This window comes from Alosa pseudoharengus, unplaced genomic scaffold (genome assembly GCF_046254945.1).
Source record: "Alosa pseudoharengus isolate Yale_2024_CS ecotype anadromous, Long Island Sound unplaced genomic scaffold, YU_APseudo_1.1 YU_APseudo_1.1_scf_24, whole genome shotgun sequence".
Taxonomy (NCBI): Eukaryota; Metazoa; Chordata; class Actinopteri; order Clupeiformes; family Clupeidae; genus Alosa; species Alosa pseudoharengus.
Window position 1 is genome coordinate 32,908,414 of NW_027468689.1, and position 129,508 is coordinate 33,037,921.

The 129,508-nt window shown below is 40.6% G+C and overlaps 1 protein-coding gene and 1 long non-coding RNA gene across 5 annotated transcripts; one reads left to right on the top strand and one right to left on the bottom strand.

Annotated features, from left to right (window-relative positions):
• Window positions 1-3,727: 3,727 nt before the first annotated feature.
• pspc1 (paraspeckle component 1) lies at window positions 3,728-93,869 on the bottom strand. Of its 4 annotated transcripts, XM_076303763.1 has the most exons (9): window positions 93,373-93,869; window positions 83,214-83,515; window positions 76,409-76,504; window positions 75,553-75,749; window positions 71,502-71,586; window positions 58,900-59,005; window positions 46,709-46,766; window positions 38,364-38,494; window positions 34,488-35,153 (listed from the first exon to the last, which is right to left on the bottom strand). In XM_076303763.1, the coding sequence occupies exons 1-9, from the start codon at window positions 93,733-93,735 to the stop codon at window positions 34,944-34,946; spliced, it is 1,548 nt and encodes a 515-aa protein (XP_076159878.1). In that variant the 5' UTR covers window positions 93,736-93,869; the 3' UTR covers window positions 34,488-34,943. The 4 variants fall into 4 exon arrangements, 3 of the variants coding, with proteins under 3 accessions (XP_076159880.1, XP_076159878.1, XP_076159879.1); XR_012990964.1 differs by lacking the exons at window positions 34,488-35,153; window positions 38,364-38,494; window positions 46,709-46,766 and adding exons at window positions 3,728-3,892; window positions 8,343-8,471 and having other exon boundaries at window positions 93,373-93,868; XM_076303765.1 differs by lacking the exons at window positions 34,488-35,153; window positions 38,364-38,494; window positions 46,709-46,766 and adding an exon at window positions 6,345-8,471 and having other exon boundaries at window positions 93,373-93,868.
• Window positions 86,105-87,354, top strand: LOC143142067 (uncharacterized). The gene is made up of 3 exons (XR_012990879.1): window positions 86,105-86,140; window positions 86,850-86,915; window positions 87,336-87,354. It is a non-coding gene; the product is annotated as an uncharacterized LOC143142067 (long non-coding RNA).
• Window positions 93,870-129,508: the final 35,639 nt, after the last annotated feature.

Sequence of the window (129,508 nt, forward strand, 5' to 3'; positions counted from 1 at the left end):
CCAGATGGTGCACCGATAACAGTCAAAAAGTTGAGTGTGGAATGGTGGACACTTTTCGCCCTCAATGGACGCCATCTTGGCTACATAGCGGAAGGGAGGGAACATTTTCAGACTCATGATAATCGCGGTTGAGAAAGCTGGAGCAGCAGCAGTGGAAAACACACTTTACCTACAAGCAAGTTATGACAAACTGTTCATGTTTTGATATGGTACCACCATGTCACTATCAAATAAAAGACATCAATAAAGTTATATTTAAATGTTGCGACGGAAAGTTAAGTTAAGTGCTCGGAGTTGGTGTTCGATTAGAGACCACACTATTTTGTTTAAATGTATGCATTCCACGAGTACGCACACAGTGCACTGCATTAAAGTATGCCATTTGAGACAGAGTGTTTTAGCTCTGCCATCTTGGATTATTTTTTCAAGTTTGCCTCTCAATGAACTTCTCTCGAGTTGTTACACTGCTTGGCAACAGGAAATGCTAAGGCTAAGATTAGAAATATTTTTTGTGAGATGAATGAACAAAAATAAAAATAAACAGTAGCTTGTATCTTAAAACTAAAATAGATGGTAATAAAACTGTTGTATAAAAGCAATATGCCACTTGTAGTCGTGGGGTTGGTAAAGGACATCACCACGCCTGTGATTGCCTGTGGCATTTGACCTTGGCCAAATTACAGCCGCTGTTGTCCTTTACCAACCTCACTTGTGTTTATTGCTTAAATATCTCAATAAACTTAAGACATCCCAATGAAAAGTGGTCAGCTGCCCTATAGAGGATATGTGCAAATAAAGTGACATAACTGGTCTGGGGTCTGAACAGATATGGAATATTGACTTGGCAACTGCTTCACCTGACCTTTGTGTTCCCATCCAACCCAGACAAATTTGATGGCCCAAACCTCACTTAACTGGTGGATCATCCAGCAGTGCTCCAAGAGGCACCACACAAGGGGTCTGAACCATCACTTCTCATCTAAGCCAGAAATGAACCTCTCCCTCTCTTGTACTCATTTTCCTTCCCCCTTTTTACCTGCAAATGTTCCTCTCTTTGTTTTGCATAACTAAACCAAGTGCAGGTAATTTAATTACTCATAATGAAGCAATATTCCATCCCTCCAGGATGTGACCTTGACATTGTTCTTTACCTCTCTAGTGTTCTCTAATTGGCGGCCAGTCATACACACCCTGGGTCTATGGCCTGAATTATAATCGCTGCCAAAGGTGACACATTTTATGGCACCCCAGCTCTGAAAATAAGTCAGAGTGGTGGCTAGAATTTCAGACTGTCAGTCAAAATGTCAGAATGATATCAGAAAGATATCATCCAGGTAAGGTCCTTCAATGGACTGTAACAAACATTAATATATGGAATACAAAAAGGTCTATAAAAGTTGTTTATATACAGTATAAAGCCATGTCATTTTGATCTTTAAATTTTGATGGTAAGGGTTGTCATTTCTATGGCCAGTATTATGTGCGCTACATTCATGTAACTGTAGTCAGGTGCTTTCTATATTCCTTTAGACAACAGCAGCATCACTGTGTCATGGGAGAACGTTAGCATTAGAACAACTACCCAGCCTTCATATATTTTATACTTCAGAAACCAGTGCTATCAAAATCCATGACAAAAAGCCATGGCGCCACCATCACTGCCATATACTCAATAAATATGAAATGTTAAACTTTGATAACCTGATAAAGCACTCAAATGTCTGTTTACTTTTTTAAATTATTCATAATGCTACAGCTCCCCCTTAAAAAAAAGATGTCACACTCTGCTCTGAGAGGTCAATAAGAACAACAAGATCTGTTACTAGGGGAGAGTGTACTATACCCCAAAGCAAAACTGCATTTGGGAAGTTGTAATTTTCCTACATTGCTATGACTCAATGGAATACTCTACCAACTGACATTATTTCATGTAGAAGTCCTCACACCTTCTCACATCTCGCAAAGCTTTGGCTACTGTAAAGACAAGAGTGTACACAATTATGAATTGTGTGTGTGTGTGTGAGCAAGCGCGATGGTGGCAGTCTGTCCTGTTGAATTTGCTTTCATGTTTTCTATTTATTTGTTTTAGATATTGCCTCTTTGATCTGTGCTTTTATCTAACTTAATTAACTTTCTTCACTTATACTCATTTTTAATGTACTATTCCATCAACCTGCCCAGGGACTCCAGGTGGAAAATAGCAATCTGCTAAAACCTGTCACAATGCATATTCTCTTGTTGTACAAGGTTAATGTCTTATTGTGCGCTGTCCCTGTCTTGAAATAAATAAAGAAATTACAAATGACCAAAACGCATATTGACAGAATGTATAACAACATACATCTTTCCTCTTTGGATAAATATTTCCTCTTTCCACAAATGTGTTAGGTAACAAAAAAGCACATCTGCTGCATTAATTAATCAACATTTATAACATACTTACAGTTCTTGGGTTAAGCTCCATTAGGCTCAGTGATCTGTGAGTCTTGGGATCCATCGCCATCTTCAGGTCAGTAAACAGAAGCTTCTGTGTGCTCTTCACAGTCACCCGCTTATGCCTCACAGCTTATTTGATATAACAGCAGCTTTACCATTTATGCCCTCAATTGTTCATTTCAAGAGGTCATTACTGATGACTCGAGAAGGATCCAAAATCCAAACCTGGTTTTTCTACACCTCTTTGCATGCCCATAAATCATCCAGATGAGTCTTAGTATCAGATGGACATACACCATATGCACATAGTCTTTCCTCTTGTTGCCAGGAGGACCCCACTGGTAAATTGTTATTAGTGATGTATTAGGAATGAAGTTTGCACCCTTCCCCAGTCCTGTCCATCCTTACAAACAAACCAATGTGGAGTTGCATATGTTCTACAATCTTTAAAAGTCCTTTTTACCTGTTTTTCTCCTATATCCAGATGTGATTGGAAGCTCTTCACAAAGTGAAGTGTCTAGAGGAATATTCTCTATTTAAAAGGCCAAAGGGAGAGAGGGCAGATAGCTCCACATATGGGGGTTGTATAACTAAGGAGGAGCCTGGCTATCAGAGGAAAGCCTTTCACATTGTTTATCGACAACACAGACTTTGTGTCAAAGCTACAATCCTACTTGTTATATATGCACAGGGAACTTTGCACAGACCCTGCAGTATGCATTGGATGAGATAAGAGAGCCTGATCCATTCATAAACACATTGAGGAGATGATATCTTAATCAGGACAGGTCTAATCAAATTAATCTCAAGATACTAACTAGAAATGCAATAACAAGGAATTACCAGTGCATGGAAATGCAAAAACTGTGATAAATATAACTAGATATACCGCAGAGCGGTACAAAATATGACCGCCGCCCAGTCCAGCACATTTTTTCCACAAAAATGAAAGGCCTATATGATTCTAACTGTCTTATGCGTTATCCACACTCAATTCTCACTGGTATCTGCTAGACAACAAGTACCAAAACATGATTAGTTCATAGATTTCACATGTAAAATTCATTTTATACAACCCCACCCCCATCTTGCCTGTTCATAATTCTGAGAAATTCTTGAATTGTGTGCATGTGTGCGTGTACACGTTTATGTTTATGTGTGTGGGTGTGAGTGTGCGCGTGCTTGTATGTTTGCCTGCGTATGTGTGTTTGTGCATGTGCATGCATGCGTACATATGTCTACTGTGTGAGTATGTGTCATACGTATGATTACTGTGAATGTATGTGTGTGCGTGTGTATCTTCGTGGTCACTCGAAGCTATCTTGGTCACTCCCTCTTTCTGAAAATCCCGACTAAACTTTGAATGATTATAATGGACATGATCATCTACTTACCAGGCACAGCCACTGGTAAACTCCACCATCCATTTGCATCCTTCTTACTTTAAAAATGTCCCCTGTGAGAATATGGGGTTAGTGAGTGAGACATGCACCCCAATCAACTCCCTAGTCTCCTCCCGGAGAGATCTCTCCGTATGGTCCCAGTATTGTTGACCTATTTGCACACTTGACAACTCAATTTTAGATGGCATAAAGATGGTGTGAGGCTCTATTAATTTGATTGGCTTCATTAATTTCCAACCTATATGTGTTATTGGACTGGCCAAAACTGGTTTACAAAGTTATCCTTGTCTTATAATGGTCCCCATTTTTGACCAATTGTTTTTGTGCTATTTGCAGTGGTGCATAAATACCTTGAGCCATCACAAAGAGAGGATACACAAGACAAAGGGCAAAACTGAAATTAAAAGGCAAATTTAATAAGAGACAGTCAAGTGATGCTGGTGAATCCTAAAGTTATTAATTCTGATCTTTACCCAGATCATTCTTTATTTATTCATTAACCATGTTTGATTAGAAGTTTGCATCAGCAAACAAGTGAATAGCCTGCAACGGGGTTGTGCCCACATTGTGGATACCGTGATGCCTTAAATGCCTTGTGTGGGTCTGCATGGGTCAGCTCAGCTGAATAATAACCAGAGGACAAACATCAGCTCAGTCTTCAGCAGCACCACACAACTCTACTCAGTTGGAGAGGTGGAGTGGAGCATGGAGCAAAGTTAGTGTTTTCCTTTTATCATGTATGTATCTTTCTTGTATGTTTATAGTGTTCTCCTGAAACTAATCAATGGGTTTGCAAAAAGTAGTGTGTTAATTGTTCACTACGTATCTGTTGAAAACTGTCTACTTTCTGTCAGTTTACCATATGGACTTCTGCCACTCATTTCCAAACACATTTTCTAACAGGCTTAAATGAGGCCAAATTGAGGCCTCTCCAGTCCTGGATGTCTGCAGGTTGTGGGTCAAGATGGTGAGATTATACAGCTGGGCAACCAGTGTTTCTTTCTCAGCCTTTACCTTCTATAGCAAGCAGCCCATTAGACTCATACATACATAATAACTCAATGCTTGACAAAAGCAAATGGCTATCCTTATGGTCTCACTGTGTCCACAGAGATACGCATTTGTTTAACCTCAGGAGGCTTACCATAAGAACTCCGCAAGTGCTATGAGCAAGCATGCAGTGTTCAAAGTGACCTCTACATTTACACAAAAAAGTCACAAGATTGTTTGTTTAACATCAACACAATACATCATTTTAGAATCTCCTAAGGGAGACACTAATGTTTGCGTGCATTGAGTGTCAACAGACACACTATTTCTGAAGGCAACACTTGGCTGTTGTGGTAATACAAATGCCTCATCCAGCACAAGAGCTTCTACTGCCTGCCTGTTTGCCCCTGGAATAACTGGGTGTCACCAAAAAAAAGCCATTCTAAGTAGGTCATATGATAGGCTATTGTGTAAGACAGCCAGATGGAACAAGCTGATGCTCATTATACAACAGCCCTTGGCAAATGACAAATGCAATGTAGGTGGATGCTTGTCATAGTCTAGTACAACAGTTCAGTAAGAATTTTGTGCAACAAGCCACGTGCAGCCAATACTTGAGATGTGGCAGGAGAAATAGAAAGTTCAGACTGTGACCAATATTGTGAGTGGGAGACAGATTGACATCACTGGAGCAATGTTTTCAACAACTTGGTTTGTAAAAAATCAGAGGGTGGAGTCCCCCCATTTTCTGGCCCTCAAGAGAAGATTTGGAAGATTTGTGACACTTTAAGAGCATATGTAATCAAACACAGCTGTGACATATCTCCATGCAAAATCAACCAGCAACTTTTAAAGAATGTAAACAGCACCCCCCCCCCCCCCCCCCCCCACACACACACACACACACGACAGTGGGCAGAATGCACGGCATCACGTTGTCAAGGCCCTGACTAATATGGCTGTATTGTTGAAGGGCCGCTGACTCTGATTTGGAGAATGCTTAAATATTTACAGTCAGACTTGTGAACTCCCGACCTATGCGGATCCCTGGAGATAGGCTCGCAGTCCTGGCAGCATCCAACACTTTCTCCTTGCTTTCCCCAGTTTGACACGACATGAAACTGAACATCTACTGAGGGAAGAGTTACTGCATGTCATGATGTACATGTCTGGGTTCAGTGTCTGCTCTAAAACTGGACCTTGGACAAGTTTACCTTTTGATCTCATCTCACATTCTAGAATTCCAATGTGACTTCCATGGATCCCCACCACCATCACCAACTCCATCCGTATCCCTTATCTCCTGTTCTCCCTCCACCTGCCCAAATACTCCTGGTTCACCTAACATTACTCTAGATACTCCTCATCTCTTGGATGGGATATTGTGTCTTAATTTCTTGAATACCACAAGCATAGTTCAGCCTTTTGTGTAAGCGGCTGGCTCCTGGCTCCCTTTGAAATGTATATCATTAAAGATGACTAAAGTGGCTCACTGTGACACTATGCCTCCCAGGTGTAATAGAGTAGGATGTGCATTATGTGCCTGTGAGGCCCTGAGTGAATGGACTTTCTCAACAGTTACAGAAGAGGATTTTGGTGCAGTAAGAACACAATGCTGGGACTTCTAAAGAGGACAAGAAGGAATTCCAATTATGTGCACCATAGCAGTGTCTGGGCGTGACGACTGTAGAGTGGGTCTACATGTGTGTGTGCGTATGTGTGTCTGGTAGGAATCATGTGACTTTGGTGGTATCCGATTTCATTTAAAGCAGCAAAGTAAAATACTACAAACAGATTTATATGCAAGGTGATGAGACAAAATACAAAGTCTTGACTGTTTTAGCACAGTGTCAAACATTTTTTATTGCTTTCATCCACATCACAAATAAGCACTAAGCAAATCTCTGTACAAAGTTCAGATTTAAAAATGTCAAACAAGTTAGGTCCATAAGTATTTGGATAATGACAGTTTTTTTAATTATTATTATTTTGCCTCTGTACCACCACTCAGCTTTAATGCAAGGGGTTGAACAAAAATATTTTTATATTGCATGGAAGCATGAAGTCTGGAACAAATAGACAATACCAAACAAAGATGTCTTCTCCTGCGATATGCTTTGCAAGGCCTTTACTGCTTTACTGCTACTGCTGCTGCTCAATCAATGCTTTGCCTTGAGAAACTATTGGGTTACTTTTGTGGTATGTTATGGTTCATTATCCATCTGCACTTTAATCCAACAGCATTTGGCTGAATCTTAACAGAGAATGTAGCCATACAGTACACATCATCCTCCTACATTTATCAGCAGTTCAATCCTAAATAAACACCAGTGACCCTGTCCTATTAGCAGCAAGACATGCCCATGCCATAACTACCTCAGTAGTTTGACAGGTGGTGAGGTATGCTTTGGATCATGAACAGTTGCTTTCCTTCTCCATACTTTTCTCTTCCCATCATTCTATAAATTAACCTTGGATTAAACTGTCCTCCAGAACTAGGCATACCTTTTTTTGTTTCATACATTCTAATCTGGCCTCCCTGTTCTTGCGTGATACTAGTGATTTGAACCTTGTTGTAAACCTCTGTATTTGTACGTATGCAGGTGTTTCTTGGCTGTTGACTTTGATAATGATATACCCTCCTCTCCAAGAATGTTCTACATCTTAGTTGTCTTCCATGCCTTTTGGTGTTGCTGAGCTCACCAGTGCATTCCTTATTTTAAAGAATGTACTTAATTGCAAATGCAAACACCTGGAATAAAGACCTTTTATCTGTTCAATTTGTCATGAAATAACAAGGTAACAGGCCACATTTGGCAATGGAACTGCTTGTCCGTCAACTGTCCAATTAGTTTTGAGCCACAAAAACGAGGTGACAATATATATTCCTAAAGTCCATCCGGCATCTTTTGTGTTTGTTATTTTTTAAATGCATTTGTCATGTCTTGATGTCATGGGTACGCTGGCGACTACGCTGGTCCATCCGGCATCTTTTGTCTTGTTGTTATGTGTCTTGTTTGTGGAGCGCTTTGGATTGCACTATGTGCATGTTAAATGCGCTTTAAAAATAAAACTTGACTTGACTTGACTAAAAGGATCATGCAATATTTTTGTCTACACTTCAACAACAACTTAAGTGCTTCGTTTCAGCCATTTTGGTGATGTACAGAGACAAAATTACAAACATTGTGTCACTGTCCAAGTATTTATGGACCTAACTGTAGCCTACATCACATGCAATCTGAGACTGTAATAGCCGGCCTACACAGGGTGTGCAACTGAAGCGTTCTAGTACAATAAAGGCTGTCAGATTCTGTTGGATTCGCCTCGGCCTTTTCTCCAGGAGAAGCTTGCCAGCCATCACTCATTGACAAACTTAAAACAGAGTACAGCTCTATCTAGTGGCCAACGTTATAGTGCCAGTGGATCCTTTATCCAACTGTTACAATGTTCTAACACACAATAATAGGACATAATGACTGCACATATATTAAAAGGGAAATACAGACTTACCTGTAAAATATTTGGCCTTGTTTAACCTCATAGAGGCAGGCCCCATCTTATGGGATGACTTAACTCTGGTCAGCATGTCTATCTGTAACTCAGGGCCTTTCCAGCAGCATTCCACACATTGGTTGGTAACTTGAGGGGAGACAAACAGACAAGACTTAAGATTTAAGTCAGAACAACACCTCTTATTAATTAGTATCACAATTTTCACATTTAAAAAATATGGTTAAACATATTTGCTCAGTATTATTATTGTGGACATTTATATTGTTATGGATTTCAAAAAATATTTTTCTGCTAACACTTTTCTGCAGATGGACATAAGATACAGTCCGAGGAGTTGCAGCTTTATTCAGTTACGGGAGTTGAAACTAAACATAAATTTCCCCTCACAAATTCTGATGTGGTCGCTATAGCTTTTTCCCAGCTTATCTGCGTTTATCTGTGTTGAGCGTTTGCTCCATAGATATGAAAATGATTCATACACTGTTGCTGGCCAATCACTCGCAATTCACTGACGTCAGGTTAAAGTACTCCCAAGTGCTATTGCGCTACACATAGTTCTCCTGTTTATTCGCTTGGAAAATCGCCACGTTTAATGTTGTGTGACCTTACACATTTTTTATCAACTACTCGTGCAACTGTATTTAAGTAGGGAATACGTGGATGTTTTTGATTACTGCTATCTTCCTCCCTCTATGGCTACGTCTGAACCCGCTAGCATAGCAACATGCTAACACATTCGCGCCGCGCACCAGAGCGTTTGAGTGCACGTACCGACACGGGAGAGGTATGACTCCACTCGTGAAAGTTAAGGTAAGAACATATATTACTACTGACATTGGGTGGCGTGTTCCTTTAACTGGCTCATACTCACTTATGAAACAAACAGCTCGGTACTGTTTTGTATAATAGCCTGATTCTACTGGCCACAAAGCACCTACATTCAAGGATCCAGGTGCCATGTATGCATCCTGGCAAAAAAACTCATTTGGCAAGTGTGACGAAGGGCATATGTAGGCTTTGGTGTAGATAATGTATGTCTGCATGATACAGGGCAACTGTATTTTTCTACGCAGTTCAATGGAAGCAGGTCACTTTATCAACAATTCATCATATCTCCTCCACACTTGTGTGGGTCTTCCAAACTGCTTAGGTGAGAGCAAATAACATTGGAAAGGGTCAAAAATGTAATTTGTCTGCATGTGCTCTGTTGTGTCTGTGCAAGTAGTTTGCCTGCCATCAGTCTGTGTGTACATATACACACCAGCTGGATTACCATTGATCATCTGTAGCTGAACTGTATGTTAGCATTCCACAAGAGTGACCAAATAAGTCTGTGTTCACAGCTTAGCTGGGAGGACAATTTCACTGACAGATGCGCTGCACATTTTTAAAAATAAATCTGCCAAGCATGTGTTGTAGATATAGAGATTTCCCCCCTTGTGGTGGAAAAATTATTTCATCAACATGGCATGCAAGGGGTGTCGCGTACCTCCAACATTTTGTGACCTCATGTGAAAAGCGCAGAGAATTTTGCTGTATTGTCAGTCTAGTGAGCTTTGTACTTCTACAATACATGCATGTCCACATTGTCTCATTCTCACCATGTCTTAAAATATTACAAGAATCACCATCCAACATATTCTTTGACATACAGATGATGTTTTTTGTCTGTATAACAGATGCCAACATGCAACTCTAATGTATATTCCATGTAGAGTAGGTTGAAGGCAAAAATACATGATGCATAATCCTTGAATAACATTTCACTTATACACTGTCTTGCAAGTTGCCTGTTTAAAAGCACCAATGCCTAGTGCATATCTGGGTTTGCTCTGTTTAAAAAAACAAGATTTACAAGTCTTGTGATCAATGAAACTGCTTATCAAGGAGTGTATTCAAACCACAAATCAATTAAGGAGAAAAATAAATTCACACACCAAGAGCAGGGTTAAGCATTATTTACTTTTTATTAAATTCGTAAGTTGTGTCGCGGCAACAATTGTGCAAATGTGTATGACTGCTTCAGCCTCTCGCAAGCTCAAAAGAGGGCAGCAAGGGACATGAGACCCGTGGTGTAAATATTAACTTTCAGTGTTTTACGATTTAACGGTTTTACGAAATTAGGCCTATGTTTTATTAAAAAGTGTTTCTTGCGTGCGTTCATTCTCTCATTCCCTCTCCAAAATGTTCTTGTTCTATGCCAAGTGCATGAACCCAGCATCAGTGTGCGCGTCACATGAATCTCAGTTGAGACAATAGATTGACCATATTGTACAACTGCAAAGCCTTATCACCTTATCATAGGCATGCTACATTCATGACATGAAAAGTGGAACTTATAGAACGAAAATGACAAATTACGCAGTCGGCTAAACGTTTTAAACTTGAGCAAAACTGATGAACCCAGCATCGGTGCGTCGCATAAATTAAAACACAAATTGAAGTAACAGCTTGACCATTGGACAATCCTACCACAAAACCTTTCCATAGGCATGCAACGTTTATGACATTTCATCACACCTGACAATTACACGGAGCTGTGGCTGTTTTGACTGATTCTTAAGCTTTCAGCGCAGTGTTGACTTGCGGGTCTTTTTAAGATGGTGAGCGTAAATGAAGGAAAGCCCTCTGATCGGATGGGTAAGACTGACAAGTAGACGGGCCTAGGCCCGTCCAGGCCCGCCCGTGGCTACACTTAGGCCTATGTCAAACAGGTGCTTTCTCTTCGACCTCCATAAATTAAGCTACAGTTAATTCCTTAGCCGTTTGAATAAATTTGCGATTGACAACGTTGTGATAAATAGGCTATAATACTAACTTTGCAAAGTCAACTTGAATGCATCAATTTTGAACAAAGTTGTGTAGGCTACCGCGCCAGTTGAAGTCTGCATGAACAGTTATTGCACAAGCCACCATTTTGATTTGCTTAGGGGAGATGCAGGCTGAACCCGTTTGAGGGAGAGAGGTGCAGGGAGAGAATGCGTGCTCTACACTACGGACATCTCTATGAAATAATGTAGCCTAGGCTATCAAGGCTAATCCATATTTTAAATAAGCAATCATGGACACAATAAGTTAATAGGCTATAGACAGATATTGTGAGTAGACCTAATGCAGGAATGGACGTTACAGTTATTCAGTAACTGTAACAAATTACTGAAATTTAAATTTACCTTTAGACTACTTCGTTTCCCAATAAAGTAACGAAATTACAGTAACACGTTATCTCCAACACTGGCTATAGGCCTATTGAACTTAGTTTTGGTGGACGATGGACAGATGTCAGTGCCCTAGCCTAATTTACCCTCGGAAATAATTTGACATTGTCTTCATACAATATATTTAACTGGTCTAGACATGGTGTGGTCTATTGGGTTTCTCGTAATTTCAACATACAGCTTTACAGAATAAATATTGTTAACATTTTAGGATCAGCGCCATAGGATTCCTACGGTAGCCAGCGTGTAATACTGTGACGACACCTGAGCTTACTAAAATGGCGCCCATAGTCATAGAACGTACTTCAACATATCCAATGTATTCTCCTGCCAGTAATCCATCTTGCTCTGTTCAAGAATCTTTGCTCTAAACCCAACCCTAACCGTAAACCTAACCCTACCTTGTTATGACAAAAACCGAATGTCGCTTAATAACAAAAGCGTTATGTCAAACATTTACCGTGTCATGTCACTCTTATGTCGACACTGTCAAGTAAAGTGTAACCAAATAAACAAAGTATACTTCGGCAACTCTCAAATATTTGTCTATTTGTGTTGCAAGCACAATTCTGCCATTAATTGGCAGTCAACTACATGTGTCAGTGTTTGTGGGTGTGTGAGTGTAAGTAAAATTATACATATCAGTGGCGGCCGGTGGTTAAAAAATAACGGAGGAAGGAATGTCCGCTTGATTGGTGTTAGTGGCAAATGTAAGGTTGTGATGGTGTTGGTGGCAAATATGTGAACAATAGAGTATGTAGGCCGCCTACCCAGACACATTTATAGCAGCAGTATGTACTATGTAGCATTTTAACTGGCAATGTTGTGCAATAAATGCTGTTCTGACATTCTCAGGGGGGGTCTGACCTAAGGAGCTAGGCTAGCATGCAGCAGCCAGAAAAGTTGTGGGTTCAATTCTTGGCTTCCACCATTGTGCATTTGAGCAAGGCACTTAACCCCAAATTCCTCCAGGGACAATGGACTTTGTAATATAATTTAAATATATAAGTCACTTTGGATAATCATGCTAAATTAATAAATGTAAATGTAAATAAATGTAAATGTAGGTCTGGGAAGTCAGGGAATATATGTAGGTCTAGTTATGAAATACTGTTTTCCAGATGTGCAAAATTATGGAAAGTCTGAAGGTTTTGCTCAATGTAATACATTGGCAGAAAAGTCTATAATACTAAAAATAGACACTTGTTTTATAAAACCATGTAACTATTTACCATTAAAAAATAGACCTTAAATGTGGTTATTTGTAACATGCTATTGTTTTTAAAGCCAAATCGATATAATTTAAAGACAGGTTGTAATAGCTAAGTGGGAATTTATGAAAGCATACTCGAAAGGCAAATGTTATTGAAGACGTCATTAAAGGAATGCATCATGGTCTGAAACATTCATTGGTGAAAACAAGAACATATTAACAACAAGAACATTATTTAGCAATTGTTTAGTTAAGGCATAACTAACGCATAACTATCCAAAAATGTTTTATCGCCAAATGAAATGTGAGCTGATTGTTTTCTGTGCTAATGTTACCAGTTAGCCATGAGTATTTGTCTGACTATGTATGTAGCATTCAGTAGCCTACACTAGCCTTACCATCTTGTTTTGGAATATGAATTTTTGGAACTGGTCTTCCTGCTTTGACCCTAACCTTCGCAGTGTATTTTGTAATTTTCAATTGCGATAGGGGATGCTGTTGGCATTTTGACCTAGGGGAACGATTTTGTTCATTCAAAGTGTTAAAAATAGTAATATTAACAGTAATTTATCAGATTAGTAATTCACTTTATGTATTTTTTATTTTTCTCTGAAATTTTAGGGAGGGTGTTCCTCCCTTTCCTTAATGAAGGAGCCTCATCTGGTATATATACTCTTTTGATCCCGTGAGGGAAATTTGGTCTCTGCATTTATCCCAATCCGTGAATTATTGAAACACACTCAGCACAGTGCATTCAATATCATTATTTCTTCTTTAAAAACAATATTTTGTTAATGTTCAATATTTCAGTTCATCAAATATAATGGGCACAGAGATTTTAAGGATGAAACAAGGCAGTGTTGAATTTCTCAGCCATTTTCAAAAGACTAAAATGGTATGTGGGTTAGCTAGTAGGAACTTGAATCTATCTAGCTCAAAGTATGGACATTTAGTGTACAGAGTATCAATGTTGTACTATTTTATTTCAATTACATAGAGTTCCACAGGAGCAAGAATGAAGAAGTAGAGGTATTACAATGTCAAATAGAGCTGCAAGCAGCAATGCGGGGGCCAAGCAGTGCGCTATAGCAGGAATGGCGTTGCCATGGCATGAGCAAGCACTCACAGCAAGAAGCCAAATTACACCAATGTCCTTGTGCATTCTCACAATCAGCTACCATGTCCCTCTACCAAGTTTGGACTTCATACACCAAAGTGTTGCTGAGATGTGAGCTCACTTTCTTTATTACAGCACCCCTAGAGGCCAAATGAGACCACTTCCCTTGCATGTCCTCACAATCAGCTAATATGTCCATGTATCAAGTTGGGACTTCATACAATGAAGCGTTGCTGAGATATGAGCCCACTTCCTGTATTACAGCGCCCCCTATAGAGGCCAAATGATGCCAATTTCCTACTGTGTCCTCACAATCAGGTTCCAAGTCCCTGTACCAAGTTTGGACTTCATACATCAAAGTGCTGCTAAGATAGGAGCTCACTTCCTGTATTGCAGTGCCCCCTATAGAGGCCAAATGATGCCAATTTCCTAGTGCGTCATCACAATATGGTAACAGGTCCTTATAACAAGTTTGGACTTTGTACATCAAAGCGTTGCTGAGATACAAGCTGACTTCCTGTATTGCAGTGCCCCCTATAGAGGCCAAATGATGCCAATTTCCTAGTGCGTCCTCACAATCAGATACCAAGTCCCTGTACCAAGTTTGGACTTCATACATTAAAGCATAGCCGAGATGTTAGCCCACTTCCTGTTTGGTGGCTTCATCGCCATATTTGATTGGCTGTCATGGGCCAATAAAGTGGAATTTGAAAAATCTGACAAGTATCTTTTGTGCGGCTTGGTCTGATGATCATCTCCGCCAAGTTCCGTGAAAATCAAATGAAATTTGTGACCGCTGAAACTTTCCGTAGAGTTTGGACCAAATTCAATATGGCGGAGTTCCAATATGGCGGAAAGTGACGGGATAGGGGTCGATGAACTCTGGATGGTCCAAGGATTCAGACGCTACCTCAATTGTGAAAAACAGACAAAGGAGTCAAGCATCATGCGCATGAATGCATGTGCAGCATTGAACTGGTGGTGGCGCTAGTGTGTTCAATGTATATCCATGAAAATTGCTGTGAGTGATTGGGACAGTGTCCTGACTAATGGTATCAAGATTTGCTATGTTAACTCAAAGTGTCACCAAGATGTTAGCCCACTTCCTGTTTTGTGGCTTCATCTCCATATTTGTTTGGCTGTCATGGGCCAATAAAATGGAATTTGAAAAATCTGACAAGTATCGTTTGTGCGGCTCGGGCAGAAGATCATCTCCGCCAAGTTCCGTGAAAATCGGATGAAATTTGTTGCTGAAACTTTTCGTAGAGTTTGGACTAAATCCAATATGGCGGAGGTCCAATATGGCGGAAAGTGACGTAATTGAGTCATTGAACTCAGGTCGGTCCAGGGATTTCAACAGTGCCTGATTTGTGAAAATCAGACCCACTGTTCAATGGTCACATGCGTGAATGCAATCCAGGTTCGACCCATTGGTGGCGCTAGAGTGTTGGGCATAGAGTTCTGTAAATTGGTGAGAGTGATCTTGGGACGGTTCTGAATCAGTGCGCCGAATTTCATAACTTTAGACCCAGCGGTTCTATTTTCGGCCAAATTTTGACCCGTTGGTGGCGCTAAACGGCTGGGTTTAGAGATCCGTAAATGAGCGTGAGTGGTCAGTCGAGTGTCCCGAAACTTTCTGCCAAATTTCAGCACTTTTTAGCCATGCGTTCTATGGGCTGCTATAGACTCCAATGGCGGAAGTATAATAATAGGAAAAGCTACTCAATGGGTGCCTTCGCAGCTTCGCTGCTAGGCCCCCAACTATGACAACTAAGTGTATCTATGAGGGAAACATGGTACGACATTGAACTTTTGTACATTAAATTATTCATTATTGAAGTATTCCTATATAGATTTTCTGGTTCCTACTTGCTACCTAACATGCCATTTTTTCTTATCCTTCTCCAGATTTATATGCTGTAGGTATTGTCAATATTGGCACAACATATTGTATTTGCAGCAAAAATACTGAACCCTCATGTGGGGACAAAAAAAAAAGAGTTTATAATACCCTCAGCCATTACATTTTAATAAACAGCCATTACATTTTGTGTGGACAGCATATGGTACTGTTAAAATCCCGACCAGATTTCCATTTTAGTGTATTAGCTGACAGTGAGTGGAGGCAGCAGTTCTCAAACTAAATCTGTGGACAATGGTGTCCCATGTGTGTATTGGTGTTGGTCTTATTTATGATTTTTTACATGGCTGTCATATTTTGTAAAGGTCTGCCAAGGAAATTTCTGCTTTCTTTTCTGGTGTTCCTTCACACAAAAGCATAGACTCACAGTGCTCATCTTAACTCATTGAATGCCAAGCTGTTTTCGGGAGCTTTTTCCTAGAGTGCCAGCAATCTAGACCATTGTTGATGATTTTTGTACAGCCACAGCATATTCTGTGTTATAGCTATGAACACATACAATGGCTCGATTAAAAGGTGAGACTTTAAGCTCTCGGTGGGTGCAAACCGTGTATTTCTACATGCCTCTGTTCCTGAGAAATCCCAAGCTAAACAGTGGCTAGTTTTCATCAAAATCACTGTTTTTTTCTAGAAATGGAGATATAACGTCTATCATAGACCCACGAAAATGGCCTGGTTTTGACCTGACGTGCATGAGTCACTGATTCGACCCAAAGAGGCAACAGAGTTATGATAAAATGTCCAGATAAAATGTCCAGATTGTGCGTTTTCATGAGTTTTCGATCGTCATATATTTCATTTCCATTCATCACAGAGTTCCCAAAATCACATATAAGGTGTGTTAGAGTGTCTAGTTTCGTAATTAAAAAAAAAAAGCTAAAAACATAATATTACGTTTTTGGCACTCAACGCATGGGAAGGAAAAACGTAATATTACGTTTTTGGCACTCAATGAGTTAACTAGCCAGCTGAAGCATTCTCCTTCACCAACCTGTGAGCCTAGAGGAAGCCGTGACTGACCATCACATCAGTAGCACTCATGTCACTCACCTGCTGACAGCAACAGGAGAGTATTCCACGTTGCCGTTTTCCTTTCTTATTCAATATCAGTTTATATCCATAACCATATGTCTTTCATAACAATTAGTAGCATAAGCTACAACCAGACGCCCACTACCATAAAACCTGCGCGCCCTCTCTCCCTCTATCCCATACAAGCTGCGCGCACTCTCTCGCTCTATCCCATACAAGCTGCGCACCAGTCATTAGACTGTACTAGAAGAACACTGACAAATCTGAAATTATTTTTTGACTCTTATCTAGTCTACCACCATTACCGACTGTTACTGTTCTTTAGGATTCTTTCAGTTGTTGGCGCCTAGGAAAATGTTAAAAAGTAAAAAAAGCTTCAACATTTTAGTAAACTAGTTTTGCCTCACTCCTCGCAAATAGGGGGTGCTGCAGCCCCCTCAGCACCACTACTTCCAGCGTCCCTGCATATTGACATGTTTTTTTTTCACCTCCAAAAAGCAAGCATTCCAAAACATTGGAGTTGAAACATGTTAAAAACATGCAAGGTTGAAATTGATTATTATTGATTTCTTGCTGCTATACTGCACATTATGTTATATTCAACTAAACTAGTGCAGTGCCCATTGAAACATGTCATACCTGTAGAAAACCCGTAGCCCAATTACATGCCCGCAGGTATGTAATAGGATAATAGGGGAAAAACATCATTCCAGCTAAGCATTCAATAATGAATACTGAATATTATTATATTAGCCTATAATTAATGTGCAGTAAGCAGAATTTAGGTTGCATGTGACATTTCTACAGATCAGAATGACATAAGCCTAACAGCTGTTTTGAGTTAAGGCTATAGGTTTATTGTTAAGCTTATTGAATAAATTCCTAATATTGAAGACAAACCATTTTGTGGAATGATGCATCAATGTTTGAAATTTGCAACGATGTGACTCAATCTCTGGTAGGCTAACCTAGGCCTATAAGTGACATCACGCTCTGTCTGCCGTTGTCTGTAGCTGATCGAAATGACATAAACCTAAAGCATTGATGTAAGGCTATGTTCAGCCTATTGAATAGCTTAATGATATAGGCAAACCATTTTCTAGAAAGATGCATCATCATGTGAGATTTGCAACGATGTGACTCAAAAACAGTCTTTGGGCAGCCGTGGACCACTGGTTAGCACTCTGGACTTCGGTTCGAGCCCCGACCAGTGGGCCGCGGCTGAAGTGCCCTTGAGCAAGGCACCTAACCCCTCACTGCTCCCCGAGCGCCGCCGTTGTAGCTGGCAGCTCACTGCGCCGGGATTAGTGTGTGCTTCACCTCACTGTGTGTTCACTGTGTGCTGTTTGTGTTTCACTAATTCACCGATTGAGTTAAATGCAGAGACCAAATTTCCCTCACGGGATCAAAAAAGTACTTATACTTATATATATATATATCAGAGGAGGCTCCTTCATTGAGGAAAGGGAGGAACACCCTCCCCAAAAACACTTTGAATGAACAAAATCGTTCCCCTAGGTCAAAATGCCAACAGCACCCCCTATCGCAATTGAAAATGACTGTATGGAGAAGCTTCCTCCTCAAGCCCCTCATTGAAGTCCATTATAAACGGCTCTGACCCAGGGGGTCAGGATTTGATCGGTTAGCTTCAGCCACTTAGCATGGCATTTGGCCGCCGACATTTTTGAAAACAAGGCGTTACATGGTTGCAACTTCCGGCACCAGTTTTTACATGCTGATTGGTAGATGACAGCTCATGCACGAGTTTAGTGTTGGGCACGAGCGTCCTCGCGCGTCCATGTTGGTTTGCATTTCTGGAAGACGACAAATAAAACAACTAACTACTTGGATTAAGCTACTGATACTTGACTTAATGCCTACATGGTTTAGGCTGTATTACCGGACTTTGTTGTAAATAAAAGAAAAATGTTAATGTTGTCATATTAGGCTATATTTGCCGTATATGCCAAGTAATTACCTTAAAGTAACTGACTATGACCATACACTTTGGCAGATGCATAGCAATGACCTATATCCAATTATTAGCCTACTCATTGCGTTGTGTATGAAGACTATTTTAAGCACAGGCTGTAGTTCTGTAGAACGCAACGTCTGGATCATATAACCTGTCTCCCCAAGTGACTTAAAACGAAATAAATGTCAATGACTTATTTCGTTTGCTTTCTTGCAACATTGACATGATTAGGCTATGCATTTGATTTAAATGTTCAGGCTGCCAGTCGAGGCAAAAGCCAAATGTCCAACAACAGTTGCAGACTCTATGCCTGCTCGAACCACAATACCCGAGGGATGTGCGCTTCTATCGGAAGTTTAACTTGCGCCGGCTTCATTTCGTCTGCCTGCAAATGTAGCCTAGGCTTAACAAGCTGCAAATTCACACTGGGTGCAGCAAAAATCCCAGCTATCCACACGTTTCTTACATACCATGTCTACTTAATTAATAGTCATTTTCGTTGGATAGCCTATTGCGTAATAGGCCTACAACCTGTCCAAATATAGTATTTAGGGATTATTATTTGTGAAGCCTAAAGTGACACAATATTGATTCGCATCGTTTATTATCACATATGAACATCACATTAAATAACCTAGGACTTCAGAGACAGGGCAAACTTTACCACCATTCGCAAAATGTTATCCCAACCAATTAAATGAATTTGCGCATAACGAGGTGAAGCGTGTTCCCGAACAACTTCTTTTCCTCTGAGGGAATGTCCAATCTTCATCAACGACATACCGTTGTACCTTACGTTGTCTCCGTCTGTAACGTGGAATCTAATAGGCTAATTCTAGCTGGTGCCGGAAACGAACACCCATGAAACGCCATTTTCGTAAAGATGGCTGCGGTCAATTTCATGCTTTTTTGGCTGAAGTAGCTAGCCTAGCATGGGCCATTGAAATGAATGGGGGCGTGACTTAGTCACTCTCTCCAGTTATATATAATACCGCCATGCTCTGACCCCAGCGGCTTGTGAATCACGTCGTTTTCAATGGCCAAGGGAGGAAGCTCCTCCGTACAGTAATTTTCAATTGCGATAGGGGGCGCGGTTTTTAGCGGCATTCTAAAACCGCGGCATTAGCTGCAGTCATACAGCTAAGAATCTTGTGTTGAACGGAAAGCTTGTTTTTTGCTCGTGAAATAAACAGTACAATGGAATCAGAGGACAATATCCATCTTTTATACATTCAAATACAGTGCGAAGGTTAGGATCAAAGCAGGAAGACCAGTTCAAAAAATTCCTATTCCAAAAAAAGATGGTAAGGCTAGTGTAGGCTGCTGAATGCTACATAGTATGACAAATGGCTAACTGGTAACGTTAGCACAGAAAACAATCAGCTATAGCCTACAGCTGCTGGCCTGTCACAAACGTGGACAGTTCATTTGGTGATAGGCTAAAACATTTTTGGATAGTTATGCGTTGCTATAATCATCCAAGTTATGCCTTAACTAAACAATTGTTAAATAATGTTCTTGTTGTTAATATGTTATTGTTACTAACTGTATCTTTGGATGGTAACATTGTTAATGAATGTTTCAGACCATGATGCATTCCTGTAATGACGTCTTCAGTAACATTTGCCTTTTGAGTATAAATTCTCACTTAGCTTACAACCTGTCTTTAAATGATAGCGATTTGGCTTTAAAAACAATAGCATGTTACAAATAACCACATTTAAGGTCTATTTTTTAATGGTAAATAGTTACATGGTTTTATAAAACAAGTGTCTATTTTTAGTGTTAAAGACTTTTCTGCAAATATATTACATTGAGCAAAACCTCCAGACTTTTCATAATTTTGCACATCTGGAAAACAGTATTTCATAACTAGACCTACATATCTTCCCCGACTTCCCAGACCTAAATTTACATTTATTTACATTTACATTTATTAATTTAGCACTATTATCCAAAGTGACTTATTGCACATTGCCAGTTAAAATGCTACATAGTACTGCTGCTATAAATGTGTTGGGGTAGGTGGCCTACATCTATTCACATATTGCCACTAACACCAATCAAGCGGACATTATTTATTATTTATTATTTTTTTAACCACCGGCCGCCACTGATACATATATATATATACATATATATATATATATATATATATATATATATATATGATAGCATAACGTCACTCTGTCTGCCACTTGTTGTCTAGCTGTCTTCTGAAACGTCGGGACCATTAGCCTATCGCCCGTTTCAATTTGGGACCTTGCAGTCGGAATTGTCCTTTGTTTATTCAAAGTCTCAAGTCTAAAGTAGCCTGGGCTATTCGAAGCGTCAGTTCATGCACATACTGTTTATGTATTTTTGAATAGCCACTACATACCCATGTTTGTTGGCGGGTTGTTGCAAAATCTGCAGAATTATTTTGTGCAAGCAAACTGCATACAGGGAGTCTTTATTGTTGAAGTCAGACATGATAATCATCCAAACATCTTGCATCTTAACCCGTGATTCAGTGCTGCCAAAACTCCACTTATCCTCTCTGGTCCTGAGCTGTGCTGTGTGAGAGGGGCAGTGGCTACGGTAGAGCGAAGAAAGCCAACATGTGCTTCTTTTACCGATATATTTAACAATATATTTTGCATTACTTCTCCAAACAACGTCAAACTTGGCACTGCACTTACGTGTGCCCGTAGCAAGCCACTTCAATCAATCAGATCATCGGTTCGAGAGATATGCAAATAACACACACACACACACACACAGACAGACAGACGTTCTTGCAACTTATAGATAGATAGCTAGCACCCTGAATGTCAGCTAAGCAAAGACCCATTGTTAAATAATTAACATACGTACTCCAATGGCTTATTGCTTTTCTAAAATGGTTACTCCGCATATCTGGCAAAATTTCATAAAATAAAGGCACAGCAACAAGAAATGTAAGGATTTATTCATAGATAATCATTCTTTCCCTAAGAAATATATTTCCTCTATCAGAATGGTTTCCAAGCAACATCAAGATGCAACAACTCTAACTTTTGTATCAATTTGTGGTGGGACAGTAATATAGAATGAAATGCTGTAAACGTGTGGGGTTATGGTGGGTTTTACAACGGCATCGAACGTGATTCAGCCAATCATAATCAAGAACTACTGATAAAGCAATCACATAACCTTCCGCACCCAACAACATCTACAAACCAATTGATTTTGACATTGCTCACTTGTAGTAGCCTATACTCAAGGAAAAACATCCGTGTCACATACCAAATGCCCAAAATCAGGCCCAAAAGGAAAATATGCTAAAAAAAAACCTTGGCCTCAAATACAATAATTTCAATTTATTGTGCTTATCTATTAAATAGATTTAATCTCATATTTATTTACATTACTGAACAGAGAAGGACGTCTTCGCGATTACTGAATCAGGAAACATCACTCGCTAATCGCTAATCTCACCATTGCCATTAAATGAGTGGTGTTTAGTCACCGTGTGTAGTAGGTCGTTCGACGGAGGTGCGATGATATTGCGCTGGAGACCGGAGGGACTAGACATAAACCTCTGAAGTTCGCTTACAAAAAGGATCCAAAGCTGCCATCTTTGCCCATATAAAGAGATCCGGGTGTTAATTGAAGCTACTCCCTATGGCAAGTTGCATGGTAAGTTAGCTCTGAAGTAGCAAAGATCAAAGTGTGCCGTCTTCACGTACCAAAGATCACAGTATCCACTCAAAGGCAGAGGACAAAACTGTGTGGAGCAAAACGTCTGCATTTCCGATTTCTTCGACGTATTCGCGGGCAGGTATTGCATTTATCAAGGGATTTGTAGTTTTACCACCGCGTACGTACCAACACCAATATCCTCCAGAAAGAACTACAACACACCGAACCAACGTTCTGAGGGAAGCATAAACATTGGAATTGAACAAAAATCTGAGATGATGCAGCAACAATTTGCCTGGATTCTGTCCAATTTGACACTGGAGTGTCAAGAATGACCCTGCAGTGCTGTTCCTAAACTGACTAAATAAGTCCCTTTCAGACATGCACTGGACTCATGGTCAAACGGGCAAGCTATATGTGTGAACTCAATCTTCAAATGATATTGCCTCAATCACCTGTGTCTGATACTACCAGCCCCCTAGTATTAAGTCCGGGAGTCACACAGATGAACACAAAAGGTTAAAGCAAGGGTAGATTCCCACCTTCTGAGGGGGCGTGATGATTAGGCTCTGTGCAGAACTGACGTGTTACCTTGACTTAACAATAAGTCACAACTTATTCATAATATTCATTCATCCATTAATTCTCATTCATGATAGACTAGCGCTAATTGGCAAATACGAGAAGTTCCCATGGACAACCATTTGTTTTTCACCAATGTAGACACAAAATAAAATGGCAAATTTGAGAGTACAACTGAATAAGGATTAAGTACATTATAATTGACCAAACATTTGTAGTAAATGATATAGGATAGAGGACCGGTATGAATACTTGTCAGTTTGTACTGTAAATGTTAGTCCAACACACTGCTCTTTGGTTCAACAGATAAGACTGTTGCTTTAGATATACAAAGGCATGTGAATATCACAGCACAGTTTTCAAGTACCTTCAAATTAACATACAGGCATGATGAGAAAAGTGTTTTCTGTACTGAAATCATTATTGCAATTGCTCACCCAGCCACATCTGAAAAGCTCCCCAACCATACCATAGTGATCAGGTGCAGGAAGTAAACTTCTCTCCCCTGTGACTAAGAAGGCATGATAATGACTGGCCCTGGCAGCCATGAATTTGAGCCTCCTTGCCAGTAAGCCTACCTCCATGTCCCAGTGTGCCTGTTCAATTCTTTGGAGGGGTTACGCTGAGTTTGTGCTAGATCATGTCTTTGATACAATTATGTGATTCAAAACATTCTGTCTGATGTTCCATTACTTATAAATGCTGACAAAGCTGAGAGGTGATATATTAGTTGTCATGTTGTCAATTTGTAAAACTAAACTCTTTCGTACACACCCAAAGATGACACAGCTAAAACCAGTTACAGAGTCTAAAAGATCAGACATGATGGGATATTTAAGCAATATGACACAAGTGGGAGTGGGATTGGTAAAGGATATTCCCACGGCTGTAATTCGGATGTAACACAGCTATTCTGATCCATGATTGGAAAATTTAATTCAATTTGCGGAGTGATTACTAGCAGTAAAAAGCCTTGAGAGGGGTTGTGCTGGATAATCACCGCTGGTGATGACTCATGGAATGCCTCTCGTCCAAACAGAAATTAATAAATAGTTTGACCGGATCTAACTGTTGTATAATAAATCTCAAAGGATGTTTTATATATTCATTATTGGGTCAATTTGCTTACACTGATACCAAAGCGGCAGATTTGAGATTCAACACAATTTAAATAATCACCACCAGTATGTGTTCATCTAATCCTACCTTTGAGACTTACACCAGGTAAAGTTCCATCTGTTTCACTGGTGCACTTGACAAACATATGTATCGTAAACGTGCTAATTACCAACCATCTCGTTCGAAAATTCTTAAAATAATGTTTTTTAATACTTCAAAATAACATTTGATAAATGAACCTTACATTTTTCAGTAGCCATAGGTGTGTAGATTTGAACAAAATCTATAGTTTGGTTCTTACCGGGGCTTTTACTGCCTGAAATATCCGATTTTGTTTAGCACGCTCGGAGTTCAGTTTTGGGCTGGTGGGTGCTTATTCCCAACCTTTCTCAGGCACATAAACGGTTAGCCCGAGAATTCTCGTCGGCAAATCAAAATTCCACTGGAGCTCCAAGCGGATTTGTACACGCAGCCTTACAACACTGTTTACAGCTCTTCGAGTAAAATGTAATTTTTGGTACATAGCTAATTTAGATAAACTTATGGTGTGGGTCCTTGCGTTTCTTTAGGAATCCGCCGTCTTGGTTTGTATAGAAATGAATATTAAGTGATACATACACGTAAGAGGTTGGACATACGTGACTGTTGGTAATATGTGACGTTCCGGTAATTCTGGAAAAGTGTTGACTTAAGATGGATCTCAACATAATGCATAGCTTTAACACAGGACCTTCTCGGCATCAATGAAAATATAAATGCTTGCATAAAGAATTGTTCCTAAAGCAGTAGCCTATATTCATTTTTAGTTGGTCATAGCATGCACAGATCAACTGTGCTTTTGGCAACAGCACATCTGCACATACCCAAGCACAGCTTATTTCAGGTTACAAATGCAAAGGAGTACATGGCACATTCTTCATCCAATGGTTCAGTGACAAGACTTCAATGAATAAAACAATTCATAATGAATTGAAGATTTATGTCAGTACATATCATTTTGTAAATTGCTAAGCCACAGAGTAACCCACCATCATGATTCTTATATCGGCAGATTCCAGACAATCCAACCTACACAAATATGAATATATGTTTCTACTGGCATGCTGTAGAATTTAGTATTTAGTATGCCTCTTGAGTTAAAAAGCGTCGCACTTTGGTAATGTTTCTCAGGTGGAACTAAGCTGTCTGGGTAACTTTACTGATATGGGGCCTGTAACTCTATAACTCTGTATCTAAGATGACACCTAGGCATGTTACTTTTGGTTTGACCTGGTGTGCCAGGTTCAAGATTACTAAGAACGGTGTCTCGCTTTGATTTTGGTCCAACCAAAAGTACCTCTGTTTTGTCATCATTTAGCTTTAAAAAAAGCATTGCTCATCCACTGATTAATGGATTTTACCCTTACAAAAATTAAACATTTGCGGCAGATTTGCAGAAAACTTGTGGGTGATTTGTGGGAAACAAACGAATTCACTAGAAAATATTGCCAGATGTTTGCCAATGTTGGCCGCTAGAGGCAAACTTCCAGCAAAGTTCTGGCAACAATGAGAAGTGGCAAATGTGTTCGCTAGTGATTTGCCACCACACTTAGTCAATAATGGCAAACTTCCAGTGAACTTCTGGTGACAAACCTTATTCGCATGACATTGCTGCAAATTTGCTACCAAAAGTTAACCGCAACTGTTTGCCAGAAACCTAATTTGCATGTGAAAATATGACCTTGCCGCAAATTTGCAACTCTTCGCCAGAAACCTGACATATCTGTAAGGGTAAAAGCATGTGATAATGGAGCAAAGGCCATCTGGGTTAGTTGATCTCCTAGACTAACATAAAAAATCTCTGCCAGTAATGTAGGTTTGAAATCAATTTAGAACATTATCTGAGAGACCCACCCACTTTGCAAGGCGGTGAATTAGAATGATATGATCAATGGTGTCGAATTCCGCACTCAAATTTAAAAGAACAAGGATTGAGACTTTGTTTAAGTCAGTAGCAAGTCTGTGATCATTGAATATTTTTACTAGGGCCATTTCTATGCTGTGACTTGATCTAAAACCTGATTGGAATTTTTCGAGAATACTGTTTTCGTTCAGGAAGGTTCATCAGAAAGCTAATTACAAACAACTTTTCAAGTACTTTGCACAGCAAAGGTAGGTTTGATATGGGCCTGTTACTCAGTAGTTTGGTCAATATTAGACTTAAGTAAAAGAAGTAAAGGTTTCACGACAGCGGTTTTAAAAGCAGTTGGAAATATACCTGTTTCTAATGAGGTATTTATTATCTTGAGAATAAAGGGAGCCAAGCTATCATATAGGTTTTTGAGGAATTTAGTAGGGACTAGATCCAAAGCAATTACCTTACAGAAGTGGATCCTTCTCTCTCTCCAAACAGCTCTATTATAATTTGCTATTTTTTCTTTTAGAATGGCACGGTGAACTTGTAACTTAGTTTTTCTCCATGTTCTCTCAGCTTTCCTACAGAATCTTTTTAGGTCATGGATATTTTCTTTCATCCAAGGAGTAAGAGCCTATTTTAGTCTTTAGAGGAGACACTCTGTCAAGCAGGACACCTAGTTCACTATTGAAGGCCTCTACCATTTGGTCAATAGAATGATTTAAAATATCTGAATTTATGGAGTCTGCAAGAGCTATGAATGCTGCTCTGCTCTAGTGTCCAGGAACTGTGACTTAATTGTAGTTTCGGGATGAATTTTTAAGGCGTTTAGTATGACATTAAAAGATACACAATAATGATCAGACATATTTATATCATTTACCGATAAGTCAGTGACTTCTATCCCTCTAGAGATGACTAGATTCAGGGTGTTGCCAAGCTTCTTGGTGTTTTATGCCACCAGTGTTGTCTTCAAGGCAGCGCTGCCTGGAAGGCACTAGGGTTAGGCATGGGTTAAGGTTAAGGTTAGGGTTGGGGTTAGGTTTAGGATTAGGGGCCTTTAAGTCAGAGGTGGCAGCGCTCCCTGGAAGACAACTTAAGGGACATAAAACACCATTGAGCGTGTTGCCAAGGTTGTGGGTAGACCCCATAACATGTAAATGTAAATCCCATCAGTGGATTAGTGAAACACACAGAGCACACAGTGAGGTGAAGCACACACACTAACCCGGAGCAGTGAGCTGCCTTGCTACAGTGACACACGGGGAGAAGTGAGGGGTTAGGTGCCTTGCTCAAGGGCACTTCAGCTGTGGATGTGGGAGAGCAGCGCTCAACCACTTCCCCCGCCCACATTTTTCCTACAGGGTCAGGGATCGAACCGGCAACCCTTCGGTTTCAAGACTGAAGCCCCAACCAGTAGGCCATGGCTGCCCCACATGCTGCTTTAAAATGCTGTTTTAGCTCTAAGCTGTGCAAAACATTAAGGAACTTACTGGATATACTCGAAGGAAGATAAATTGCCAAAGTTGTCTCTAGTGCCATTTTTTTTTATTAGTGCATATATTTATTTGAGAAAATGGTGGCAATTTCACCCCCTAGTTTACCCTGCCTACTGTAATTGAGTGGAAGATATTATAATTTGGGGGACAGGTTTCAACAAGAACAGCTGCACTGTCTGAAGTTAGCCAGGTTTCAACAAGAAACAGAAATAAAAAACAATCATTGATTGCAAAGGTTTTAGTAGTAAGACTGCCTATATTTAGTAGACCCATGTTAGCTAAATATGATGAGGTATGGAAAGAATATTTGTTAGGTTTGTAGTAGTAAAATTGGCGGTAACGCTTTAGAATAACATGTGCTTATTAGGTATTAACAGTGCATAATAAGCAGTTAACAATTCATTACTAACAGTTAGTTAACTGTTGTTATCCTTTAATAACATTAACTAACTGTTAACATGCAGCTTGTAAGTGTTAATAAGCAGCCTTTTAGGTTACTTACAAGCATATTTGTTAACAGTTGTAAGTGTTAACAAGCAGCTTGTTAATGCTTGTTAATGGTGTATAAGACAAAGAGGTGGATAACTAATTCGCTTATAAGACCTTTCTTACCTATTTGTAGTAAATTTTGCAGCCCCCCAATCTAAAGCAAGGACCATGTAGCCTAAAGTTCCACAAGCCCAACCTTCTATCTCTCTATACTGTATCTCTCTATCTAGCTTGGTTTAGCTGTGAGAAATACACCTTCAAAATTGTTGCAGTGAGCAGGAATCGAACCCCGGTCTCCCGCGTCAAAGAGTGCATCGCTACTTGTTGAGCTACACTACTGTTCCTAATTGGCTGATGAAAAATATTTGTTCTATATCATACTAGCTATGCTTTTTACAAATATGTTTCTGATGGAAAAGTGGTGTTTAATTTCCATAATCTTTGTTCAGTGAACGCATAAAACAGTTTGTCAGCAGTCTAAAGATATGCCAGCTTTGTATATAGTTTGGTTACCTAGCAACCGAGGCTTAAAGACGATAAGTGGGTGCGTTCAAAGCTCTGGTTTAAAGTTGCAAACATAGGCGAACGTTCGTGATCGATTTGAAACATGTTTCAGTTTGCCTTGAACAGAGGCGAACATTCGTGGTCTGTTTCTGCATTAATTAAACACCACTTTTCCATCAGAAACATATTTGTAAAAAGCATAGCTAGTGTGATATAGCACTTCGGAATATAGAATCAAAATAAATAATTTCATCAGCTGTACAAGAAAAGTAGTGTAGCTCACTAAGTAGCGATGCACTCTTTGATGCAGGAGACCGGGGTTCGATTCCTGCTCACTGCAACAATTTTAAAGGTGTATTTCTCACAGCTTGTAAGTAACCTAAAAGGCTGCTTATTAACACTTACAAGCTGCATGTTAACAGTTAGTTAATGTTATTAAAGGATAACAACAGTTAACTAACTGTTAGTAATGAATTGTTAACTGCTTATTATGCACTGTTAATACCTAATAAGCACATGTTATTCTAAAGCGTTACCAAATTGGCTTTTCTTTTCACTGTATGTTGGGCAGAAATCAACGTTGGAATAGAATTTTAAGCATATGTCATGCTTTTATATGAAGGAGCTTAGGGCTGTGTTCTTCTGTGTTCAGACCGTTCTCTCTCGCAGCACTACAAACTTTCAAACACAGATTTTGTTTACCGTGCTCGGAGTTTGCAGAGACAGTAAAAGAGGGAGTTTGGTGCTGGGCTGGTGGGTGTCCTATTTCCGCCCACTCACTCGGCACATCAACGGTTAGACCGAGAATTCTCGTTGTGAGTTCGCCACTGGAGCTCCAAGCGGTTTTGTACATGCAGTGCCATTTTATCTTTCTGGTGTCATATGTGGATGTGGCAATATTTTCTAAGTGTCATAAAGCAATCATTTTAATATCCAAACGTCCCAAATATCCCAAAATTGGATCGAGAATATGAGCGTTCATGATGTAAGACTTATACGCTGAAATCATTACTGTAGAATGTAAGATTGTGCATCATGTTCTCCACAGAAAAAAAATCTTGTAGGGTGTTTAAATAATGCTGCAGTGGAAAACAAATACAAGTAGTAAGGCTAACATGTGATAACTTGTGAACACTTTAAAGAAAGGCCAAGTTATTTTGCCTGTAACTGCAAGACTGCATCTAATTTGTTGAGATAGGGGCTGTTTTAATGAGTCCAAGTGTGTTATTGTTAATACAAAATGGTATTACAAAAAGCAAATACAAGAACAGGAGGAAAGAACACTAAATTCAACGGGACTCATTCACCAACCGTTCTAACTAAGACATTTGTTCTTAAAACCCACGTTCGCAGCTTTTACGAAGATTCTGACACTTACCAATGTTTTCTTGTTCTTAGGTAGGAACAGAATCTACGAACACTCAAAAGCACTCTTGCGTACATTTGAGAACTGACTTGTTTGTGCAAAATAAATGGTTATTGCATTTTCATCATTTCTGCAGGTGTAAAATATAATAAAATATATAGTTGTCATTCTATCATTTATGATATTTTTGAATATAAATATTAGAATATTTTGTTATTAAATAAATTAACTATTTCACAAAGCATTAGGGTACTTTAAAGGCATACTATGCAGTTTCATGTATTTCTGACGACTCTAGAGCTCCCCATAGATTCGTAATATAATTATATTTTACTTTGTCGTTGTAAATAGCCTACTTCTTGTGGCTTGTTCCCCCTGTGTACAATGACAATTGTTTTTAATAGAGGAAGCTACGCGTTTTGGGTGGAGCAACCCCAAAATCTGGCCGTTTCTTATGTACACAACTCTTGGGCGCATTCTGCCACTGGCTTAAGCACCTTTTCAGCTCCAGAGGGCTGTATTAAGGTCAAGCGCCACTACAAGGTGAAACAGCATATTGCTCGATGTCGGCAGTAGGCCTAGTTCTAAATACATGTAGGTTACACAGAATGTTATAAATTAACATTACAGTATCAAATTTGGTGCTTAATATGCTGATACGGCTTCATGTTTTCCCCCATTAGTGTCACACGGTAGCATATTTCCCGACATTGCCTTATCCACGAGGCTACATTGTTAAATAGCGAAAACCCCGTTATAATCATCCACTTTGGATATTGAAGCTTACCGACTGTGCATCTTCAGTTTTAACTTGACTAGTGCTGCCACTAACGACTAATTTTCTAACGACTAATCTTTCGACTAATTTTTCGATTAGTCGACTAATCTATAAACGACAATTTTTTTTTTTTAAATCAAGTGTTTGTTATTTTGTTGTGTCTTTTATTTTTTTATTTTGAACTCAACTAAAGGGAAAACGTAAAATATATCACCCTACATTTGTTAGAAGCTGTATTACTGTAAGTAAACTGTTCAAAAACATTATGTATTAAAAAAACACCCATTTAAAATGCTACCTTCAGATCTAATGTCAGACCTTTGATAGACTTTATTTGTATGCCAGTGTTGCCATGGACATAGACAACTTCTTTGACCTGAGGCCCGGTCATGGCATACTTTGGGGTCATAGGGCCCACCTACATGAACCCACCCCCCATCAAATTATCCTTATATCACATCACAATTATTATTGTTATGCTATATTGTTATACATGCACTTCAAAGCAGCCAGTGTTTAAAGTGCTAACATTGTTCACAAAAACTTTGTGAAAACATGCACATCAGAGGACTGCTTTACTAATGTAAAATATAATTACAATAGTTCCATTGCTTGCATGGTTGCATGATAAATACTTATCAAACCAACAGCAATTATATGGGTGTCATCGTTTTGGGATGTTTCCCTCATGCAAGCATCATACACTGGTAGGCAAATGGAAAGAATATTTACATATTTATTTATGCCACAAGCTTTTAGCCACGTTATTCAAATTTGACCATACAATACTCTAGAATCTAGATAGTGTATTATAGTATGTGCTCTGTTTTTATGGAAGTTGCATAAATCCACATTGTTCTATTAAATGTAGTTTCATAATAGCCTTCCAATAGATTGAATTGGAGCTTTGCTACCAACGTTATCAAGTGGATTCAGTTTATCTCGCGCATTGAATGAACGCTCACCACCATTTAATTGTATGCCTCTATGTTTGATGACAGCAAATTAGCAAGTATTTCCTACTGATTGCAGAAACGTTTGTTTTACTTTTCTGTCGGTACGCGGTTCCTTGATCAATTGCGCTGCAAATTATCAGATGAAGCCCCGGGAATAATTTCACTCCGCGGCTCTGGACCTCAGGACCAGGAGTGTCCACGTTACGGCCGGTGCTGGTCCGCGCGGCCCATAGTTTGAGAAACGCTGGGCTTTGAAAGGCGACAGGAGTTGAGGACTTTGTAAATGAGCCTAACATCAGCATGTTCAAAGCAAGTAGGCTACAGGCACTTTGCGTGTATTACCACATAGGTTACCTCACTTTATCAGTTGGCTTGAACTCAAGTAGTCTCCGCTATCTTGGTCAGACTTTTTTGTAACTCCCGCCTCCAAACACAAACACGCGGACCTGATTGGTTCTCGAATGGTCCTCATTTAAATAAAGTTAAACTTTTGCCAACTCTGTTTCGCCTGCCTCGGCGATTCGCTCTCATTTCGCCCAACTAGGGTGAATTTCGTCTCCATTCAACCTCAATGAGAGCGACACGAAATTTCGGTGTGTGGAAACCCATCGTAAGTCTACAGCTTCATTAGCATAGATAAATTGATATTATGAGAAGCAGCTGCCATTGAAATTTTCTTTCTCAACAGTGAGTTTTTAAATTATGAATCTACACAGCTCAATCACGTCTTGACTCTTTATAAACAAACCTCAAAACAAAAGTGAAATTTCATAGAGTCAATTCTTTGTTAGGCTATATGATGACACACCTAGGCTGTTTTTATTTTAAATATATCATACCTTTCATAAGGCCGCCTTGATTTTGAACTTGCTCGCTGTGGGTGTGACAGGGTTGTGTATCATTTGGGTTTTATCCGATTCTGGTGCTAAATCAATACTTTTGTATGTCAAGTGCCAATGCCAAAGCGGTGCCTGAACCAGTACTTTGTTTTTACAATAAAAATCCACATTGTTATCCAATGTCGTTACTACCATCTGCCTCCGCACCAGTTACGTATTGGCAATGGGTTTTGGTGCCCAACTCTAGACAGAAGCGGGAATGGGAGAATATGCGTAACTCAAAAGTGCGTAACTGAAGCGCGTAGAATCCCCCCCCCCCCCTTTAGTGTACAATATATGGTAGAAATAAAAGCTGGTGCCTCAGCCTTAATTTGTGTTCACAAGACCCTGTAGTATCGTGCCATTTTATGGGGATTGACAGGATGTTTACCTATGCTAATTAAGAATTGGTACAACCTGTCAACTTAAGAAATGGGATTCAGCATGATAAGAATGAAACTGCAAACATTTCTGAGGTTTAAGAACACCTTCATGAATCTGCTTAAGAGATTTTGTGGGACCTTCTGAAGAACAAAGTCATTTCTTAGGTGAATGAGGCCTAATGACTTTAACCTTTGGAATGTAAGAACTCAATTGACCTGTTGCTAAGTGCCACCCGAGAACACAGATGAGCCAATGGCAGTACAGCCTCAACAGACTCTGACATCAGCTCGAACAACTCCATAGGAAACAACAGGGAGGAAGCATAATATTACAAATTAATGGTTATTTATGGAGTTTATTTCCTCAAAAATCCCAGACGGATAACAATGGTCAAACGTTGTGCATCGGGGATGTGTAATACCGATAGCCGGTAACCCGACTACCGGCTAGTAAACGGGGTATATTTCATCAACAGTAGCCTACAGGACGTCTCTCGCATTTGCAACAGCTTGACGTAATGTAGGTTCCCTGTTAAATCCCAAGATGAAAATGCTCATTAGCCAACTACTATATTCTTACTACATTGAATGTTAATGTAGCCTAACACTCAGTCTCAATCTTCAACTAGCTAGCTAGCTAGCATTAACGTCAGTGGTTTTTGCACGGTGATCTGGCTACTCGCTAGTGATGGGCAAATGAAGCTTTGGTGAACCACTGAACCACAGCAGTGTGAACCTAGCGACACTAGCTGAAAAGCAAAAAGATGGCCGCCACACATACATTTTTCAACATAAAAGTCCTTTGCAAACCAATATTTTTGGTTACATATACTGGTTTGGGTAAGGACTTTTATGTTGAAAAAGCTACATGTGGCAGCCATATTGGATTTTTTCATTAGTGTTGCTAGCTTCACACTGCTGTGGTTTAGTGGTTCACCAAAGCTTCATTTGCCCATCACTACTACTCGCCTCCACTTTAAGCGTGTCACCTTGTATACATTTTAACGTTTTGAATATACCCCTCCATAGCATAATTAAGTCCCTTTTGATTGCTTCTGGAGGAAATTAAACCAGTTATCAATCAAAACGTCCTCAAAGTCTGCTTTGATATACTGTCAGCTGCCATTCTCCATAATGTATTTCTAATCAAGTCTGGTATGTTTGTCCGAGTTTCACACTGTAACAATGGGGGGCGGGGCTTAGTGACAGGTCAATTACAAGAAGTTTAGTTTTGTCCAATCTGATGCATCAAGACATTTTAACATTTACTAGCCAGTCCTGTTTTCGGTAAGCATTATGACTACCTTCCAATTGTCAAGGGATTGGTTTTAGATCTAAAAGTATCTGTCTTACAGTAATGGTTTGTTGTTGTAGTAGAAACAACTCAATCAAGTGTGTAAAACATCTTCATTCACATACTACAGAGACATTAAAAAGACCAAAAAGTGATTTTCATTTCAACATCAGATTCTGAAATGATAGTAGACAAATAACAAGATGGATAAGTTGTTTCTAGCTTTAAGGAGATAGTTTGTAAATAGCAGTGTACAAAGCACACATTTGAAAATGGGTTTATTGTACATACCACTGAACTGAACAAAATGCATTTCATTTCAACTGTAATAAAGCATGCAAGAAACACAATAAAGCTAACGACCAATTAAAAAAACATCACAGTATGGATATCTATGGAAGAAAAAAAAATACTCAACATTACAATGGGGGGTTTATAATAGTAAAATGTATTCACAGTTGTCTTTGGGTGCTTCAGGGCACTTCAAAATGACGTAGAGTTGCAAGGGTGGCTCATGCTAAACTTCCTGATGAGTGTTAGGCACATAAAAAAGCAAACAAAGATTGTACAACATGGGCCAAGCTTGATATACCGCAGTAGGACAACAACTACAGAGAAATATGACCCCATTCCCCACCCCATAGTGAAAACCTGGGTATGTACAAGAATTTAACAAATAAAAACGGAAAAATATTGTGGGCAATAATTATATAAAATTTAAAATCTACGACGTTTGTTGTTGGGGCCATCAAAGTTGCCTCCAACTGGGTTTCCTCGGCCAAAAGCACCTGGTCCCCCAACCCCACCTATTGCACCAGCCCCTCCAACCACTGCTTGCTGCTGCTGCTGGGGTGAGTCCACCCCTGGCCGTCCGCCCATGGGGGACACCATCTGAGGAGGACCACCCTGGGGGAACCGCTCATTGAGCTACATTTATAGTGCCAGCCAGGGTCCAGTTGATTGATTTTATGATTGGTGTAAAGGTCAAGAGTAGATGAGAGTTCCAAATGGTCATATCATATGTTTGCAGAGTTGGTGTGTCCAGTTTATTTGTTTAAAAAGATGTTCCCAAGTGTTGAGGATAGTCAAAGGCAGTAGAGTCGCCATCAGAAGTAATCAAGGGAGGAAAAGATAATTAAATTAGTTACAAGAACATGAGGCTTCTCTGGAGTCAAAATGATAACACTGACAATTTTAAGGGCTTAATAGAAGACAGTGGTGCCAAACAAAGGTAATTTGGTATTGGGTGATGTAAAATCTCAACCAAATTTCTGGCATGTTTCCACACCACTGATGCCGAGAAAAAAAAGATTTTCCACAGTGCTCTATAAAAAGAACAGAGGAGTCATTTGTCAAGACTGCATGTGCACAATAGCTGACTGACAAACTTTAACACAAGGCTCTTTCAGAGCTATGCATCTTGCATAAAATAAACCCCCAAATGTGCATGCATTGTCAAGGTAACAAGTTTTTCATAACAGTTTCATAACAGTCATAATGTACCAGTACAGTGCTGGTGATCACTGATAGTGCTAGCTGTTGGCTGTGAATATTTCATTTCTTTAGATGGTTATCGACAGCATACATGTTTACATCTTTAGATGGTTATCGACAGCATACATGTTCTTATTATACTTAAAGGGATATTCCACCATTTGGGGAAATACACTCATTTTCCACCTCCCCTCGAGTTAAACAATTGAGTTTTACCTTTCCCCAGTTGATCCAGCCGTTTTCTGAGTCTGACAGTAACACTTTTAGCTCCAGCTCATTGAATCAGATTAGACTGTTAGCTTATAGGAGAGATGCGAACGGTCTAATCTGATTCAATGAGCTGGAGCTAAAAGTAAAAATGAGCAGCGTTAATGTCACCGCCTGACAATCAGTCAGCCTGGTGGAAGCCCATGTCGCTTTGAATTAAAGCATCTGCAAAATACCAGTCGACTTAAGTTATGTGTCCTCACAATAGTATATGATATATAATTGTGGTATGATACATACAACAATATTTTGCATTGAAGCATTATGCTGTTTGTAAACCTCCCATTATCCAAAACCAGAAACAGCCTATTCTTGTTCTAAAGGAAGATACTGCGATGTTGGCAAATGACTCCTCAAAATGCACAGAGGTAACAAATGCAAATAATATTGTACAATGTATACAATGCAAAATGCTATTTATTCACTTGTATGTTAGTTAAACTCCTGTAAACCTATAGACATTGCAAGATATACTGGAATATTTTGAGTAAAGACAAAAAATAGAAAGTATATTGAAGCACACGCACACACAGACACACCCTAAATCTTTTTCTTTCTTTTTTTTTGGAGGGGGGGGGGGTTCTTATTCCATTCCACAACTACACCTATGTTTAATGGATTTGTTGAAAATATAAACAGCTTTGGAAAAAATTAAGAGACCTTGTATATACACACACACAAACACACACACAAACACACCAGTGGCGGTTGCTGCTCTTTGGAATAGGGGAAGCTCTGATAAAAATGGTCAATTATCAATTATTAAATTAATATTATTAAGGTGCTATATTGTTCTTTGGGGGCAAAAGTTATCCCGAAAGCCAGATTAGAACAAACATAATAGAGTTCTGAGACATGGCAGATGGCTTTGCTACATTTTACCAGTTCACTTTGTGGGCAGTTTAAATAGGCTATTTGGCAGCCTACTAGAGTTATATTTTTTTGTGACTATATCTGCATGTTTATCTGCCTTGCTGTTTTATTTTGAATCTCCCCTGGTAGGGAACACCATCAATTGCCTTTTAAAATAAACCTTAGCATAAGTAAACATTAGCATAATGTAGCCAGGCTACACAGTTATATAATGAGCTGGCTGGCTACAACTTAGCTTAAATAGACAACTGAAACAAAAGCAAGTCAAACTCAGTAACTCCACATTTATGTTTCAATTTTGGAGCGTTTGTCAAATAAACATCTATCTTTTCTGCACTGAGATCATCCCACTCTGTAGTGCCACTGAAAGTCCAGTGAAGCCGAGTGTCTATGGGGTTTTTGATGGATCGTGTTGTCACAGCAATGCAATTTGGGCGGGAAGTGACGATACATGACCGGCGAGACCTTAATGCTGAACAAACTAACCATGAAGTTGAACACATTTTTAGCATGTTCTAGTTGGAATAGTAGGCTAATGTAATACAGTAGTATTTGATTAAATTTTCTTTGATATTTTAAAGGAAGCTGAGCTTCCCCTGTAGTCTTAAAGCAATCGCCTCTGACACACACACACACACACACACACACACACACACACACACACACACGTAGGGGGGGGGCTATGCAATCCGTACATTTTTAAAGCTGCAGTTGGCAAGTCTGACAGATTGAGGGGACTTGGCCAAAACTTTGAATGTTTCAACTCTCATGCCCCTCCCCCACTAACACCGAACACCAACAATAACAGTCTCCATCAGTCTCCGTTCTAAACTGATCCTTTCCTGTCTGCCAAGATATATTCAAACTACCCCCATAACAGTCATATTTGAAGGCAGCATTTATGTATCCTCATAAATCTGTGTGGCAGCTCACTCATTCAACTGCAAAATGGCAACAAAGATGTCAGACCAAATGCTGCTTACAATGTTTTATCTGCTTACCAAGCAAATGATTTCTTTGGCTTTTTCTTGCTTACGTTTTCTGAAACTATCCAATAGAGTGCCTATGTCCCGCCCTTTGCAGTTGACCACCATGGGACAAATTTTCATGTAAAGAAAGTTGCAGTTTGACTTGAAAGTTCGTAATTACAACGACTACAAACCCATCAATCGCGCAAATGACGTTAGCCTCTCCGGAGGTGCACTATTCTCACTATTACAAGTTAGTTAACCATTAAAATGACCTTGAAGCTGCTATATGAAGGTAAAGGATGTCTTTAAGAGCTAATACAGTTTACGAGTTAAGTTAAGATGTGTTCATTTCCACAGGGTTGATATGTCAATTTAACTATAATCTACTAGACTGACAGATTTAACTGTATCTTACTCTAAAAATGGTAAAATCGGTAGGGCACATGGTACACACAAACACACACACACACACAACATTACAAATTGCATAGAAGACTTGGTTTGAGATCAAACTTGTACTCAAATACTTTACCATCACTCCATTATCAGGCATCAGTGGTGTTCCCTCAGGCCCCATGGCTCCACCCCGGCCCGGCATCCCCATACCCAGCATTTGAGAGGGCGCCTGGTTACCACCCGCAGCTGCACCAGAGTTATAAGCATCTACGCAAGATAATGCATGGCGGGTTTTGACTTGACTTGGCCACCAATTCAAGAGTAATAAATCATGTGAGAAAATGCATTGCGAGAGTGTGTTCAATGATTGGATAGGCTGAGTGAGGCATCACGGCATAGTTAACAGTAGACTTAGTGAAGATGGTTTCGGACAAAAATCCACTGAATATCATCCAATTTTTATTTTTTGTTATATTTGAGACTGCACAGCACCTTTTTGGCATGTTGATGACTAAAATATAGAAGGGACAGACATGTACAGATAGATATAGAAGAGAGAACAATCACATAACATTTTCTGGCAAGAATAGATTTCAAGCCTATGCAAAAATGTCATGAGAAAAAAACTGATCGATAGCCCGGGAGTTCATGTATCCACAGCTGCATAAATTAGCAGAACAACTGCAGCCAGCATCAAAGTCTACGGTACTAATGGCTCTCAAGTCTCACGCATCGACTGTGTGAGACACACGTCTTTGCATCCCCAGAATGTAATGCTACAATTTGATTATTAAATACAAGTTGAACTGAAGACGGAATCCGTTCATTTTGTAGGCTACAGTTTGCTGGTTAGCCTACAGATACAAATAACCTGGGCTAAGCATAGCGTTTCAAAGTGGGACAATGCTCTGCATCAAAACGAGCTACGTTCAAATTCATGTTGGCATGGAATGTTTTATTTGTCAAAGAATAACTGAACGACCAAACTCACTAGCCTACTACGCACGCCTGTTAGAGACTGACTGAAACTAAGTAACTTAAACAATAAAACTGAGAAGGAGGGGATAATAACCTACTGTTAAATTGCATAAAACACATAAGCTACAAAAGTGAATAAACATGGCCTTATCACCACATAACCCTAATGGACTAATTATTTGTTTGAGATGTTTGAGTTTCATTGAGTCTGTTTAAAAAATGTTTTACCATCCACTGTTCATATGTTCATACTTTAGGAATGGATAGGGGTTTGTATTGTGTTAAAAACATTCTTAGCAAAAGTCACGCTCCCATAGTTATTGTTGCTATGCCCGTCAAATTCAGACCAGAGTTGACTAGAACTTCAATGGTAGCTGTAAGACTGTCTGTAAAAATTACAGCCCAAGAGGCTCTTTTAGAGAGTCACGGACCTGATTTCATTTGGAATCCATCGAAAGACTCCAGTATGACATGGAGACACATGTATAAAAATGTAGCTAGCTTTGTTGGGTGACAAACGGGAGGCGAGTGTAATTCACTGATATTAATATCTCTGTGCTAGATAGACTTGCATGCATGTTGGGGTACTACATTTACCAATTATTTACAACCAGCTTTTCAAAATAACAGTTGCAATGTGCAATTTTAACAAACACCCTACAAACTATACAACACTATACAAATATTTAAAAATATTTGTGCTAAAAAGTGCTAGACAATATCAACTGCAACAAGAAAACAACAACTGCAACAAGAACGTTGAATTAATGTGTGCAATTTTTTTTTGGTACAATTTAGACAGATTTTTGGAGGATAGGGCTGTAGCGATATACAGTAGGGCTGTAACGATACACCAACCTAACAATTCTTTTTCTTTTTTTGGAGGGGGGGGGGGGCTAGACATTTCAATAGCCTACCTTAGAATACCAGAGGATTACAGTGTAATATATCTGTATTATTTTATATCCTGATATAAAAAGAGAGAATACTGAATGTCTGATATTTATGACAGCACACTTTATGCAGATTAGCCTATAGCTTAGGCCTACTATTTCTATTACAACTCTACCACATTCAGCTGTCTGGTTGAAGCCTGGAAATATTGTAAACAAAGTAGCATAGTTGGCTAGCTTATCCTAGTCTACTGATTGGACTGTTCACTTTCCTCATCTGTGTTTAAGGTAATACTGTTCTCCTTGGGACAAGCCTTTTGGGAAACATTGGTATTGAGATGATCATTCAGTTCTCCCAGAATCCCCAGCGCGAAACATCGTGGGAATCTCAAGCACAGTCCAGCCTTCTGGCGTTGCACAGCTCCCCCAGCAAGCCATTGCCATCCTCGGCGCGGGCGTTCCCACATTCAGCCCAGCAATTAGTCTCTGGCACTGCCATACAGCAGGTGGGGTGCACACACCGCAAGAGCCCTACTCACCCTGGGGAACCACAACCACCAGCGGCCCAATGCGGGGCGTGCTAGCAGTCACCTGGTCTGTCGCCTCTCATCCCCAGCTCCCTTCAGAAAACGCCCTCAGGTCGCACTTTCGCAGTGTGCACCACCGAAACGTTCCTCCAACACCTGGCGGGGCCTAGCCTCCACTGCCACAGACTCCCTGGCGCTGAGCACCGTAACTGGCACTGCACCTCCGATGCTCCACTCCGTCGTCTCGCCAGTCGGGGCAGCAGACTCCAGTTCCATCGCAGCCGGACCACGCTGCGCAATCAGGCTACAGCTACCGACGTTGGCGTCCCTCCTCTGCTGCCTTGTCGCAGAGCTGTCCTCCGCTGTTCCGGCCGCTCCACACCGCCACGATCGCGCCAAGGCCTAGACCCTCTCTCTGGCTCGTGCCACACAACAAACTTTTTTCCCCCTTATTTTTCTAAAGAGCACCGGAGAACAGGCCGACTCGAACAGGCTCCGCCAACCCTCCGTCCTCAAGGCACCACCTCCTTGCCACCTCTGCTCTGCAGCCAGGGCCACCGCTAACTCCAGCCTAAAGCTGTCCGGCGGGGGCAGGGGCTCAATGTCTGAAGGCCTCTGTAAGCTTTTCAGTACCCCTTACGAGGGTTCTCTTCGGATCCTTTTGCTTGGGCCTCCACCTAGCGGTGAGCATGGACGGATTATGAACTTTCGGGCCCCTGGGCCCAGATGTATTAAGGGCCCCCCATTAATTGTCGCGTATGTGTAAGGGGGGTTTGGGGGTCCTTCCTCAGAAATGTTTTAATTTGTTTGATGTGATTTCCTGTATTCTGGTGCAGTTTGGGGATGGACAATTCTAAATTCAATCAGATTCATAGCCTACATCCTGATGTGTTGATATTGAGGCAATGATTTCATGCAAAGGCTTGGGCTTCAGGGTTCCCTGACCCCTTGGGCCCCCGGGCCTGGCCCGGTAGGCCCGTGCAGTAATTCATCCCTGGCGGTGAGGTCTTGCTCCTCCATGGAAAACGTGCCAATCTACAGGTGCTGCTTTGGAAAGCAGCAGACCGTCCTGATCCACCGGCTGTGGATATAACCGCGTTTGGAGGGAGTTAGAAGACAGGTATGGAGAAAGGAGAGGAACTTGCCCACCCTTGATTCTGTCCTGTCCTGTTGCTCCTCCTGATTTGTTAGATGTTAGCAGCATTAACTGCAAAGCTGGGTTAAAACTGTGTATACATGTATCTGGAAAGTGCAGCTGTGCAGCTGAAGGCCTGGCCTGTACTAATTATTGTTTCTGCAAAGGCAGTGATGTTACATGTGGCAATATATTTACACAGCAAAAACAGCAGAAGGACAGGGATGAAGACTCTGGAGAAGATGGCGACAGGACAACGGATGAGGACAGTGAGGAGTAGTAGAGGCTAGTTCTTCCCTTTGTTACTCAATTGTGAGTCACAGCAGAGGGCCAGTGAATAGCTATTTCCAAAATGATTGTGGAATTCAGAAATAACTTGAGAATCCAAATTATTCCTCAACACTGAACATTTTTATCCTCCAAAAATCCGTCTAAATCACCCCCAAAAACTCAGCAAAATCAGCTTAATGAGAGTAAAAACGTGACCAAACCAAATTTAAATAGTGATTTTGAATCTTGAAAATGTCAGATATGGACTCAGCATCTCCAGTAACCCCTAAAAACATACTAACATGGTCCATTTTGGCCAAGCAGCTCTTATAATATGATCAATATAGGTGATTATGCTCATTTATGCTAATTAGCTCAATTACACAAATTGCCCAACATATGCAAATTAGCATCCGGCAGTTTCTGCATGCTGGGAACCCATACTATATATTTCCATCATAAAACTTTGGCGTACTCAACATTTCCGGGTTCACCTTTCTGTCCACTGGACTACTTGCAGTGCAAAACATTTTCAAAATGTGCAACGGTGATCACAGTCACTGCTTATGGCAGAGCTGACGTCTAAAATCGCTACAGGCTATCCTCCTTGGTTTTAAAAAGAACAATTCAAGGACTTATGGTAATTGCACTCTACAAGTGGACCGTTTATGCTTATTTTCATGCAGACTGTCAGACTGTTGCCCTGCAGCCTGTTCCGCAAGTCTGTTTTGATCTATACATGGAGAGTGAATAACGTTTAGATTATTTCCTACATTTGTGTAATATTTACAATTCTGAATTAGAATGTTTGGTGAACGATGATAGATAGCCCGATGACATTCATACCCGTCCTCAAATTATTGCCGTGATTCTATTTAGCCTATAGCCGGGCCTCGGATAATAGCCGGGGATGTGGCCGATTTGGACAAATAAAGGCTGGCCCCCAAATACAAGCCGGGGTAATAATTGCCTACCAGTAGGGATATCAGTCCACGAGCAATAGAAGACATTGTTTTGATTTAACTCCATGAAATAAAAGAGCTCTTCTTAATATTTTATATTGTTGATTGGCAACAGTATTAAACCAATGTCATTGTCCTACACCATGGGTCTCCACACGTCGCTCTAAAGCTACCAGTCGCTTGCCGCCCCCTTCTAATGCCTTCTACATACTCGACACACCCGACCGGTAGCGCGACAACGTGACGTCAAAATGACGTAGATCTTGCTGGCGCGCCAGGATTGAAGCCAGGTAGCGCACCACTCATTTTTTTTAGACGAGCGTGACAAGGCGGAAACAGGAAGATGGACTAGTTCAAGGGCAAGCGAGAGTTGCAGTGTTTTGTTACAGTCGTGAATTTTTAATAGTTTGCTGGATAAGTTAATAAAGTTACCAGTGAGTAACATGGAATTAAGAGGAACGAATAGAAACGATTTATTTTCAAACAAAGGATATCTATTAAGGCCTGAACAAAACCTCTTTCCACTTAAGGAAATTACACAAACTCAGCCAGCTGCTAGCTAGCTAGCCAGCTAACTAAACTGTTTAAATTATTAAAATATCCCTCGGTATGACTAAAGTATCTATCTATATATCCATCTATCTATCCTCCATCTATCTATCTATCTATCTATCTGTGCACACACCTTGGAAACTAGATGATAATGATGATGGTAGTTGTGAATAGTAGCAACCAAAGTCTGAAGTACCATCACAGAGGCTAGCTAGGTAGCTACTAGTGTTTCTTACTGCAGCTTCTTTAGCTGTGTAACGTAGTTAGCGTTAGTCGTTTCACAACAGCGACAACTCTGTTCAGGAGAATATTGCAACGAGTGTCGCGACCACCACGCGCGAGTATAAATGGTTACGGCGCTTCTGTGAAGTCACATTGTCGCGCTACTGGTCGGGTGCGTCGAGTATGTGGGACGTTTAAGCTTGCCAGAGGCTGAAGCAGTAGGCTACTACATTTAAACACAATTGTTGCCGCGAGGCATTTCAGCCTACAAATTTAATTAAAAAATTCATTAAATTTAGGCTACCGTAGGCCTACTTGGCTACGGAATAAAGTTTCCACTACAGCACAGCGCACGTTCAATGAATGAATGAAAGCGACTGCCTGTCTCGCAATAAACAGCGGGAGGAAATCCCGACACTCTTTCAACTCCATAAAACTTAATAGCGAACCATCAAATACCCCCCTGCTTTTGATAACCTACCGGTATGCCGCTCCAAACAAAACGCATGTCTCACAATAAAATGCACGTAAGAAATAAATACCTGCCCCAGATAAAGGCCTGTGCTTTGCACTGCCTAAATAAAAGAACCCAGACATAAGTTGAGGATTAATCAGCCATTTAAACGTGCCATTCTTCCAATTCATGGCACGTTTTTTATTATCATTTTTTTAAATGTGTTCTGCAGTACACAGCACAGAGTAACACGGCGGATATCGCTCATATACATTTTTTTTTTGACAACGTAAAGTATAAGTATAAGTATATATACTCTTTTGATCCCGTGAGGTCTCTGCATTTATCCCAATCCCCGAATTAGTGAAACACACAGCACACAGTGAGGTGAAGCACACACTAATCCCGGCGCAGTGAGCTGCCTGCTACAACAGCGGCGCTCGGGGAGCAGTGAGGGGTTAGGTGCCTTGCTCAAGGGCACTTCAGCCGTGCCTACTGGTCAGGGTTCAAACCGGCAACCCTCCGGTTACAAGTCCGAAGTGCTAACCAGTAGGCCATGGCTGCCCCTAAAGGCAGCAGGCATGTGTTGTTCAGGTGACCGCCTTAGCTGCAAAGTGCTGCGGGAAACCCTGAGGTGTTATGGATTCAGTTAGGGTAAGGTACCGAAAAAAGTACCGTTGAATACTGACACCAGTACCAATATTGGTTCAAATGTGATAGGTACCCAACCCTATAGCCTACTAGCTGAGACATTAATCAATGTTTATGATTTTGCATTTATTCACAAAACCAACAAGAGCAATTAGGCAACTGCAGAACATCATCACTCTCTATCAAAGTGGGGGAAATGGGGGAATTTTGTAATGTGAGTAGACGAACAGACGGATGAATACACACACACCAGATTACGTTACGTAATTGGGGACAAAGGCAAAAAATGCATTAAGAAGGGCAACACATCTAACAGCTTTTCACACCACAGGAAATGCAATGCTTATTTGAGTAAATATTAATCTATAGCAAAAGAGTTGTAGGAATTCTTATTTCTGCCAATGGAGTTGTACTGAAGTCAACAATTATGAATGATGGAAGCAGTATATTAACCAAAAGTCAAATATGAGCCTTTCAATTAAAGTTAAAAAGTTTGTACAATAACCAAACAAACAAAACATGCATGACTTAGCAACAAAAAACACAGCATTAATACTGTAATGAGAAATCAGGGTGATGAAATCGATACTTCAAGGTAATACTGTATGCTTGGGGTGGCCCCCAAAACATGTCTGTGGTATATAGCATCTGGCCCGCACGGGAGTACGACATCAAATTATAACCTCCGTAATTTCCCCTATTCATTCTCTATGGCGAGTCTTAACAGTACACGTGTTTTTGTCCACTGGTGGTTGTATTGGCGCTGTTTCGCGTTTACCATCGAAAACGGAGTGGAATGTAGGCCTACCGGCAAACAATGTAAGAGTCCTATACTGACTGCATCAGTGCTCAAAGTATTCTAAAAGTTTATCAATTAATTGTTAATAACTAACTTCTATTCAAGTCATATTTCTGGGACTTCCTGGGATAATTATTTCTATTTTTTATTCACTCGTTCAAATGTTCTCAAAAGTTCTCATCAGGTGAGTGAAAGTTAGAATGGGTCATTCCAGATGTTTTTGCCAGCACTTCATAAAACTCTCATAGTTTGAGAACTTTAAATTATCTGTAGGATATTGCTTGTTCATAACTTGAGCTGTGTATGCAAAGACACAGAGTTCAGAGTTCACACATTTTAGATAAAATATACTTTTGGGACTCCCTGCTAATACTTTTGGGAATGCTAAAGTCTTTTTATTAGTATTATTTCATTTGAAATGGTATTAAATTGCAGTAGCCTACGAATGTGTATGTATGTATGTATGTCTATGTAATGGAATATTCAACTAAGGTAGACTGTTGTTGTTCACAGCACTAAGCTATTTATGGTTACTGATATACTCCGAGTCTCTGGCCCTCTCTTAGAGCCAGGCATAGTGAGCTGGCCCTCGGAAGAAAAAGTTTGGTGACCACTGGTCTACAGCATGTGCATCCCTTGAGGTGTTTTTGAGGTGTGGTGTTTGTGTGACAAAAGGATATTTTGTGTTCTGCTTCAGTATTAGCCACATTAGCAAGATAGTAAGACAATGAGCACACAATAAGTTATTTCTAAAAGATGTAGACAAACCCACAGAAGGATGTGTCACTGTTACAGACCAAGATCAAATAAAGAGCCTAATCTCTGCGTCACATTCACATGGTCATGCACACACACACACAGACAAGGTTTTAAACATTTGCACAGACACATACATACAGTTGTCTGATGGACAACCTCAAGTTCACATTTCCTCTCAGGTGGTGTGCAGTCCCAAGTGCATAGTGAATCATCTCAACAAAAAAAGCAGTGTGCCTCAATCAGCCTCACCTTAATGCCATGACATCTTTATGACCCTACCTCCCATATTAATTCCTCCTCGAGGGCCCATTTCATTCATTCTCATTTCTTGTTCCCTCTGGAAGTGAAGAAAAGGTGTTCAAACGGTAAGAATTGAGGATACAATTTTAAAGTGGTACGGGTCATATAAACCTTCAAGTGCAATTGTATCTTGGGATATTGGATTACTTTTTTGGACTCATTTCCTGTCCCAATGAAAATCTTGGGCCTAAAATATATAGTCAACATGACTTTTCAATATTTGCCCAATTAATAAGAACTGGAATATTCTATTACATATTAAACAAATGGGGAGAAAAATGTTTCAGAGGCAATTACACAATTCAAGTCCAACATGTCAATCGACATGACAGAGCCACAACAAGGCCCCTAATGCAGGCTGGATTCACATCCCACTCCAAGGATTCCACAAAATAGGAAAATTGACCATTCTGTTCCTGCAGTGAACACATTGATATGCAAAGTCTGTTCAATGTGTCACACATTCATAACAAACAAACTACCCAAATAATAAAAACAATAATAATAGTAATAAAAAAAAAAAAACAGTAGTGGCTGGGCAATATGACGATATTCTGGTCGTTTCACACAATGGTATGTCAGAGCATATCTGGCTTGTGTTATAATCAATCATGTGACATATGTGACAAATTACCCATGTTTGCAAGCTACGTAGCATTGCTTATTTTGGGTTACTATTAGCAATGTCAATATAAATGCAGATTGTGAGATCCGTGCTTATAGCTACAGTAGTTCAAGTGTTGTAGCAAAACCTATCCCAAAGTGGAATTCAACTGTCAACTTCATGATGCATCCTGTTATACCAAGCTAAACTTTTTTTTCCCAACAAAAAGACTGATTGGTCATGGTAAAAGGTCATAATCAGGGGCGGACTGGCACCAAAAAGCGGCCCTGGCATATTTGGTCCAAGCAGCCCTCAAATCGGTCGGGCACACCTAATTAAATACAAAATCTTTGCATTACCCTTAAATATGCCTATATTTTCAACCGTCATACATCACTTTTAGTGCTCCAGGCCTCATTGGCTATCACTCTGACTGGTTGCTACACAAGCAATTATTAAAGAAGAGTTTCTGCTTGAATTCAAAGTATCATTTTAAATTGTTCAATAGGCTACATTTAAACTATACAATACTCAATTGACGGCAGCACCAAAAAAATAGTGAAGCCTATGTGTAAAGGGCTAAATTACCTAGATTGTCGTAGACATTAATGTAAAATTTATACCAGTTATCACTGTAGGACAACTGAAACAACACAGAATAAACAGGGCTGTTTCTGGAAATATTTTATTCCTGTAGGCTATACTACCTACCTACATTGCTGGTACATTTTGGAACAGTACAGCTACATGAACTAATTATCTTTAATGTCTTCTAGTAGCCCATCATATAAGTTATACAGTATATAGCTTAGTTGGCTTGTGCATGAATATGACAATTAACTTCGATTTGACACTCTTTTGCTGTCTGGGTTTGCAAATCATTCATTTAGAAAATTTAAGTTGCGCTATTTGTTATTATAATCACAGCATGGCCTTACTATGTTATCATTCCCATATCATTACATTATCGCAATTAATAAGTCATCATAATCATCATCGTCAGCATGGCATGTCACACATAGCCGACCTATTCCACCACTGAGTTCTGATCATGTAGCCTCAACTTGGCTCTACACTCTCCACCACCTGATCACTGTCCCTCTGCTCTGTATGCTTGCTTACATCCTCGTTTAAACTCAGCAAACTTCAACATGTTGCTGACATATGCTAGCCTACTTGCAATATTGTATTTTTGAAGCTTCTGCATTGGTGTTATTTTTCCACAATTGCCCCTATCGGCACCCGCCGCAATTTCGTGTAGGCTACTTCGATTAACTTTTGATGCGCTCACAGAATCCTGGCTCTGAGCCAAAATGGGAGGGGTGGGGCCTGACGTGAGCTGTTATTGGATCCATAGACTGTATATATACATGATTATGATTGGATCAGTCCAGTGTCAATATGGAAATGTAACCAATGGGCCACTGATTGTCCTTCCTTTGGGTCGATCGTTGGCGAAAATAATTAAATTATATATATATATATATATATATATATATATATATATATATATATATAGCCTATTCTATTGGCCCAAAAGGTGCGTCTGCCCACCGGGAAAATGCCAGTATGCCAGATGGCCAGTCCGCCCCTGGTCATAATCTGTAAGCTGATAATAGTGATTCTTCATTAAATGACTGAATTAAATGAATGAATGAAATCTGATGTGAATAATATGTTTTGCTTTGCAGACAGTTCTATAAAATCCCTTATTGAAATGAGCAGACCCAATAGTTGAGTAGACCCAAAGGTTGAGTGCTAAAGACGTTTTACAGCTACCATCCAAAAGTAAATGAACTTTTGTTTATTAGTCTAAACACATATCCCCAATAAACACAACACTTAAAGGTACTTCATGTACAAATGACCACTAGCATTTAAAATGGGTATTGCAATGGGTATCGCAAAATCACAAAATGGGTTGCGATGGGGGTTGTACCTGTGTGTGTGTGTGTGTGTGTGAGGAGGGGGGGGGGTTCTATTGGGTCTATTCGAAACGGAAGACAGCTACCTGCTGCCTCCCTCCTTACATAGAGAGCTGTCTCACTAGACATGACTGGATTAAATGTATCTTTTAACACTATTGTATGACGTTAGCAAAAGCCGGACGTTAAACTAAATTAGCTTATGTAAGCTACGGTTTAAATTAGTTTTACGGGCGGCAGATATATCAGACCAGACACTATTAATGGTTACAATAATGGTATAATCAAATAGTAAATTGTTTATTTCTCATCTCAAACCTAAGCAAAATAATGTCACACAAATTACATTTCAACAAAGTGTGCATTGATGCTGCCTCAAAAAATGACCGTTATAGGAAATCTAAGATATCTTAGAAGGCAGCAAAATGATTTTTTTTCGGTTTTGAACCGCACTTGCTGCCTCGCTCCCCATTTAGATATCTTAAAAGGCAACAGTTTTTCAGTTTCGAACAGACCCAAGGTGTGTGTGTTAGGGGTATAAAATAGCGACATGGCACCCTACCTGGTTAGCATCACTGTAAGCCCATTCAGTAATAATGCAAATAAAGGGTCTTGCTTAAAACGCCACCAATGAACGTAATTTTGCTCTCAATCAAAAGTTTGAAGTTGTTAACTGCCGTAAAGAGACCCTAGGTTGTTATATATAACACAACCATTATAAAACATTCTTAAGCACTGAAAGTAGAAGCTTTCGAGTCCGGGTAGGGTGACCCCGTCCCAGAATCATGCTTTTAATGATAAAAAAGCAGTCAGAACTTTTGATAGGCTCATTAAGTTCATGCAACACCTTAAAACTTGGTGCCTACACTTCATACACAATGTCTTCAAAGCCTGAACAAAGGTATGGCTGCCATTCATTTTTCACTGTTGTTTCCTTTATAAGCCTATAATGTAGTTTATCCAACATGTTAAGAAAGGCAGCTACATCACACGCCATAAACACACCTTGCCTAAAGCCTAAACCAAAGTGCTTTGTATTTGCACATTATTTTAGCCTACTTTCTACTTAATGCTGCTAATGAAGTAGAATGTAGTAGAGTAAACGTACATTTAACTTTAAAAATGTAGTGAAGTAAAAGTAGGTAGAAAAATAAAAATGCAAGTAAAGTACAGATACTCCCTATTCATAGTTAAGTACTGTACTTAAGTATTTCTACTGAGTTACTTTACATCTCTGCTTTTGTAAGGTTCACCACTGTTTTTAGCCAACATCTCCAGCATAGAATCTGTGGTACATACCCATGTAACTTTAAAAACACATTGATTGACAAGTAGAGTGATTTGGAACCAGATAAGATACCAACTTGTCCACTTTCAAATCCTTCAATTTGGGAAACAAATGCACATAGAGCACATAGTCGACCATGAATTCCACCCTGAAACTCCATATAGTTGTTCATATAGCAATTTTCAATATGATTATTGATTTAAATTCTAAACCTTTTGGAAAATGCATATTTGGCATAATACATTTGCCATTATTTTGGCATCACCAAATTGTAAGGACTTTGACAAACTGTTTGGGAGGCCAAACAAAGATTCCATAAACCAGTCAGCTAACGGCTAAGAGTTGCTTTAGGTGACATCTTAATCACTTTCCCCGCAGGTTGCAGATCTCTCCACGCGGTAACAGCAGGAGAAAAGAGGTAATCATAGAATTATACATCAATATCAGAAACACATTACTGCATGCAAAGAATGACAGTATTTTTAAAAAACCTATTAACACATTTAAGGCGAGACACGGCAGGTGAAAACATCGTTTTTTCATGCACTGGTCATTTTCGAGATTTTGAGCTAGTTTGTTACCTTAGCATGTATTCTATCACACTACTCAACAAAAAAGTCCGATTTACACAGTTAGGTGTTTATTTCATTATATTGTGTCTACTCACGCCTGTATATTTCTCCTAAATTCAGCAAAAGTTAGCATGCACTCCTGCGACCCAAAACATTTCATGTGTAGTACTGTTGGAAAGCTCTGTTTTTCCTGCATCACGCTATGTGATCCATATATCCGCACTTTCTTTGTATCAGCAACCAATCGTGAAAGTTCAAAGGCGAGTCTAGGCTGAGAACGGAATCTCATTGGCTGTCTTTCAAGGCTGTTTTCTCAAAATAAGTTTCCTCTCCCACTCTGAACACGAAATCTCCACTCAGAAGCGCTTACATACACCAAACTTTCTAGACTTATGCCTAACTATATTTAGAAGATTTTTACAGATGGGTTTGTTGATATATTATTCCTAGCCTGACTTACATGACATTTCATGCCTAAAAACATGGCGATTTAAGGCATGACCGCATATTCTGATTTACAGGATAACAAAAGTAGATATCCATAAATCCCGCTGTAATTTCCCCCCATCTAATATCTGAACACAATGAAAACATAATTTTGAACCTGGCTGTATCCAATGCTCAGTTTTTGTGTTTTAAAATGTATGCAAATTAGCACATATTTAATTACATAATGCCTAATTTGCGCATATGTAAACATTGAATTACAGGAAACTTGTAATACATTTTTTTCTCATATTAATGTAAGTAATCAACTGGGGAAGTTTCATAGTGATATCTGCTTGTTAAAAAATTTACCCTATTCACCTGTAGTGTCTCGCCTTAAGGCAAAAAACGAGTATGTTTTTTTATCCAATTGTCTGACACTCTACATAGTCTAACACATTACAAACTTCTTAATGAACCTTCTAAGAAAGATGCAGATGACCTCTGATGCATTTTGATTAGGATATTTATAGCAAATACATGCACACTATTGTCATAGCCATCACAGGTTATCAAATGTGCATCTCCAGATTTATATTTCAGCTAAGATAGATGCAAAGCAGGTATGCTGAAAAAAACACTACGATTTGATTACTTGGTTCACATATAAAAACAGCATTTATAGATGGTCCGTCTCTGTCTTGTGTCTGTGTGAGTGAGCGATTGCGTGCGTGTGAGACAGAAATGCATTATATTTAACAGGAAAGAAATACTACAACTATACGTTAATATCAGCACTCAGCACTTAAAGGAGAAATCCGGCCGATTTTAACATCTTGTTGATCGCTAGACATCGCCGAATACTTTTGTTAGAAAAAACCCCGACCACAATCGGTGCTACCGAACTGGAGTAGCTGCAGCTAATGGCCAGTGCTCCCAGTGAGCTACAATGTAGGTCTGGGGGCATCATCTAAACGTGTCTTTTTGCCTCTTAACCAACTCAAAATGTCATTAAAAGTTCTGTGCAACATGAACAGGATCCTTACGTGACAAAACAAGTTTTTTTTCTACTCATTAAAGAAACCGTTTAAATTCAAAGTTTGTACTGACTTCGGCAAAGTCTAGTGATCAAGATGGATTTTTCTCCGCAAAGACTTTTACATCTATAATTTTGTATGAGTCAACTTTCAAAATGCTGCAGTAGGAAACCTCATTGACTTACGCATGAATGAGGTTTCTGATGCAAAACAAAAGCAGAAAATCAAACATTTTTGATGGGCAAAAGTTTTAGAGTCAGTGTGCAAACGTTATCACAATGTGACGCTCGGCGTGAAAAGGCCTCTATCCTGCGTTTATTCAAAGAGGAATTTGTCACAAAATTACTATCAGGGTAGAAAAATTTGGTTATACTGTAGCTCATAATATTAACAAAAGTGAAGCTATTTGTGGAGCCACCCCAAAATGTAGTAGGTTCTTCCTTGGCCCATGATGCACCTTTCCACCAAGTTTCATGACAATCAGGCTAGTACTGTAGTTTTTTGCTTAATCAGGGTTCCAAACTGTGACCAAATATGTCATATGGTCAGATGTGTGACTACTTGTTGAGTTGACTTGTTGACTTGTCTTGTTAAGTCCAATTTCATGTAGTAACATTCATGGAAGTGCATGACTACCATCAAATTGTTCTGGTATAATAATAATAATAATAATTATAATAATAATAATAATAATAATAATAATACATTTAATTTAGAAAAGCGCCTTTCAAGGTACCCAAGGGCACTTTACAATAAGGTATAGGCACTGCTTTCAATTCCGGTTGAAAGAAGAATTTTTTCTTCTATGGTTCACTTAATTAGCCAACGGCTACATAATTTGGGCAGGTTATAAGATGTTTCCATTAAAATCCTGAGGAAAAGAAGATATGTCAGCAATAGACATACAAACACTCTGTACACACATACACACACCAAACAGGCACACTTTCAATATTAGGACATTTCACAATCTTAACACCAGTATACTGAAGACGACAATGAGAGGATAAAATTTACCCCATCACTGATCTCCAACAAACTCATCTTCAGTCATTCTACATCAACTCTGCATCCACAAAATCCTACTCATGTGATCATGGAAATGCCAACACAAGCAACCATATGGTTCACAAAAATAGTGTGCTTAACAGACTTAATGTAGACACAAAATAAAAATTAACATTAGGCAAATTAATTAGGGATGCTCCGATCAGTGTTTATGGGTCCGATCACAGATTACCAATCACTGAATTCAGCATCTGTCAATACCGCTCACCAATCATAGGATGGGCATTATAAGAAAGTGCAGGGCTCTACACTAACTTTTTTTTTCCTTTAAAGCCAACAGTTAAACATGCCAATGCACCAGTTGCAAAGATTACGAATGACTGACAGCATTTACAGGAAACAGAATTTAAAGATTAGTGCCTACTTTATTTTCGGTCTGTTTTATTTTTCTATATTTTGTTTTAATAATATCATGCATTATCATATTTGCATTTATCCTGTAGATCACATGTCCTGCAAAATGTAATTTATTTGTGAATCCATCTGTTGCAAATCCAAATGGTGATATATCTAATTTTACTAATACTAAAACAAACAGCCCATTTCCCTTCCACAACTCAGCATAGCCTAATCAAGGATATTTATTGTAAATTACCCCATAACAGGTTATTTAATTAAGGCAATTTATCGGTTTATAAATCATATTCTTGATAAAAGGTAGGCCTGAAATGTGTTTCCTTAGTTCAAGACTGAAGAGACCGTATGCCTTTATGTATAGTAGTAAGGAGTGAGGGGCTTTTCATTTGAAACATTTTTTTTCAGTCTGCCAAATGCTCATTCAGTGAAGAAAGTTCATTGCTACGTAACGGTGTAACAGTTTTAGGACCTGTTTGAGGCTATAAGATACTTACAGTGTTGTTATTAAGATGCAGCCTACTTGATGTGAAGAACAGGCAAATAAAATGTGTCAGCAGTAAGTTTTCTACTTTATCTTGTAGGCTATTCGGTGTAAACCAGCATGAATGAAAGTCATCAGTAGCGTTATACCTTTGAAGTAAACGGGAGTATGATGGGAGGCTACTTTTTGTGTTTCCCATACATTACTTATTTGTGGCGGCCCACCACAATATCAATACTGACCACCACACAATGATTTTTCCAGGTTGTACTAAATTGTACTTAAATCTGGTTAGCATCATAATCATGCTGCGCTAATTTGTTAAAAACTGTTCAAGTTAATTCTGCAAACCTACCACCACAAATAGAATTAAGTTATGTGGGAAACACTGGAGTCTGTCTCAATTGGTGTACTTTCGTGTAGCACCCTATGTGTAGTGTGTGTTACTGGTGGAGTGCGCAAATTTTAACAGAATAGTATTGTCTCATATCAAACACTAACTCCGTGCACTTCACGGAAATGACGATCGCAACATCAAACTATTTTGAGTAAATATCGGCCGATAATGATTAGCGGCCGATCGATTAGAGTATCCCTAAAATGAATACAACAGTGGCATCATCATATTGAATCTAACACATAAACCTCTGTGATGTGTGGACACATTTAATATACACAGTATAGTCTAAAACCAGACCTGCCAACCTTGAAGAAAGTTTTTGAGTACCACCTCGAGCCTAAAAAAAAAGAAACAAAGCCAAACATTCAAGATAGGACTATATGCTACATTTTGGATAGCCAACCCAGAGGTTGCGTTAGACTTTTTCCATTGTCCTCTCATTTTGACGGACACGTTTATTTCTCAATGATCTTCTGCCTGCTCCGCTAGTGCTGCACATGCTAGCTTTTAATTATCAAAAGTGATTGCCAATTTGAACACTTTAATGACATTACGAAATAGCCTAGGCCAATTACCTCCATATTAGTTCTGACACCAAATAAAGTAAACTTCATAAATAGGCCTGTATCCATTGCGAACATATTTTATTATTAGTCTTAAAAGCTCCATAACATAAAATCATCGTTGAGCCATTGTCAACATACTGTAGTATAGTTTGACTTGTACTGCACTGCGCTGATTTCTAAAGACTGCTGCACAGTGACGGCGACTAGCGTCTTGAGCTCAAACAACGCTAAGAAAGCGCTTACGAATGGTCCAGACCAACCGTACGAACGTGTCGAGAATCGTGCCATAACGTTAAGAGAGAGGTTAAGGAATGGGTTAAGAACTACTTAGCGATAAGAACGTTTTGGGTAACCGGCCCCTGTTTATTTTCTCAATGAATCGATTTGTTGTTTTTTCTAAAAAAGCCTGAGTTGCCTTGTTTTGTCCACACATCAAATATATTCAGTTTACAAAGGAATAACTAAATAAGACAATATTCAAGTTTAAAAAGCTAGAATCGGAACGGAAAACAGTTTGTGATTAGGGGTGGGAGATATATATCGTCTGCGATAATATCGTGATTGTTGTTTTAACGATGTGCAATTTGACATTATCGAGTATTGAAATTACTTATGGGGAAAAAACACTCGAAATCACGCATTGAAGACTCATACATTCCCAGGAGGTGTAGGCCTATGCGGGAGAAGCCCCTGGCTGCAGCAGAGCAAGTGTCACGTGATCACTAGTGGGTCACAACGTTGTCACACGCACGCCTAATGTTTATTTTGTGCTGCGAGAGTAGCCTACTTGGGATGTTATGCGGCTACTTCTGTTCAAGTACAAGTAGCATTGATGAGACAGTCACGTTTTTTTCCTACACGGTATTATATGGAGAGAAACATTAGCCTTTGAGTATTTTAATAGTCAGTTGTAAACAAAGAACTATTCTCATGTAACTTTTTTGTAAATATCTACGTTTACCGATTATGCTAACCGTTAGCATCTCTATGGGATTTCTCATATACATTAGCCATAAGCTAACGCGTTAGTTTCTATTCTGTAACTTGGAATGCTAGCCTACATGATTGCTCTTAAACAAAACATCGAAGGAAATAACTGAGATGTACTCTGTTGGTCTGCTTAGTTTTACAGTGAATCCTATGTAAAGGTTTGAAAGGAACTTCAGCTTCAGACTTTCCTTGGGAAACTGTTAGGCCTATTCATCTTCTCTAATGTAGCTGGCTAGACCATGACATTGCCACACACACAAGTGGAGGCAGAATTGGAAATGTGTCATAGAGTGACAATGCATTGGTTGATTTGGTTAAAAAGTCACAGGTTAGGTTATTGGTTATTATTGTAATGCTATTCATAAATAATGAGCTGTAAAGTAACTCAGACTTTAACAAAAACATTTTTTTAAAGGATATCGACTAATTATCGTTATAGTCAAAATCACAAAAAATATCGAGATATTATTTTTTGTCCATATCGCCCACCCCTATTTGTGATTAATTTATATATATTTATATTAACCCCACAACCCTGAAATTACTCCATTTAAGCTGTTTTAGTGTTCACTTGATGTGTGACTGGTAAGCCCAATTTAGCCTAGACGACAAGTCGCTCAACAAAAACAAACTGCTGTTAACAGATGTTGTGGAGCTGTAGGCTTTCATTGTCCAGTGGCAGCGAAAAATTGTCGAATAGAATGTCAACTAGCTGATAACAACTTAATGTTACTTGTGAAATGAAAGTAAACAGACATACAACATAACCACGGCAACACACAATAGAACTCAAACTCAAGTACAACTTTGAATAAATATCTAGAGTATGCAACAATGCCTTTGCCGCTTACATTTTTTAATGTACACAAATAGCTCCATGACACCCCGGCAGACAGAAATTGTGTCACTTTTATGTCATATTTTGTTGAGCAATACTTGTTTCTTGGGTTATTAATTAGCCTTCAGTCTGTTTGGGAGCATACTAAGTAATTTCACTGATATCAAACTGTTGCTATGACACACAGAACAAAAAAGCATGTGTGATATTCTGATTACGTCATAGCCTCAATAACACCTTATGTATTTATTCATGTGATGTCAAAATAAATTACTTAAATTCTTCAAATGCCACCTTACACCAACAAGACACCATAAATAAGCCACAATGCTTAGTTTATTAACTATCTGCTGACCTATAAGGCCAAAGTTGTAAACAAAGATGATCCATTTCGTTAGATTCACATACTTCTAACGAACAACATAGCAATACAACAAAAAGTTGAAAGTTAAACTGAAGCTTCACCATTCCATCCAGTTTTCGGTGCTGTGAGCAAAAGCCACAGTTGCAGGAGAGGGGCCTTATTTGAACTTTTATGCAGTTACAGCTACAAAAAATAGCAATATAGGAACAATGTCCCATAAAAATATTTATTGTAACAGGCAAATCAAACTACAGACTCAAATGACAAAGCTATAACACTCAGATTAAGATTTAGTGGAACAGGTAGAAAACAAAACTGGTCTTTCCAGGTCATTAAAAATCGAATTATGTGTTACTTGTACAGGCTGAAACAAGACACTCTTAGTACCAAAATATGGCATAGTGCCTGAAAAGCAATGGATGCAATGAAAAAGTAACAGTGAAAAAGTGTTATGACTTATGACCTTGCATTGACAGATCTTCCAGCGAATGCAAACCTAGCCAACAGCTGGACGCCTGATAACACGGTGGATGACCGTCTGTAGCTCCAATTGGTGCGGTTCACGCAGGACCGGCAACAACCACATCGGCTTGTTTGCATCGGACTGAACATGTTGAATTAGCGCCAGAACCAACGGGAAAGAGTTGGCTTGCCTACTTGTTGCTTAGAAGCACAGTGTAATCATCAGATATCCAGGTAAGGAGATAAAATCCTCATAATTAGTGTTTTGCCTCTAGATGAGTGGATATAATGAGTAGTTACATATTTTTCTCTCAAAAGACTCAGGATGGACAATACCAGTGTAATTTGCCACTTATTATCAAACATACATTTGGTTATGCACGGTCTTGGTGGACGAGAGTAGCCTAGCGTGAAAATGGTAAGCTAGCAATGCTTTGTTTACGTTGCGCAGATATATCCGTATCTCGCACCAGCAGCAGAATGTAGCCTACATTTTAGTTGACGGTTGGTAGTCTTTGCAGTGTGCGTAGTGAAACTTTTGTTCACCAGGGAAAGGCAACACAAGGCAACTCAACCGTCAATCGCCATCATAGGCAGTGCTTTCAAGTCTGCTAGGTCTGCACCTGTAGACATACACCTAAAATTTGACAATTTTTTAAAAAGGATAACACCATCTATAACCGCCTGCTACACCTGAGTCCGTTTCACAACTATTTACTGGTGCTTGCTCTTTGAAGAGATGACAAACCAACCAGGAGAGCAGGCCTAAGGGCTTGCAATGATATTACTCACGTTGTCCATGAAATTGGGCTTGAAACCGTCTGGCTGCCGTCGCATGTCGTCCTGGTCACGGTGGCGCATCATCTCCTCCTCTCGTCTGCGTCTCTCCTCCTCATGTCTGTTTACACAAACACACGCACAAATACACATACTTGAAATGGGCTACATTCAATCTTTTTAAACATTAATATAGCAGCAATCAACTATTTCCTGTGTAAAGAGAGTGGAGTACTGGCATGATGAGCAGAGAATGAAGTCACACTCCCTCTGTGCTTATTGCAATTCAAGCTGGCCTGTACTTTTGTTAACAAAGCCATGTCTGCTATTGCGGCCATATGTCACATCCTGTGTGTTGTCTGTTGTTTCTGTATTGGTGCTTTTATTTTGATGTCTCAGAAGGAAGCAAACTGTGCCATGGATTCCGCATTTGTTTGTAGCGAGTTAGCACAGTGTTTTACCTCCCTCACTTGCACAGATGCACCCTTTGCTCAGCACTAATTATGCTAATTAGATTAACTCAAATTTGATGACAGATGCAGCAAATACAGTACTCTCAGCACACTGATAAAACACACTGTTGTTAAATCATTAAATAGCATTTTGCTTGTGTGTTTGGTTACATTAATCTAAACATTCCAGTGTTTCCCATACATTGACTAATCTGTGGCGGGGCGCCACAAAATAAAAATCGGCCGCCACAGATGAATATTCTATGTTTAATTTAATTTAATTTAATTTAATTTAAATATAAGGTCAAATCCTTGCATTGCCATTGAGCTGCGCTTTTTACTCACGCAGCCTTTCCTTGCCCCGCCCCGCTCTCTCTCGTAGCCCGCTGCCACTCCTCTGCATGTGCATTTAACAAAATATTCACGATTGTTGAAGGATTGTTGTTGCCACATAGAAGCATTGCATAGAAGACGTCTGGCTAAATTGCTATTAAATCCGCTTAGCATCGTGACCATGCTGCGCAAATTTGTTCAAAACTGCTGCATTAAAGTTAACTCTGCTAAGGTCTGATGACAACATAGTAGGCTACAGTGAAGAGACTAAACTAAGTTAAGTTATGAAATCAAGCAGTATCTCAAAGCTAACGTTAGAATATTGTTTGGATGTCGAATTTAGCATGCTAGCCTACTTACAGCTGCTTGTCAATTTCGTTGACAGGCTCATTTTATTGACTCTGACACTGAATGTTTGCAAAATCCCGATGTAAATGGAAAAGTGTTTTCCAAAACGTGCTTGTCCCAAGGAGAAGTACGAACCTTCATTTTAACTATGTAGAAAACGTCATGAATTGCATCCACACATCAGCAGCCTTTCAACTGTGTTACAATCGCAAGGGTTCCCTCAAACGTCTTAAAGTGACCCCCCCCACCCCCCAAACGTCTTAAAGTGACCCCCAGACCCCCCCCCCCCCCCGTTGTCAAAGTCAGCTACCGCCACAAATTGAATCCAATTCTGTGGGAAACACTGCATTCTCACTTCCTAAATGCTCCATGTTAGATCCAGATAGCTTATTTATAGCAAATGGGGTGAATTGGACACAACAGAGTTGTTTGGAAGAGCTACTTCCAAATTGAATGTGGGTCATTCCACGTCAATTCAAACAGGGCCCGCGCACTTAGGTCTCAAAAAATTCTGAAAAAATTACCAGGTGTACCTATGTTACCCAGGAGACACACTGTTTTGGCTGGGCTCTGTTTAAGCCTTCAGAAGACATATTTGTACTCAACATAGGCTCTTGATTTATTTTCTTGATTTATTAAGTAGAAACACTCTCACAAAAAACAATGAACAGAAAATAAATTCCTTCAGGGTCTGAACAGCAGACTACAAGTCTTAAAAATCATTTTGGTTCTCATTTTCAGAGCACCCAAACACCTTGTGGGAATATACAAAGATTTTTTAAATATTTTTTTCTTTATTCTCCATGATCTTTTCTTTTTAAAACACCAATTTGACTTGTCTTATGCAAATCTTTCTTTTTCACTTTCCACCCTGAACATGGGCAAAATGCACCATTGACATCAATATGTTTTGTATAGAGCTACCACAGGTTACTCTATACAACCACAGGTGGCAGTGTGGTGACTCTATATAAAACATATTGATGTCAATGGGGCATTTTGGTTCAGGGTGGAAAATAAAAAAGAAAGTCAAATTGGTGTTTTCAAAAAGAAGGGATCATGGAGAATAAAGAAAAAACATATTTAAAAAATATTTGTATATTCCCACAAGGTGTTTGGGTGCTCTGAAAATGATAACCAAAATTATTTTTCAGACTTGTGAGGTCTGCTGTTCAGATTTGGGTCGCCAGCACAATTTATGTTGTGTAATAGGCCTTACTTAAAGCATTTAGCCAGGAAAGCTATTCTATTAGGATCTAGTTTGTTAACTACAAGTCACGACCCTTTGTGCAATTTTGCATTTAGAATAGCTCTGAAACTGGGGGGGCAAACGCGTCGCAGAGGGACCTCGCAGTAGCAAAATGCAAGGGACACGAATCAGCCCTTTTGCACAAACATTAACGGACACCAGCTCTTCAACTTGACCGATTAAAATCTAGTTACCATGCTGTCAACTAAAGCAGACATCGATATACTGGACATGGCTATTCAATTTGCGTCATAGGCTGTAGACAGTTTCGATTGTAGCACTATTTAGTTAGAAAGTTAGGGTTAGGTATAGGATTAGGGTTAAAGGTTAAGATTAGGTTATAGGGTTAGGGTTCATGTGTCATGACCGTGTCATGTGTGTCATGTCACTCTTATGTCGATACTGTCAAGTAACTGTGTTCAAAGGTTGTGTTCTGAGTTCTGAGGTTGTGTGTTTGTAGAAAACTGAGCGAGAATTTTACAGCTTTGAAAATATTTAACATTGTTTCATGTGTAATTAAGATTGCAGAATTGTGGGAAACTGAGGAGTCAGTGCATCTCCAATCCCTGTAATAGTAGTGGTAATAGGCCAGACGTAGTAGGCGCCATTATGTATCTAGATATGGCACTGTAGAATGTTTGGGGGGGCATAGAAACCTGTGGCCTAAAATAATATTTGTGGTTGCATGTTAGATCTGAAGTGAAATGGGTCGCGATGGTCGGTCATTTTTAAAAAGTGGGTCCCCAGAAAAAAAGTTTGGGAAACCCTGAGCTAAATAATGACCGCTGTCAATGGCAACAGATTTTGATTCATTACTCAGCAAAAGGCACAACAAAGCGATAACAAATAAATGTGAAGAGACATATCGTGGAGTTTATTTTTTCATTTTGGCAAGTAGCCGTATAATAAGCAGGATAATGTATAGAACGCCGGTCATTATTGGGAAAACTAGATGTACCGCAGAGCGGTACAAAATATGACCGCCGCCCAGTCCAGCAAATTTTTTCCACAAAAATAAATCACGCTGAAAGGCCTATATGATTCTAACTGTCTCATCTTGCCTGTTCATAATTCTGAGAAATTCTTGAATTGTGTGCATGTGTGCATGTACATGTTTATGTTATGTGTGTGTGTGTGTGTGTGTGTGCTTGTGTGTGTGCCTGCGTATGTGCCTGTGCATGCAAGCGTACATATGTCTACTGTGTGAGTATGTGTCATACGTATGATTACTGTTGAGAGAAAGTGGAATAGAACATTATGTCCAATATTCCAATATATGGTTTAATGTTCTGCATTATGTCCAATATTCCAATATGTGGTTTAATGTTCTGCATTTCTCATTAGTAGGTCACTTTGATACTAAAAGTATGATTCTATGTAATGACTGTATGATATCTGTACTGTCCCTGTGTATATCTCTGTGTGACTGTGTTTAGAGATAAGCAGGAACATTATGACTTTGCAGTGTTTTACTGTTCTGCATGGCTGCGTCAGTAGCTATCTGCTCCGGATTGCCAGGCTGCCACTAATCAGGGTCTGATTCAGTGTAGTCCACGTGAGATGGGATGACCAACGCCATCTCCCGTCAGCCTGGAAGGATACTTAAACTCTAACTATTTCCTTGTCTAGTTAGAGCTGCTGATGGATCTTTAGGTGAAGTCATGCTGTCTCTCCCTTGATGCGCATCATTGTAAATAAACTCTGTTCCTGATTTTTCATACTATTGGTCTGACTGGCTCTCTATTAAATCTATGGTATCAAAATTACCATCAGTTTATGGAGGTTCTGCCGAGATTGATAAGGATTATATTGATCTATTGAATTAAGGATTGTTCTTTTTACCAAACTTACTGTGTGTTATCCCTCAGCCCGCTGGAAAGACGCGCTCTCGGTGAGTAGTACGTTTCGTTCCTTTAAAGTGCTATTATGACTGCCTAAGGGCAAAGGGGGATTGCGTTGAGTAGAGCTCCTGTCTTAAAAATAGACAGAATTGGGCCAAAGGCCGAAAGAAGGAACACATTGTGTGCGCACACGGTTGGGCTTACGGCAACGAATCTCCGGAGAGTTACAGATGTTTTGAGTACGGGTCTGGGCGAGAGATCACATTCACTGGGTTTGCTAAATTGGACAATCTGTCAAATTTTGAGACCAGTCACTTTACGGTAACCAATCAGGAACATGAGTTTATGAGTTTATGTCTCAACATGTACGTCTTTGTATGTTTCTGACCTACGGGTTATGTGTATGTGTGCTTTGCAATTGTCTGCTACTCTCTGATACTAACATGTCTGAGTGTCAACCTGTCTCTGCTTGAACTATTATTTGGCATAGTTTGTTCGGAGCTGCAAAGCTATTTGAATCTAAGAAAACTTCCGCCTCATCTGCGTTGTTAAGGGAAAGTTAACTCACTTGGCAGCTTTGTCTGTCTGTGGCATCCACACATGGTCAGCAGCATTAGTTGGGCCAAACTAAGATAAAGGTGGGGACGCCTATTCAAAACATGCCAGTGCTGCTAACATTGTGTGTCAGCCAATCAAATATACCACAAAATAATTAGAAGAAAGAATCCGTCTAAAAGTATAGGCTACTATGTTATGTGTTGCAACTAAAGACTGAGTTCGTTTTGTCTTTGTCTTCCCTCCTGTCAGTTGACACGAGGCCTGAGTGAGAGTGTGTGTGTGTTGGCCAGCTGATATGCATGAAGGTCACATATCTGTTACAGACTGTAACTGAGAATACACATAAGAAAGATGCATCTGACTGTTAATTGTTTTGAATTGTTCTTTTTTTTTGCTTCCTCTCAAGATAATTATTTTTGGGTTTTTGCTTGGGATTCAAACTTGTTTGATTTACTAAACTGAAGCCAAGATTTTGTTAAGTGTTTGAAGTCTAATTCCTTCTCTCCCGTTGAGTTGTTCCTTTTCACAAAGGTAAAGGATATTCTGTGGTCACCATTGAGGGCACTCTTGCTGGTACGGAAAACACTAACACACTTAACCATAAGGTACAGATCTTCTCTGACTTAGCTGTGTGTGTATGTGTGTGTGAATGGTTGTTATCTCTGCACTTGAAGGTCAGGGAGCCAGTGTAAAGAGAGAGAGATAGTGGAGAAGAGAAAAGACGTTTATTACACTTGAATTATGAAGTTAAAGATATTTTATATCTACGTTCGACCAATTTGAAGGCGTTGCTTGTCAGGAACTCTATTAAAATGACGCTTTGACGTTGATAGCATAACATATTAATTCAGTCAAGAGTTATTTCTCTTAAGAGTGGAACATGTTTTGTTTTGGTTTGTGTTTGGTCAACATGCCTTAATTATTTTATTTTGTTTGAATAATTTCTACCGTCCTAAGTGTTTTGTTTTTCCTTTGGAACAAAATGGAGGGGGGTGATCTTTCAGTCCTGGTTCTGGGGATGGGCCTCTGGAAACACCAGTAAGGGAGCTGAACACGCAGCAACGGGTAAACCAGAGACTTACAGCTAGACCAGGGCTGTTAGGTTGCTACAGCCCATCCTATCTTTTTTTTTTTTTCTTCCCCTGGTGATTCAGGCCCTAGCCCTAGAATAAGATATACTCAGAGAAGCCTGAGATTCTAATATATGAGAGATCTGCTCACAACAATAAGGTAACAAACCACCAACATTTGATTAAGTGACTGAGTAGTCACGCTTGAGTTATGTAGCCACTGAAGTATATAAGCACTCTTAGAATGTAAAACTCTTTGCTTCAACCAGCTGTGCTAGTTTGCAAATATTCAATATAATTGGATGATTTTGATCACTGGCTCCTGTCTCATCTTCTTGATTCCGAATTGATTTAACTAACAGAATTGCGAGAGGTCCCGGGATCCCAACATCTGGGGTCAGAACGAGCTTTCTGAGAAAACGTACACGGTGAGGTCTGGGACCTTGGATTTGGAATCCTGAAAGCCCTTGGTTGTCTGAGACAGCAAGGCGAGAGGGCTGATCTTCTGACCCCCGGTGACGGGATCCTATTGAAAGGGAATTCTCCTGAGACGTCGGAGCGAGAACCAGTGATCAACCAAAAGGCAAACGTTCGGTGAGTAAAATTAAATTAAAATAAAAAATCTCCGGAGGGAGTCGAGGTAGTAGTAGTCTTTGGATGAAAAGAAAACCAGAGCGAGCAGGCTCAGGGTTGACTCATCCTAAATAGAAAAACTACTAGGAGCGCTATTTGGTAGAAGTAGTCCTGAGATGAGATGAAACCCAAAGCGAAGAGGTTCAGGGATTCATCCTAAATAGAAAAACCTAGGTTTATTAGATCCTTTTGATATTTATAACGACCTCTACGTAGTGCTCATTGGTGAGGGAAATAACAGTTTTTCATGTTATTTGCGATGAACTAAAGTTTATATTTACAAGGTTAGCCTCAAATTACATTGATTTAATCAATGACTAAAATGTCATAGGGATCGCAATTTCCTACATCATCCTCCAGTGTTTTATATACATTTTGATATCTGATATCTCCACCTAGGAATATCTGTTTTAACTCAATTTAGTGAAGCTTTACAGGGAAAATTAAATGCTGTGTGCTGTGCTATAAAGAGTGTTGGATGCCTGGATCAAAGCATCAAGGCCATCCTTGCTCTCCCCAATCCTCTACAAGTCACAGGAGCACATATGCAAGGTGATGGGTATGTGAATTAAATCAGATTACATATTCCAGTTTTGGTTTAGATTTTCCAGTTGTAAATTTAATGAAGGCCCCATAGATAGTATGACCATTTTGCTTAAATGCAGGCTAATTGTTTCTCCAAGCTTCCTGATCCCCATGCTAATAGAACCTGACCCAAGTTATCCTGTTTCACGTGTAGGCCACAAACACTGGAAGCCATGCGGACGCTATGTTCCTGCTTCAAGGTAGACACAGATGTGTTTTGACTGTTGATTGGCTAGGTGTGTAGGCCTTGAGTCCTGCCAGGTCCTGCTTTGAGTGAGACCACCATACACTATGGTGAGTGACTGGCTGAATGGGCGACAGTGGAAGACAGACAGGCTCTGAAGGCAGAGAAGGTTCTGGATAAATGAGGGGCACAAGTGGCAGAACTTTTAGCTTGGACATATGTATTAAGCATTGCTCCACAATCTCATGCTTCTGGCAGTGACAACACTGACAAGAGTTGAAGCATATCAGTTAAATTCATACTTGGGGGCCAGTTTAGCAAAGTTGTAATCTTACCAACAGCAGTGAATTTATCAAATTGTTGATGCTATGACGCACTTAGCTCTAGGACACAGTGTTGTAGGCGACAACATTTTAGCTAAGGGAATAATCTTGCAGCCTTGCTGCAGATCATAAGGGGGAGTCTGATTAAGAGTAATCTGATAACATAGACAGCTAGCTCTTGCAGTGTATCAAGTTATGACTAAAGATAGCTTTTTCTTTCATGGAGGATGAGAGGTTGTTGATGTTCACTTCACTATTCTGGTTATTAACAACACACCCACTGCAGTTGTTATATTGGTATTATTATTTTTTCTCATCATTGACATGAAAAAGGTTTTACAACTGTTTTACAAACTATGCAAACCAGTGTCAAGATAATATGGTATGATGACATACATACTAGACCATATTGTTTACAATTATTTATGATACAGCAATGCAATAAAATAAAACACAACTTTTCATTTGTTTCAGACGTTCAGAATATGTTCAGAATAAAGTGCTAACCAAGTTCTTTTAAACATGTCTTTAGGCCTGCTTTAAACAATGTGGAAAAAGGTTAAGATAATTTAGCTTTGCTGTATGATAAACAATTATTGATATGAGGCACACACACAAAAAAAGTATCTATCAAAAGTATCAAAAGAAAATTATGATCATGTGAATTTATATTTCATTGCTAATTACTAGTTTGGTGACAGACCATAGCAGTATTGCAATTGAAATATTTTTAATAATGTAGCTGAAACTTAGGAAGCACTACTGGGGCCTTGGGCCCAGATATGTATATCTATGTGTTTTGTTTCAGGGGCAATCAGTGATCAAAAAAGGGGAGCCTTACAGACTCTACTTTTTTCTGAAAAGGTGGTACACCAATGGGATTATCCCAACTTGATATAGAAATGATATAGATGAGTTTCTGAAGTTTAGAGGGATTGACCAAATATATTCTTTTGATTTACTGTGGTTGTTATTGTACACCAATCATGTGTAGCTATTTTTCATGACTAGTTAAATCATGTATCTAGTCATGTATCTGCTTATTTGGATCTGACTAACTTTAATGAAACAAGTGTATAATCATTTATATTTTGTGCATTTTCCCAGTGACATTATTTGATTAAATGTTCCAGCCATAAAGGCTGAAAAAGGGGGACTGAGAGAAAGTGGAATAGAACATTATGTCCAATATTCCAATATATGGTTTAATGTTCTGCATTATGTCCAATATTCCAATATGTGGTTTAATGTTCTGCATTTCTCATTAGTAGGTCACTTTGATACTAAAAGTATGATTCTATGTAATGACTGTATGATATCTGTACTGTCCCTGTGTATATCTCTGTGTGACTGTGTTTAGAGATAAGCAGGAACATTATGACTTTGCAGTGTTTTACTGTTCTGCATGGCTGCGTCAGTAGCTATCTGCTCCGGATTGCCAGGCTGCCACTAATCAGGGTCTGATTCAGTGTAGTCCACGTGAGATGGGATGACCAACGCCATCTCCCGTCAGCCTGGAAGGATACTTAAACTCTAACTATTTCCTTGTCTAGTTAGAGCAGCTGATGGATCTTTAGGTGAAGTCATGCTGTCTCTCCCATGATGCGCATCATTGTAAATAAACTCTGTTCCTGATTTTTCATACTATTGGTCTGACTGGCTCTCTATTAAATCTATGGTATCAAAATTACCATCACTGTGAATGTATGTGTGTGTGTATATATATGTGTGCACATGAAATGGGTTAACATGACCCCTGGAGGCAAACATACGGAAAAAAATGTTCATCCTAGTCCCTACAGTTCTCAAGATATTCACAGAGAACTGTGTCTGCCCTACCCTCCTTTCGGGGGGTCCAGTCCAGCGGGGGGGCTACAGATCAAAACGAAAAATGACGGTTCCATGCTATCCATGTGGGGTTACATGCCCACCAAGTTTTGTGTACCCCGGTCTTTCAGTGTCCCGGGAATCCTTGTTGGTGTACGTCACTAAATGTACACATTATTTTATTGTAAGGCCCCCCATGAACGAAAGTACACAAAACTTGGCATGCATTCGGAGGGTGTCATAATGATCCTACACTTTTAATTTCGTGCAGTTTTGACCTTGTCAGCCAGAGATATTGTGATGAAAACACCTAATTTTTTGCTTTTTAATTTTTAACTAGGTGGCGCTATACATGAAATAAGTGGTAATGGGATGGGTTGACATGCCCCCTTAAGACCAACATACATAAAAAAGGTGGACCTCCTAGGCCCTACGGTTCTCGAGATATTCACAGAAAACTGTCTCCGGCCACCTACAGGCCAGTTGGTGTATAGTAACATAAATGAATTTATTGTGTGGCCCCCCATGAACGGAATTCCACGAAACTTGGCGTGCATACAGAGGGTGTCATAATGATCCTACACTTCCAATTTCGTGCAGGTTTGACTATGTTAGGTCACAGATACCTGCGATTACAACACCTCATTTTTACTTTTTTGTGTTTAACTAGGTGGCGCTATACATGAAATGAGTGGTTATGGAATGGGTTGACATGGCCCCTTGAGATCAACATACAAAAAAAATGGTCCTCCTAAACCTTACGGTTCTCGAGATATTCACAGAAAACTGTGTCTGCCCTACCCTCCTATCGGGGGTGCAGTCCAGCGGGGGGGCTACAGATCAAAACGAAAAACGATGGTTCCATGCTATCCATATGGGGTTACATGCCCACCAAGTTTCGTCTACCCCGGTCTTTCAGTGTCCCGGGAATCATTGACGGAAATTTGGACATGCGAAAAAGAAAAAGAAAAAAAAAAAAAAGAAAAAATTCTGACTAAACCTACATGACTGCCGCTTCGCTGCGCGGCGGTCATAATAAGTCCCTTGAGGGCAAATCAAGACCCCTTCCACTGGCGCATCGGGGTCTGGTTCGCCCTGTCGGGACTTATTTTCCCAATAATGACCGGCGTTCTATACATTATCCCTTACATACTAATCAGAGGTATCTGTCTATTTTCATTCCATAAATATATTGTTTTTATGAACGTTAGTGGCATGCGCTATCAAGAGCTTCCCATTACTGTGCCATGGGCTACTGTATGGTACTACTGTATGGCTACGTTGTGGTAGGTCTGTCAACAATATCGCAAAAACCATGGGTACAATTTTCGCAAAACTTGGTTGAAAGGTGGAGCAGACCCAACTCAAAGGGAAGTTCAAAGTATTTTCCATAGTAGCCTAGCCTATTTTTTTCCTCAACTATAGCGAAAGAAAAACTTGGAGTAGAGGTCTCTCCGAGTGTCCTTTTAGTGAAAGTCAAATTTGTGCGTAGGCTACTGCCGAGGTCATTCATTTCTTCACATCCCTTACAACATAAATAAATGCATTAATAGTCTAGTGAAGTTAGAAATGAGCCAGTGTATAAGCCTCTTGGAAATCATGTTACATTAAATATTACCCATTACCACCCCCCCCCCCAAACACACACACACACACACACACACCAACACCCCTTCTACACACACACACCATTTCATCATCCCCCTCTCACACCCCCCCATTACTCCCCCCCCCCCCACACACACACACACACAATAATTACTACTTTTAAATTATTCTTCAAAGTTGAACTGGCTCGAGCAAAATCATTTCATTACTTATAATTCCTTTTATGAGTATGTGAAAATATATACATAGATAGATAGATACTTTATTGATCCCCAAGGGGAACTTGAACTTGGTGATTCATTTAAAAAAGAGGCAAAATGTATCACTGGTAGATAACAAAGGTAAATTGCATTATAGCAATTTTGTAAATGATTAAAGTGAATCGCAGACTATATAATAACCAAAAAGTAAAAGTAACGGAAGGATTAATTGCACCCGGGTGTTTTTAGTGGAATGGAGGCATTTTTTTTTACCCAAACCTAAAAACAGGAAATGCGTGCTATCCAACATGGCAGACCATTTTGAGAAACGGTAGGGGATAGCCTACCTAGGTCCTAAGTTATCCTAACAAGTTATGATTTTTACAACAAGCTTACTGATGGAAAAGTGACGTTTAATTTCCATAAACTTTGTTCAGTGAATGCATAACACAGTCAGTTTGTAAGCGAAATCAAGAATTATGATCTTTCAGTTTGTTTACCTTTACCTAGCAACCAAAGCTTATTGTCATTCAACTTTTCAGCAGTTTCAATATGTTCAGAATGAGGCGTAGTGTAGCGGAGAGATTATCAGGATATGGCTCTGGGATCTGGGAACTCGGTGAGTTGCACAGTTTTGAAAACGAACGTTAAGGGTTGTTTTAGGACATGTTTGAGTAGCCTACTACAGTATGCCCATTGCCAGCCACCCTGAGAAGTCAAAGGCGATTCAAAACGAGTCAGAAAAGTCGAGACAGGACCAATCGTCAAAATGTCGGTGTCCACCACTCTAGTTCATCCAAAACAAACCAGAAAAGGGCCTTAAAGTGCTAAAAACCGGAATTTTCCTTTAAGGAAGATCACATTTTCATTTGGAACTAAAGTTTTGTTTGAACTGTCTGATTAACTTTGTCGTCACTGACTGATGGAGCATTGAGCTCTGGAGGACAATTGTTTGATAAGAAGTTTTTGTGTTGTTTAACAAGATCAGGATTTCTTCTGTATTTTGAGGAATTATAAATGAGTGCTGACAATGAACTTGGCCATGTGCCACAATGTTCACCAAATTTGCAATGACAAATAAAAGCAACAAGCACTTATATGTGGGCATAACTTCAGTCAAACTATAGCCTACAGAGAACCAAATCATTGGCTATAGCCGAAATGGCTGAAATGAGACAGCCGCAGATGGAAGAGACTAGCTTATAGGCCTCCTGTATGATCGAATCAACAGGACGTTGGTGCAATATGGGCTCTGTTTTTTCAGAATAACAGGCTGTTGGACCAAACTATTGAGACTTCAGAATAAAGGGATGTCGGAACAATAGTCCCCCTCCCCACACCCAGCGCCATTTGTTTCGAACTCTAAATGTTTGTGTCATTTGTCCATTGTGCGTGTGGAGCTGTACCTCATCTCAATTTGCTTGCGCTTCTGAAGCTCCTGGTTCCTCAGCTCCTCCAAACGTCTGAGTTCTTCCTGTCGCCTCATGAGATCTGTAGGTCAAAAGTCACACAGACAGAGAGAAATAGATAGATGTTGCATTCACATGGAGTACACAAGCAGGTGCAAGGTGAACATAAAAACTTTTTAGACAGATTTTTCCTCTATGTAAGTTTCAGAGTGCCCACTACTGTCAAATTCCCTGACTTTTCCTTCACTAAAAACCTGCATTTCCACAATCTGTAATGAACAGAAAAAATACCTTTATTTCACTCTAAGTTAAAGTTAGCACTGCTGAAACACAGTGCATAATTATGATCACATACCTCATCATAGCACTCATACACCCTGCATGGAAAATATTGCTTTTGACGATTGATAGATTTAGACATGCATGACATGACCCAAATATGATCAAAACCCCTGACTTTTGATATCATATTCCCTGAAATTTCTAGCCTGGGAAAAACCCAGACATATTTCCGGCAAATTCGAGATTCGCTCTGAAAGTCCGTCTGGCCAAGAACCCATTCTAGCCCATTTCCAATTTTCCTAGATCTAGGCACCAATCGGAACCCTTGAGGCGGGCTTTACACGATGACGATAGAGGACCCTGTTGAAGAAGCCGGGGTTTTTTTTTTTAAAAAACAACATCAACGATGGCTGTGCCGCTTGTTTGAAGCTGCGATCACGTTGGTTTAAGACAGGGAGTTAGAAGTTTCGCAACTGCTTCCTTATGTTGGAATATGCAACATTGTACAAACATGTAAGGGATACCTTTGTGATATCTGCAACAGTGGTAGGCTACTGAAAACCGTTTGATATTCTGTTCATTTATAGGCCTACAGTAGCTGGACACTTTGCCGACAGAAAACACATACTTTTGAAATGGTGTGCTATGCGAGCGTAACTCGAATACTACACTTAAATGTTTGCCTTGAAACAATTCCGGCATAATTGCTTTGAACGTTTTAGTCTTTCGTCCCCCATTCCTGCGTGCTTTATATGTCCCGGTCAGCCAGAAAGGACGTTTGAAACAAAATGCTCGTTTGAACGTGAACGGTTTTGTTCAGAGCTGAAAATGCAATTGTGTTTGACAGATTGTGTAGTGACAAAATATTAGCTTTCAGTGTGGTACTATGTCTTTGTAAATTAGCCTACGTTTAATTAAAAAGTGGTTAATTCTTCCTGCTTCTCCCTACAACCAGACAGTGTTGCAAATTGTGTGTTTCCGTCACTCTGTCTCTTTCGTTGCTCTGATTGTTTTTTGGCCTCTCCTATTGCGTCCGAGGCAATTTGATCGGCGTCCGTTTGGGAACGCCCTTTGGAAATGGGCTGTGAACGAACCTTCCCCAGACCCACTCTCAGTTACGACTGAGAAGGGTCTGGTTTCAACCGGGCTATGACATTTCATCTTCATGGTTCGTGGAATCTTCACTTGACTGAAAGGAGGTCAATTTAAAGCAATGATGGGCCACTTTGATGTCTGTACGGTTGCATTAATTTGATATTTTCTATACTCAAATGCATTTTTAATATTGCTTCTATCAGAGACTTTCTAATGAGGAGACACAGCACTCAAAAAATCCTTCATAGAAATGCATGGGGTTAGTTTGCCGTCGTCTACACAAACCCACCCCTTCCTTGGCAAAACGTCGACATGTGAATACATTGAGCCAATCATATGTTGTGTTGTGAAGACATCTTCCCAATCATTTGTTGTGAACTCGCTGCTGGAGCAAGATTGGTGTCGTTAAGCCCTGCGCACGCACATTTCTGCTGAATAGGATGCCCGATGAGTGCCCAAAAAGCGTTGCTACATGGCCGCCCAGTGGAGGGACTTGCCTAAAAGGACTTTGCTTCTATTCACCAATGAACTTGAAATAAACTAAAAAATATTTCACAATAAACCTTTTTCCCACTGTAATGGGTAATAGTGACTTGTAAAAAGGCTCTGTTGTTAGTGTATCTTTACCAGGGTTCCCACTCTAAGTCAAATGTAAAATTCCATGACTTTTCCATGACAAAAATCTTGAATTTCCATGACCAATCGGGAAATTTAAAAAGTGGGCATTGAAAAAACAGGTAAGGCCACTGGCGCCTTAATGCAGGGGCTTACCTGGGCTTCAGCCCAGGGGCCTCGACCAATGAGGGGCCTCCTAATAATAATAATGATAATCAATAATACTAAACGGCGTGTCCGTATTCGCGGCATCATTAGCCTACTCTGGAGCTAGCCTAAATAATTGAGCACATCGTACTGCTCCATAGATATATATGGTACTGCTCTTACATCCATGCAGAGGCCCCCTTTGTCTTCTCCAATTCTAAAGTGTAACAAAATGTAACAAAACGTAATAAATCCCAACGGGTGTAGAGGAGAGGCTGAAACTGACTGACAAACTTATCATACAAACTCTGGAGATAACGTGGGATTGAAGCAACGATAAACGAATGACGTGGATTCCTGTAACTGTCCATGACAACAGAAGGCATAGCAGGTAAATATCGTAGCAAATAGCCTGGAAATGAAACGGCTTTAAAAACATGTATTTCACTTGTCTCATTGGAGTGAACGCAGAACATGGGCTGTGGCGCAAAGACATGAATTAGTGATCTGCATCTCCGTTCACCAACAGCTAAGTTTGTGCTAACCCATTCGCACATATAATAGTCTATGTTATGTTTTCTCCCTTGTTAACGTGAGATATGTCTCCATGTAGTGTAGTGATAATGCATAAGGTAGCAGCCATGTTCACGTCACATGAGCCAGCTTGTTATAGGCTAAAAGTATTTCTGTCCCTCCCAAACTGCGTTAAACTGGTGTGTTAAGTAGACAGAATTAAAAAAAAAAAACTCCTGGGGAACCCCCCGACACGACAAACACGCACTTTTGAAAAGCTTTTAAACGTCCATATGTGTAGCCTATACCCATCTTTTAACTTAGCCTACAACATGTTGTAAAAGTTCAACGCTTGTTTTCGTGCAGTAGGCTAGCCTTTTTGATAAGCGATGTCATGGGTAGGCTGACGTGATTCGAGGGCATTCTGTTCCTGTTTATGTAAAGGTTTTACATAGGCTGAATAATAGGCTGCATATTATTAACCAAAAGCGCACGCTATGTGTCGGGTCAGATCGCGTGCCGGGTATCATTTAATCATAGCCTAATTAATATTTGCGGATGGGGGGGGGCCTTAAAAAACATATAGCCCAGGGGCCTCGGGTGGTATTAAGGGGCCCCTGGGTAAGGCTAACTACAACCACTCAATCAAGTAGCAATGGAAAAAGCTAGTAGCTCAATAAACACCAATGCTGCGTGTAATATTTGTATTAATGTATTTTTGCAAGTCAAAAAACTCCTACAACAAAATCCCTTCATATTCCATGACTTTGCCCCCCCAAAGATATAATTCCCTGATGTTCCATGTCTGGAATACATTTTATTAAAATGCTGATGATATTCCTGAAATTCCATGACCCGTAGGAATGGTGCTTTACTTTGAGGTCGGCTTTGACAGCGGCTCTAGCAGCTCCAATGTACAGTAGCCTACTTTTAGTTAACTTCGTGCATGGTGTTGTAGTGGTGACTTAAGTTGAAATCTTTCACAGCTGATTTCGTTTCTAAACATAGCCTTCTAAACACATAAGTTGACTTTGAATTCTGTGATAAGATCAGCTGTTTCCCACATTGTCTGAAATGTACGATTCTGAGGTTTTTTTTATAAACCACTCTTTGTATCTCTTCCTCGTTGGCTGTAGTGAAGAAAGCTCGATTCCGCTGGATTTTTTATATAGGAAGCGTCCCTATCGGTGGATCGTATCATTACAATAAGGATTCAGTTCAGATGTGGCAAAAACTATGTAAAACGAACATTTTAATGACATTTCAAAATTGATCCGCGGGCCGCACTGAGTGAGGTGCAGTTGCCCATCCCTGATTTAAAGCATCTCGTCTGTGCACTTGAGTGCACTTTGTACAGTCAACAAGGGCCGCTGCTTTTGTAAACACTTAGACCTACCCTGCCTCATCATCATAAGCTGATGCTCATGCTTGGCTGCCTCCATCTCTGTCTCCAGTTTCTCCCGAGCCTCACGGATGTTCCTGTCCACCTGGTCCCGTTGCTGCTTTTCCATCTCGTCCAGGGCCTTCCAGCGTGACGAGTACTCAAACTCAAAGGTGCCGGGCTGAGCAAAACGCGGAGTCTGCTCTCTCTCCCTGCAAGGTGAAGGACCAAGTAAGGTTAGGTTGTTGTTTGCATCAGACAGAAAACAGTCAAGGCAAAGGAGTTTTAAAATCCCGCACCAGACTCTCTACCCAGGGTGGTCAGTAATTCAGCACCATGGCCCCTAAGCTCTGGAATTCCTTCCCTAAACCCCTCCTTGACTGCCCCACCTTTCCTTTCTTCAAAGCTCATCTTAATACCTTTCTGTATCATTAACACTTTTTCCTTTTCCACCACTGCAACTGCAAAGTCAGACACACATAGCATAGGAGCACCACGAGGGACTGTGCAGTTCCCTTTTCTCTTCACACCTCAGACTTCCAGAAGAACTCTGAGTCATGTCACCTGCAGGGTCAGCTACCTCTCTGGTGTGTTTTGTTTGTCCATTATCAAAATATATTGTATGTTGTTTTGATCAAAAGCGTCTACTAAGAAAATTCAACATAAACATCAGCATTTAACAAATGTGACATCATGCACAATCGCTGACTGGCCTTTATCCAATTTCGTAAACACCAGTATATTGCCATTCAGCCCAAAATACCAGGATATGAATTTTGGTCCTTATCGCCCAACCCTAATTCATTCATGTCAACTCTTTCCATAAAGCATATGAAAAGGGAATAGGGATGAGCAAAGCTTGAGAACCTACTTGTGATACTGGGCTGACTTCTGCAACAGCTTCTCAGGAAGGCCATCTTCTTCATCAAATTGTTCCGTCAACTCCACAACTACGGGCCGAGGTGACCTGGAGTTATTGCGGTAAAGATATTACAGTATAAAGATTACTGTCTGGCTTTGACCCAGGAGCTTATGTGGAGACCTATAAAAGCTCTTTATATAAGATTGCAACAATTATTCTTAAATCAAAACAAAATCAGGGGATGGCTAATCCAATGACACAGCAAGATAGGGGGCAGCCGTGGCCTACTGGTTAGGGCTTGTAACCAAAGGGTTGCCGGTTCGATCCCCGACCAGTAGGAAAAATGTGGGCGGGGGAAGTGGTTGAGCACTGCTCTCCCATGCCCACATCCACGGCTGAAGTGCCCTTGAGCAAGGCACCTAACCCCTCACTGCTCCCCAAGGGCCGCTGTAGCAGGCAGCTCACTGTTCCGGGTTAGTGTGTGCTTCACCTCACTGTGTGTTCACTGTGTGCTGTGTGTTTCACTAATTTACGGATTGGGATAAATGCAGAGACCAAATTTCCCTCACAGGATCAATAACAGGTATTTATGCTTACACTTACTTAATGATTAGGCTTGGGTATCGAATATCGAGTATTGGTTGGAACCGGGACTATCTTTGCGATTTTCCCGGAATCGTTCAAAAGTTTAAATTTCGATTCCTAGTTTCGATTCCCAGTCCGCCGACCTGAAGAAGAAACGGCTGAACACCAACGAAGAAGCGCATAGTTCATAGAATTAAAATTCATGAAGAAGGTCAGACTATTTCATTCAGAAAGCAGGGTTCCCGCGGATCCTTAAATAGTCTTAAATAGCCTACAACTGAATTTTCGAAAGAGAGGTATTAAATGTGCGTATGGGACCGCCAACGAGTGCAAGAGAGCGAGTGATGTCTCAATCCAGTTTCGTGTATTTAAAACACAATTTTATAAGTGACTAAGCTATTAGGCTACGGGAAGAAGTGTAGTGGTTGCAGAGTGAAGATGTTTTTCACGGGTGTGGTTAAAGGAGTGAAAACAGTAATAATACAGTAGGCCTATGTACAAAATAATATGCCTGACGTTTTCGTGGTGTAGCTGAGGCCAGAGAGATATAGGCTACAGGTAGCCTACGTGGAATGAGGAAGCCTACGGTAGAATGAGCAAGAGAAAGAAAGAGCGATAGGTTGGCCATACGTTCGAATTTAGGCCGGACATATGGATTTTAAAAGCCCTGTCCGGCGTCCGGCGCAGCCTCAAGCCGGACGCTCATTTGCTCTCCTTTTTGGAGTTGCGCTTGGCATCTAAAATCGTTGCTCGGACGCAGCATCGTTTCACAAACTATATGGTCGCGAAGACTGCTGGTCAAATTATGTGCAGTGCTTCGCAATCAGGAGGAAATACTGTAAGTTGATCTGTTTGCATCTTTCCAGCGTGTGTTGCTGGCCTAGCCTAGGGAAGAAAATATCTGTCTAAGTTATAATAGCCTACCTGTAATATCTGCCAGCAGCTTGCTTGCCAGCGTTTCCCAGTAGGCTAGGCCTACTTCGCAAAAGTTGTGAACTATAACCGCATATTTTTTGAATGTCGGCGACTGGCTACATAAAAAAAAAACGTGTGTTCATAATACGTGCGTGCTTGAGATGAAATCAGCGGTTTTCAGCAGGATCATGCGAGGAGGACCTGTCTCTTAATTAATTTAAAACAAGTCAATGGTTTTACAATGTTTCAGTCAAGCTTTGGTTGGTTTAGATACAAGTGGTATGCAAAATGTAAAGTAGTGGATTAACTTTAATTTGCTGTGCTGCATATTGGACAATAGATGCACATAGTAAATTATATAAAGTAGGCTTATTAAAATATGTAAATAGCTTAGTCTAACTTTGAAAAAAATATTGAAGGGAATCCAGTCCAGTGCACATGTCTTTGGCAAGTAGCCTAGGCTACTACAGACACAGGTGAAGAACAGTCAGCCTCAGCAGTAAGCAAAACCAAATATGTACAACCAGCTTCAAAAGCAAGCAGCCCAGACCCTAAAATTGGGCATTTATAGCTTTGAAGGTAATTCACACACAATTATTTTTCTTTCGCCAAAATATATTTGGTAACTTCTGTAGACATCCAAAATGGGGTGGGGGTTAAAATTAGTAGGAAAAAAAAAACTATTGCATAAACAGTCATATATATCCTTTTGCCGTGCAGTCTTAAGTTTCATTTAGATGTCTTGAAAAGGTCTTAAAAGTCTTTAAATTTGCACTTGGAAAATGTACCCTGAGAAAGACCGTTGGTTAGCTAGCTCATTTAAAATATCCTAAACTTTTTTTGACCCAGCCTCTTAAAAAAATCGGAATCGAAAATCGCTAGGAACCGGAATCGAAATAAGAAATCGGAATTGGAATCGGAATCGTTCAAATTCAAACGATACCCAACCCTATTAATGATGATGTTTTTTGGGAACATAACACCATTATAAAAGGAGAAAATTGCTATGCTGTATTTCACCTGAGGGGGCGCTAAAATCTATTGTTTATTGTAAATGTTTATTTTGGTGTTCCCAAAACACCTGTAACAACATGCATTTATTCTGTGAATGGGACTTGGTATAATATTGGTACTTCACACATTAAAACACTAGGTCTAATTCAAAACTCTTTTCCTCAGTGGTTCCATGTTGGTGTAATGAGTTGCCCAGTGCTCTCCGTTCCTGTGGTAGTTTTAGGTCGTTTAACCCTTTCGTGCCCGTGCCGAACATTCCATTTTTGGTGCTGGATGACCTCCTCACACAAAAAACCTTATTTCTTGAGTATAATACATACCATCAATGGGATATACATACCATTGTAATCAGAAGGATCAGTTCTATGAAATTATGTAAAATACATATGGTAATGTTGATATAGTAATGAACAGTATTTGAAAATCCTCTCCAAATGTATATCCGGAATTTGTCAAAATTTAATTTCATTCACATAAAAATGAATTTTCATCATATTTCTCTACAAGATAGAGAAAAATATAGAGTGTATGAAATGTTCAGCAAGTTGCGGGCTATTTAACACAAAAAACTGTATTGGAATATCATTAACCTTTCAAAAGTTATGATATTTTTAGTGATCAGTGTAAAAAAATGCAGGAAACGGGATTTAGAATGTTGACAGAATTCACATTCACTTTCTCACCAACAACATAAAAGTATGCATAAAAACTAATAATCAAGTCAGAAACAATGGTTTAGATGTATTTGGTCTATAAGAATAAACCATTTATTTGTATTTAAGCAAATGCTACAGTCAATAAGAATGACATTTAAAAAAAACATACTGTACCTTACCAGTAATACAGGAAGTAAGTATACTGTATTCATTGAAGACCATTTCGGAAAAGAGACATAAAATACATTTGATTCAACAAATACAACTTCCTTATATAAATCAGTATAATATGAAAATTATATACATATATAAAATGTATTATTATTCATGAAAAGCTAGGAATACAATCAACATCACTCAAAACTCAATGTGTTCTAAACATTTGAAAGTGGATTACATACTTAGAACAAGCCTGTGGAGAATAAACACATACACACATATACACACAAACTCATACCCACACACACACACACACTTACAGAGGAGGATAGGGAAAGGTGGGGTGGGGAACCTGAAGGTTGAACACAGAAGAGCTATGACTCATTACTAAACGCATCCCTTTTTGCAGAATGCCAAATCTGACAGCAATTTGTTTATAAATAAAACAAATTCGCCTACCGTTACACTCCAGGGCCATACAAGCTACTTTAGTTTTATTATGTACGTTGTTTTATAACAAGCTCCTGCTGTACAGGAATATGTACTTGATGGGAAGACGACAGAGTAGTAGTTGGAGCAGCTGAAGGTGAGGCTGAAATTTCAACGGAAATGCCTACCAGCTGTTGTGATAGATTTCCTCCAAATTCTTTCTGGTTGTAGCTACCAAACCTAGGTTCAACACCAGATTCTGCATTGCATTGTCAAACTTGAAATAACAAGAAGCTACTGACAACGGCAATGTCAATGGAGAAAAAGTGCTTTCTGGTATTCTGCGTTTTTTGGAGTACACAATATGTATTCATCATTTGGTCAATGTCCCCTGATCCCTGCCAAGACTTGGTTCCCCAGTAGCAATGGATATTAGGGAGGGAAGTGAACCCCATGTAAATTATCAATCCCAGAAACCTGTGAAACTCTTCTGGGGTCTTTGTCCCATGCCCCTGCACTGTTTGCATATGATGGCCTACTAAGCACAAGCTCCCATTCCCTCCGGTAAAACCACATATGCCTGGGACAACAATGTGAGTAAAAAAGAACATAACAAGTCTATTTCACACAGTTTTTTAGTCTGCACCATCCTACGCATGGCACATAAATCTATACCTTCTTCCTCCATCCCCTCATGGTCTTCAGCATTGTGAGCGCAAGCTCATGAGCAGTCAGCTACCTCTTCAGGCTTGCGAGAAGGTCTGTGTAGGTCTTGTCATCCTCCATCTGAAACAAGAGCGAAATCATACAAATACCTTTTATTAATGTAAAAAATAAAATGACAAAACTACAGATTTGTGCATGTATGCACACAAAAGAAGAGGTAGCCTAAACTATTGAAGCATCCCCAGAATATACTCGAAATATTTCTAAGTAGGCCTATGAAAAGTCATTGTATTACACATGGGTTTAGCTACCCTAAATCTGATTGCCTGGCTGGCATCAAGATAAAGACCGATTACATTTCACCTAGTAACAAACTGCTGAAATGCAATAATGACATTTCTGACAGAATATGTGATTTCACATCATGTTTTCTATAACTAAATATTGAGGAGTTGTGCTTCATCTATTTCAAGTCATGCCATCTTAGAAAATGTTGAGACAAGCACGTCTGATGTTTGTCATTTAGAAGTTAGCAAGCTAAAATAGTTCACTACAGACTGCACTACAGATAACAACCGGAGGAAAGGCAATAAGTTAATTACATTTCTGACAGAATATGTGATTTTACATCTTATTTTCTACAACTAACGTTACATATTGAGAGGAGTAAAAATATCGCTCAACTTATTTCATGTAAGAGAACGCAACTTAGAAACGCGGCGCCCATTGATTTATTCAGCTTTGGTTTGCTATACTGTCTTGCCAATATAAGGCTTACCTAACAAGCAAATTGGTACTAGATAACAAACTTACCTACAGGTTATATACTAACAGGTTTTTAAATGAAACTGTCAAATGAAAATAACTGACATCAAAAGCAAACGATAATATTGCAAGCAGTTCAGAATTATACAGTTAGCTAAAGTTACGTGACGATGCACTAGCCCCCCGCTAAGCCATAATGTTGACGCTGATGAGAAAGCATATTACTGTCAAATAACATGATTTAAGGACTTCAAATTAAGATAAACCATAACTAGAACCGATGTAAAAACAATATTACCTCAGTTTATCCAGCTTTGTGGTTTCCAGTCGAGGCAAACTCCAACTTAAGTGCAGGTGGCATCCGGCTGTCCACGTGAAATGCACTGACTCAAGTGAAAATATTTTTTCAAGACTCATCTTCAAGTATCCAAAACATTTCGCGCCATAAACCCCTTAACCAATCATATCAAATTGAAGCTTATGTTGTCAGCATTACGGGGAAGATTTCAGAAATAAAATCAGTCATTGGACAGCTGAGATATTAGATGATTGGTCATCGTTAAAATTTTAACGAAATTAGAATGGTCGGGCTTGTAAGGGTTAAGAGGGGTCTAAAGACATTCCAGTTCAACATGCACGTAGTTCTTTAAGCGCTTCTTATGCATTATGGTTTGTATAATATTGTTTTATTTATATTAGGCTGTTGATTAATTTGACATTATTGTTTATTATTAATATTCTCCTTAATGTAATCTTACCATGTCATTGTTTATATATTATTGATTGAATGGACATTATTGTTTATTATTGCTTTTTTCCCTTATTTTCATTGCTTTTTATTAGGCTATTGATTGAATTGACATTGTTGTTTATTATTGCTATTCTCCTTATTATAGTTTGACCAACATTCTAATCTGTTCCCTGTTAAAATTTTAAATATGATGTTTTTGTGTTTTTGTGTCGCTTTGGAAACCAAACCAAATCCCATAACCATAACCATAAACATCCATATATTTAGATATTTCCACATAGAATTTTATGGTCCTACTAGCTACCCCACATACCATTTGAGTTGGTTGAAAATGACACAAAACTACAAACATGCCTTGTTTTATCCTTATTATTTTCATGGTCATTTGATGTGTAGATATCAAATTGTTGGAAAGCATTAATAAACTGATGTATTTAAAGAGGAAATAGTGACTGATACTAAATAAAAAATAAAAAACTTTCTTAATACCCTCAATATCACACATCATGCATATTTTTCCAAAATCTAGGGCCCTTTCGAAAGTCAGGAGACATTTAGTACAGACTTTAAATTGTTTACACATGCTTTTTATGAGTTGTTCTTCCACCTTAGAAAACTTGGAGGAGGCTAGGGAAAGATATTAATGCCTAAACATGGCACGCGTTTTTGAAGCTGTAAAAATTAAAGAATTTCAAGGTCTGAAAAAGATATGAAGACAGAAGATTTGAACAGAAATATTTCACAGGCCTTGGTTTTAGGACTCATTGATGATATAGACAAGATTTGAACAAAATCTGAGACGGTGCAACAACAACCTTATCTGATTTGACACGGAATGACACATCGATCAGCACAGTTGTCAACTTTCTCTTACGTGGTAAGAAGCAGTGCTCCATCATTGCAGCGGTCCAACGCTTTCCTTGCAGCAGGTTTGTTGGCAAACTCAACAAAGCCTTTTCCTGTTGGTCGGCCACGATCATCTACCTGCACAATGGCCCTCTCTACTGGACCAAACTGACTGAAAGCCTGCTCCAGTAACTCATTGGACACCACAGGAGAGAGGTTGCGGATTGTCAAAGCAGCACCATGTGTTGCAAAGCGGATGCGAATGGGCCGATTTTTCAACACAGTACCGTCCAACTCTGCCTTGGCGATTTCTGCAAGAGTTCTTGTTTCCTGTAACAGATGAAAGGAAGTTGGTTAAAATAAACGGTTCGATCCCCGACCAGTAGGAAAAATGTGGGCGGGGGAAGTGGTTGAGCACTGCTCTCCCATGCCCACATCCACGGCTGAAGTGCCCTTGAGCAAGGCACCTAACCCCTCACTGCTCCAGTCGAAGCTTCAGTAACAGCGACCTCTCCTGGTGAAAAGCCAAGACTGCATCTATCGCTAGATAGTGGACAGGAAGCTTTACTAGTGAAATAAATCAAGTGCACGCACCTAACCACCCCACCCCCACACATACGTAGTGCACATGAATAAGGGACTGTACGATATTTAGCGGGGGGGGAGGGCCGGTCGCCAGACGATCGGGTTAAAAATGTTCTGCCTGGCCCTCCCCCCTACGTGAATCAAATAAAACTGGTCGAAAAATGAAGTTTACAAGGTTAAAACGGCCAGCAAATGTCATAAGCACACATACGGGGCTACAAAACAGTGTTGCGCGGGTTTGGTCACAAGCGGCCCGCGGATATTAATTAGGACAAAATTATACCCGACCCGCGATCCGACCCTCTTATTTACAGAATGTGTGCTTTTGGTTATAGCCTGCATGCAGTAGTCCATTTCTGTAAAACAAACTAATTTATTTGCGAAACTTTATGCAGTAGAACTACACGCAGGCATGCAGGACATAATGTTTGCGCAGGAGAGAGAATGAGAATAAGAGCGTAAGCATGCACGCAACCACCAAGGATTAGAACACTAGGATAAGATTTGGCCATGGACATACTTCTTTCGAAAATAGAAATGGGGAGGCAAGGTAGGCAAGAGAGATATTGCTGGTCAAAACGTTAGCGTAAGAACTGGTTTAAAATGCTGAATGAAGCACAACGCTTTACTAAAGCACATCCACTGTTTAAAGTCACAAACACAACGAACTAAGGTAACTTGTATGCATGCGCGAACCTATACCGGTAGATATGGCTGTGTAGTCTGTGTCGTAAGATTTATTCCTGCAGGCTGCCCACCATAACTTGTACTACTGTCATCTTCTTTAAGAACTTTTCCCAATATTTACCATAGCCTATATCGCTTTTCCTGAAGGGGTGTCTTTATTATTTTAACTCGTGTCTTCAGCTTCTTTACTGTTGACTTACTGTATTGATGCTTTACTGTATTGATGCTAGCCTTCTCGTGATATTTTAAGTAGGCCTATTTGTAGAAAATATATATTTAAATAATTTTAACTGACCCGCCCGCAAACGACCCGAATATCATTCAAATATTTGGTTTATGACTCAACCGCGGGTGACCTGCAAGCTTACGAGTTGTGGGAGATTCAGGTAGGGTTGGGACTTTTTGGACTCGCCCACTCTGTCAAAGAGACGTGAATCATGTTTTGGCCTACAAACCTTTTAAAATATCGAAAACGGATCATTGATCAGGGGGAAAAAATATCATGGATCAGGAAAAAATAATTTTCCTCGGCCCTCCCCCCAGGCCAAAAAAAATTCTCCTGGGCCTTCCCCTAAGGCTTAAAAAATTATCTTAGGCCCTCCCCCCCCTGACGACCGGCCCTCCCCCCCCGGTAAATATCGTACAGTCCCTAAGAATGGGATATCATTATTTATACAAATAAAGATTGATCAGGAGCCATCAGAATAAAGTTTTCCCACGTATCTCTTACATTGTAATAAAAAGAAATCGATATGAACAAACTATGCTTGTCACAGTAGAGGCTATGAACCAAAAGCAATGTTGTGCATTAGCCTAAAGTATGCTTTGAGCGCGCTACCATTCAGACTAGAAACGAGGCCGTGCCAGTTGCAGTGGCAGCACGATTGGTTCGCGAGGCGGTGGTGCTGCGAACCACTCAGAGAATGAAGCAGTTTCTGCTTCGGACGTCATATGTCACGTGATTTTCCCGTAGCAAAGCAAGCTTCGGAGCAGTGGTTCAAATGGAATTGTAGTTACTGGTTTGAAGCACGTATCGAAGCTTCAGTGTCAGACTGCCATCACTAGTCGCGACCCACAGCATGCCAGAATATCCCCAAACTCTCGGATGTACATTAAAGGTCTCATTCACTGAGAAACCGTTTAATACTTGTTACTTTCGAAATACTATAGCTCACTCCAAGTTGCATATGCATGCTGCACGTGAAAATGATCTTCTACCCCCATTGCCCGCATTAGCCAATGAAAGAAAATACACGGAAAAACAAGTGAATCAGAAAGAGCCCTTCCCAATGACGCCGAAGGGAAACTGATTATTCATGGCCTCGCCGACCTTGGCTTGTGACCGCCTACAGGAAGACTGGAAGATTTTGCGGCTAGGGGATTGTCTCTCTGCAGCTAGTAGGAGCTAACAGCAAGTTGCTAACATGGCGGAAAAAAATCGTGCCTGTGTTATTTGTGCCTATAACACATCAATGTTGCATGTCTTGCCTTAGAAACAAGAGTTGAGGAAGAAATGGTTCGGATTTATCATTGGAACACCACCACCGAAGTAGTGCAACATCAGTTCTGTGTTCCAATCATTTCGACCACACTCACTGCCTACAGTTAGAAAGTGGTTTTGCATCGATGTTCTGAAAACCTGGTTCGGTACTGTCATGACGATCGACCACCAGCTCACAGGCTGTAAGTACAAACAAACTTTTCCACCTAACGTCTGTTACAAAATAGCATGTTCATAGTCTTCACGTTAGCATGCATGAAAAGGGTACAAGCAGAGCCTGTCTACATTCTCTGGTACAAGCTAGGCTTAGGCTAGCCTATATTACAGGAAGCTACACCAGGCACGTAACTGAAGTGTTCTGTTGACGTGTAAAATCAGAGAATGTCTAATAGGAAGGGCTCTGGTAAAATCCATTAGAGGAATGGTCTATTTTCCCGAACGTAGCCTACAGGCCACTAACACGCCAGGTGTAGCTACTTCCATTGATTAGGCCTATTGGAAGCTATTGTTGCAGTAGCCTACATAACGCGAACGGAACGCTTCAGTTACGTGCCTGGTGTAGCTAACGTTACACTCATAAGAAACTGACCACACTACCCAGAGATTTAGCTTGTTGAACCTATAATCTTCTAACCTAAGCGTTAAACCACAAATAATAATATTAGCAACAATATCTTATGCTCAACTAAGTACAGATATTGTTCTAGTCTAAACAGGGAAAATCAAAAACACAATACCCGTATTAGGCTAAGTTGCTATAACTAGAGCTCAGGTATTTACACTTCAGTCTAATTTATGTCTTCTTGCCATTATTACATTGACCTTTGTAGGCCTACAATGATGTTTTGTTTGATTACTTGCTGTTTACTTAGTGTTTTGTATGTCTTCCAGAGCACATCCTCATGTCAGGCTACACAGCTTTCTAGCCTACATTAGGTCATCACGTTAGAAGCAAAGGTTTGTGATCTAACTTTTTTTGTTGTGCTAGTTAGTTTCTAGAAGTCTTTTTCTAGTAGGCTAATACAGGTTCTTATGTGCTCATCAATGTTTGGGAAAGTCAATTCATGGGTTTCTTCAGGTCACTTTCCACAGGTGTATAAAATCAAGCACCTCGATTATGAATGCAGACTGCATGGTGCTTGATTAATACACCTGTGTAAATGGACCTGATGAAACCCATGAATTGCATAACAGATAGAATTGATATTACCAAATGTCTTCTTGTGGGTGTGCTACTTAGTACATCATACACCTTACCGCAGTCACTAAAATATTTTTGTTTCCATTGTGCCAGTACAGTTTTGTGTGAGAGAGTGAATGTCCTGTGCACTATTAGTATCTTGTAACTTGACAGTAATACACATTTATTTACTTTAGGTACCCAAACAGAATACTGATATTGATACAAGCACTTCGGATACACCATGGGCATGGGGGCCTGCTACCTCTACTGCCATCAAGCCTGTTCATCCAAGGCCAGCTAGAAGACCTCGGGTTGATCAAGATGAGGAGGAGGATGAAAGCGACATCTCCACAATAACACCTGATGGCTCCACCTATGGCCCAGCGCAATCAAAGAGCAATGTAATAGAATCATCACAGCCAATGAATGTATTTTGTGTGTTGTCCCTTCGGATCCCCAGGACAATACAAGCCGAAACAACTCAGACCTTTTCCCCTAAATAATCCCAGCACCATCTTACAAAGGATCTGTAGGCCAGATGTCTGCATCGTCTGGCAAAAAGAGGACATTGTTAAAGGAACACGCCACCCAATGTCAGTAGTAATATATGTTCTTACCTTAACTTTCATGAGTTGAGTCATACCTCTCCCGTGTCCGTACGTGCACTCAAACGCTCTGGTGCGCGGCTGGACTGTGTTAGCATGTTGCTATGCTAGCGGGCTTTGACGGCAACTAAGCGTAGAAGTAATCAAAAACATCCACGTTTTACCGACTTAAATACAGTTGCACGAGTAGTTGATAGAAATGCTACGGCCACGCAACGTGAAACGTGGCGATTTTCCAAGCGAATAAACCGGAGAACTACAATGTGTGGCGCAATAGCACTTGGGAGTACTTCGACCTAGCGTAGTAGTATTGTTAACACCTAATTGTAGATCCTATCCACCACAGAGTTTAGAATCCATGCTGGATCGACCCTCAGCCTCTCCCTCCCCTCTGAGCGAGAGAGAGGCACACACACTAGAGATGCGCTGATGGGCTATTATTTCAACCATAACTGCATAGCAAAACTTATCATCCATCAGCCATCCATCAACACCAAAGTTTTTTGACCAATCTTCGAAATGGCACCCGCCCACCATCCGCTGGTTGTTTTAATGTAGGGGGTGATGCAGCGCTGCTGACGTGAGGCTAGGAAGCCCTTGCCTGTTCTAGGAAGACTGATCCAATGCAGCAAATATATTAAAAGGCTAAAGTCGTACATTGGCTATGTTGTAGCCTATCCCTAGAATATCAGCAGCAAACTCGCAGTCTCCAAATAAAACGCACATCGGCCTGTTGCCTATGCCAGCTTGTGACAATATATCGTCCAAAATGCTTGATTGCATTGCATTCTCCACATTTTTAGCTACATTTTCATGTACCACATCAGCATTTTTGTTCAGTAAATCTTTTGTAAATTGCTTTAAAATGAATTGCGCTGTCTGTCTGAAAAAGACGCGCTCGTGCAGTCAAAATGAATGGGAGTCTTCAGAACAGGCTTTCAGTCACCCTGACATAACAGTGTGTAAAGTAGCCTATAATGTGAATGACTTGTTATTTTATCAAGGATTTCTTTCTTTTTGCAAAAAATAAAGTACAATAGGCATTAATTAGTAGGCCAGGAGCATGTTGAAATTATGTGGCAAATTGCGTTTTTTATTACAATGATAAAATTGTAAAAGGACGTGACGAAGCTGAGGCAAGCCAGGCAATAGGCCTATAGGCCCGACGGTAATTGTAAAGCAATTTACAAAAGATTCACTGAACAAAAATGCTGATGTGGTACATGAAAATGTAGCTAAAAATGTGGAGAATGCAATGCAATCAAGCATTTTGGACGATATATTTTCACAAGCTGGCAGAAAAGGCAACAGGCCGATGTGCGTTTTATTTGGAGACTGTTTTGCGAGACAGAGACTGAGTTTGCTGCTGATATTCTGGGGATAGGCTACAACATAGCCAATGTACGACTTTAGCCTTTTAATATATTTGCTGCATTGGATCAGTCTTCCTAGAACAGGCAAGGGCTTTCTAGCCTCACGTCAGCAGCGCTGCATCACCCATATAGCCTATATATATATATAGGGGAGAACCGGCACAATTGTAACACTTTTTTATTTTTCCAATTCAAACTCGATTTACACAAAGACGATAGACTTGAGAGTTGTGAAATTTGACCAGAACAGAGTCGTACATGTCTACTCCATGAAAGTTGAAACAGAATTTAAAAAAGATGTTATAGTTTGTCAATAATTTAACTTAACAGCCATAAAAAAGTGCGGTACAGTTGTAACAGTAGCGTCATGAATGTAACAGTGCTAAAATCGTGAATCCTATAACATATTTTAACACAAAACAGTGCTGGGTTAAACAAAGAGCATCTGTTTTCATATAAAATCAAGAAAAAAAGTCAAAATGTATGACTGTTAAAGCTAATTTATTGCATTATTGATTAGCCATTGCAGACCATATTACGGTGTTATAGCTCACAATAACCTTTAAATATGCTTATTTTGGCCATATCCACTTGATAAAACCAGTAAATATAGTTGATAAACTGCTTATTTCTTACATGTCTGAAGCATTTGGTCCAACAGTGATATTTCAAGTTGCTGTGTTAACTTTAATTGGGTGATGGCGGCACAAAAATCATAATCCATAACTCGCAATGAGAATGTTCGTGCATTCGCGATAAAATCAGTTCATTTTGCCATAGAGACTGGTGTTACAACTGACCCGCACAGGTCATGTTTTTATTTTCATTTAATTGCATGTGCTGTGACTACATAAATCAAATAGGACTCATGTTAACTTGAAACAGAGGGACTGAAGATATGAATGACATGTGATTGAAGTCCACACGCTCAAATTTCACAAAGCAAACTTAAACAAACAGTTGCGGTTAAAAATAAATAAAAAATCGCGATGCTTGAATTTTGCACCTTTTTGCTTAATATCTCTGGTCGTATTTATAGTAGACCATTCATATTGGGATGGCTGTAAGATTATACATAATTACATGATATGTGTCTGTTTACGTTTCCGTAGCTACACCATATCTTGAGAATAAAACACTGTTACATTTGTACCGCTGTTACAATTGTACCAGTTCTCCCCTACATTAAAACAACCAGCGGATGGTGGGCGGGTGCCGTTTCGAAAATTGGTCAAAAAACTTTGGTGTTGATGGATGGCTGATGGATGATAAGTTTTGCTATGCAGTTATGGTTGAAATAATAGCCCATCAGCGCATCTCTAGTGTGTGTGCCTCTCTCTCGCTCAGAGGGGAGGGAGAGGCTGAGGGTCGATCCAGCATGGATTCTAAACTCTGTGGTGGATAGGATCTACAATTAGGTGTTAACAATACTACTACGCTAGGTCGAAGTACTCCCAAGTGCTATTGCGCCACACATTGTAGTTCTCCGGTTTATTCGCTTGGAAAATCGCCACGTTTCACGTTGCGTGGCCGTAGCATTTCTATCAACTACTCGTGCAACTGTATTTAAGTCGGTAAAACGTGGATGTTTTTGATTACTTCTACGCTTAGTTGCCGTCAAAGCCCGCTAGCATAGCAACATGCTAACACAGTCCAGCCGCGCACCAGAGCGTTTGAGTGCACGTACGGACACGGGAGAGGTATGACTCAACTCGTGAAAGTTAAGGTAAGAACATATATTACTACTGACATTGGGTGGCGTGTTCCTTTAATTCTGTGCATAGTTTGGATGTTCTTGTTTTGTGTTTGCATTATTTTAATAGACTGCAATATTACTATTTGTCAGTGTTTCACAGACCACCTAGCAAAAAGAAAAAAAACAGTAGGCCTACTTCAACAGTATATTACACAATAGGCCTTCTCACTGAACCACCTTGCTTATTGTCTTTGCACATTGCTTATGGTGTCAGAGGATTCATATGATTTAAACTGGCATAGGTTACATCAGTGTTGCAGAACTGTTTGGATTTACATACAAGTTGGTTCAATATTGCAAACAACTCATCTATTATATTTTACCACATCTACTTGTGGAATACTGGAGATAGCTTGCGGACCACACTTTGAGTACCACTGCTGTATGTAAATATAATAAAGTTATTTATTGAAAATTGACCTGTTTTGTATATTTGTTTTAGGAGTTTCATCAGTTTTTGTCCCTTTTAAGCTAAAGGTTTATCTTACCTTTCATATCTTCTGTCTCACAGAGGGCCATAGTCGTCATAGTCGAATGTTTAGTGCATTTTGAAGGGAGTATATTATGCTAAGGCAGACTGGTTCTAATCCTGGGTACAGGGTCATACAGACAACAGGGGTACTGGTGTTGCCCATTTTTCTAACCACATGAGCAATCCCCTTACGAAAAAGTAGTATAGGAATCTTATAGTATTTGGGACAAAATATTATAGTAATCTTATAGGAATAATTATTATAGGAATACTTGGGACGTACTACTAATAACTATAATATCCTGTAACCGCTATAGTTTTTCTATAGTAGTCTTATAGTACCTATAGTATGTCCAAATACTATAGTATTCCTATAAGATTACTGTAATATTTAGTCCCAAAATACTATAGTATAAGATTCCTATAGTAGGCTACTTTTTCTGTCATACGTGACAGAAAACAACTTAGGCTAACCTCTGCCAATGTCAGGCTATCAAAGCCATTCTCATTAAGAAGTCTTGCAGCACACATTCTCTGCTTCTGTAGGCGTTCTGGTACAATTTCAGCAAAATATAGGTAGGTAGGTGTGTTTGCATTTAAATCTATATATATATTGGGCTATGACCAAGTGGTCTTTCAATGATAGTATCATGGAATTCAAACCATAACTATCTATTCCGATAGCATTAGCAGGCTAGGTCAGTGGCTGAACTGCATTTAGGGTGCTTACCTGTGTTGTGAAGTAAAATATCTACTAGGAAGATTGCAAAGACTTTTGACTGTGTAAAGAAATAGGTCTTTATTTTAAAACGTTTCCAACTGTTTATTACTTGAAAGCAAGATGACGATTGTCACATACGTTTACCTCTTTTAGGAGAGATTTTAAGCTGACAGGCAATTGTTACCATTCTATTAAACCAACGCTCACCGACAAACGATCAGGAAGCGGTTCTTCTTTCTACTCGGATACTAGGATCAAACACATGAAGTTGTATCTCCGAAGACATTTTGTGCAACAGTTTTGACTCGAGTTTTAGCCAGGTTTTAGCACTGTAAGTTGAATATGGAGCATAGCACAGGCAGAATCGGATGAGGACGCACTGGAGGAAGCGTCACAGTACTGTTAGCCAATCAGAGGTGAATTCATTAGCATGTCATTAATATTCATGACTAGAGGCGAAATCCAGTCGTTCCTCCCCGCCCACCTTCCCCACCAAACTAGAACAGCATGAAACAGACGCAGGACAGCCTTTTTTTCACCAAAACCGGCTCACAGGGCATTCATCAATACTACAGACCACTGCAAAATTAATGAAAAAACGATGAGATGAGACCTTTAAAATGGATCTTTTCGGTAGGCTAGTCATTTCCAATTTCCCATGGTGCTCAAAATGCAACACAACCATGTTCAAAGCAGGATGAGGACAACCTGAAGTTGTGTCTGTGTACAAAACTAAGCGACAATTTAACAGCTTTGAAAATATTTAACATTGTTTCATGAGTGTAATTGAGATTGCAGAATTGAGGGAAAACTGGAGTCAGTGCATCACCAAACCCTAATGTTAGTAGCCTAGGCCAGACCTAGTAGGCGCTATTAGATATCTATCCAACCACTTATGGCACTGGAGAATGGTTATAGAAAAGTTTGAGAACCTGTGGCTAAAACATCGACGTTTTGGGTAATATTGGTGGTTGCATGTTAGATCAAGTGAATTGTGTCGCGATGGTCTGTCATTTATAAAATGTGGGTCCCCAGAAAAAGTTTGGGAAACACTGCTCTGACAGCTGATGCTGGAGGTGCAGAAAGCATCATAGCTCAATGTGTTTAGAACCTCATAGAGGTATTTCGTTTATTTAAATGGACGAATGTGTAATAACATGTATTGGCAATGTACGTGCTTTGGCGACACAAGTCCTGGTTACTCCTAGCAATAACTTACAATAACTCTACTAACGTTGCATGTGGTCAGAAACATAGTTGCTAACTTACTAAGACAATCAAGGTAACGTTGACGTTATCCTTACCAGCCGAATAAAGCCAAAACCTCGGTCTCGATTGATGAATACTTCGTTTGCCTCGCCATATTTGGAAAATAGTTTTTTGAAGTCCTCTTCAGTTATGTCGGTTGGTAGGTTACCGACAAACAATCGACATCTTTGTGTGAATGTTTTTTCTCCAGGCCTGCGAAAGCTTTTCAAATCTAGCGTCATCTCCATCGATTCGCCTCCATCATTTTCAGCTCCTGGACTAACCACAGAAGGTGGTTGTGCTCCTTCCTCCATGTTTGGCCTTCGGTCCATTGGAGAATCGGTGCTGCGCTTCTGATTTAGAGGTTTTGGTGAAGCGCTCTTTTGGATATTTACCTGTTTAAGGTTTCGGTTTGCCATAGCAGATGATATGAACAAAGACGACTACACTGCAATGTTGTTAAATAATTCTGTCCATTCAAATATGTTGCAGCGATGAGAAAAAAAATACCCTTTAAAGCTGCCTAAGAATTTCAAAATGGCGTAACCCGGCGCATAGGCTGATGGGGGCACACGTACTTCCGTCTCCTGAATATGGCATGCAAACAGGGTCACAACGTCTAATAACGAAACGCCTGCAGGTGTAAAAACATTACGTCTTCACACGCATACATTTTACGTGTACAGATGGCATGTTTTTACGTGTGCTAACCAGACGTAAATGTTTGCCGTGTAACCAGAGGTATATTTTTGACGTGTACAGGTGTAACATTTTTACGTGTACTAACCAGGCGTAAATATTTACCGTGTAACCAGAGGTAGGCCTAGGCTATTTTTGACGTATACAGATGTAACATTTTTACGTGTAGACCTACTAACCTTAGGCCTAATGTGAGTGTAACGTGAGTCTCGGTCTTGAGTTAAAAAATAAATATGTTAAAAATAATTATAGCAGGTTAAATGTCTATAAGCATATTAACTTGTAGCCTGGCTAATGACATCAGCCTATCAATAACAATATACAATTCATAGGACAATCTTACTACAAAATAGGCATGACATGAGTTTATGACATAAACAGTGGAATATGAACGCATCTCATCAAAGCTGACATAGCCTACGCAGAAACGATTTGCGATTTGATTGATATCTGGAGCTCTCAGCAGAGTGCTGACTTGTGTCTTTTTTAGATGGGGAATGTAAACGAAGGAAAGCCCTCTAATTGGACGGGCAAGACTGACATGTGTGCCTAGGCCCGTCCAGGCCATGGCTGTGTAGGCTATTGAACACCCAGAAAAAATAAGATTTAGCGTGATCAAGGGCGTCACTAAGCTGGGATACGAGCATCCTCCTTCACCAGCCCTGAGCAGCCAGTCATGTCAGTGGCGCACCGAAGACCTTCTTAGAGCTTAGATCGGGCCCAAAAAATCAAGCCCGACCCTACCCGAACCCGTGCACATTGTGCCAGAGCCCGACCCGGCCCGTCACATGTAATTATGAGCCCGAGCCCGATTTAAACCCGACATTTTTTAAATACGTGGGCCATTATAACTGATCGTTCTCAACTACAATTCCGAGCTGTTTGAGCTACAGAAATCCGTTTAGAACTATATTAATGAATAATGCAACGGAGGATGAAGAATGTAGGCTAAACTATGTTTGTTTATTCAGAATGGAATGGATTGCAAATGAATCTGAATGAAGAAACGTATACGCCACAACGTAAAATTATGTCCCTGCAGCAAAACTCGACGCATTTCTCTGTGAGGGCTTGCCTCGCTCTCAGGTGTATGGTTGGAGAAGTGAAAAGAAGACATTGAAGGCTGGCTATCATTATTTCTCCTGTTTTCATTTTTTTTCTTTACATCTTACATCTTCAAGCTTCACGTTGCACTTAAGCTATAAATACAGCACAGCAGGCCCGGTGTGATGCGTGCGAGTGTTGCGCAGCGTGTTGCGCAGATGACATTACAAATGACATTTTGTAACTCTGAGCCTAACTTGTATACACTTGTTACTTAGGCCTACTTTGATAAATATGTAATATTTCTGAGTCTGACTGGCATAGCTTTAGCTGCCCACCCAAGTAGGCTGGAAATATCGGCCCGGTCGGGTTGGGTCAAGTTCGGGCTCGGGCAGAGAATCTAAACTCTAGGCTACTTCTCATCGGCTTTTCGTTTACAGGATGTGCATTATATCTTTCTCCAGTGATTAGCAACCTACCACCAGAAACCAAAAATCGTAGCCTAATAGGACCTAATAGCCTACATGCTCTCTCTACCGTGCGCATGAAAGCTGCATGCGCGCATGTTGTAGATTATGTATGCTTTCCTTTTGCGATCTCGTTTTTGTTTAGGCGCGCCACAGTGGCATTGGTGCCCCCTTTTTTCAATATTCTGCTTTGCGTCTGACTAGGCCTAGCGATTCCTAGCCTATGGGCTGTCCAAATAATCTAAGCATTTACAGCAACTTAATTTAGTCTTCTGTGGAGAAGTGGCGCACGTTGAAAGTGCGTCCAAATTCACCTCTGTTGAACTACGCGCGAAGTACTCACAGACATTATCATATCACATGAAAGCCCTTTCTCAGCCTTTAACACAGGGATTTCAAACTCAAATGAGCTGGGGGCCACTTCACAAGTTGCTGTTGTAAACGGTTCGCGAGAAAAGTAACTTTAATTTAATTATATTAGGCCTACATACAGTTCTGTAGCCTACCTATCTCATCATTCATGGTGCACTTCGAATTCACATCAGATGCCAAAAGCATTCCTCTGTACCGCCGGTAGGCCTACAGCTGACTAAGAGTTTGTCAAAGCCTTATGATCACAAAATGCTAAGGGACCGTTCGTTATTTATAAACGGGGTCACCGGAGGAAAATAGGGGAGGGTCATGTCTTTTTATTCTTTGTTGAGGGGAGGGTCACCTAACTTTTTTTTGTCTAGAAGGGAGGGTCACCCATCTTTTGTATTAATGAAAACAGCAAAAAATCAAAGTGGCTTGTTTGATTGTTGATTTCTGTCGCCATATAACGTTCTCTTTCGTTCCATAGCTCTGTCAACATTGAACAATGAAAATAAGGGTGATTTCCCGGGTTTCTCACGCAAAATACGGAAAATGTCAACATTCGTCCCCATTAACGTTGGAAGGGTTAGAGCAACAAAGTATCCTACTTTATTCATGCCTAACAGCCTATATCCAATTGGTCAACTTTATCCAGCCCTAAAAAATATGGCGTTCCATTAGTGCCATAAATAATGCCTATGTCGACTAAATATTGCTTTTGTCAACTACTTATGTCCACTGAAGATGTCTATGCAACATTCACTTTACGACAGACGTGACAAAACGGCCTTGTTCATGTCATTGCTCACCTTACAAAACGACACCCCCTAGTGTTGACTGTGATATTGTGCCATGACTCTGTTGTTGCACATGTCGTCAAGTATGTCGACAGGCCTGTTGTTTGATTCTGCTGTTGTGCATGTCGTCTTCTGTGTCGTTTGGATCAGCTGTTGTGCATGTTGTCTTCTGTGTCGTTTGGATCAGCTGTTGTGCATGTCGTCTTCTATGTCGTTTGGTTTTAATGCTGTGCATGTTGTCTTCTGTGTTGTTTGAATCAGCTGTTGTGCATGTCGTCTTCTGTGTCGTTTGGATCAGCTGTTGTGCCTGTCGTCTGCCGTGTCGTTTGATTCAGCTGTTGTGCATGTTGTCTTCTGTGTCGTTTGGATCAGCTGTTGTGCATGTCGTCAGCTGTGTCATTTGATTCTGCTGTTGTGCATGTCGTCTTCTATGTCGTTTGGTTTTAATGTTGTGCATGTCGTCTTCTGTGTTGTTTGAATCAGCTGTTGTGCATGTCGTCCTCTCTGTCGTTTGTTTTTAATGTTGTGCATGTCATCTGCTCTGTCGTTTGATTCTGCTGTTGTGTGTGTCGTCCTCTCTGTCGTTTGTTTTTAATGTTGTGCATGTTGTCTGCTCTGTCGTTTGATTCTGCTGTTGTGTGTCGTCCTCTCTGTCGTTTGGTTTTAATTTGGGTTTAATGTTGTGTCGTCTGCTGTGTCATTTCATTCTGCTGTTCACCCCCCCCCATCAAACGTGGATAAACCAATCGCGGCTCAGCACCAGGCACTCTCGGCCAACTTCAGCCCAGACAGAGCTCGAACTGCCGAAATTCTATCGAAATTGGTTGCAGTTCACCTTTAGTTCCTCTAGGGGCGGCCGCAAAAAAAACGTCCCCCCACTGCTTGAGAAACACCTGTAGACATTCTCTGACCCTGTAGAGCCATGGACTGAGTTGCGACACTTTTTGATGTTCGTCATGGTTCATGTGCACCTCAACAGTCCCTATATTTCAGTGTTTCTCAAACTTTTTCAGACCCAGGACCACTTCACCAAAAAAAAAAAAAACTCACGGACCACCTAGCTAAAAAAAGAAAGAGTAGACCTACTTCAACAGTATATTATACAATGGCTTACTCACTGAACCACCTTGCTTATTGTGTCAGAGGATTCATATGATTTAAACTGCCATAGCTTACATAGGCAGTGTTGCAGAACTGTTTGGAATTACATACAAGTTGGTTCAATATTGCAAACAACTCATCTATATTATATCTTACCAGGTCTGCTCGCGTACCACCTGTGGTTCCTGGACCACACTTTGAGAAACACTGCTGTATTTTGTGGTTGTCAAAAGAGTGTTAGTGTGGGTACCTGATCTGCACGGGTTACCAGATCTGCATGATTACGTCATAATAGATTATGTGTCGCCACCTCATTCGTCCAAAGTCGAGAGTAGAATTCGGCTGGGTTTGAAGCGTAGTTGCTCAAGCGATGCCTGAGGTAAAAGTTTTAATATTTAAAGTGGACCCTTTCACAGCAACAGTGGTGTGATTGGCTGGTTTGTGTGACGTCACCTACGACTGCAAACAACGCTGTCTGATTAACCCTGCTGTAATCGCGGGAAAATAAGCTAACTTTAGGTTATACTTTGATCTATTTTTGTTTCTTAAGTGTAACGCTATTGCATTGCTGTTTGACAGTAGTGAAATCAACCGTAAACTAGCTCATATTTGCGAGTTATTTAGCTAGCAGCTAATGCTATTGTATTGCTGTTTGACAGTAGTGAAATCAACCGTAAACTAGCTCATATGCTAGTGGAAACATCATATAAGTATAACTGCAGCAGAAGTTTATTATTCCTGCCGCTCTCAGAGTAGCACTTACATTGTCAAAAGCAATCCTCAGCCAAAGGCTATATTTTCTGAAAAACGACTCTTGGATATCACCTTGTCGTGGGAAACAGCAGATCACCACCCTCCAGCTAACAACAACTCTCCACCGATCAAGGTAAGTAACGTTAGCTGCTACATGAATTACTCGAATTTACCATAACAATTGCTTGATAACATTTTTGATAATTTGATAATCACTTTCTCTCATGAAAACAACGTTAATCAGTCCTTTGGTCTTATAAGTAATGTTACCCTAGCATAGTTATTTCGGGAGAAGAAATGTAAGTCTAACAGTGGCTAACAGTCTAATTTGTGAATGGGTTTTCCAACTCTCGGTCAGAGTCAATCTTACAGTTGTAGACCTATGGAACCTTGTTTTTTTTACGTGTATCGGTAGAGTAAATACATGTGTGTTTATTGACCTTTTCCTCAGTTTATAGCTAAGCGCCACGGTTCAGCCTCTGGTTTGTGGTCAACCATTTGCGCGTAAAGCGACGAGCTAAGTTATAGGACTTATGAGTGGGTTTTCCTGTGGCCATCACTCGATCGAGTCAATCTTATAGTTGTAGACCTATGAAATCGTTGTTTTTTTTTACGTGTATCGGGAGAGGAAATACAGATCGTATTGAAAGCATTTCCCATATCGTAGCCTACTAGTTCGCTCGCAACAACAGCAAAAATGAAACATGGAGAGTGGATGTCTCCGCAGAGACACCACTGTTACATTAGATGCGCACTCAATCGCAATTCGACGCAGGGAAAAAAAGCAACGACTGGTAAAAACGAAGGTAAACTGGATTAAAGCAAAACTTGGCCAAAAACATTGTGTATGCACTTGCGGTGAGCCTAGTGAATAGCGGACTATAGCCTAACCAACAAAAGTAAAGGAGATTTGCACCAAACGCAGTGTTGTGGGTTGTGTTTCTACAACATGTTGGCACCAAGTTAATTTCTGTCATAAACGGAGTAAGCTAAGCGTTTTCTCCATTGTCCACTCGATTTTCGCATAGACCTCTGTACCAGGCAGCCACAGCACCACACTCTTGGAGGCATGCTCATGAGCCCCCATGTTCATGCCCTCAAGACTGTAGTGCTGTGGCTGCCTTGTAACCTGCATATTGTTTTTATTTTTTCCCTACAATCTATTCACCTTTGCAGGGCCAGTAGGCTACTTTCTGTGCAGCCGCACACACACACACAGGCACGCCAAACAAGCATACACAAAAGTTTCAAGAGTGGGGGATGGAGTAAAAGATGGATACAAATTGATTAGTGTGATTTATTTTCGCGGAACGGATGTACAGGACTGATCGGCGGTCATATTTTGTACCGCTATGCGGTACATCTAGTTTAAAAAGCAACTGCAGCTACATTGTGCGTCTACCCGGATTCTGATACCATGGCGGTATTAATTAACCCGTGGTGGTCCGCCATGCTGAAATAAACGTAGAGGAAACACTGTTATGAGACCTCTTTGCACAGAGATTAATAAACTACTAAAGAGACAAAAACCTTATTTCAGACTTATTTCAGACTCTGTATTTATAGACCTTTAAGCTAAAGTTCTTCCACAGTTTTTAAAACCGGTTTAAAACACTGATTGTTTGTTGGTTTTATTTTCACAGGTTGACAGGCCTCAATGGACAGTGAGACATTGATCGATCTACCTTTGGACTGGCACCGACCAGACATGGACACTGAAACTTGATTTCTCATGAATATCTTTACAAGATGCAACACACATTGTGGAACACTTTAGACACTAATAAACATGTCCACTGTTTTCTCTGGAATTGTTTTGTTTGTCATTTGTGGTAATGGATTTCCAAATGTATGGACAAGCTTAATTTTACTGTTTATGTGTGTAATCAGCTGATATTAGAAATTATGTATTTTAGAAATGTTAATTTTAATTAGAAGCAAAGGTAGCCTAGACATCATATTACAAGAGTGGCCTGTTTAAACTTAAGAAAACATTGATTTAAACTAAAGGTACTTAAAGTAAGATTCACAGAAATGAATTTAATTTGCTGCCCATTTTATTCACACATGTATAGCTCGTCAATTTCTTTAGTCTGATTTGGTTTTGTCAAGGGTTGGGTTAACGACGTCAATGTTTCCGGTAGTTTGCATGTAAATCATATTACATAAATTGTAATGTCCGATATATCGATGGTCTCGTTTTAACCTCATGTCAGGTAGGAGGGTTGTGCCCATAAAGATTCACTGACGAATGTTGTCGGGCTGTAAGCGATAAAATATATATATATATATAACTAGGTGGCAGTGCAGGATAAGAAATAGAAGAGCCGTATGTATTAACAGGCTAGAAGTTTGCAATTTAGGAGCCTACTGCAACAAATGTTTTCTTTAAATTACAAACAGTAGGTAAGACTGCATGTTTTGGTGGCTAGCTGGGTAGTTCTGTATTTCAAGGTTTGCCAGGCTAGTTCGCAATTTAAATTTCCACTGGAGCTCCAAGCGGATTTCTACACGCAGCCTTCAACACTGTTTACAGCTCTTTGAGTCACGGTAACATGTATTTTTGGTACATAGCTAATTTAGATACACGTGTGGGTGCTTGTGTTTCTTTAGGAATCCGCCGTCTTGGTTTGTATAGAAATGAATATTAAGTGACACACGTAAGAGGTTGGAAATACATACATACATCGATGTTTGATGGCTAGCTAATAAGTGACAGTCTACTACACTAAGAGGTTGTAAATACGTTCCTATAAGTAAGACAGTACATCGATGTTTGGTGGCTAGCTGGTAGTTCTGTATTTCAAGGATTGACAGGCTAGAAGTTTGCAATTTAATACTGCAACTAATGTTTTATTTGTTTATATTACAAAAACGGTAGGTAGGCCTATCGGTGTTTTGGTGATTGGGCGGCTTGCCGGCTAGTTCAATATTTGAGGGTACCTGATCTGCACGGGTCAGGGTACCTGATCTGCATGATTACGTCACAATAGATGATGGGCGGCTAGTTCAATATTTCAAAGACACTTGCGTTCCTTCCTGTACGTTGGGTCCTTCAACAGAAAACAATAAACTCAGGCGAATTATCGAACAGCAATCAACATTCTGACCAATGAAATTCTGGAAGTGCAACGGCTAATAGACCAATCAGAATGTATTTTATGTATTTTGTGACGTAATCATGCAGATCTGGTAACCCGTGCAGATCAGGTACCCACATTAGCCTTACCGGGCAACAGCTTTATTACTTGCAAATTTAGATACCCAATATTTACAACTGTCAGCATGCTGTGGCCTACAGATCTAGTGTTTAGGCATTTCTGTTAGTGTCCTATTCAGTTATTTTGAAGACTCAGCCATAATCATGTGTCAAATAAATATAGAAATGATCAATTACAGCTTAAATGTTAAAAATAAGTTCTATCAATACACACCCACTGTTTCCATAACACACTTGCAACTCAATAGGCAATCAACCGTTTCAATAAAACAGTTGCAACTCATATTTCAAATAGCTGGTGAGACTGCAGCATAAAAAGGTGACTGATACATTTTAGATATTTTATTCATTTTTCAATGTGTGAAACAAGTGTGTGTTAACAAAAAAACGGGGAAAAACAACAAAAATACCGGAAGGGAGGTGTGGTGGGACTGCAACATAGAAAGGAGGTTTGACACTCATTTATAGTTTCAAAAAACATTTCAGTTCCTAATGTCTGAAGTGTGTGTGTGAACAACAGAAAATACACAATGTGCAAAGGATGGGTAGCTGTCTATAAACTCTGCACACCTATAACAGGGACAAGCTAAGGAGGATGCAGCACGTTTGATAGAGCCAGGAATGTTAGGGGAGGTGTTGAAGATGTTGAAGCTGAAGGCTGTTCATCCTACTGTACACCTTTCTCGTCCTCAGCATCCTTGGTCCTAGGTAAGCAGAACAGGCACAGTGGAGAATGGAGGGAGAGAACAGAGCAGGTAACATTCAGTTTATACTTGGAACAACACATTCACAGCTGCCACATTAAGTCATAACCATAGACCAAAGCAAGAGGCCATCTCCAGCAAGACCCACCACACACAGCCAACCACCTTACATCCACACATAAACTGTAACGATAACATGAAGACAAATGTTGTTGGGGATGACTTTCTGAGCGATGTTGAGAACAGTACAAAGCTGACAGCCAACCAAAATCCATCAAATTTTAGCTATCATATTCAAGGACAGACTTTTCTTAATTGGTCAGTGAGGAGACTTATTATAGTAATCGTTCCTGATGTGAACGGCCATTAACACAGAGACAGCCATACTCATTTATTCTTCATGACTGCCAACCCACTCCCATTTCAGTGTCCAACCTGCCATGCACGTCTTTAGTAGAGTGACCAGTGCCGTCCAGAAAAACCTGGTTGAGGAGGAGAAACGGCCACAGTCCTCCCTGAAAACATCATGGTTCCTTGAGAAAGTAGACCACCGGTTCGACCTTGTCGTAATTGCCCTAAGCAGATTGAAAGAGAATGAGTAGGAGAAAGCCATCAACTTGCATTGGGACACCGTCCATCTTTTTCATGGCCTGAAGATTGGTCACAAGGGCAGATGGAAACCAGGTGACTGCTGCAACATTAATCCAGGAAGTACAGTAAGACATGTTAAGCCAGGGACAGAAGTTCATTCTCACCAGTAGGTTGTCCGAGGATTGCCTGGAGAACACTTTCAGCTGCATCAGACAGAGGAATCCTGTCCCAAAGCCAGTGGAGTTTCTACACAGTTGTCCAGTTCCTCTCCACGGTCAAAACTGGAAGCTACCAGGAGGATGGCTCTGACCACTTGGTGGACTTCCTGGATATCAAGACCATCTGCAGTCTTGGTCTGAGGGAGGAGGAGAGGAGCTGATAAATGCTACAGCAACACCTGACTTAACAAAAACAAATACTACTGTATTATATCATCTTGCAGGATACATTGTTAAGAGGGTCATCAGCAATTGACTTTGTGAGTAATGCCAGCATGCTGTAACAGGAAATGGCAATGACAGCACACTTCTTTCATGCCATGACCTAAAAAAGAAATTGTCAGCACATACATCAGAAGCAAACCTTGGGAGCAAGATTCAAAGCAGAGAGACAAGGATGTTTAGGAAGGATGAAAATCCTTCTGTGCCTAAGTCCATGCCACCCACCTTGGTTGTTGCCATGAATGTACTTGGACTGTAAGTTCCAGCTTCAGGGAGCCCCCAGCAGCCTAATCTTCATGCCAACCACCACTCCAATAACCACCTGTCAACCTGGTCACAGCCCGACAGAACAAAAAGGGCTGAGAATAACGACACGTCATAATGAGGTACCTGTTGTACACGTGGTGTTTACTCAATGTCTTGATGAAATGATCGCCAAATTAAGTCTGATGTGAGCTCTGAATATCATAACCATGGGTGTTAGCTACACATGGTGATGGAAATATTCAGAAATGTTAGGTGGTTTCACTACTAACAATTAGAACTTAAGAGTAACATTTACAATATTGATGAGGTAGGTGTTAGCAAACCTGTGAGTTCCCCTCCCCACTCTGTCCCTGGAATATCACTGTAGCTCCCTGCCTGAAATGGGGCTTTGCTTGCTACGTAATGATTCAATAACGGCCGCAGATTTACCATACCATTTTTAATAGGTGGCAGGGCTGTACAAATTATTCCATCAATATTACTTCAAGAACACAAACCTGCAGTGGTGAGACTTTAGAAGTGCAAATTTACAGGGAAATAAATTATCTTAAAGCAGTTGGAGCAACAACTCCTATCTAGCTATATCAGGTTCAAAGCAAATGTAGCACATTAATTTACTCCACTGTTCATCTGCATAACAGCAATCGCAAACTCGTTGATAACCAGCACATCTGAATATAGTTACCATGCTGAATTGCTGAATACCATGCTGTATTTGATCAAAATCACGTTGGTGTCCTAGCTCATAACATGTTTAACGTTAACACTAATGTCGGTGAGATGTCTCGCTAACGTTAGGTAACGCTTCGGCAAATATCATTATAAACTTAAAACCCCATTGATAACCAATCTAATTTAACAACGTCGTACTTACCACTGACATTATTAGGCAGACAGCAATGGAATTGAATGAGGCCAACTGGCGAATGTCAATTTGTCAAAGTTTGGCACTGTTGAGCTCTCAGCACAATCAGAAGTGACTTGGGAATATCTCCGCCATTTTTCCATGGTCTTCTAGTTCTGCCCTCACCTTCCCAGGGTCGACAGATGGATTTCTCGCCTTCACTGTTTTGAGAGAATGAAGCGTGCATAACGTTAACAGCTACTAACTTGGCCTATGTCATCATTAATGTGGCCAATGTCTTTGTAGGTTGTAGACCTGTCGTCAGCTTAACTACATAAAGCCTACACCTTTCGTGGTCGTCATTATATGACTTATCTTGTTGAAATTGAGTTTCATGTGTTGGTTAATAGAGGATTGCCCTTGAATATCGATGATAACTTAGCCATAGGTGTGTAGATTTGAACAAAATCTAGTTTGGTTCTTGGTTTGTGTAGAAATTAATATTAAGTGACACATAGTGCTACACGTAGCAGAGGTTTGGAAATACAGGACGGTTGATTATAGGTGACGTTCCTATGTTTACGTTACGATTGCGGTCTTCGCGTCAAACTATTTCATTAACGTTATGGGGGAAATTGTTGGCTTACATGATTCGGTCATTTAATAAGCGGAGCTACTAGATTGTTTAACTACTTAATATAATAAGGAAATGGATGGTAAATAATGTTAGCTACCGAGCTAACTGTTCAGACATTAGCTAGCTAGCATAGCTCCCATAGGATTAGTGGTAACGTTAACTAACTCTCTCTGCGCTAATGTAACGTAACGTAACTTACCGGTGATGGTGACCGTGGTCTCTAGCGGTGATTTTAGCTATATTATCACTGGGATAAATATTTAAAAATAGCAGATCGACAAAAACTTTTTGTGGAAGCAGACCGTCGTCAGCAGAGAAGTCAACTTCAGTAAGTGGCAGTATAGTGAAGTAACGTTATTGTCGCGAGCTTCTAGAATTTAGAATGATTTTCTAAATCAGAGTGCGGGAAACGTAGTGTTCGATCTGTTTTGGTGGGTGCCTCGGCGGGCCTGTTGGCCTACTGTGTGATTGTTAAGGTAATCAGAATGTTATTTAGGCCTACTTAGGTACAAAAGGAATTTGATTTTGGTATGTGTTAACTCTATGTACAGTCAACAAATAGACATGCACTAGTATACACTAGGGCTATCAATCGATTAAACAAATAATGTAATTAATGATATACTCTTGTAGATTTGTATTCACGTAATTACTAGGCTGTTGCCTTTTCTATCCAGTAGGTGGCAGTCCAGGATAAGAAATAGAGCAGTTCAAGAAAATATTTAACTAAACAGTAGGAAAACGAGACAAAGAAAAGTAATGTTATTGGAATGGAAATAAATGTAACCACCTTCAACAAACTTTTGAAGACATTTAGTTTCTGTAATTAATAAATTGAAATGAACATGATATTTTGACAGCATTAGTATACACAAACAAAGAGTAATATAGATCGGCTACATACTGTAGGCTACAATAGAGACAACAATTATAATAATAATAATATTAATAAATAATAATGTAGGCACATATCAACATAATGTACAAAAATGCAAACAAGAAATAGGATTGGGATGTAAAGTACACATGGATAACAATTAACCGGCAATGAGTTCTTGCTATTATTTTTTACTATTATTATTATGCACATGTGCCAGCTCAACTTAAATGAATACAGTGTTAGTTAACATTAGAAATTAAAATGAAATGTTTGTCAATAAGTCAACAACAGTAAGAATGAGTAGCCTCGGAAATAGAAGAGAAAAAATAAAGTGGTGTTTGGCCCATATCTGTGAAACAAATTGAGTGGAAGTGAGTGTGTGTGGGGTGGGGTAACCAGTTAAATGTGTGTATGATCTGTTTTCTTCACAGGTCTTCATGAGGAGGAAGGTCCTGTGGGCTAAGTTTTGTCAAGGACTCCTGGAAGATGTGTGGATGGGATCCCATACCATGTTTACCTAGAAGATCAGCCGCAGCATTAAAACAATTAGGTAAACCATTTATAGGTAACATTAGTCAGCTTAGATACAGTTGTAATGGAACGCACACACCACAGATCTGGTGTCAATATGGTTTTAAAATGCACTGAATGTATTGTATAGTTTAATTGTGTTTGCGCGTGTATGTATACTAATTGTGTGTGTGCATATGTATGTATGTGTGTGTATGTATATGTATATATATATGTGTGTGTGTGTTTAATTGAAGTTTTGTTAACCATGTTAAGACAGTTCTAAATAGAAAATACAAATAAAGTCGTTTTATAAACCTAACACTTGTCAGTGTCTCTTTATTGTTGTTTTCATAGTAGAATGTTATCGTGTTGTAAGCATATGTTTGTGTAGGAGTGCCATCTAAACTAGGCCAACATGGTTTTTAAGCATTGTGTTGGCATGCGTTTGTGTTGGACTGCCATCTAAATTGGATTAACAGGGGTGTTAGTATGTGTTGGTGTAGGACTGCCATCTAAACTGGACCAACATGGTTGTTAAGTTAAGTTAGACTGTAGATTCCTACTAGAAATTTGTTCTCTGCATTTTATCCATCCGGGGGCACACACACTTCCCTAAAGGTTCTCTTAAGGTTCTCTTGAGGATGCATAGGTAATGGAATGTCTTAATTATAAGACTCTGAATAAGCAAAATCGATTGTGGGGAGGGAAGAGAAAAGCTATATATGTAATACAAACTAGCTGATGATGTCTACTTATCTGTGTGCTTCTAGTGAGCTTGTTGCTCTGAGTGTGTGTGCCCCCGGATGGATAAAATGCAGAGAACAAATTTCTAGTAGGAATCTACAGTCTAACTTAACTTAACAACCATGTTGGTCCAGTTTAGATGGCAGTCCTACACCAACACATACTAACACCCCTGTTAATCCAATTTAGATGGCAGTCCAACACAAACGCATGCCAACACAATGCTTAAAAACCATGTTGGCCTAGTTTAGATGGCACTCCTACACAAACATATGCTAACAACACGATAACACTTTCTTTAAAAGTTCAGAATATTTACCTTTAGGGAACCTTGAGGGAACGTTCATAGAAGGTCAGCTGGAGGAAAAAAAGAACCATTAGGGAACCCTTAGGGAACGTTCCCTAAAGGTTAGCTGAAGGTTAACAAAAAAATAACCTTAAGAGAACCTTTAGGGAACGTTCCCTAAAGGTTCTTTAAAAGTTCAGAATATTTACCTTTAGGGAACCTTTAGGGAACGGTCCCTAAAGGTTCTTTAAAGGTTCAAACTATTTTACCTTTAGGGAACGTTCCCTAAAGGTTCCCTAAAGGTAATTACCTTAAGGGAACCTTTAGGGAACGTTCCCTAAAGGTTATGTGTTTGCTGGGCTACACTCCTCTCCAACAACAAATCACGCAGACCACAAGTTCCAGTTCACTTTTCATGGTGTTGATGAAGTAGGGTAAAACTGAGAAATGAAAACACAACATTTATCCTAGTTATCCTATTAAATAAGCTGGCTACAAAAAATTACCCTAGCTGCTAAGTTAGGTTCGCCATATGGCTAACGTGACTAAATACCCTTCGGAGGTGTGCTAATTCGTTTACAAGTTAACATTAAATAAGTGACATTAATGTCATTATATTTATAATAATCTCGTAAACATAGCATTTCATTCACACGTACCAACGATGCTTTCAAAAGCCAACTTGAAGCTTAAAGAGGTTTAAAACCAGTGCAGATCACCATAACTTTCCGATCCAGTGTGTAAGGAGTCCAAGGCATATGACATCATCAGACAAAGACGTAAGTATCCGAAGCGCTACCCACTTTCACCATTAGATGGCATTAGTGCCCCATTACTCTCATCTCTGATTACTAAACCTGTAAAAAACATGGAATTAAATTCGTTGAACACAGGACAAAATGCATGCAACAGAATATGGCACAGCATAGTTTGTATGCCCTTTTGTATGCCATTTGTGTACACCTATTGTTTTGTTAAATTAAAGACTTTTCCTTAATTCTATTTATTGAGAAGAATAGGCTATATAGCCTAGTGCATCAACTGATCAAATAAGGATGATCCAAGCTGTCAGAGGAGGTCTGGAATGCATGACCTGTTGAACAACACAAATAAATAAATTACAAAAACAGCAAATAGCAGGAGAGAAACTGACATGCCTTACATATTAGAATTTCAATTTCCCTTTCTCTGCAGCCTTGCCATTTTTTGCTGAAAAAATCACATCAGCATCACATTGTCCTGTCGGCAGGGGGCCGACATTCTCACCTTTATCGACAGTAACCTGACCAGCTTCTAGCTCAGTGGACATGGCATTTACTATATATACAGGGCATAGGAAACGTGTGGATGGGAGCAGAACATTTATCATGTATCGGCAAGTAAATACCGTCATTAACTCCTTTAAAGGAATGAAATAAATTACCACCTGAGTGAGTGAGTGAATGAGCGAGAGAGAGAGGGGTAGAGTAGAGAGGTAGAGTAGAGTAGAGAGGTAGAGAGGTAGAGTGGTAGAGTAGAGAGGTAGAGTAGAGTGAGTGAGTGAGTGAGTGAGAGAGAGGTAGAGTAGAGTAGAGAGGTAGAGTAGAGAGGTAGGGTAGAGTAGAGTAGAGTAGAGAGGTAGAGTAGAGTAGAGAGGTAGAGTACATAGGTAGGGTAGAGTAGAGTAGAGTAGAGAGGTAGAGTAGAGTTGAGTGGTAGAGTAGAGTAGAGTAGAGAGGTAGAGTAGGGTGGTAGAGTAGAGTAGAGAGGTAGAGTAGAGAGGTAGAGTAGAGTAGAGAGGTAGAGTGAGTGAGTGAGTGAGTAAGAGAGGTAGAGTAGAGAGATAGAGTAGAGTAGAGTAGAGTAGAGTGAGTGAGTGAGTGAGAGAGGTAGAGTAGAGTAGAGAGGTAGAGTAGAGTAGAGAGGTAGAGTAGAGTAGAGAGATTGAGTGAGTGAGTGAGTGAGTGAGTGAGTGAGTGAGACAGGTAAAGTAGAGTAGAGAGGTAGAGTAGAGTGATAGAGTAGAGTAGAGAGGTAGAGTAGAGAGGTAGAGTGGAGTAGAGAGATTGAGTGAGTGAGTGAGTGAGTGAGTGAGTGAGAGAGAGAGGGGTAGAGTAGAGAGGTAGAGTAGAGTAGAGTAGAGAGGTAGAGTAGAGTGGTAGAGTGAGTGAGTGAGAGTGAGTGAGTGAGAGAGAGAGGGGTAGAGTAGAGAGATAGAGTAGAGAGGTAGAGTAGAGTAGAGTAGAGAGGTAGAGTAGAGAGGTAGAGTAGAGTAGAGTAGAGATGTAGAGTAGAGTAGAGTAGAGTAGAGTGAGTGAGTGAGTGAGTGAGAGAGAGGTAGAGTAGAGAGGTAGAGTAGAGTAGAGAGGTAGAGTAGAGAGGTAGGGTAGAGTAGAGTAGAGTAGAGAGGTAGAGTACATAGGTAGGGTAGAGTAGAGAGGTAGAGTAGAGAGGTAGGTTAGAGTAGAGTAGAGTAGAGAGGTAGAGTAGAGTAGAGAGGTAGAGTACATAGGTAGGGTAGAGTAGAGTAGAGTAGAGAGGTAGAGTAGAGTTGAGTGGTAGAGTAGAGTACAGTAGAGTAGAGAGGTAGAGTAGGGTGGTAGAGTAGAGTAGAGTAGAGAGGTAGATTAGAGAGGTAGAGTAGAGAGGTAGAGTAGAGAGGTAGAGTGAGTGAGTGAGTGAGTAAGAGAGGTAGAGTAGAGAGATAGAGTAGAGTAGAGTAGAGTGAGTGAGTGAGTGAGTGAGTGAGAGAGAGAGTAGAGTAGAGAGGTAGAGTAGAGTAGAGTAGAGAAGTAGAGTAGAGAGATTGAGTGAGTGAGTGAGTGAGTGAGTGAGAGAGGTAGAGTAGAGTAGAGTAGAGAGGTAGAGTAGAGTAGAGTAGAGAGGTAGAGTAGAGTGATAGAGTAGAGTAGAGAGGTAGAGTAGAGAGGTAGAGTGAGTGAGTGAGTGAGTGAGTAAGAGAGGTAGTGTAGAGAGGTAGAGTAGAGTAGAGATTGAGTGAGTGAGTGAGTGAGTGAGTGAGAGAGAGAGGGGTAGAGTAGAGAGGTAGAGTGAGTGAGTGAGTGAGTGAGTAAGAGAGGTAGTGTAGAGGTAGAGTAGAGTAGAGAGATTGAGTGAGTGAGTGAGTGAGTGAGTGAGTGAGTGAGTTAGTGAGAGAGAGAGGGGTAGAGTAGAGAGGTAGAGTAGAGTAGAGTAGAGAGGTAGAGTGGTAGAGTGAGTGAGTGAGAGTGAGTGAGTGAGAGAGAGAGGGGTAGAGTAGAGAGATAGAGTAGAGAGGTAGAGTAGAGAGGTAGAGTAGAGTAGAGTAGAGAGGTAGAGTAGAGCGGTAGAGGTAGAGTATTGCGGTAGAGTAGAGCGGTAGAGTAGAGAGGTAGAGTAGAGAGGTAGAGTGAGTGAATGAGAGAGAGAGAGGGGTAGAGTAGAGAGGTAGAGTAGAGTAGAGAGGTAGAGTAGAGAGGTAGAGTAGAGAAGAGTAGAGAGGTAGAGTAGAGTAGAGTAGAGTGAGTGAGTGAGTGAGTGAGAGAGAGGTAGAGTAGAGAGGTAGAGTAGAGTAGAGAGGTAGAGTAGAGTAGAGAGGTAGAGTACATAGGTAGGGTAGGGTAGAGTAGAGTAGAGAGGTAGAGTAGAGTAGAGTGGTAGAGTAGAGTAGAGTAGAGTAGAGAGGTAGAGTAGGGTGGTAGAGTAGAGTAGAGTAGAGAGGTAGAGTAGAGAGGTAGAGTAGAGTAGAGTAGAGAGGTAGAGTAGAGTGGTAGAGTAGAGTAGAGAGGTAGAGTAGAGAGGTAGAGTGAGTGAGTGAGTAAGAGAGGTAGAGTAGAGAGGTCGAGTAGAGTAGAGTGAGTGAGTGAGTGAGAGAGGTAGAGTAGAGAGGTAGAGTATAGAGGTAGAGTAGAGTAGAGAGGTAGAGTAGAGAGTTAGAGTAGAGTAGAGTAGAGAGTTAGAGTAGAGTGGTAGAGTAGAGTAGAATGGTAGAGTAGAGAGGTAGAGTAGAGTAGAGTGAGTGAGTGAGTGAGAGAAGAAGAGTAGAGACGTAGAGTATAGAGGTAGAGTAGAGAGGTAGAGTAGAGAGTTAGAGTAGAGTAGAGTAGAGAGGTAGAGTAGAGTGGTAGAGTAGAGTAGAGAGGTAGAGTAGGGTGGTAGAGTAGAGTAGAGAGGTAGAGTAGGGTGGTAGAGTAGAGTAGAGTAGAGAGGTAGAGTAGAGAGGTAGAGTAGAGTAGAGTAGAGAGGTAGAGTAGAGAGGTAGAGTGAGTGAGTGAGTGAGTGAGTAAGAGAGGTAGAGCAGAGAGGTAGAGTAGAGTAGAGAGATTGAGTGAGTGAGTGAGTGAGTGAGTGAGAGAGGTAGAGTAGAGTAGAGGGGTAGAGTAGAGTAGAGTAGAGAGGTAGATTAGAGAGGTAGAGTAGAGTAGAGAGGTAGAGTAGAGAGGTAGAGTAGAGTAGAGTGAGTGAGTGAGTGAGAGAGGTAGAGTAGAGTAGAGAGGTAGAGTAGAGAGGTAGAGTAGAGTAGAGTAGAGAGGTAGAGTAGAGTGATAGAATAGAGTAGAGAGGTAGAGTAGAGAGGTAGAGTGAGTGAGTGAGTGAGTGAGTAAGAGAGGTAGAGTAGAGAGGTAGAGTAGAGTAGAGAGATTGAGTGAGTGAGTGAGTGAGTGAGTGAGTGAGAGAGAGAGGGGTAGAGTAGAGAGGTAGAGTAGAGTAGAGTAGAGAGGTAGAGTATAGTGGTAGAGTGAGTGAGTGAGTGAGTGAGTAAGAGAGGTAGAGTAGAGAGATAGAGTAGAGTAGAGTAGAGTGAGTGAGTGAGTGAGTGAGTGAGTGAGAGAGAGAGAGTAGAGTAGAGAGGTAGAGTAGAGTAGAGTAGAGAGGTAGAGTAGAGTAGAGAGATTGAGTGAGTGAGTGAGTGAGTGAGTGAGTGAGAGAGGTAGAGTAGAGTAGAGTAGAGAGGTAGAGTAGAGTGATAGAGTAGAGTAGAGAGGTAGAGTAGAGAGGTAGAGTGAGTGAGTGAGTGAGTGAGTAAGAGAGGTAGTGTAGAGAGGTAGAGTAGAGTAGAGAGATTGAGTGAGTGAGTGAGTGAGTGAGTGAGTGAGTGAGTGAGAGAGAGAGGGGTAGAGTAGAGAGGTAGAGTAGAGTAGAGTAGAGAGGTAGAGTAGAGTGGTAGAGTGAGTGAGTGAGAGTGAGTGAGTGAGAGAGAGAGAGGTAGAGTAGAGAGGTAGAGTAGAGAGGTAGAGTAGAGTAGAGTAGAGAGGTAGAGTAGAGCGGTAGCGGTAGAGTAGAGAGGTAGAGTAGAGAGGTAGAGTAGAGTAGAGTGAGTGAGTAAGTGAGAGAGGTAGAGTAGAGTGATAGAGTAGAGTAGAGAGGTAGAGTAGAGAGGTAGAGTGAGTGAGTGAGTGAGTAAGAGAGGTAGAGTAGAGAGGTAGAGTAGAGTAGAGTAGAGAGGTAGAGTAGAGTAGAGTGAGTGAGTGAGTGAGTGAGTGAGTGAGTGAGTGAGTGAGAGAGAGGTAGAGTAGAGTAGAGAGGTAGAGTAGAGAGGTAGGGTAGAGTAGAGCGGTAGAGGTAGAGTAGAGCGGTAGAGTAGAGCGGTAGAGTAGAGAGGTAGAGTAGAGAGGTAGAGTGAGTGAGTGAGTAAGAGAGGTAGAGTAGAGTAGAGAGGTAGAGTAGAGTAGAGTAGAGTAGAGTGTAGAGTAGAGTGAGTGAGTGAGTGAGTGAGTGAGTGAGAGAGTGAGAGAGGTAGAGTAGAGTGGTAGAGTGAGTGAGTGAGAGTGAGTGAGTGAGAAAGAGAGGGCTAGAGTAGAGAGGTAGAGTAGAGCGGTAGAGGTAGAGTAGAGCGGTAGAGTAGATCGGTAGAGTAGAGAGGTAGAGTAGAGAGGTAGAGTAGAGTAGAGTGAGTGAGTGAGTGAGAGAGGTAGAGTAGAGAGGTAGAGTATAGAGGTAGAGTAGAGTAGAGAGGTAGAGTACAGAGGTACAGTAGAGTAGAGTAGAGAGGTAGAGTAGAGTGATAGAGTAGAGTAGAGAAGTAGAGTAGAGAGGTAGAGTGAGTGAGTGAGTGAGTAAGAGAGGTAGAGTAGAGAGGTAGAGTAGAGTAGAGTAGAGAGGTAGATTAGAGTAGAGTAGAGTGAGTGAATGAGTGAGTGAGTGAGAGAGAGGTAGAGTAGAGTAGAGAGGTAGAGTAGAGAAGTAGGGTAGAGTAGAGTAGAGTAGAGAGGTAGAGTAGAGTAGAGAGGTAGAGTACATATGTAGGGTAGAGTAGAGTAGAGTAGAGAGGTAGAGTAGAGTAGAGTGGTAGAGTAGAGTAGAGTAGAGTAGAGAGGTAGAGTAGGGTGGTAGAGTAGAGTAGAGAGGTAGAGTAGAGTGGTAGAGTAGAGTAGAGAGGTAGAGTAGAGTAGAGTAGAGTAGAGTAGAGTGAGTGAGTGAGTGAGTGAGTGGGTGAGTGAGTGAGAGAGGTAGAGTAGAGAGGTAGAGTAGAGAGGTAGAGTAGAGTAGAGATGTAGAGTAGAGAGGTAGAGTAGAGTAGAGTAGAGAGGTAGAGTAGAGTGATAGAGTACAGTAGAGAGGTAGAGTAGAGAGGTAGAGTGAGTGAGTGATTAAGAGAGGTAGAGTAGAGAGGTAGAGTAGAGATGTAGAGTAGAGTAGAGTAGAGAGGTAGAGTAGAGCGGTAGAGGTAGAGTAGAGCGGTAGAGTAGAGTAGAGAGGTAGAGTAGAGTGGTAGAGTAGAGTAGAGAGGTAGAGTAGAGAGGAAGAGTGAGTGAGTGAGTAAGAGAGGTAGAGTAGAGAGGTAGAGTAGATTAGAGTAGAGTAGAGTGAGTGAGTGAGTGAGTGAGTGAGAGAGGTAGAGTAGAGAGGTAGTGTAGAGAGGTAGAGTAGAGTAGAGATGTAGAGTAGGGTGGTAGAGTAGAGTAGAGTAGAGAGGTAGAGTAGAGAGGTAGAGTAGAGTAGAGTAGAGAGGTAGAGTAGAGTGATAGAGTAGAGTAGAGAGGTAGAGTAGAGAGGTAGAGTGAGTGAGTGAGTGAGTAAGAGAGGTAGAGTAGAGAGGTAGAGTAGAGTAGAGAGATTGAGTGAGTGAGTGAGTGAGTGAGTGAGTGAGTGAGTGAGTGAGAGAGAGAGGGGTAGAGTAGAGAGGTAGAGTAGAGTAGAGTAGAGAGGTAGAGTAGAGTGGTAGAGTGAGTGAGTGAGAGTGAGTGAGTGAGAGAGAGAGGGGTAGAGTAGAGAGGTAGAGTAGAGAGGTAGAGTAGAGTAGAGTAGAGAGTAGAGCAGTAGCGGTAGAGTAGAGCGGTAGAGTAGAGAGGTAGAGTAGAGAGGTAGAGTAGAGTAGAGTGAGTGAGTGAGTGAGAGAGGTAGAGTAGAGAGGTAGAGTATAGAGGTAGAGTAGAGTAGAGAGGTAGAGTACAGAGGTACAGTAGAGTAGAGTAGAGAGGTAGAGTAGAGTGATAGAGTAGAGTAGATAGGTAGAGTAGAGAGGTAGAGTGATTGAGTGAGTGAGTAAGAGAGGTAGAGTAGAGAGGTAGAGTAGAGTAGAGTAGAGAGGTAGAGTAGAGTAGAGTAGAGTGAGTGAGTGAGTGAGTGAGTGAGTGAGAGAGGTAGGGTAGAGTAGAGTAGAGAGGTAGAGTAGAGCGGTAGAGGTAGAGTAGACCGGTAGAGTAGAGCGGTAGAGTAGAGAGGTAGAGTAGAGAGGTAGAGTGAGTGAGTGAGTAAGAGAGGTAGAGTAGAGTAGAGAGGTAGAGTAGAGAGGTAGAGTAGAGTAGAGTAGAGTAGAGTGAGTGAGTGAGTGAGTGAGTGAGTGAGTGAGAGAGTGAGAGAGGTAGAGTAGAGTGGTAGAGTGAGTGAGTGAGAGTGAGTGAGTGAGAAAGAGAGGGGTAGAGTAGAGAGGTAGAGTAGAGCGGTAGAGGTAGAGTAGAGCGGTAGAGTAGAGCGGTAGAGTAGAGAGGTAGAGTAGAGAGGTAGAGTAGAGTAGAGTGAGTGAGTGAGTGAGAGAGGTAGAGTAGAGAGGTAGAGTATAGAGGTAGAGTAGAGTAGAGAGGTAGAGTACAGAGGTACAGTAGAGTAGAGTAGAGAGGTAGAGTAGAGTGATAGAGTAGAGTAGAGAAGTAGAGTAGAGAGGTAGAGTGAGTGAGTGAGTGAGTAAGAGAGGTAGAGTAGAGAGGTAGAGTAGAGTAGAGTAGAGAGGTAGAGTAGAGTAGAGTAGAGTAGAGTGAGTGAGTGAATGAGTGAGTGAGTGAGAGAGAGGTAGAGTAGAGTAGAGAGGTAGAGTAGAGTAGAGAGGTAGAGTACATATGTAGGGTAGAGTAGAGTAGAGTAGAGTGATAGAGTAGAGTAGAGAGGTAGAGTAGAGAGGTAGAGTGAGTGAGTAAGAGAGGTAAAGTAGAGAGGTAGAGTAGAGTAGAGTAGAGAGGTAGAGTAGAGTAGAGTAGAGTGAGTGAGTGAGTGAGTGAGTGAGTGAGAGAGAGGTAGAGTAGAGTAGAGAGGTAGAGTAGAGAGGTAGGGTAGAGTAGAGTAGAGTAGAGAGGTAGAGTAGAGTAGAGAGGTAGAGTACATATATAGGGTAGAGTAGAGTAGAGTAGAGAGGTAGAGTAGAGTAGAGTGGTAGAGTAGAGTAGAGTAGAGTAGAGAGGTAGAGTAGGGTGGTAGAGTAGAGTAGAGTAGAGAGGTAGAGTAGAGAGGTAGAATAGAGTAGAGAGGTAGAGTAGAGTGGTAGAGTAGAGTAGAGAGGTAGAGTTGAGTGGTAGAGTGAGTGAGTGAGAGTGAGTGAGTGAGAAAGAGAGGGGTAGAGTAGAGAGGTAGAGTAGAGAGGTAGAGCAGAGCGGTAGAGGTAGAGTAGAGCGGTAGAGTAGAGCGGTAGAGTAGAGAGGTAGAGTAGAGAGGTACAGTAGAGAGGTAGAGTAGAGTAGAGTGAGTGAGTGAGTGAGAGAGGTAGAGTAGAGAGGTAGAGTATAGAGGTAGAGTAGAGTAGAGAGGTAGAGTACAGAGGTACAGTAGAGTAGAGTAAAGAGGTAGAGTAGAGTGATAGAGTAGAGTAGAGAGGTAGAGTAGAGAGGTAGAGTGAGTGAGTGAGTAAGAGAGGTAGAGTAGAGAGGTAGAGTAGAGAGGTAGAGCAGAGCGGTAGAGGTAGAGTAGAGCGGTAGAGTAGAGCGGTAGAGTAGAGAGGTAGAGTAGAGAGGTACAGTAGAGAGGTAGAGTAGAGTAGAGTGAGTGAGTGAGTGAGAGAGGTAGAGTAGAGAGGTAGAGTAGAGAGGTAGAGTATAGAGGTAGAGTAGAGTAGAGAGGTAGAGTACAGAGGTACAGTAGAGTAGAGTAGAGAGGTAGAGTAGAGTGATAGAGTAGAGTAGAGAGGTAGAGTAGAGAGGTAGAGTGAGTGAGTGAGTAAGAGAGGTAGAGTAGAGAGGTAGAGTAGAGTAGAGTAGAGAGGTAGAGTAGAGTAGAGTAGAGTAGAGTGAGTGAGTGAGTGAGTGAGAGAGAGGTAGAGTAGAGTAGAGAGGTAGAGTAGAGAGGTAGGGTAGAGTAGAGTAGAGTAGAGAGGTAGAGTAGAGTAGAGTGGTAGAGTAGAGTAGAGTAGAGTAGAGAGGTAGAGTAGGGTGGTAGAGTAGAGTAGAGAGGTAGAGTAGAGTAGAGAGGTAGAGTAGAGTGGTAGAGTAGAGTAGAGAGGTAGAGTAGAGAGGTAGAGTGAGTGAGTGAGTGAATGAGTAAGAGAGGTAGAGTAGAGTAGAGAGGTAGAGTAGAGTAGAGTTGAGAGGTAGAGTAGAGAGGTAGAGTAGAGTAGAGAGGTAGAGTAGAGAGGTAGAGTAGAGTAGAGTGAGTGAGTGAGTGAGAGAGGTAGAGTAGAGTAGAGAGGTAGAGTAGAGTAGAGTTGAGAGGTAGAGTAGAGAGGTAGAGTAGAGTAGAGTAGAGTAGAGAGGTAGGGTAGAGTAGAGTGGTAGAGTAGAGTAGAGTAGAGAGGTAGAGTAGAGAGGTAGAGTGAGTGAGTGAGTGAGTGAGTGAGTAAGAGAGGTAGAGTAGAGAGGTAGAGTAGAGAGGTAGAGTAGAGTAGAGTAGAGTAGAGTAGAGTAGAGTGAGTGAGTGAGTGAGTGAGAGAGGTAGAGTAGAGTAGAACAGTAGAGTAGAGAGGTAGAGTAGAGTAGAGTGAGTGAGTGAGTGAGAGAGGTAGAGTAGAGAGGTAGAGTAGAGTAGAGAGGTAGAGTAGAGAGGTAGAGTAGAGTAGAGTAAAGTAGAGAGGTAGAGTAGAGTAGAGTGAGTGAGTGAGTGAGTGAGAGAGAGGTAGAGTAGAGTAGAGAGGTAGGGTAGAGTAGAGTAGAGTAGAGAGGTAGAGTAGAGAGGTACAGTAGAGAGGTAGAGTAGAGTAGAGTGAGTGAGTGAGTGAGAGAGGTAGAGTAGAGAGGTAGAGTATAGAGGTAGAGTAGAGTAGAGAGGTAGAGTACAGAGGTACAGTAGAGTAGAGTAGAGAGGTAGAGTAGAGTGATAGAGTAGAGTAGAGAGGTAGAGTAGAGAGGTAGAGTGAGTGAGTGAGTAAGAGAGGTAGAGTAGAGAGGTAGAGTAGAGTAGAGTAGAGAGGTAGAGTAGAGTAGAGTAGAGTGAGTGAGTGAGTGAGAGAGAGGTAGAGTAGAGTAGAGAGGTAGAGTAGAGAGGTAGGGTAGAGTAGAGTAGATTAGAGAGGTAGAGTAGAGTGGTAGAGTAGAGTAGAGTAGAGTAGAGAGGTAGAGTAGGGTGGTAGAGTAGAGTAGAGTAGAGAGGTAGAGTAGAGAGGTAGAGTAGAGTAGAGAGGTAGAGTAGAGTGGTAGAGTAGAGTAGAGAGGTAGAGTAGAGAGGTAGAGTGAGTGAGTGAGTGAGTGAGTAAGAGAGGTAGAGTAGAGTAGAGAGGTAGAGTAGAGTAGAGTTGAGAGGTAGAGTAGAGAGGTAGAGTAGAGTAGAGAGGTAGAGTAGAGAGGTAGAGTAGAGCGGTAGAGGTAGAGTAGAGCGGTAGAGTAGAGCGGTAGAGTAGAGTAGAGAGGTAGAGTAGAGTAGAGTAGAGTGAGTGAGTGAGTGAGTGAGTGAGTGAGAGAGAGGTAGAGTAGAGAGGTAGAGTAGAGTAGAGAGGTAGAGTAGAGAGGTAGGGTAGAGTAGAGTAGAGTAGAGAGGTAGAGTAGAGTAGAGAGGTAGAGTACATAGGTAGGGTAGAGTAGAGTAGAGTAGAGAGGTAGAGTAGAGTAGAGTGGTAGAGTAGAGTAGAGTAGAGTAGAGTAGAGAGGTAGAGTAGGGTGGTAGAGTAGAGTAGAGTAGAGTAGAGAGGTAGAGTAGAGAGGTAGAGTAGAGTGAGTGAGTGAGTGAGTAAGAGAGGTAGAGTAGAGAGGTAGAGTAGAGTAGAGTAGAGTAGAGTAGAGTAGAGTAGAGTGAGTGAGTGAGTGAGTGAGAGAGGTAGAGTAGAGTAGAACAGTAGAGTAGAGAGGTAGAGTAGAGTAGAGTGAGTGAGTGAGTGAGAGAGGTAGAGTAGAGAGGTAGAGTAGAGTAGAGAGGTAGAGTAGAGAGGTAGAGTAGAGTAGAGTAGAGTAGAGTAGAGTAGAGTAGAGAGGTAGAGTAGAGTAGAGTGAGTGAGTGAGTGAGTGAGAGAGAGGTAGAGTAGAGTAGAGAGGTAGGGTAGAGTAGAGTAGAGTAGAGAGGTAGAGTAGAGTAGAGAGGTAGAGTAGAGTGGTAGAGTAGAGTAGAGAGGTAGAGTAGAGAGGTAGAGTGAGTGAGTGAGTGAGTATGAGCTTTGTATGAGCTCCTAAAGTTTTGTGTTGTTTATTGTGTTGTAAAGTTTATTGTGTTGTATTTTAAAATGAGAGTAAGTAGAAATACTCTTACACATCTGAAATATGATGTTAAGTAAAGAGTGAATTGAAAGAAAAAACAGCAAAAAACTAAAAATCAAGAGAGAAATCATTAAAACATAACTGAAGGGACAGCAACAGGGACAGAGGAGCAGTGGAGTCAGATATTAAGGAGAGCAGCCAAAGACAAGGAGAGAAAAACTGGGATACAGACCTAAAAACCCACCATTTCAAAGTGAGTACATCAACAACTTGAAGACTCGACTACTTCTTGCAAAAGGACCACAAAATCTCCTTAGTTTGAGCTTTTACCTCCTTTAAAAGGGGTCTTAAAACCAAGGACAAAGCTAAGCTAAGTTAGCTACTCTTAGCTAAATTTCAACATTTCAAGCAGATTAGCCTACAAGATCAAGAAAACCGTTAGGCAGCACTCCATCAACATTCTAAATTGTAGCCATTCAAATTAGCTGACAAGATGAGCCAACCAGAAGAGGAGCTGCTCCTCCCCCTCTGCCCAGCAACAAATGTAGCAAATCCTCCACTCTGTGCTGAATATTGTCCAGTGAAATACCCTTTAGAAATCACTAATGACACACAGAGAAAGCAATTTAAGCAGAAACTGCTGCGAGAAAGTCCAGAAACACTTTTTGGAGATCTGTATAAGAAAGGAGAACTAAGCAATCTTATCTTCTACACAGACTATCCAAGAGCTTGGCACACAGCTCTGATTAAACAGTACCCATCTGTGAAAAAAGAGGGAATCTGCAATGGGTGGAAAATAAAAATCAGAGATCCAAATGACCTTGATAGCATCATGACCACTGTAAACATTTATAAGAATGGGACTGTCATGGTACAAGGAAACCTCAAAGAGTTTCAGGTAGCTTTTTACAAGCTGAAAGAGATAGCTGAGATAGAAAAGTCACATGACTGTGAGAACTCTCAGAAAAAGAAAGAGAGAGAATCAGACTGTGCCCCCTCTGCCAGCAGAGGAGCGGAGGACGCAGAGGAGCCCCCTACTTCAGAACAGGACCAACCACCATCTATGCAAAACTCCCTTATAATGATAAAAGAACAATTCACAAAACTAGAAATTGAACTGGTCCAACTCCGAGAGACTGTTTACCAGATGCAGTCAGCTAAAGAGGCTCATCAGAAAAAGAACTACATGCAGGAGCTGTCTGCTCTAACAGAGCAGGTGGCAAAGCTACAGAGGTACAGAGACAGCTACAGAGAGGAGCTGGGCATTCACAAAGAGCAGATGAGAGAGCTACAAAGGGACAGAAAGCGCTACAGGGAAGAGCTGGACAATCACAGAGAGCAGGTGAGAGAGCTGCAGCAGGACAGAGACCAACACAGGAGAGAGCTGGCAGCACTCACATTGGAGCTGAAGGACAGAGACAGCACAGTACAAAGCCTAAGAGAGCAGCTGTACTCCATTAGCCATCAAAACTCACTAACACCAAAGAACCAGCCACCCTCCAATGTGCCCACCAGCTCTCAGGGTATCACCTCCAGCCAGCCAATACCATCCATCGAACCACCCAACTACAGGAAACAGCCACTCACCATAGCACCCACCAACATGTCTACCCCTCCCAGCCGGCCAACAGCCCCTCCAGCCACTACCAGGCGCAGGAACCAGCCGCACGCCTCAGCCCCAACCATCACACAGGATACCCCCCCCAGACAGTCCACAGAGCCCACTACAAATGAACAAGACGTGAGGCAGGACACAAGAATCCCAGAGCAAACAGACATTGTTCTCCTTATCGACTCAAATGGTAAATTCATAAATATGAAAAAACTATTTCCAAATCACAATGCAACTAAGCTCTGGTGTCCCACTACCCAAAAAGCACTAGAGCTTCTCAATGAAAGTCAGCTCAGGTCACCAAGTCACATCCTGATCCACACTGGAACAAATGACCTAAGAGCTCAACAAGATGGTGTGGCCGACTCACTGAGGGCAGTAATAGAGAAGGCCTCAAACACCTTTCCACAAGCCAAGATTATAATATCCACACTGCTGCCCAGGACAGATGTGCACCCCCTCATCATTCGAAACATTAATGCCAGTGTCTCCAGGGACTGTGCACTGCGGCCAAATGTCCATCTTGCCCACAACCCCAACATGAACACGGGCTGCCTCTACGACCACGTCCATTTGCATAAACATGTGAATTTGCATAAACACACTGAAATACGCAGCATTTTACCGGAACCCTCCCCATCAATCCTACAACCGAGGACACCAAAACACCCCTGGACCAACTAGACGCCACTCACACTACCAACCACAACCAGTCAGACCAAAGAGAAGCCAAGAAAGGTCTGAACCAACTGCACTGCCCACTACAATTAGACCTACACCTGCACAGCCACCACAACAATCCCAGCTTCAGCCAGGTATGCCCACCTATGCACAGGTGCTCAGCGGAACAGGGAGCCCAGCCAGCACTGAACTCAGAGACATACAACAAATGCTTGGCCTCATCTGTGCACGCTTGTTGAGCAGTGGATCGTGGTAAGAGATATCCAACCACATGTGAAATGGACAAAACAACAAATGTGAAAAAAAATAAATAAAAAAAAGATCTATACATTTGTTCATTTGTATGTAAAGTTTTATTAATTAGGTCATTACACCAAACGAATTAACAAAATGCTATATTTCAAAATATTGAAAATATTATAAATGTATTCTCTCTACTGTATAGTACAATTTAAATTGCTAAATGCTGTTATAGCCTAATACTTCTCTCTTTTTAAAATGCAACAAAACAGAAGCACATACAATAACTAAATGAAATCTTTCTGTGTTTCACTTTGGAACATTCAGGGTCTAAGATCCTCTGTCTTTGGCCTAAAGAGTAGAGACCCTGAGTTCATTTCAGCAATGAAAGATGTTGATGTAAAGGAGATGAGCCCACTGGCTGTCCCCCAGGTTATAAAGAATTAGTTGTCCCATCTAGTAAGCTAAAAGGAGTAACACAAGGACGAAACTCAGGAGGGATGCTCATCTGGTATAAATCAGAACTTGCAAAATCTATAGAAATGGTCAAAAAAGGAGAAAACAATCTGTGGCTGAAAATTAAAAAAGAAACAATAATGACACCCCAAAATCTCTTCGTCTGCGCAATTTACATCCCCCCAATAGAATCCCCTTATTTCAACGAAAACACTTTCTATGATCTGGAGAGTGAGATCAGCCACTTTCAGTCCCTAGGAAATGTTATGATCTGTGGAGACCTAAATTCTAGGACTGGAGAGGGACTAGACTTTATCAACACACAAGGTGATAGTTTTATTACAGGAGACAACATCCATTTCCCTGTTTATTCTCCCAGACAGAACTATGACAAAAACACAAATGCACATGGAAGGGAACTACTACGACTGTGTCGAAGTCTGAGTCTGTACATTGTCAATGGTAGGCTCCGGGGCGACTCCCTTGGCCGGTATACATATAGCTCTGCTCTTGGCAGTAGCACTGTGGACTATGCCATAACAGATTTAAATTTGACTTTTCTGAGAGCCTTCACAGTCAAGCCACAAACCCCATTGTCTGATCACAGTCAGATAACTGTGTATTTCAATAGAACAGAAACCCCCAACACTTTTATAAAGCCTGGAAAAATGTCAAAAATAAAACCCAGCTATAATTGGGGTAAAGACAGTTCTGAAAATGATCAAAGGGCAGTAGCCCACCCAGATACTCAGTCACTTCTGAATGCCTTCCTAGTGACACATTACCCACACAGCAAAGAAGGCATTAATCTGGGTGTATACCACCTAAACCAAATATTTAATCATGTAGCCCAAATCTCAAATTTGCCCATAAATAAAAACAAACAAAAGAAAATAAAATCAGACGAATGGATCGATTCTGAATGCAAACAACAAAGGAAAGACCTGAGAAAATTATCAAATCAAAAACACCGCCAACCAGACAACCAAGAGATACGTATCCAGTACATGGAACGCCTTAAAATATACAAACATACATTAAGAACAAAGAAAAAACAATATATACAAAACCAGCTTAATGATCTAGAGGAATCAATCAATTCAAACAAATTCTGGCACCAATGGAAACATCTGAACAAAAGGCCCAATGATAACTTAACGATTCAGAACGGTGATATATGGAAAGAGCACTTCAAAAAACTTTTCAACAATATCGTCCTAAATTCCTACCAACAACAAATATCAGATAGATTACAAAACCTTGAGACAGTCATAAAAGAAAATCAAAACCCACTGGATTTCCCAATAACTCCAAAAGAACTTGATGAAAAGCTACAAAAACTACAGCCCAGAAAAGCCTGTGGTTTAGATGGCATCCTGAATGAGATGCTCATACATTCAGACGTTAAGTTTAAATTGGCTATTCTAAAACTCTTCAATCTTATATTAAATATTGGTTACTTCCCTGATTCCTGGAATGAAGGACTTATCACGCCCATATATAAGAGTGGTGACAAGCTGGACCCAAACAATTACAGGGGCATCTGTGTCAACAGCAACCTTGGTAAAGTGCTCTGCAGCATAATTAACACTAGAATAATTGATCACCTCACAGAACACAACGTCTTGCATAAAAATCAAATTGGATTCCTCCCAGACCATCGAACATCAGACCACATCTTCACCCTTAACACCCTCATGGATAAACATGTAAACCAAAATAAAGGAAAAATATTTGCTTGTTTCGTGGACTTCCAAAAGGCATTTGACTCCATATGGCATAAAGGCCTATTATATAGACTCATCCAGAGTGGTGTGGGAGGCAAACTGTATGACATAATTAAATATATGTATTCAAGCAGCAAGTGTGCTGTTAAAATAGGATGTAGCAGGACTGATTTCTTCCATCAAAGGAGGGGAGTACGACAGGGCTGTAGCTTAAGCCCTACACTATTTAACATCTATATAGACGAGCGGGCAAACACATTGCAGAACTCTGCAGGTCCAGGACTCATGCTACAGGACACTGAAGTCAAGTGCTTGCTCTTTGCAGATGATTTGGTTTTGCTGTCACCGACTAAAGAAGGCCTCCAACATCACATGGATGTACTGGCAAAATTTTGCCAGACATGGGCCCTGAAAATAAACCCTCAAAAAACCAAGGTACTTATCTTCCAAAAACGTTCCAGGCTACAGGGAAATGCAAACAACTTTAAAATAGGCAACATCAAAATTGATCGTACAAACAACTATACCTATTTAGGTATAACCCTAACTTCAACAGGACACTTTGGCTTGGCTGTGAAGGAACTAAAAGAAAAGGCAAAAAGAGCATTTTATGCCATCAAAAGATCAATTAAATTGGAACTACCAATTAGAATCTGGATTAAAATATTTAAAACTGTAATTGAGCCAATAGCACTATATGGCTGTGAGGTATGGGGGTTGGGGTATGATTTTTCAAGCTGGGATAAACATCCAACCGAAGCCCTGCATACAGAGTTCTGCAGAAGTATCCTCCGGCTACAGAGGAGGACGCCAAACAACGCATGCAGGGCAGAATTAGGCCAATACCCCCTATTAATCAACATTCAAAAAAGAGCCCTTAAATTCTGGCAACACATTAAAATGAGCCACCCCGACTCACTCCACCATCTAGCCCTGAAAATCCAAGAGCAAAACATAGGAAGGTGCCCACTTAGCCAACTTGTCCTGAGACTCAGTGACCTCACACCATCCCACATCACTGAGGCCCGGGACAATGTTACAGTAGCAAGAACAATTAGACCCAACCAAATTACAAACAAAGAAAAGGAAAATTACATCACCTATTGGAAAGAAGTCACTAAAACACAACCTAAATTACAATGTTATTTGGCCTTAAAAAGGGAATACACAACAGCTACTTACCTGAGTACACTAAAAGACCCAAAACTTAGGAAAACCATGACAATGTACAGACTCAGTGAGAACAGTCTCTCCATAGAAAAAGGCAGACACAGGCAGACCTGGCTGCCCAGAGAGGAGAGGCTATGCCCACACTGCAGCTTGGGGGCTGTGGAGACAGAACTGCACTTCTTGACAGAATGTCTGAAATATGATGAAATTCGAACATTGTCATTCAGTAAACTAAATTCAATCCTCCCTGAGTTTCGAACTTTGACAAATGAGGGTAAATTGCCTTACATCCTCGGAGAGAACGAGGATGTGGCCATTGAGGCTGCAAAATTTGTAGCAGCCTGCCATAACCTGAGGGACAGCCAGTGAGGCCACAGCCATACACAATAATAGGATTGTTATTATTATTAGAATTGTCTCTTAACTTTTATGTCTTACTTAATTTACAGTTCTGTTAAACATTATTTTATTTATATTCTTGTGTACATGTAATTGAGCTTTGGCAATAATGTTATTGAAACGTTCATGCCAATAAAGCTTTATTGAATTGAATTGAATTGAATTGAATTGAGTGAGTGAGTGAGTGAGTGAGTGAGTGAGTGAGAGAGAGGTAGAGTAGAGAGGTAGAGTAGAGTAGAGAGGTAGAGTAGAGAGGTAGGGTAGAGTAGAGTAGAGTAGAGAGGTAGAGTAGAGTAGAGAGGTAGAGTACATAGGTAGGGTAGAGTAGAGTAGAGTAGAGAGGTAGAGTAGAGTAGAGTAGAGTGGTAGAGTAGAGTAGAGTAGAGTAGAGTAGAGTAGAGTAGAGAGGTAGAGTAGGGTGGTAGAGTAGAGTAGAGTAGAGAGGTAGAGTAGAGAGGTAGAGTAGAGTGGTAGAGTAGAGTAGAGAGGTAGAGTAGAGAGGTAGAGTGAGTGAGTGAGTGAGTGAGTAAGAGAGGTAGAGTAGAGTAGAGAGGTAGAGTAGAGAGGTAGAGTAGAGTAGAGTAGAGTAGAGTAGAGTAGAGTAGAGTGAGTGAGTGAGTGAGTGAGAGAGGTAGAGTAGAGTAGAGAGGTAGAGTAGAGTAGAGTAGAGCGGTAGAGTAGAGAGGTAGAGTAGAGTAGAGTGAGTGAGTGAGTGAGAGAGGTAGAGTAGAGAGGTAGAGTAGAGTAGAGAGGTAGAGTACAGAGGTAGAGTAGAGTGGTAGAGTAGAGTGGTAGAGTAGAGTAGAGAGGTAGAGTAGAGAGGTAGAGTGAGTGAGTGAGTGAGTGAGTGAGTGAGTGAGTGAGAGAGAGAGGGGTAGAGTAGAGAGGTAGAGTAGAGTAGAGAGGTAGAGTAGAGAGGTAGAGTAGAGTAGAGTTAGTGAGTGAGTGAGTGAGAGAGGTAGAGTTGAGAGGTAGAGTAAAGTAGAGAGGTACAGTACAGAGGTAGAGTAGAGTAGAGTAGAGAGGTAGAGTAGAGAGGTAGAGTGAGTGAGTGAGTAAGAGAGGTAGAGTAGAGAGGTAGAGTAGAATAGAGATATTGAGTGAGTGAGTGAGTGAGTGAGTGAGTGAGTGAGAGAGAGAGGGGTAGAGTAGAGAGGTAGAGTAGAGAGGTAGAGTAGAGTAGAGTAGAGAGGTAGAGTAGAGCTGTAGAGGTAGAGTAGAGCGGTAGAGTAGAGAGGTAGAGTAGAGAGGTAGAGTAGAGAGGTAGAGTGAGTGAGTGAATGAGTGAGAGAGAGAGGGGTAGAGTAGAGAGGTAGAGTAGAGTAGAGAGGTAGAGTAGAGAGGTAGAGTAGAGAGGTAGAGTAGAGTAGAGTAGAGTAGAGAGGTAGAGTAGAGTAGAGTAGAGTGAGTGAGTGAGTGAGTGAGAGAGAGGTAGAGTAGAGTAGAGAGGTAGAGTAGAGTAGAGAGGTAGAGTAGAGTAGAGAGGTAGAGTAGAGTAGAGAGGTAGAGTACATAGGTAGGGTAGAGTAGAGTAGAGTAGAGAGGTAGAGTAGAGTAGAGAGGTAGAGTAGAGTAGAGAGGTAGAGTAGAGTAGAGTAGAGAGGTAGAGTAGGGTGGTAGAGTAGAGTAGAGAGGTAGAGTAGAGAGGTAGAGTAGAGTAGAGTAGAGTAGAGAGGCAGAGTAGAGTGGTAGAGTAGAGTAGAGAGGTAGAGTAGAGAGGTAGAGTGAGTGAGTTAGTGAGTGAGTAAGAGAGGTAGAGTAGAGAGGTAGAGTAGAGTAGAGAGATTGAGTGAGTGAGTGAGTGAGTGAGTGAGAGAGGTAGAGTAGAGTAGAGAGGTAGAGTAGAGTAGAGTAGAGTAGAGTAGAGAGGTAGAGTAGAGAGGTAGAGTAGAGTAGAGAGGTAGAGTAGAGAGGTAGAGTAGAGTAGAGAGATTGAGTGAGTGAGTGAGTGAGTGAGTGAGAGAGAGAGGGGTAGAGTAGAGAGGTAGAGTAGAGAGGTAGAGTACAGTAGAGTAGAGAGGTAGAGTAGAGCGGTAGAGTAGAGAGGTAGAGTAGAGATGTAGAGTGAGTGAGTGAGTGAGTGAGTGAATGAGTGAGAGAGAGAGGGGTAGAGTAGAGAGGTAGAGTAGAGTAGAGAGGTAGAGTAGAGAGGTAGAGTAGAGAGGTAGAGTAGAGTAGAGTGAGTGAGTGAGTGAGTGAGAGAGAGGTAGAGTAGAGAGGTAGAGTACAGTAGAAAGGTAGAGTAGAGAGGTAGAGTAGAGTAGAGTAGAGAGGTAGAGTAGAGTAGAGAGGTAGAGTAGAGTAGAGAGGTAGAGTACATAGGTAGGGTAGAGTAGAGTAGAGAGGTAGAGTAGAGTAGAGTGGTAGAGTAGAGTAGAGTAGAGAGGTAGAGTAGAGAGGTAGAGTAGAGTAGAGTAGAGAGGTAGAGTAGAGTGATAGAGTAGAGTAGAGAGGTAGAGTAGAGAGGTAGAGTGAGTGAGTGAGTGAGTAAGAGAGGTAGAGTAGAGTAGAGAGATTGAGTGAGTGAGTGAGTGAGTGAGTGAGTGAGAGAGAGAGGGGTAGAGTAGAGAGGTAGAGTAGAGAGGTAGAGTAGAGAGGTAGAGTAGAGTAGAGTAGAGAGGTAGAGTAGAGCGGTAGAGTAGAGCGGTAGAGTAGAGAGGTAGAGTAGAGAAGTAGAGTGAGTGAGTGAGTGAGTGAATGAGTGAGAGAGAGAGGGGTAGAGTAGAGAGGTAGAGTAGAGAGGTAGAGTAGAGTAGAGAGATTGAGTGAGTGAGTGAGTGAGTAAGAGAGGTAGAGTAGAGAGGTAGAGTAGAGTAGAGAGGTAGAGTAGATAGGTAGGGTAGAGTAGAGTAGAGAAGAGAGGTGGAGTAGAGTAGAGAGGTAGAGTAGAGTAGAGAGGTAGAGTAGAGTAGAGAGGTAGAGTACATAGGTAGGGTAGGGTAGAGTAGAGTAGAGAGGTAGAGTAGAGTAGAGAGGTAGAGTAGAGTAGAGGGGTAGAGTAGAGTAGAGAGGTAGAGTACATAGGTAGGGTAGAGAAGAGTAGAGTAGAGAGGTAGAGTAGAGTAGAGTGGTAGAGTAGAGTAGAGTAGAGTAGAGTAGAGAGGTAGAGTAGGGTGGTAGAGTAGAGTAGAGTAGAGAGGTAGAGTAGAGTGGTAGAGTATAGTAGAGAGGTAGAGAAGAGAGGTAGAGTGAGTGAGTGAGTGAGTAAGAGAGGTAGAGTAGAGAGGTAGAGTAGAGTAGAGAGATTGAGTGAGTGAGTGAGTGAGTGAGTGAGAGAGAGAGGGGTAGAGTAGAGAGGTAGAGTAGAGTAGAGTAGAGAGGTAGAGTAGAGCTGTAGAGGTAGAGTTGAGCGGTAGAGTAGAGGTAGAGTAGAGAGGTAGAGTAGAGAGGTAGAGTGAGTGAGTGAATGAGTGAGAGAGAGAGGGGTAGAGTAGAGAGGTAGAGTAGAGTAGAGAGGTAGAGTAGAGAGGTAGAGTAGAGAGGTAGAGTAGAGTAGAGTAGAGTAGAGAGGTAGAGTAGAGTAGAGTAGAGTGAGTGAGTGAGTGAGTGAGAGAGAGGTAGAGTAGAGTAGAGAGGTAGAGTAGATAGGTAGGGTAGAGTAGAGTAGAGAAGAGAGGTGGAGTAGAGTAGAGAGGTAGAGTAGAGTAGAGAGGTAGAGTAGAGTAGAGAGGTAGAGTACATAGGTAGGGTAGAGAAGAGTAGAGTAGAGAGGTAGAGTAGAGTAGAGTGGTAGAGTAGAGTAGAGTAGAGTAGAGTAGAGAGGTAGAGTAGGGTGGTAGAGTAGAGTAGAGTAGAGAGGTAGAGTAGAGTGGTAGAGTATAGTAGAGAGGTAGAGAAGAGAGGTAG

What these genes read in the sequence shown, in the direction of transcription:
- pspc1 (XM_076303763.1), bottom strand. Translation starts at nt 93,735, where the DNA reads ATGGCAAACCGAAACCTTAAACAGGTAAATATCCAAAAGAGCGCTTCA. An exon ending in AGCCCAATTTCATGGACAAC is followed by an intron (nt 46,767 to 58,899) that starts GTGAGTAATATC and finishes CTTCACTTCCAG; the next exon opens with AGGGAACAAGAAATGAGAAT. An exon ending in TGCCTGATAATGGAGTGATG is followed by an intron (nt 35,154 to 38,363) that starts GTAAAGTATTTG and finishes CTATAAATGTAG; the next exon opens with CTCAATGAGCGGTTCCCCCA.